The sequence below is a fragment of the Panthera onca genome, chromosome B2 (assembly GCF_046562875.1).
Source record: "Panthera onca isolate mPanOnc1 chromosome B2, mPanOnc1 haplotype 2, whole genome shotgun sequence".
NCBI classification, from domain to species: Eukaryota; Metazoa; Chordata; class Mammalia; order Carnivora; family Felidae; genus Panthera; species Panthera onca.
The window spans coordinates 139,061,537-139,205,715 of record NC_138343.1 but is presented as its reverse complement, the minus strand read 5'-3'; the positions used below and the strand labels follow the sequence as shown (position 1 = coordinate 139,205,715).

The 144,179-nt window shown below is 41.5% G+C and overlaps 1 protein-coding gene and 1 long non-coding RNA gene across 2 annotated transcripts; both read left to right on the top strand.

The window, feature by feature from the left end:
- Window positions 1-41,542: 41,542 nt before the first annotated feature.
- Window positions 41,543-102,820, top strand: NOX3 (NADPH oxidase 3). Its single transcript, XM_078446451.2, has 13 exons — window positions 41,543-41,587; window positions 42,219-42,314; window positions 42,419-42,529; window positions 43,573-43,657; window positions 52,557-52,702; window positions 55,953-56,134; window positions 59,359-59,488; window positions 64,727-64,819; window positions 67,260-67,513; window positions 74,809-74,968; window positions 87,469-87,615; window positions 91,763-91,887; window positions 102,616-102,820. Exons 1-13 carry the CDS (start codon window positions 41,543-41,545, stop codon window positions 102,740-102,742), a joined length of 1,701 nt encoding a protein of 566 aa, XP_078302577.2. The 3' UTR covers window positions 102,743-102,820.
- A 24,174-nt stretch (window positions 102,821-126,994) lies between these two features.
- On the top strand, window positions 126,995-129,812 carry LOC132666509 (uncharacterized). The gene is made up of 2 exons (XR_009604698.3): window positions 126,995-127,486; window positions 129,095-129,812. It is a non-coding gene; the product is annotated as an uncharacterized LOC132666509 (long non-coding RNA).
- Window positions 129,813-144,179: the final 14,367 nt, after the last annotated feature.

Below are 144,179 nucleotides of genomic sequence, written 5' to 3'. Positions count from 1 at the left end.
TACACACACACACACACTGTGACCATACAATGTCAATACCTTTCTAATCCTTTCTCCCATTTTTAAATTGCAAGCATGCAGTATATATTCTGATCATGCCAGGACATATAGATAGATATAGATATAGATGTAGATATAGATATAGATGTAGATATAGATATATCTAAAGTAGTTCTACATGTAAACCATAACCTCTTTTTTATTTTGGTTGTCCTGGCATGATCAGAATATATATTGCATGCTTGCAATTCAAGAATGGAAGAAAGGATTAGAAAGGTACCTTTGTAGGGACAAACTGTAAAGCACAATATTCCAGAAAAATAAATGCTGTGGAATTGGAAAAATAAGTTGCACTGTCTACACTCATGATTAGCACCTAACAGGGTGTCCCTATATCGTGTGTTCATTTTGTTCTTTTAGGACAAAAAAAAAAAAAAAATACCAAGATTTTGGATTATGAAACTCCTTGTCTTGTACTCAATACTATAATAGGCAGAATAATAACCCCTTATACATGCCATGCCTTAATCCCCAGAACCTATATAAAAGCCGTAATTCATGGCAAAAGAGACTTGCTAATATACTCAAGGTTTCAAACTTAAAAAAAAAATTGTAATGTTTATTTTTGAGAGAGAAAGAACATGAGCAGGGGAGGGGCGGCGGGGGGGGGGGGGTGCGGTAGGCACAGAGGATCCAAAGCAGGCTTTGTGCTGACAGCAGCTATCCTGATGTGGGGCTTGAACTCACTCACGAACCGTGAGTTCATGCCCTGAGCCAAAGTCGGATGCTTAACCAGCTGAGCCACCCAGGCACCCCAAGGTTTAAAACTGTTAAATGGGGAGATTATTCTGGATTATTTGGGGGGACCTATCTAATTGCACCAGCCCCTAAAAGCAGAGAACTTTTTTAGCTAGAGGCAGGAAAGATGCCATAGAGGAGAAGTGAAGGAGATTTGAAGAACGGAAGGGATTCCATTCATTGTTGCTGGAAAGGCACCGCATGGAACACTCAAGAAACAATGCGGGCAGCCTCTAGGAGCAAAGGCTGGCTAGGAGTAAAGACTTTGCTGAAAGTCAGCAAGAAAATAGAGACCTCAGTCCCACAACCACATGGAGCTGAATTTAGCCATGAGTGAAACAAGTTCAGAAGTGGACTCATCCCCGTAGTCTCCAGAAAAGAGTATAACCCTGCCATCATGTTGATTTCTGCTTTATAGTACTCGAAGCAGAGGACCCAGCTACACTAAGCTGCACTGGGACTTCTGACCCACAGAACTGTTCGCTAATAAATGTGTGTTGTTTTAAGTGCTAGATTTGCCGGAACTTGTTATGGCAGCAGTAGAAACGAATACAAATACCAAATACAAGAACTCCCTCTACAACCGCTGGTACACAATTTGTATGAGGCTTTCATATTTGAGGGTTTAAGCAGTGATGACCCGATAAGCAAACCTATAGAGATGTTGCCAGTTTTTAATTCCGGTGTCATTTATTTGCCTACAGACATTTGTATAGTAAATGAAATAACTTGATGAATAATTGAAACTTTGCTATTTGATACCTTTTCAATTATTCAATAACAAAGGAGAATAAGAGTATCACTGCCAGAGAGTTTAAATAAATATTTCTCTCCTGAATTTATTTAACTCTTACACTGTGACCATACAATGTCAAGGCTACTGCACTGGTAGTGAAGATTGGAAACTTCATTTGAATTACTCTTGTCGGCATTGAACATGAGGTCATTGTAAGTTAGGGGAGCACATAAGTTAGTATTTGCATCTTGTCCAGCAAATGACCTCATCCTTCTAAAAGGATCCCGTGGGGGTGCCTGGGTGGCTTAGTCGTTTGAGCGCCCGACTTCGGCTCAGGTCATGATCTCGCATTTGTGGGTTTGAGCCCCGCATCAAGCTCTGTGTGACAGCTCAGAACCTGGACCCTGCTTCGGATTCTGTGTCTCCCTCTCTCTCTGCCCCTCCCCTGCTAGCACTCAATCTCTCTCTGTCTCTCAAAAAATAAAATAAAACATTAAAAATTTTTAATAATAAAATAAGATAAAAGGATCCTGTTACTTTGAGCTAAGGAAGCTAACTTTACCTTGAGAATAAAATTCTTTGACAATCTAAACAGCCACAAGATTGGAGTATTGTCATCTGCACTGTGGAGAGATGATAATATAACTGATCATTAGTTAACTCACAGCAAGATTATCTTTATTAACATACTACAAGAATAATACTAAAGAACTGCAAAGAGAGGAGGGGTGTCTCTGGGGTGCAGTGGATGATTTGGAAAGATCACATTTATTTATTTGGTAACTGAGTGAATACTCCAGAGGAGGGAATGAATTTCTGGATCATTAACAAGGTCTTAGCTTTTCACATGGCTTATCCCCAGGCTTTGATTCAATATTAAGGTAGAGTGGCTAATAGCAACAAATACCAATTCCCTCCTTCTTAAGGTAAATATTTCAAAGGCAAGGAGATTCAGCCCACTTGCAGTCGTTTGATATCAACAACCACCAAGCTAGAATAGGGAAAGTGCTGGTACCTCCCTAGAGAACATCCTGCGATAGCAGAACTCGCTAGCGAGAATTGCACCCCTGCAATGAAATCCAGTAAAGGGATATCAGAGAAATTTAGAGGGAAATTTTCATATCGAGTCAATTATTTCTAAAATTTCACGTGGACATCAGTAAAGGGCAAACTCAAAGGGAAGCTTACGGACCGAAGGCATGTAATCCTTCCTCTTCTCAACAACACCGACACCATCTCAGGCAGATAGAAACTTTTCCTGTTTGAAACAGCCCTCCAGGAAGAGGAATTTCACAGTGTCCTATGACAACCCAAATATCAATATGGCATTTTCAGAATTTTTATTTGCATATATAACTCCTCGGTTGAAGTCTGCTGCTTCTTGAAAAGTCATGCAATAAATATTTATTAAGTAACTACCATGGTCTCATTCTCTCTTTCCTTTATTTTCACAACTTTATTGAACTGTAATTCATATACCAAAAATTCACCCATTTGAAGTGTTTTTAAAGTGGTTTTAGTATATTCGGGGTTGTATAACCATCACCCATAATCATCGCTCCAGAAAGAAACACATTAACTGTCATTCCATCATTCTTCCCTCCCCCTAGCCCCGGGCAACAATCCATCTGCTTTCTGTATCTATACACTTGTTTATTTTGGATACTTGATAAACATATGAAATCCCACAAGACGTGGCCTTTTATCATTTTTTTTCACTTAGCCTAATGCATCAAGGTGCATCTGTGTTGTGGTACGTATCGGTACCACATTTCATTTTTACAGCTGCATCACATTCTATTCTATAAATATGCTACCTTTTATTTACCGTTTATCGAATCGATGGGCATTTGGGGTAATTTCCTTTTTTGATCATTATGAATAATACAGCTGCAATCGTTCATGTACAAGTTTTGTTAGACATATGTTTTCATTCCTCTTAGGTATATACTAGGAGCGAAATAATAGATCATACGGTATGGCTAACATGTTGAGGACTACCACACTGTTTTCTAAAGTGGTTGCATGATGTGACATTCCCACCAGCAATGTCCTACACATTTTTATCACACCTGCTCTTATCTTTTTTTTTTATTATAGCTATGTTGGCCAAAAGGAAATGGTATCTCATTGTGGGTTTAATTGGCATTTTTGAAGTTAATAATTACGTTGATCATCTCTTCATGTGCTAATTAGCCATGATATATCTTCTTTGGAGAACTGTCTATACCTTCTGCTATTCTGAGTTCCTTGAGATTCCATATGGGTTTTGGGATCACCTTGTCAACTTCTAGAAAATAAAAAGTGGTTTTTGATAGATTTTTGATAGAGATTACATTGAATCGACAGATCAGTTTGGAGAGTATTGACATTTTAACAATATTAAGTCTTCCAATCCATGAATATGGGATATCTTTCTTCATTCATTTAGATCTTCTTCAATTTCTTTCAGCAGTGTTTTGTGGTCTTCAGTGCACAACTTTTGCACTTTTTCTGTTAATTTGCCTTACTTTAATTCCCCTAATCATTTTTAAGTTATTTATTATTTCGTGTAATAGCCTTTTAAATCATCAGTCCTGTAAATTAACTGCCACTATGCCAACTAGCCAGGTAGTTTGAAGTGTTATATATAAAAGCTCTTTAGGGACAAGAATTTTCTTTTCTATTGACTTTGAGTCTCTCTCTCTCACAGTATGCAAAGTAAAAGGTACTCTACAGGAAGCTAATTTGTAAGTGCTGAATGAATAATTTTTACTGAAGGTTAATTTATTATAAATTGCAGGAACTGAATGACTGTGAACATGGAAATTAAGATAATATGCCAAGAGATATGGGGGAAAGTCACCCCACGAATGGCTGTGGAAGATGTAAAATCTGCAGTCCCTGACTTACAAATGACCTTTGGCTGTATAGCAAGTTCTTTAGTGTATAAATCTCTTTTTCCCTTCCAGCAACATGCATATCCATGACAGTCAGGGGCTTAGTCACAACAAGGCCCTTCAGTCAACAACAGTGACCAGCATTTTCGTTTTTCAGATAGCAAATATTTTAGAGACACTGTGGCTATCAGTTCTCTGTTACAATTACTCAACTCTGCCATTATATATGGCACAAAAGCAGCCATAGACAATATATAAGTAAATGAGTGTGCCTGTATTCCAATAAAACTTTATCTATGAAAACAGGCAACGGAGCCGATTTGGGCCACAGAACGTAGTTAGTCAACCTGGTCTCTTCAGGATGTGCCTATAACACCCTACGGTGCTTATTGACCTGTAGAACTAAATGCCACGTGCAGGGGTGGTGTTTCAGGAAAGAAAAAAAAACTGTTTCATTCTTACAACACAGAGTATTAGAAGCACCTGTCCACCAGGCATCCAGCAGACCAAGAGGAAGACACACTGCCAACCCTATACGTTTGGTGATGACCAGCTCCTGAGAGGGGAGCAGGTTCAGGCGACCAGAGAAACAGGAGTCACGTCTTTTCAAGCCCAGATTAGTCTGCGAGGGCGGTCATCACAAAGTGCCACAGACTGCGGGCTGAAACAACAGAAATTTGTTTTCTCACAATTTTGGAGGTTCAAGATCAAGGTGACCAAGATCAGGGTGATCAAGGCGATCAAAGTGGTGTCTGTTTCTTCTGAGGCATCTCTCCTTGGCTCATAGATGACCGTTTTCTCCCCGGGACTTTACATGGTTTTCCCTCTGGGCGTGTCTGTCTCACAATTTCCTCTTCTTAGAATGACACTAGTCGTATTGGGTTAGGGCCCATGCTAATGACTTCGTGCTGATTTAATCAGCACATTTTCAAAGACGCTATCCCCAAATACAGTCACATTCTGAGATACTTGGGGTTAGCACTTCAATATGTGAATTTGGAGCTGGCACAATTCAGCCTATAATAGCCTTCTCTTAGAGACCACTCAGAAATGCTGAAATCTAAAGCCCGTCCTAAGTTCCCTTTTTATTTTTGTTTCACCTGTCCCTGGACCTATACATCCCATGTCCCTTTCCATGGCCACCACCAGCTGTGTAGAATCGTGATTTCCTCCTACTCTACTCTGCCAAAGTACAGATACACCCTGCCAGCTTCCCTCTGATTTCTCTAGCCCATAAAGCACACTTAAGGCCATCTGAAGATTTTTAAAGGTTTAAAGTAGCAGGTAATAAATGCCCTTTCCCTCTTCCACAACTTAAATCTTGTTAGGATAGATACAGTCATACCAAGAGAGGTCATTCTATATATAATGGACCAAAGAAAGAGTTGCCTATTTTACTGCTAATGACAGTAATTCACATTAACGTAGAACTTTACCACCAAAGTGTATATGTACCATCACTATTGATCCTGTCAACCTAAAAATTGAAAGCAACAGTGAGAGATAAATAAGCATTTCTTGGGGATTAAAGAATTGTAATTCTTGGGGTGCCTGGGTGGCTCAGTCGGTTAAGCATCAGACTCTAGGTTTCAGCTCAGGTCGTGACCTCATGGTTTTGTGAGTTCCACCCATTTCGGGCTCTGCTCTGACGGTACAGAGCCCACTTGGGATTCTCTGTCTCTTTCTGCCCCTCCCCTACTCATGCTGTCTCTGTCTCCCTCAAAATAAATAAATAAACTTTAAAAAAAAAGAATTGTAATTCAGGGAACACAGACTCAGGTCGAAACCCAGGTAGTGTCTTACTTGTAGGTAAAAGCAAGGAGTTTTATGAGGAAAGGGTGGGGACAATCACCTGAGTTGAAGAAAAGGAAAAAAGTTCTCTATGGGTGTTAACAAGTTAAGCTACTCAGTGATACATTGATTGGCTGCTGATTTTATCTTCAGAAAGTCCACAGCTATCAGACTATGATCAGAATGTCTGTTCTCCTGCTGACTTCTCAAGCAGTGGCTTAAAAAGTTGCCACTTGGCCCAGTCCGAAGACTCTGGCCCAGTTCAAAGGAGCGCAGGGCAGGGCAGGGCAGGTTTTCTGCAGTGGCCCCTCCGCCATTTTAAAATGGCTCCATTCATGTCAGTTTTTCATAATCCCCATGGTAGCCATGAGGAACTAGTAAATCGGACCTCCCCAATATACCAATGTGAAAGCTGAGCTTTAGAGAACTGCAGTGATTTTGCCCTAGGATATGCAGCTAGGTTACACAACCGGAAAGATGCAGGGCTCTGACTCCGATTTGGGGTTATTGGGTCCTGATGTTGCCCACAGAGTGTAAACTGGGGCTCCTTATTTTAAATGACAGTGAGGGTGTGGCATTGCTAATCGGGATAAAGGAAGTGAGGGTGGAGGATAGACTCACTGAAGATTCAGTCCTTGGAGAAAGGAGAGAAGGTAAGTAAGGTAAGTAGGCTGAAATGTTCAGGAAGCACCAAACCTCAATCATGAGAGACCCAAGTGCTGTTCTCCTCCCTCCACATCTGCTAGGTTGATGGCCACCAGACAAAAGTCTGACATACTAGCTTAGAACAAAAGGTGGGGGAGAAGATATATAGAGCTGCCTGGGCTCCCCAGAACCATTCCCTGAGAGGAAAGATGACAGAAGACTAGCCCAAGAGGTAGCTGTCTGCATGACTACAGGAGAGCAGGCTAGGAGAGCTATTTCAGACATGCCCAGCTAATGTTTCTTTTTTTAAAAAATTTTTAAGTTTATTTATTAATTTAGAGAGAGAGAGAGAGCACAAGCAGGGGAGGGGCAGAGAAAGGAGGAGAGAGAATCCCAAGCCGGCTCTGCACCGTCAGCTCCAGGCTTGACCTGGTGCTCGAACCCCTGAACCATGAGATCATGAACCTGAGTCGAAGCCAAGAGGCCGTCGCTTAACCGACTGAGCCACCCAGGTGGTCCCCAGCTGATGTTTCTTAATGTGCAGCCTTCACAGGCCCATGTTAGGCACAAGTCAGCCTGGGTCTGCCTGTAGCCTGTTTACAGAAGAAGTGGTCTGCGGGGGGACAAGACCTAAGGAGAAATCCTCACATCTGAATACCTTATGTCAAAAAGAAATTGTACAATCCTTCCCTCCCTATCTTTCAGAAAAGGCTTTTTTTTTTTTTTTTTTTCTAAAGGGCACGATGCTTAAATCGTTCCAACCAAGACTGTGCAGAGCTCTTCAAAGGGGCTTCTACGGCTGCCCTTGGGAGATAGTGCCAAAACACATTAGATTGTGAAGCTCTAATTTGAAAAAATGTTTCTAATTCAGATCCTACAGTTTCCTTTAGTAAATTTCATGGTATTATTTCTCGTTATACTTCCTCTTGGCACTATATATAATCCTACCCTTCTTTTTACCCTTCAGATGGCAGTCAAGAGTTATTGTGTCTCTCCAATTCATCACTTAGCTAAGACATATAAAGCATATTGAGTTATTTTAGCCACCTTCTTCAGGCTTAAGCCCTTAATATGATCTCTTTATCGTCCCCAGCACTCTGCTGGCAAAAGATCTCAAAAATGTGGAGGAATTTTAAAGATCACCTCAGTCCAGCCACGTAATTAATATCTAAACCCTGTTCCAGCAGACCAATAAAAAGAACCCCGAATAGCTATTCAGCCTGCAGGTAACTCAGAATCTTATGAGTCAATCTTTTCTTTATTTGCACAACGGAAGGAAATCTATTTTCTTGGGGTTTGTCATTGCTGTTACTTTTGTTCTAGTGGCAAAAAAAAAAAAAAAAAAAATCTGTGGCTTCCAACTGTTGTTCTGGGTTCTCAGAGCAAAACAGATATTTAGTTTTCACATATGAAGCTGACCAAATAGTGAAAATCACTTTCAAGTCCAGTGAAATCTCCAAGCCTCTAGCTACAGTCAGGGAGTTAGGGTATACATTATGTTGAATTACGAATCAAGTAATTTGTTTCCCTACCTGCTCATCAGCTTGACCAGAGAACACAAAGAAAGCATCGAAGTGCTATTTCCTGAATTTCCATCCCACCCATGCCTTTTTCTGTCTCTGCCTTGCTTCTTCCTCCAGAAGAGCCCTTACTTTACACATTTCCCCAATATTCACCTATATTTCCCCTAAGATCCCACTAGGGGATTGGTGAAAACTCTAACATGTGAATTCAGACCAAAAATGAACTGGGCAGAGGACTTAGCCTTTTCTGGCCACATCATTACATGTTCCAGAGACCACCGAGATATAACGTGACTAAGTACATGATGTTGCAAACATCAGATGACCTAGCAGTCTGAAAGGAGTAAGACCTTAAGATCTGGAAAGTGCTTTTGATCCTTTTAAAGTAAACTTTCTTTGTCTAGCCTAGGGCCCGGTGCTGGAGATTAATAGTAATATGTCTCGGATTCTAGAGCAAACCTACATTTCAACGTTGAAAGAATCGCTTATGCAATTTGTTTTGGGAGATGACTCAACACTTCTGGCATAAGCTGCAAATCAGCTCAGCTGAACTGCATTTGCATCTGGGAAGTAAGAAGCTTACCATAAGCGTTCTCCTGTGATTACTCATATATTCAAGGGAAGAAAATTCTTTACCCTCATTTCTAGAAATCCCTTCATTCTATGGATGGAGAGGCCCGTTAGCTCAGCTGTCTATCAGGGCAGAACTCCTAAACCCTTCCTGACTGATGAGAAGTTAGAGGTCTCTCAGCAAGGAAATGCCACTGTATCCTGTGGTTATTTTCGCCAATGCGGCCGAAGACATTATTTAACATATCATTATTAAATAAATATTATTGAAAAATAAGGCACATCCCCCCGCCCTTCTCACCCTGATGCCAAACCCCCTGAGTCTCCCCGCCTTTTTCTGTTCTTCCAGGAATGACACTTTCACTCTACAGGAACTGTCAAGCCAGCACCCATCTGCTTAAAGAACTCCAGTGGCCACATGTGCTTCCAGAATGAAAGCCCAACTCTAAACTGGGAATCCAGGTTCTTCATGAGCCACCTGACTCCTCCTTTTCTGGGCTGACCGCCCACATTTCTTCCATAACCCCTCTGAGCAAGGCAAAGCTACGCATTGTACCCGCCTCTGCAAACACACAGAAACCTTTTCATACCAGCGTTGACGTCCGCTGGGTCCGCTACCGTTTCCAAATGAATAGGTCCTACCTTCCTTCAGAGCCTAACACCGGCGCCGCCGTGGGGATTTCTTTGAAACTGCTCATCACCCCTGCTTCTAAACTCTCTGGGAACTGGTGTGGTTGCTCTCTTGTGGCAGTTGTAGTCTAACACGTACTGTGTTCTCATCTTCCTCCCCGCCCCTCGGAATGTCCTATGCCAGAGCCTCGTACCGTGTTCGACTCCCGCGCCCCTCAGTGTTTATCAGATGGCATCACACCTAGGCCAGGAACAAGTTTACTCGTCAACTCACATGCCACTGAAGAGGAAACCAAGAGAGAAGGGATATATACATCGCATCCATACACGTTCATTTTAGGCCCAAGGCCAGCGTTTTATGTATTTTTTTTTTAATTTTTTTTTTTTTTAACGTTTATTTATTTTTGAGACAGAGAGAGACAGAGCATGAACAGGGGAGGGTCAGAGAGAGGGAGACACAGAATCTGAAACAGGCTGCAGGCTCTGAGCTGTCAGCACAGAGCCCGACTCGGGGCTCGAACTCACGGACCGCGAGATCATGACCTGAGCTGAAGTCGGCCGCCCAACCGACTGAGCCACCCAGGCGCCCCAAGGCCAGTGTTTTAGAATACTGACCTTGGGCACTTGATCCAAGGCATGTGGGTGATTATCACCCAGTCTTTTGTTATGTACGTCTGTTGCTGTTAGAAGAAAATGAAAAAAAAAAAAAAAAAAAAAAGCTCCTAAGTTGCTCTCATCAAGCTCAGGTCCTGATGAACCATCCTGGAGGCTGCTTTGCATTTCATTCACCGCTGGCTCCTTGACAGCTTTTATTCCACTGCAATGCCTCTTGCCTGCATTCCTCCTAACATATCTGGGTCTTTCCCTTAAAGCCTTTGGAGTTGTTGCAGAATTTCATTTTGTCTTGTCATCTTGAGAAAAATGGGAAGATTCAATTTCCTACCAACGTACCTGGGTAATCCCCCTTTGCCGCTAATTCTGAAAAGGACCGGAAAGCGCCAAGAAAACATCCAAGTGCTATTTCCTGAAATAATTTTGTTCTCCCCAGTGCCTTCTCAAAAGTGACAGCAGAAGCAGAAGAAACAAGGTGCGGCTTCCAGAAGCTAATGACAGTGCCGCCATCCAGGAGGCAATAATTGAGTTTTAATGTCCTGAGCCGTTGCTGGTCATAAATCCTCTATATGTAAAACTCAAGCCTCTGCTAGGCAAGATTGATGGTTAGCAGTGTATATAATATTTATTAAACCTCTTTTTATGTTGCTTGGCAATCTGTGCACCATCAAACAAGTCGAAATAATTGACATTTAGCACATCAACCTGCTTTTGACTGAGAAGCATGACATTCATGTAGATAGTAAACATTTGGCAATTGCTGTAAATGTCTCCAAATTTAACGTCATGACCTTTTCTCAGGTAAATGTTTTTGGATAAAATGTAAATAATGATTCACTGTATGTCAAATACCACAGTATGTCAAATACTGTGCAATGTCAAGTTTACTGTCTTGCTACCCTCCAGAGGTTCATAGATTGGTTGACCTGTTGCATCTTTCAGTGAGTTTTATATTAAGACTCGCTATTATTTATTATAATCCCTCGGCTTTCCAAACTTTCCCCCACACACACATGCACGATATTTCTGACTAAGAAGAAGTGTGGTTTGGGTTTCATTGTTCAATTAAATGAAACTTGGCATTTTAAAAAAATCCATACTCCAGCATGGAAACGTGAATTCTATTTACAGGAAGGACGCATAGATGCCTCAGCATCCCTAGAAGAGGTGGCTTCGAACCATCCAGTGGAGGGTGAGACTAAAGAATTCAAGGGGCCCACCCTTTCGCCTTCCAACATCTCTGGGTTCTGCCACCACATAACAAATGCCAATGTTATCAAAGCGCAATATAACTGTGTCTCGTTGAGCTGGTCTGTAAAAATTCCTCCTCATTGATCAATGTGAAAAAGGATCACTCTGATTAATAATCCAGAAGGTCCTTCCAACTGCACCACTGCACTTAAATGGTTTCCCCAAGAGGAGCCAGACATCTCCAACGATGTTCAGTCTCCACATGCCAAGTGTAGACGGAATTCTTCACGCACCCACCAGCTCCTTGACGTTGACCAGGTACTCTAGGCAGAGAATTTTGCAACTGTCGAAGTGGTTCCATTAGAGTATTTTAATATGACAGTAGAAAAAGATATGCATTGATGTGCTAAGAATAAAACTATGTCGATGTACATTTTTTCTGATGTTGACCGATTAGACATAAAGCTTATCTGCTGGGGGAAGCTTTATATTATATGTGTACCTTCTCTTTTTTTCCATCATATGCCAAGTCACAGTCAGAGCTATCGGGAACTTAAAGACCATTTCTTCCAACACCATCATTTGGTGCATAGAGAACACAAATGTTCCCAGGCTTTGTCTGTAGTCCCAGGATTTCTCTATGACTTGTCCAAAGCTGTATTCTTCAGTGACAGAGTGAAATTGAGCCCCAAGTTCTCCTGCCTCCTAGGGGGTTTGTGATCCTCCCTCACGCCACTGAATTCATTCTCCAGTTCATTTAAAATTAAATTACCAGTGTCGTTGCATACAAAAGTTTGAAAACAATCATCTGACTCTCATGAAGTTGCCACTACAGGCAAATCCAAACACTGTGTACATATGTGAATATCTCTTGGAAGAGTGGTGGATTGTGGTTAAAGATAATGACGACGATGATGACGATATCCAACCTGTTTATGACACGTACTACCTTCCGGACACATTTCTAAGCCCTTTACCTATACGAACACCTTTAATCCTCATGGCAATATGATTATACAGGCGCTGTTATTATCCCCACTTAACAAATGAAAAAAAAAAAATGAAGCACGGAGAAATAAAGAAACTTGCTGTTAAATAAAATGTTCATCAAGTTAATGAGTCATTGCAGCTATTAAAAAGAATGAGCTTTCCATGTATATTCATGCTATAAGGCTTCCAGAGAATATTTTTAAGTGAAAAATATTCATTTATCTGTGTTCGTGTATGCACGTATGCATTGCTGTTGTTTGTTTTGTTTTAATCATTTGTCAAAATATACTTTCCACGGTCCTGATCCTAAACTACCAAATCAGGATATCTCTACATAGGGTCTACACTATGGATTACAAAGAGATGATTGATATGAGCACTCTTGGTTAAGATTGCCTGCTTCCTGCTATTGAACTCAGCAGAGAGGCAGAGTTCTAATTAGCGGGTTAGAACAAGTTACGTTAAGCTGTGAAATCCAAAAACCTTAAGTCCTCAAGACATTTACATTTTTATAAAGGAACAAATATACCCCACCTCCTGAGCTGGCAAAATACACACGAACAGGAGAAGAGCCTGGAGCCTTTGCTAACAGTAAGCATCCATGAAATCTCTCCTATCACCAATATGCCCGAAAAACAGCATTCAGAATTTTAATTGTTAATCCTTGATTTAGACCATTGAACTGCAATGCCCTTTAAGGCTAAACCAAATTTTAAATTGAATTCACTTGAAGGAGTTCATTGGTGACCTTTGAGAAATCAATTGGATAGTATCCCAGGAAAATAGATGATCTAACTTCCCTATGAACTGATGACCTTAAGAGACATGAGCTGTCCCTACCAAATATGGGAGAGCACTTTTCACAGTTAGATTTTGATGACAGCCTGTTACGTCCTGATGGGAAACTTTGAGTCCCCACAAAAAGAAAGAGCAAAGGGATGGACAGCTCTGAATTTGGTAGTTGGCAGAAATACTGAGCAATTTTCTTAAGTACTTATTTTCACCTTACCCACTCATTGTTTTGACTACTTGAATAAAAATTAAAGTCACTTTTGGGGCACTTGGGTGGCTCAGTCGTTAAGTGTCCGATTTCAGCTCAGGTCATGATCTTGTGGTCCGTGAGTTCGGGCCCCACATGGGGCTCTCTGCTGACAGCTCAGAGCCTGGAGCCTGCTTCGGATGCTGTGTCTGCCTCTCTCCCTGCCCTTCCCCTGCTTGCATTCTCTCTCTGTTTCTCAAAAATAAGCATTAAAAAAATGTAAAAAAGTTAAAGTCACTTTTATATGTTTTTATTTTAATTCCAGTGAGTTAACATACACTGTAATATTAGTTTCAGATGTACAATATAGTGATTCAACACTCCCTATACATCACCCGGTGCTCATCTCATCACAAGTGCACTCCTTAATATCCATCATTCACCCATGCTCCCTCTCCCGTCCCCTCTGGGAACCATCAGTTTGCTTCCTATAAAGTACTTTCTGTATTGAAACCTTTATTGTATTTTTTAAAAATATTTATGTATTTATTACTTATTTATTTTGAGAGAGAGGAAGAGTGCCCATATGTGTTAGCAGGAGAGGGGCAGAGAGAGAGGGAGAGAGAGAATCTCAAGCAGGCTCCGTGCTGCCAGTGCAGAGCCCGACGCGGGGCTCCATCTCGATGTCACAGATTGTGAGAGCATGACCTGAGCCAAAATCAAGAGTCAGATGCTGAACCGACTGAGCCACCCAGACACCCAAAATCTTTATTTTAAAAGCAATACATTTTCTTTTCTAAAAAAGAGGAAAGTCGTTTGTACATAGGCAAACACGAGAGGTAGTCATGGAAATGAAATTTTCAGAGTGTAGATAACAAAACATAGTAGCTATCACCATGAATTGTCATACCTATCCAGTGAATACACCTCCCATGAGTGGCCCTAGCCTGACCCTGTGTTCTTTCTGTCAGGGGCCCAGGATCCCTGATTATCCAGATTCAAGAGTCGCTTTCTAGTGACTGAACCTTATTTCCATTCTATTTCTCACCAATGGCGATGGACCTCTCTAAATGCTATACAACTTATTGCTGAAAATTCCCATCTTTAGAGACCCCTGACCTCCCAAGCAGCCCTAGACCCCTGGAAGCCCAAATCAGGCTCCAGTGTTTTAGCCCGAGACAGAGGCGGGACTTCCAAATACCTCTGTGACTGACTGCAACCGTTAGTTCCTAATTTTTGTGACATTTATTCATTTAATATATTTACCGGTAAGTTTAGACAGAACAATGAGTTGACTCTTGCTGATCTGTGAGATCAGCAGAATCTTGGAGGTAAACTGAGAACTTGTCCGGAAGATAATGACAGAGGTGTTAAGATGCCCCCCACTCCCTTGGCTTTCAAAAAAGTGTTTGTCAGTCACCCTCTGACTCTCAGTAAGCAACGACCCGGGTCCCAACTCTTATCTGCCTAGGCGGCAGAGTTAAACACTGCTTCTCAGGACAGCCTTATATAAATAAGTTATGGACAATATATTGCCAGCTTCCACCACCTAATAACATCATGTATTTTTTATGTATTGTTGGGATTGGTGAGATGGAGGCATATCCATTGAGATGGATAATGGTTGTGCTCTTTTATTTTATGTACTTAAGCCTTCTTATTGAGAACTGCATTAATCTTGTGTTTTATAATGGTGGATGCCAAAGAGGTGTCTCTCCCTCTCTGTTAAAAAAATTTTTTGCTTTTGTTTCTAAAGTGCTTGCTACTTCTGTTTATCCCCTGCTTAGACATTTTTATTAGTATAATTGTTTTTGGAAGCATAAAGCAAAAGCTGGAACCTACAGAGACCAAACTCCTGTGGAGCAGATTTATGATCCAATACGAAAAACTCCTGTACTTTGAAATGCAGTCCCCAAAGTCAAGAAGGATTTGATGTCAGAGCGTTTTTAAATCATTTCCTAGAGGAGATCTAATGCAAGCGCCTGGAGATTGCAAGGTTCCAACAAATGGAGTTAAATTTCAGATTAATTTGCATTGATATCAAGGAGTATTAGGTGATTTCACCATCATTAGTTTCAAATTGTTATACAGATTAAATAGCTATTTTACTCTAAATGCAAACACAGTGGCAAAACACAGAGCTCTGATTTAATTGGTTTAAATAGATTGTAATTTTGAGTATTTCTAGTATGACAGATTTTCCCAACCTGTCTCAGATAGGCGATGCTGCAAATGTGAGAGAGCAAGCACCAGTCAGTATAAACACACCGTTACACTGTAGGAGAGAGAGCCGGAGCAGACATGGGGAACTTGGCAACTGCAAATCTGCACTGACTTTCTAACCAATGTCCCAGTTTACAGGACATCGGCAGTACAAGGGACCCTTAAAAGATGCTGGAGACTGGCGCCTTTATTTCATAGCAGACAAACCTGAGTAGCTAACTGCATTACCACACAGCGGTTTAGAGGAAGAGGTTGGGTAAGAATACAGGGCTCTGTCTCCTACAATGTTCTTTCCACCAGACCGTACTAGATCTACATGACCTTAGAAAACCAAGGCAGTTGTGTGTGCATGACTTGCTCTGCCATCCCTGAATGACGATCTGAAGGATCCCATGGTCACCACCAGGGAATCTCATGTTAATATTGTTTCAAAATGAAACTAAGTGATAAGCGAATTGTTTTTGTCCGTCACCATACAAAACCATACGAAACACTTTTTTCTATTTTTGTTCTTTTCATTTTTATTGATGGTGCATGGAACTTATTTTTACTGTTTCTCTAACCTTGAAACCCTCCTTTTTTTTTTTTGAAGTTTTTGTTTTAATTCCAGTTAGCTAACATACAGTGTTATGTTAGTGTCACAATATACAGTGTTATGTTAGCGTACAATATAGTGATTCAACAATTCGACACGTCAATCGGCATTCATCATCTATTTAAGCCATTCCCCCCACCCCGGTAACCATCAGTTTGTTCTCTGTAATTAAAAGTCTGTTTCTTGGTCGCTCTCTCTCTCTCTCTCTCCCTTTGCTCGTTTGTTTTGTTTCTTAAATGCCACATGTGAGTGAGATCATATGGTATTTCTTTCTTGAAACCGTCTTTAAGAAGTTGATGCTTTCTGATCTTTGTCTATCACTTTGGCCTAGGGTGTAGTAATTGTGAATACTATTTTAAGATTTGAAAAGGAATATCGGTATCATTCTGATAAGGCTATGAAGAGCTGTCACATCTCTACCACCAATTATGTAGCCAAAAACATGGCTATGTTTTCATGCTAAGCCTAAGAATGTAATTAAGATCATCAGAATAAGGGTCTGAGGGGACAAATGTAATGTTTATAAGCTGCCATGCTCATATCAACATTAAAAATGGGAATGTTGCACTGTTAGTGGGGATGTGAACTGGTGCAGCCACTATGGAAAATAGTATGGCAATTCCTCAAAAATTAAAAATAGAGCTACCATAGGATCCATCAATTCTACTTCTGAGTATTTATCTAAAGGAAACAGAATCACTATTTCAAATAGATATCTGCACCTTCATGTCCCCTGTAGCATTACTTACAATAGCCAAGACACAGAAATAAACTAAGTGTCCACCAATGGATACATGGATAAATAAAATATGATACATATATAATTACATACTTTATATTATAGATTTGTGTAAATGTATTAATAAAGAAAATATACATGTAATCATATATCGTATATGTAATATATCATAAAATAAATAAATAAATACATGAAATATTATTCAGCTGTAAGAAAAAGAAAATCCTGCCATTTGTGGCAACATGGATGCACTCTGAGGGCGTTATACTAAGGGAAATAAGTCAGACAGAGAAAGACCAATCACGGTATGATCTCACTTACACATAGAATCTTATAAAAACTCAACTCAGAGACACAGAGACCAGATTGGTGGTTGCCAGAGACAGGGGTTGGGAGTGGCCAAAATGAGAGAAGGTGGTCAAAAGGTACAAACTTCCAGTCGTAGCATAATTAAGTCCTGGGGCCATAACGTACAGCATGATCGCTACAGTTAATTATACTGTATTGTATATTTGGAAGTTGCTAAAAGAGTAGAAGTAAAAGTTCTTATCACAAGAAAAATTCGTAACTGTGACATCACGGATGTTAATTTAACTTATTGCAGTGATCATTTCACAATATGTACATCTATCACGTCATCAGGTTATACGCTTAAAACTAATACAATGTTGCATGTCAATTATCTCAGTTTTTAAACATTGAAATGTGTATGTTTTGCAATAGCCAAAATGTACTGAGCACTTACTGTGTGCCATCCCCTTGCCAGTGTCTTCTATATCTTTTTCCATTTGATGTCTAGAATAAAAACTGTAAGGTGAATAACATTAATGTTCCTGTGCTCCGTTGAAGAAAAAGAAGTTTGGAGAGAACTTGGTCAAGATCATACTGCTGGCCAAAGACAGAATGAGATTCTGATCTTTGCAATCTGATTCCAGAAGCTTTGCTATTGACCACTGTGATCTAACTGCTATGGCATCCTTCCTGTCCTAGATTCTGTTGCGGGTAATTGACAACCCAAACTTGGTCAAAATAGCGTCCTGGGCAAATCTGACTCCAAAAATAGCATAATCAGAAAACAACAACATGGTTTCACTGAAGGGGTCCAAAGGCAATTCACTAGAGCAGATTTAGGACCTTTCCATCCTCAACTGTGCAGATAACAACTTCACAAGATTTGAAAGCTCTTTTTTCCAGTAGCCTCAATCAATTGCTTTTGATTCCTTATGCAAATGAACTTACAGATATGTAAATGCCAACTCACAGCAGAAACACAAACCTGATAAATCTGTAATGAATGCAACCCTTATTAACAGTCTATGGTTCCAATGAGAAATCTTGTAATTTACAGCAGTGACATAGTATTCTGTTTCCTGTAAACAGCTACTGTAGTGATCCCAAGTTTGTAGCCTGTCACATGGGTGACAGCACAAGTACATATATAGCTGTTTGTTTTAATAAGTCAGATACATTGATGAGTATACTCTAGCAATAACATTACGAAATATATTTATGAACGTGCAGGAGCATTTACTTAATGGAACCAATTAAAACATTAAATAAGAAGTAAATATGATAGAGAATGAAATGCAGCATACAAATAAAATGTTTTTGTGTGTTTTATTATATTTGCCTGGTTACCTCTACATTTATCCATTTGTGCATGTTTTTGGTTAATCTCAGGGTGACAGATGGCACCACAATCACATCCCATGTGAAGAAAACCAATCGTATCAATGTAGTTATAAATGGAATGGTAAGCCTACAATCAGTCAGCATACATAAGCACGTGTAGAAATACCTTGGAGTCCTATTTCTGAAATATCGCTACCAAACACCAAAGAATGACTGAATTATCTGATGTCACTGCTTTGAGTAAGCTTTCCATTATTTTACTTCCAAGTCTAAAATATTGATAATGAGATGATTCATAGAGAGTGATGACAGTAATCTTTTACCTTTGTTATATCGTGAAAGGTCACTTGGTTTTATGGACTTTTATAGTCACTTCTTTCAAGTAATTGTGTACTATATATCAGTGAAATCAGATGTATAATGTCAGAAGAGAAAAAGATGCCCCAGCCTAATTTTACTCTCCATTTTCCAGGTTGAAGGTCACAGTGATGTGTTTACACAGTAACTTAGTCTGTTCAAAGAAATACATCTTGGATGACTCCAGGACAACAGAAAACGATGTCATGAATCTTAAGTTAGTGATCCTCAAGCTTTCCCCATGACACCATGTGTTTTGTTCTGTCTTCTTGCTCTGTAGTTGTCTGTTTACTGGTCTCTCCCCTACCCTAACTTATAAGCTCCTTGAGATGGTCGATTATAACTTATTCTTCACTGAATCTTCACGTTCCTCTTTGGATCCCCAGCGCTGGGACACAATAGACATGTGATATGCATTTGTTGAATTGATAAAGGAGGGATAAAAGGAGAGAAAAAAGGAAGGAAGGAAGGAAGGAAGGAAGGAAGGAAGGAAGAAAGAAAAAGCAGAGAGAAGGAGGGAAAGGAGACAGGATGTAAAGGAATGGGAAGGGCAAAGGAAGGAAAGAAAGGAGGGAGGAAGGGAAGAGAGAGGAAGAAATTCTGTTCCATCCCCTTCATAAACTGAGAGACCCCACCCTTGAAGTCCTAGCAATGGCATAAATGTGAAGGAAATAGGAATTTCCAGATGAAGATATTCATGCAGATACTAATGATGCCAAGAAAAAGCATCAACCCAGTGTTCTGCTGCTTGTAATTTAGAGAAAATTCCTCTGGTTACAATGTACTTGGAGTTCCATTCAATTAGGTTAATCAAGCATGAGATCATACTGATCATTGTTTTTTAATAATAATTTTAAAACACTCCAGTAGTGTGTATTAAGTGTCTGGTAAGGGTCCGATATTATGCTAGCCACTGAAGGAAAAGCAAAAGAAATTGTGCAATCATCTATTCATTCAGCATTTATTGAGTATTTAGTAATTTGCCAGATGTGCTAACACTTTCTCTGCCCTTGAGATAATTACAATGTTCCTGGGAAGCCAGAGCATGTAAAATAGAACACTATGAGATCACTGAGATAAATATAAGCATCTAATAGCAAAGGTAGCATTAGCCAACATTTAGGAAGTACTTGCTATGTGTCAGCATGCTAAGCTCTGTACACGCACTATTTTATTTATTTCTCACTGTGTTATATACCCATTGTCATTGAAATCCACATTTTGCGGCTGAGAAAGCTCAGCTCCAAGCAGTTAAATAATTTGCCAAAGTCGTCAGCTACTCAATTGTCTTTCTGGCTCCAAAGTTCATGTACTTAAACATCATACACTACAACCTCTGATCAGCTGCCTAAAGTTTGGGTTGTAGATAATATATCCTAGTGAATAGGTACTCTGTTTGGGCTAAAGTTATTGTTCTTAAAAAAGTTTCATGGAAGACGGGCTCCTGGGTGGCTCAGTCAGTGAAGCGTCTGACTTTAGCTCAGGTCCTGATCTCACGGTTTGTGCGTTCAAGCTCCATATCGGTTGGGCTCTGTGCTGACAGCTCAGAGCCTGGAGCCTGCTTTGGATTCTGGGTCTCCCTCTCTCTCTATCCCTCCCGACTAGTGTGCTCTGTCTCTCTCTGTCTCTCAAATATAAATAAATGCTGGGGGTGGGGGTTGGGTGATGGGTATTGAGAAGGGCACCTGTTGGGATGAGCACTGGGTGTTGTATGGAAACCAAGTTGACAATAAATTTCATTAAATAAATAAACAAATAAATGTAAAAAAAATTTTTTTAATAAAAAAAAAGTTTCATGGAAGAGATAAAACTTAAGATACAAGTCTTGAAGTGTCGACAGGATGTATATTATTTGAATAAATAGAAGGAAAATGTGATGATATAAAGGGGAAGGCAGAGGATGGTAAGTTCAAACACGTGAGTGCAAGTTTATGCAGAATGATGAGATCTGTCAAGAAGCAGATAATAATTTTTTTTAATGTTTACTTCTTTTTGAGACAGAGACAGAGCGTGAACAGGGGAGGGGCAGGGAGAGAGGGAGACACAGAATCTGAAACAGGATCCAGGCTCTGAGCTGTCAGCAGAGAGCCCGACGCGGGGCTCGAACCCACGAACTGTGAGATCATGACCTGAGCCAAAGTCAGATGTTAAACCGACTGAACCACCCAGGCTCCCTCACCACTCACTTAATGATACCAAATTCTGCTCCCTTTTGAATCCGTTTTCTGATTCGATTCATTGGTAGATTAATTTTAAAAATAAAGAAGCCCCTCCTATGTGCCAGGAAGTATTCTAGATATGTAACAACAACAGAACAAAACAAAACAAAACGACAATGGGCTATATTTTTAGGTCCTTTTTGGTGACGTGAAAGAGAGAGATCTCTCCACTCCCACCCCTGTATCCCCACTCAGCCAAAGGCTGAATTTTCTCCGGCCAGCAGTTTTCAACCCAGGCTGCTTAGTAGAACCGCTTCAGGAAACTTTAAGAGATAATGACGCCCAGGCCAAATGCGAAAATTTGTACCCAACTGATTTTGAAATACCGCTGACATCTATGTGGTTTTAAAGCTTCAAAAGTGAGGGGCACCTGGGTGGTTCAGTCAGCTAAGTGTCTGACTCTTGATCGCAGGGTCTTAAGTTTAAGCCCTGCACTGGGCTCCACACTGGGCTTGGAGCCTACTTGAAAAAAATATATTAAAGCTTCAAAAGTAGTTTGAATTTGCAGCCCAGATTGAGGAGTATTGTCATAGGTGACAGGGAAGGGAGCAAGTACAAAGCCTCCCTGCTGGCTCGTGGAAGAAATTCGTAGATTCCTGTTGCACGGCAGGGACTATCAGTAAAAATAACTAACATGTTGTGTGCGTGGATGGTCCACTGTACCCAGGAACTGATGGACACATCCTGATGTACCTTTACTGTCACCCTGTAAGTATTCATCATCCCGCTTACATGGCTGTGGAAACTGAGGGTCAGGAAGGTTGGTAGTTCAGCCAAAGTCAGCCAGCTGGTAGGAGCAGAGCCAGGAGTCACAGGAGCCCGAGCTGTGTGCCTCAATCCGCTGCCGGTCGTGTTCAAATTACCAATCGCCCCACCAAAGTGCCAAGGCTGGCAATGCAGAACAACCAAATCATTAATGCCCGCAGGTACACAGACCAAGGGAAAAAGCCAGAAGTGGACATTTAGGACTAACGCAAAATGAACTCTATTATAGGTGCTACTAGAATATTCAGGAATGTCATGTTGTCAGTTTCCAAAGTTATCCTAACATCAGTTACTTGGCTGACTATGTACGGAGCAAATTTAATTAGCAGATCCAGCACAATCCAGATAAACCGCTAGACAGATAATTAATTTTGCTTAAACCTAACACTGAACCTGAATGGCATTTCTATTCTACCGTCCTAAGTGACCCAAAACCGAATGGATACAATGACATAAACTTAAATAATGATTTAGTAGAGCAATTACCAAACATTTAAATGTTTTCCCCAAATTATCTGCGTGATAAAGAGTACTAACTTTGCACAAAAGTGAAAGTTTGTAAATTACTCAAGACAGGTGAGCAGAAGAGTATCACCAGCTGCCTTAAATTGTAACTCATTGGAACTAAAATTCACTTCAGTGCACACACAAATAAATCATGCCTGTCCTCAAGGAGCAGACATAAATATGTTCGTGTGTGTGTGGATGAAGCATGTTCCTTAACATGGAAGAGCTTAGATCAATCACAGCGTCTGCAGTTGCACCGGCAGCCACAGCCTTACCGGATCTAAATAAACAATGGATACTTTTTTAATTTGCAAGTGACAGAATGAAGAATATTGTAGAGTTTCCCCAGCAGACTGTAACAATATTAAGGTAAATCAAATTTTGCACCTCATTTATTTAACAACGTTGTTTTTCACTTGCTATAGGGTTTTTTAGCCTCTCAGAATACAAGGCTGCACAAATTTCCCAGAACTTATTTTTGAAAAGAAAAAAAAAAAAAAAAAACACCGTTAGCTCTCGAACACTTAATTATAATTGGCTACGCTTCTTTTCTTTTATTAAGTGATAATTTATGAAAGACTACTTCAAGATCGTCTAAAATGCCTGCCTTTGGAAAGACTGAAGCAAGGGAATATGTAATCACTATGTAATGTAATCAGAATATTTAATTAACATGTAATCATAAAAGAAGAAAATAGTCTCATAGCATTTGTGCCCCAAAGTCAACAACAGGACTGTATTTAAAAGGCTATATATGCTTTTAGAAATATTTTTAATGGAGATACCATGGTTTTTTAATAAAATGTTTGCTCAATAATTCTTTTATTTCAAACAGAAAATAAAGCGCTTGACCTGGAACAGTATGAAAGGTGACTGCCTCTGGTTCTTAAATCAGTTCACACACCCTTCCACAGTCCCCAGCAGCCACAGAGTTCTGATCACTGTTCATTTCAAACGCTCGCTCCACCCCATAAATTTCTTCTTTCTCTTGAGTCCTGGGTTACTCTTCGGGACTATCCTCCAGAACAAGTCTTTGTTATTTGTAGTTTCTGGTCATTTGTTTTCCTACTTAAAGATCTATCAGAACATAAAGAAATGTAATCACAGAAAATCACTGAGGAAAGAGGAGGCCACATAATTTTATATACCAAATCAGTGGCAAAATGCAGGTCAAGAGATGAATTTGATTAAGAATCATAAAGGCAGGGGTGTCCGGGTGGCTCAGTCGGTTCAACATCTGACTCTTGATTTCGGCTCGAGTCATAATCTCACGGTTCGTTGAGATCGAGTCCTCCAGTGGGCTCTGTGCTAATGGTGAGGAGCCTGCTTGGGATTCTCTCCCTCTCCCTCTCTCTCTACCCCTCCCCTGCTTGTGTGCTCTCTCTCTCTCTCTCTCTCTCTCTAAATAAATAAATAAATAAATAAACTTTTAAAAAAAGAATCATGAGGGTAATACTCAGAATCATAACAACAAAGGTAGCTCAAAATTAAGTGTGTTTTGTACATTCTCCTATCCCTGGACACCAAGGGGGCTTAAAGCATATTACTTTTTTTGAAAAGCTGCAACAAACGTCTTGCATATATCTCCTCGGATACATGTGTGCAAGTTTCTCTAAAGCGGGTACCTAGCAGACTTGCTGGGTGGCAGGGTGTGCAGATATTGGGGACAGCCATAACCAAATGGCTTTCCAAGGTTGTTGTAACAATGAACACACCCACCCACAGTTTGGGACAGTTCCTTTCCCCTTATCCTTGCCAACTCCGTAGAGTCTGGCATTTTAATACTTGCCAATCAAGCAAGTATAAAAGGATACTTTGTTTCTTCAGTTTGTGTATCTCTAATTATTAATACAGTTCAATTTCCTTTTACATGTGTATTGGCCAATTTGATTTCCTTTTCACATCCTCACTGAAACTCATTGTCCAGTTTCATTTGCTTAGTTTTCTGGTGGGTTTTTTTTAATAAGAATTTTCTTATATCTTCCTTATATTAAAGATACTAATTCTATATCAGTTATATATGTTAAAATTTTTTTCTTAATGTTTACATTTCTTTGAGTACATATTTCATGCATTATCATATCAATTAGAACTTTAATTTCGATGTAGTCACACGTATAAATCTTCTTTAGAGTTGTATTTTTTGTACCTTGCTGAAGATGTCCTTTTCTTTCCCAGATGATAAATTTATCTCCTGTATTTTCTTCTAATGGTTTAAAAATTTTGTTTTTCACCTTTAAGCACTTAATCCACACAGAAGTGATGTGTGTGTGATGTGAGATAAGGGAACCGATTATATTTTTCCTGTCTTGAAAGCCATATTATCTTCTTATCATGTATTAAATAGCCCATCTCCTGCCCATTCGCAGAAGGTACCTCTCATATAAGTTTTCATACAAGACGAATATGCTTCTAGACATTATATTCTGTACCATTCAACAATTGTTCTTATTCTTAACCCCTTCTTTATATATTGCTTTATATTATATCATAGGTTTTAAATTGAGCTTTATATTGTCTTGTTACCTGATACAGTAATTGTCTTATCTTTGTTTGCACCTGTTTCTTCTGTTTATTTTGTTTTTAGGATTGTCTTAAATATTTGGGGAGAACTATTTTCCATTTTAATTTTTGAACATCACTCAAATTCTAAAAACTTAGTGACAGGATTTTAATTGCAAGTGCATTGCACTTAAAAACTGATTTGGAAGGACAATGGCATCTTCATTATTGTGAATCTTCCCATTCACGAAAATGTATATATTTTTTTGTTATGCCAAGACTCCTTCAATGTTCTTCAACAAAGTTTTGTAATCTTCTCCATACCTTTTGTTAAATTTGCTCCTGGCTACCTTACAAATGATTTTGCCATTGTGGATGGGATTTTCTAATTGATTATATCTTAGAAATCGGAAATATATTAATTTGCATTTGTTAATCTTATATATATAAACTTTCCTGAAATCTTTTAGTAGCTATACTGTTTTGTCAGTTGATTCTCCCAGAGTATGTTTGTACATGATCATTTGTTGTCTGCCTTTTTCTTTGCAATTTCTCTATAAATTGTAATTCTATTTCTTATCTTGGTAGCTGGGTTCATGAGAACAAGGTTGCATGATTATAATGAACACCTGTGTCTTATAAAGTATATTAATGGAAATGCTTTAAAATTGTAACTTTAAGTATGAGATTAATATACTTTCTGTTAGATGCCCTGCTTTAGCTTGAAAACCCCTTCTACTCCTAGTTTACTAAGAGTTTTATCATAAGTGAATATTTAATTTTATAGAATGATTTTTCTCCAATCACTGAAATGATTATATGGATTTTGATCTGAATTTGTTAATGTAGTGAGTAATATTTAGAGATTTCCAGATCTTTAAAAAAAATACTTGAATTTCTTAAATAAACACTAGTCGGTCCTAACAAAATATTCTGTACAATCTTATATTCAATTTGCTAGTATTTTGCTTATGAATTTTACATCATGTTTCAAAACAAACGCCAATAATTTTCTTTTCTTTTACTTCCCTTATCTAATTTGATTGCCAGTCTTATACTAGAATGGGGTTGTTTTTATAAGATAGAGATCTCTTTTAAAGTTTCCATAAAACTTTCTTCTAGGGGCATCTGGGTGACTCAGTCGGTTAAGCATCCGACGTTGGCTCAGGTCATGATCTCACGGCTCACGAGTTTGAGCCCCGCGTCGGGCTCTGTGCTGACAGCTCGGAGCCTGGAGCCTGCTTCAGATTCTGTGTCTCCCTCTCTCTCTTTGCCCTTCCCCTGCTCACACTCTGACTCTCTCTCTCTCAAAAATAAAAATAAATACACATTTAAAAAAAATTTTTTTTAACTGTCTTCTAAAACTTCTTGGGCCTATTGTCTCATCGTTGTTTGGGGAAAGGAGAGGGTAGGATTTTGACTATTCATTTTATGAATCATTATTGTTCTACTCGGGTCTTTTATTCTCCTTGTGTATATTGCACTAATTTACATTTTCTTGGAAATCATATATTTTATCTATTTTTTCAAAATTCTACATTTGTTCATAATAACTCTGATGCTTTAAAAAAATCTCCATTTTGTTTGGTTAGTGGCTTCAGTTTTATCTTTGTCATTTTGCTATACTTACCTTTTATCATTTCATCCTATTAGTGCTCATCATCCCTTTATTACTTCTTTGTCTAGAACTCTTTACTGTGTTACAGATCAGAGAGGATAATATTATGAACCCCCCATGTCCCTGTCTCAGACTCAAAGATAATACAACTCTTGGCCAATCTTTATTCATTTGTTGCCCCATTCCATCTTTCTTACCCCTTGGTTAGTTTGAAACAAACCTCAGATATTCTATCATTGCATCCATATATATTTCAGTATGTATCTCTAACAGTAAGGACTCTTTAAAAATATAACCACAGTAGCATGGTCATACCTAAAGATTAAAACGTGTGTAATTAATGCCACCAGATCCACTCAGTGTTCAATTTTCCTTACTGGCTCATAAGTTTTATAATTTTATTTTTCTGTCAGATTTTTATTAAGGTCCATATACTGCAAATGGTTAGTGTCTCTTAACTCTCTTTTGATGCATGGATTTCCTCCAACTTTTGCATTGGTGTGTGAAGAAACCAAGTAGGTTATCCTATAGAGCATCTCTTAGTCTGGAATTTGCTAAATACAATCAGATATGAGTTTAAATAGTCCTCCTTTTATAGCCCATATTTCCTGAAAATTGGTGGTTATGTACAGAAATCTAACCAAATACAAGCTTAATATTTGGTTTGGTAAGTACTTCATAATGTTATGTACCATAAAGAGATTTGTAATGTCTTGTTGAATTTCTTTTTTCTTTCTCTCTCTCTCTCTCTCACTTTTTTTTTTTTAATGTTACCAGCTAATGGCAAAATTTGCCTAAATCCATTCTTAGTTGGAATTAGTGTTAGAGTTACAGTCAGGGTGCAAAATGATAATTTAAAAATGTTATTATTTCCTTTGGAACCATAAACTTTCAGAAAACTTTTCTGAAAAAGAGGAATTTTTCTTCATCAATTGTTTGGTTCCCCTCGGTACAATTTAAACAGAAATATAAACTTAAAATGTAAAACTGTTTGGGCTCCTGAGTGGCTCAGTCGGTTAAGCATCTAACTCTTGGTTTTGGCTCAGGTCATGATCTCAGTTTGTGGGATCGAGCCCCACGTCAGGCTCTGTACTGGCAGTGTGGGGCCTGCTTGGGATTCTCTGTCTGCCTCTCTCTCTCTGCCCTCCCACCCTCACTCATGCTATCTCTGTCTCTCTCAAAATAAATAAACTTAAAAAAAATTTTTTTTAATGTAAAAATGTTTGATTTTTTCCCTCTATCACTTTTCAAATGAATGAACTGGTGTTCCAACAGCTTCCAGAGGTGACCAAAAGGTGCTTCTTTTTTAATATCTTTTATGAAGTCATGCATTTAAACATATATTTGCTATTTTTATTGATTCTCAAATTTGCTATTTTTATTGATTCTCATCTCCAGCCAGTGGGAACTTTTCAATTTGGCTCTTGCGTCTTCCTGACACGTCACTGGGAGTCTTTGAATAGATAGCTCCTTTGATTTCTGATATGACAAGATATTCTAGGCTCTCATAAATTTCCTGCTCCAGGACCTGGATTGAGCACTTCTCCATGGATTTGTGGTTTCTCTTCTTGGTAAATGGTATTTAGAAACCACAACCTGAGCCAACAGAAGCTCACTGTCCATTGTCATGTCATTGTTCTTTTTTCCTCCTCTTAAGCCTTTTTAATTAACAAATGAGAAGATAACCTTTTAGATAAATACATAGCTTGACTTTATACGAATGCCTCTGGTTCAACTCTATAATTATAGAGTTTCTTCTTAGCCCCATTGGTCTCACTCCAGTGTCAGTTTTTCCTCACCATTGAAAGCCTTGGTTTTCAATGACGTCAATATAAATATCCATTTTCTTTATCCTTCATTACACACAACAGTCTCAGAATATTACCACTAAATGTGTATTTTAGTTATTTTTGTCTTTATGGCGTACATCTCCAAATGTAGTCCAGTTATCTTCTAAAAATAACTTGGAACAATCCCTCTTTGCATAGCTATTGTTCTTTCATCTTAATAATTCAGACTGAGCCCCCAGGTGCACCAGGAGTGTTTAGAAATAGTGTCCTGGGGGACCTGGGTGGCTCAGTCGGTGAAGCATTCAGCTCTTGATTCCTGCTCAGGTCATGACTTCACAGTTCGTGAGTTGGAACTCCGAGTTGGGCTCCACAGTCAGCATGGGACCTGCTTGGGAGTTTCTCTCTCTCCCTCTCTCTCTGTTCCTCCCCCACTTGTGCTCTCTCTCTCAAGACAAATAAATAAACTTAAAAAACAAAAGAAGAAGAAGTGATGGAATCCCTTGCATCTAGCAAGGTCACCGCCTTGACCAGAAGTCCCAGAAATTAAAGTCATACAGATACATATTCACACAATCCATAAAATCCAGATGAAATTTGGAAGCTTTCTTCATCCAGAAGTTTTGATATTTGCAAACAGCTGAATCACTGACTGAATTTTTTTACCTGGACACTCGAGTTCATGCAGATAAACATTCAGTTTAATTTCTGGTGTTTATTTCAAAAGGTTTTTAAACGTTTACTCTATGTCCTGTAATATTTTGACCTTGAGCGTGATACTTAAGCACTGAGGCACTCAATGAGGATGCTCTATTGCATTCTGGATCATGTGACTTGAACCGAGGTGTAAATGCACTGAAGAAAACCTAATAGATCCTACAGGTTTCAAAGCTTTTTCTCTGGGTGTACATTAAGTGGTTTTTAGGGGCGCTATCTTTTCCAGTTCATTATTTAGTCAGTTGTCTGATGGAGACTTCACAGCTCCTCAGATGCATCATTTTCCTTTATGTTATCAGGTTCCTCAAACTTAATGCCCATCTCATCCTAAAAGTTCTATTTCTTAAAGGAGAAAGAGTCATATGTTTCAGCACTTCCTTTTTCTATGTCTTAAACACATCTTAACACAATTTTAAAAAGATATTTAAAAATTAAATTTATCAGGGTGCCTGGGTGGCTCAGTAGGTTAACATCCAACTTTTGGTTTTGGCTCAGGTCATGATCTCACGGTTCATGGGTTTGAACCCCACATCAGGTTTGGTGCGGACAGCATGAAGCCTGCTTGGAATTCTCTCTCTTCCTCTCTCCCCATCCCTCCCCTGTCCATTCTCTCTCTCTCTCTCTCTCTCTCTCTCTCTCTCAAAATAAATAAATAAACTTAAAAAAATAATGATAGGAAAAAAAAAACTTCTTTAAAAAAATTAAATTTATCCCTTGGCAATTTGATTTGTAGGCTAAGGAGAGCAAAGTTTTACAAATGGAATACTTTCAAATAAATCATAATTAATTAACTATGCAAATATATCAAATAAATTTGGATACATAGTTAGATGGCTAATTACAGTTCAGGAAGGTTAGAAATTGTAATACTATTTTTTAGATTGGTTAATATAATATTATAATTGGGGTTACTTTGATCATGGGGAATGTTGGAGACAATAATTTTCCAAGCTTGGCTGATTTTGAAATCATATGGTTATGAGTATTAGCAGCTTAATATAAAATGTGGTGCTGTCCACAGAGTTAAAAGAAATTATTTTTGTCATAATAAGCTATATTAATTTAATTAGTTGTATGTACAGTTATATTTTTCATTTGAAAATGAAAGCAGAACGTTAGTTGATAGATCTGGTTTCTAAAAGCAACAGAAATCTTAGATATTTTAAGTCCATAGGAAAACATTTCTGCTTCCTTAGGTTTTATTATTTCATATGTCCTAGAATTTGTAGATAACCACTAATTCCCGTATTCCTTCAGTAAATGTTCATATGGGTCTTGGCAATGTGTTAAGGGCTTCCCTCCTTGGTTTCACTTTCAAGCACACTCTCCTGGGCCATTGCAACAGCCTGCTACTTTACCTTCTGGTCTCCAGGCTCATCCACCCTCCACCCAGACACCAGGGTCATCTTCCGCTATAGCAATCTGGGGCCCGTACCCCTCTGGTTCATGCTTTGACATGGTTTGTCATCGCCTACAGTGGCAGTTCTAGGCTAACAGTCTGAGTCACTTCCAGCCAATGGATGTGTTTCTTGGCCTCATACTGTGATGTAAGTCCTGTTTTTTGTTTTTTGTTTTTAATTTTTTTTTTATGTTTATTTATTTTTGAGAGAGAGGGAGAGACAGAGCATGAGCAGGGGAGGGGCAGAGAGAGAGGGAGACACAGAATCCTAAGCAGGCTTCAGGCTCTGAGCTGTCAGCACAGAGCCCGACGTGGGACTCGAACTCACCAACCGCCAGATCATGACCTGAGCCGAAGTCGGACCCTCAGCCGACTGAGCCACCCAGGCTCCCCCTGTTTTTTGTTTTCATTTAAACTTGTTTCCAAATTTTAAAATAAGGAGATTTCAGGGGCACCTGGGTGGCTCAGTTGGTTGAGCGTCCGACTTCGGCTCGGGTCTTGATCTCGTGGATCATGAGTTCCAGCCCCGCGTCGGGCTCTGTGCTGACAGCTCGGAGTCTGGAGCCTGCTTCGGATTCTGTGTCTCCCTCTCTCTGCTCTTCTCTGCTCGTGCTCTGTCTCTGTCTCTCAAAAATAAATAAACATTAAATTTTTTTAATTTATAAAATAATGAGATTTCATATAAAATTCTAAAAACCTAACTATTCTTCAAAAATTAAAAAAAAAAAAATCTGATAATGTTGGCCCACACTGCTTCTGGAGCTAAGCAGAGGCACCTGGGGCCCCGGACTCACTGACATCAGCTCCCTGCGATCTGAGTCAGTGATCTCTGAATGCGCACTTAGATCCAAATCTATTATTCTTCCTACAAGGCAGGAGTAGGTTGTATTGTGGCCCCCAAAGGATATGTCCACCTGGAATGTCGAAATGAGACTTTTATTTGGAATAAGTGTCTTTGCAGGTGTAATATGGTAAGTAATACAATAAAGGTAAATGTCTCAGGATGAGGTCATTCTGGATGAGGACGGGCCTTGAATATGATGACCAGTGTTCTTATAAGAGACAGAAAAGGAGAAGACACAGAGACACCCAGGGGAAAGAAGGTCACACGAAGGCGGAGACAGAGGTTGGGATTATGCAGCCCCCCGCTGAGGACCATGAAGGGTCCCCACAACCACCAGCAGCCACGGGAGAGGCACAGAAGGGATCCCCCCTCAGAGCTTCCAGAGGAAATCTATCCTGCACAGGTTTGGACTTCGAACTTCTGATCTCCAGAGCTGTGAGACAACACATTTCTGTGATTTGAAGCTGCCAACGTTGTAGTACTTTGTGAAGGCCGTCCTAAGAAACTGATAAGGGCCTTCAGGGATCTGGCCCCGGCCTACACCCCCCACTCCCCTCTCCGGCCCATTCTGTCTTCTTTACCTCTGTGCGCATGCACACTGCCCTCACATCCATGTGGCTTTGAGACTGTGTTTGACACCTGCCTCCCTCCATGCCTGCCCTGGAAGACTCTTACATCTCTTTCTGCCTGGTTGAATTCCAATTTGTTGTTCGAGGCTCAATAACACAGGACAGACTCCTTATAGAACTCCTCCCCCGCATCCCCCTAACAGAGCAGATCGCTGCCTCCTGCTGGCGATAGGGCACCTTGCCGCACAGCTCCTCCTTCTGCCGCTTACCACACTAGCTGAAATTATTCCCGGGTAAAAACCTTCCAGAGGAGCTCATATTTGAACTCACCATTGACGGGGGTTAAGGTCATGAGGGATGTGCTGGTTAATCTCATGGGCCAACTTGACTAAGCTGTGGTGCCCAGTTGTGTGGTCACAAACCAGTTGGATGTTACTGTGAAGGCATTTTTTTTAATGTATTTAATATATTGTTTTTAACTTCCAGAGAGAGAACGTGAGAGTAGAGGAGAGGGGCAGAGGGAGAGGGAGAGAGAGAGAGAGGGAGAGAGAATCTCAAGCGGGCTTCCTGCTCAGCGTGGAGCCTGATGCGGGGTTCGATCCCACGACCCTGGGATCATGACTGAGCCAAAATCAAAAGTCAGATGCTCAACTGACTGGGCCACCCAGGTGCCCCAAAATGTATTTAATATTTAAACTAGTGGGGCACCTGGGTGTCTCGGTTGGTTAAGCATGTGACTTTGGCTCAGGTTATGAGCTCACGGTTCTCGAGTTCAAGCCCCACTTTGGGGTCTCTGCTGTCAGCACAGAGCCTGCTTCAGAGTCTCTGTTCCCCTTTTTCTCTCTGCCTCTCCCCCACTTGCGCTTTCTCTCTCTCTCTCTCTCTCTCTCTCCCCCCCCCCGTCTCAAAAATAAATAAACATCAAAAAAATAATTTAATATTTAAACCAGTAAACTTTGAGTAGAGCATATCACTCTCCATCATGTGGGTAGAGCTCATTCAGTCAGCGGAAGGCACTAAGAGCAAAGCCGGAGGGTCCTCACCGCAGAAGGAATTCTCCCCAAGACATCAGTGTAGAAACCCTACTTGAGTTTCGAGCCTGCTGCCCCGTGTAACTTGGACCCAAGACTAACATCAGCTCTCGCCTGATTTTCCAGCCCGCCCGCCTACTCAACACATTTCAAACTTGCCGGCCCCCACAGTCACATGAGAGAGCTGCTTAAAATAAATAAACGTGTGCGACTATGTGTCCCTGACTCATGGGTGTGCCCCTGACTGATTCAAGCACAAACGAGAGGGAAGAGCATTCCAGAAAACCGGGACAAAATACAGATGTGCTTCTGAGTTTGCACGTGCCCGAAACATGCAAGGAGACAAAGCCGACGTGGGGGCTCCAGGGCCACCGGAGTCATTTCAGACACAGACACAGTCAGAACACGAGACCTACCTACACAAGGGGGAGAGGCGGAAAATGAAGAAGATGCCAAGGCACCACAGGGCGTTTTGCAGTCATCCGACAAAACCATCCGAACCCGGTAGGAGTTTGGCCACGCGGTTTTGAGAAAGGCCAAATTGCACGCTGTACCACCTTCATCACCTTGACAACACACCATCTTTCTTATGCCAATAATAGCATATCAAGAAACACCTAATACTAATTATAAGCCGAACAGTATATGGCTAAGACAGCTCCGCCTAAGGAAATGGGGGGTGGGGGGTGGGGTGTGGTATCTGAAAGGGGTTTGTGCCACTAACCCAGAGTGAGACAAGGAGGGAAAATTGAAGTTATGGACACAAGGGGTAAAGTCCGAAGGACAGATGGGTTTTATTCACAACCGGTATCAATCAGTCAAATAATGTGCACCCGTGATTTGCGATCCATTGGATCCATTGGATCCAGTCACCTCGTGGAAGGGACTTTGAACTGAAAACTAGAAGAGTGGCAGAGACTGTAGCTGTTGTAGCTCTCACTTGCAGCCTCAAAAAACACCTCCACTGGCTGGGAGGGTGGGTGGAGAGGCATGTGGGACTCAAACCAGCCTCAAAAGCAACAAGAGACTGATGTACTGATCCTCAGCTGGCTTACAGGAGGTCACCGTGCTTGACGAGCACTCTCAGGTAGATTCTGCCGTTATTTTGCTTTCTCTCCATGGCCAAAAGAACTCCTAAAATATTGCAATGGGAAAACTACATCTTAGTTTTAAATGATCCACAAGGCATCTTCGAGACAATTATCCTATCAAATGGCATTCTTCCACTGGGAAAACTACTTTGTAAGTATCGACTTTTAAACTTCGACATCAAAGGTACGCTCTCCCAAACGTTATGCTGTCAGTGGGGTAGGGCAGACTAGCACTAGACGACTGATCCTGCCTTTACATGTGCCAGAAACAGCTTAATGGCGCCCATCTTCCTGAATAACATTTTTTTCTTTATTGGTTCAAGTTAATCAGCCAGGCAATCATGAAATGCCCCCAGCTCTGAAGACCAATCAAAACAGAAGCATTCACACACATAGGGGAAGTTGTCATCGGTGGTGTGGGAAATTCCTCTGTGCATCTGTCTTAAAAGCAACATGGTCTTGGGCGCTTGGGTGGCTCAGGCGGTTAAGCATCCGACTCTTGGTTTCGGCTCAGGTCATGATCTCATGGTTCGTGGGTTTGAGCCCCGCATCGGGCTCCATGCTGATGGTGCAGAGCCTGCTTGGGATCTTCTCTTTCCCTCTTTCTGCCCCTCCCCTGCTCTGCTCGTACTCACTTGCTCGCCCTCTTTCTCTCTCTCTCTCTCTCTACCTCTCTTTCAAAATAAATAAACTTAAAAGAAAAAAAGGCAACATGGGACAGATATAACGGGCTTGCAGCTCAGCTGTGAGATGTACTAAGTAGGAGATCTTAGCATAGTTGCTAAGTCTCTGCCTCACCACACCCTCCTCCCTGTGAAATGCATCTTATCAGACCTTCCACAGAGGTCTCTGTGTGGATTATGTATCACAAAGTATGAAATGTCTGGCACCCGGGAGGCCCTCTGGAAATATCCATTCCCTAGGCTTCTAGAGAGTGATTAAACCCTCCTTGATAGCACTTCCAGGCCCCAGCCTCTAGCATTGAACATCCTAAGGAGAGAGCTTAGGAGATGGGTTTTGGTAATTCCTTTACCCCATAAACTACAAAGATGGAAACAGAGGCATAGTAGAGATGTAACAAAACAGCCAGTGGCCTGGGATATCCCAGGCTCTAGACCTGTTTCTCCGTTAACCAGCGATATGCCTTTAGACTAGTCCTTAACCTCCCCATCTCTGTTTTCTCCTTTGTAAAATGAGAATATCACTCGAAATTATCCCTAAGATTTCCCTCGGTCCCTAAGTATTATGATTCTAAGAAACTTTGATTCACCGTATGGGGCTCTGCAAACCATCTCTGAAAAAGATCACTCCGTCTCTCTGTGTGTGCGTGTCCGGTGTGTTGGACGATGGTTGCCATCATGACGGTGGATGCGTTTGTCCCAGTTTGTCAGTTTCTTGTTTGGTGCTTATTGAATACTCAAGAGAAACCTCGTTATGGTACGAAGCAAACCTACCTCCTCCCTTTCATTTCCTATTTTTTTTTAATTTTGTGTTTAGTTGAGCTTCCTAATGGTCCTTTATCAACACGATGAGTCTTCAAAGTTGCAATAATGCAACTATTGACAGTTAGGCAGAATGATAACAAATTGCCAATGAGAAATGAACAGCAAACCATTTCATCCCAGCAGAGAGACACCACCGAAACTGTTGAATGACATTGGCAAAAGTGCAAGGCCTTCCCCAGCCTCCACTTCATATCTGATGGTTTTATTTTTTTAAAAATACCAAACCTTTATTTGATCTTCTTGTTCTTTTCTGAACTCTGATCAAATAGTCCCGCAGTTTGGCACACTACCTTCTAAGGTACTAGGAGCTGAAAAGTAAACTTTCCAGCTTGTCTAAATGGATCGTGGAAACAGAATATTTCAGTAGGTGTTCATTCGCTTCCTTATCTGCTCCCAGAAAATTCATGGCTGTTACAAGAAATATTTATTTATAGGAAGCTTGTTTTATGTTACTTTGCCCCCCCCCATCTATTAAATCAAATGGATGTAATTCATCGCGTGACTCCCCAGAACCCACCCCTACAGCACACCAGGGATCAGTGAGCACGCAGCTTGAGAGAGCAGCAGGGAGATGGTTTAGAACTGCTCTCCTCATCACAAATATGTGGCTTCAATATTTAGTTGTTGTGGCAGAAAAACGGCAACAAATACATGAACTGTAAACCATCTGCCTTGAAATATGTTCAAATATGAATGTTCATCTTGAAAAATGAAATCTATGGAATTCTGGCATCCACTTTGACTTTTGAGAGAGGAACAGCTTGAATATGCAAAGAACGGATTTCTAGACTAGCCTTCTTAAACTTTAAATTTTCGTGAACTCCGAAGTTAAATGATTCACTGCCTAGACAGGAAAACTGCCTTCTTGCTTTTCAACTTTAAGGGAAAATCCTGACTGCTTGAAAATCCGGGGACTGTATCTGCAGAGGGATTTGTACAGAATTCTCTTATGTGTTAAAAAAAACGGAGGAATGAATGTGCTTCCGTGTTTATTTAACATCTACTAAGTTCCAATATATGGTAGACACAATATAAAACGTGTAAATCGCATGATAACTCTGGCTTTCACCAGATTCCTAAAACACAAAGTTTAAACCGGCAAAACTGGACATTTTGTTGCCACTTAGCCTGGGGTAAGAAACGAAATATTCATTCTGCTGTCTTTTGAACCATTATCCAAAGGTGACGCGGGAGACTTATTAAACTCATCTTTTAGGAGACACAGAAACTTAAACTTGTTTGCCTCCCTCTCGTCTTCACACCATGTAAGTTTGGACTTGATCCACCTTTAGAGAGAATTCTGTCTAGACTAAATCCTCATCTAGGTCTTTGTGCTTCAGTGGGTCCCAGGTGTGCAGTCCCAACCACTCGAGGATGCACTCACATTTCATGGTCCTTGGCTTATTGCACGTGCACCTGCAGCCTCCCTACTACATTGGAAGCTTCTCAATAATGGAATCCAGACCTCTTCTGCCCACTGCGTCCAGCACCAAGTGATACCTGCGCTGGTTTCAGTAACTATTCACTTGAAATTATGAAAGTTGTGTATAAATTAGGGCTCAGTCGGTTGAGCTTCCGACTTCAGCTCAGGTCATGATCTCACGGTCTGTGAGTTCGAGCCCCAGGTCGGTCTCTGTGCTGACAGCTCAGAGCCTGGAGCCTGCTTCAGATTCTGTGTCTCCCTCTCTCTCTGACCCTCCCCCGTTCATGCTCTGTCTCTGTCTCAAAAATAAATTTAAAAAAATTTTTTTTAATTTTTTTAAAAATGAAAGAATTATGCCATCAGTAGGGGAAAAAAAGCTCGAACTGGATAAGGTTAACTACATTTGTGACCCGGCATCATTTTAAATGGATGTTAAGAGCGCACAATGTTTCCAGAAATAAAAATATGATATATTTAATGCAGCAAAAGGTAGGGTATTGATGATATATTTAATTAAAATTCATTTTATGATCAGATATATTTATTGTTTATTTTTTAATGTTAATTTTCTTTTGTGGGGGAGGGGCAGAGAGAGAGGGAGACAGAGGTTCAAAGTGAGCTCTCCACTTTCAGCGGGGCTCAAACCCACAAACTGAGATCATGACTTGAGCCGAAGTCAGACACTTAACCAACTGAGCCACCCAGGCTCCCCAATATCAGATATATTTTAATGTATGGGCTTGGTTTTTCTTTTATTCTGCTTTCCCTTTAAAAAATGGAATTTATATAACATGTAATTTGTCTAATATAATTACATAATTATCACAACAAATGCTCCTCAAAATAACCATGTAAGGATTTGAGATGATATGTGTTTATGTCTTATTTTTTTATTTTTTTCATCTTTTTAAATTAATACTTACATGTTTACATTGCTTTGGGGAAAAGGCAAAAATATGTTTAGCACTTAGAAGAGGAAAATTTGGCAATGCTATTTTTATACTGTTAAGTACTCTGCTATATCTACAGGGAGCTTAGATTTTAGTATGCAAAAAAGTAGCAAAAGTTACGATCATCAGTCTTGCCCTGGAAGATCAAAGTGTTTCTTTGTTGGGTCAACTGTTCAACTAAGAAACCAATAAGGACCAAAATATAGTAGAGCAAATCCTGTCCTGGAATGTCATCTAGACAGAGTGGAATTTGTGTTCAGACACACAAGCAATTAACCTACCTTTATAAATCTATTTGTTCTGTTTCCCTCCTACTTTCACCATTAAAAATAGTTTGTTATCAGTGATCTTCACAAAGGAAAAAACCCACATCATCTTTTGTGATGAACTGGAAAAGTCAGTGAGTGCGTTCATTTAATTAGAAAGACTGTAATCTGCTTTGGAAACAAACAATGCAAATTTCATTTTGTTTGTTTTGAGGAAATTCTCAGATGAAATGGGCACTTCTGATCAGCAATGAAAACAACTAGGTGAAACTAATTCTGAGCATTTATATCATTTTAGTAGATTTTTTACAATTTTCTGTCTCTTTATATGCAATCCCATTAACCTGGCCCTGATTCTAGGGAGATGATTCAGATAGCCTCGATTTAAATTGTAATCTGTACTTCACTGAAGTAAAAACAGATGCAGTTTGGGGATCATAGGCATCCCCAAACTTTCCCCAGGTAAATTTAAACTAATGAGAGGAACCACATCTTATGTATCCAAACAGAAAGCTTCCAAGAAGGAGCCCAGAGGCTGAATGGAATTGGATGTAGGCGTGTGGTATAAGATAGCTTGAGTCTTATGAGATCTGATTCCAATATTGTAAACCAACCAGTGGTATCATCCGATTAGTCTTAAATGTGAAAATAGAAAGGTTGAAATGAAAAGATACGTACATCCATTGCACAAAAGTGTTGAGCTCTGAATGAATTTGAATATAATTTGAAGTTCACATATTTTTCATAGGAGTAAACTAAATATCAGTGCAAGTTCTACAAAAATAAAATGTCTGAGGAAAAACGCTGAAGTAAAGTCATGAGTTATACTCTTATAATGCAACCATGAACCATTTTTGTGGGCTCTAAATGAATAATAGCTATACACTTGAACACAACGTGCCTTTACATATTCAAATGAGGAATAAAACACATGGCATTTTAGAAATAAGGAAGGAGCATGACAAGATGTGTTTTTAAACCTAAGCCTTTACATTTTATTTTTACTGTAGCATTAGCAATAGTCTAAGCAATTAACAAAAAAAAAATGAGACTACGCATTATTATTCAACAATACATGCCTCTCATTTGTAATGCTGTGTGAAGAGTACAGAAGGCTGGAAAGTTCCAGCCTTCGTCACACTTAGTGAATCTAAAATAGACGAAATAGTATAAAATTCTAGATGTATTCTCTCTGAATTAATTTTTATAACCCAACTGAATAAGGCCTCTAAGATATGTAAATCCTAAACACTTCAGAAATAACAAATCATTTCATCATGGATGATTATTGGCTTAAAGAAATGAACATGAAGACTTTACATCTTTATACTGCTCACTATTAAACAGGCTCCTGAAAATTTTTTCACTCAGTGCACTCTAACCTCAGGTTAATGCTGCCAAAATGCCTGTATTTTTATCCATTTCTAGAGGGGGAAATTTCTCAAGAATGAGGTCTTTTTCTAAAGAGCAGCAACGTTGCTAGATTTTTACTGGTAAATCTAACACTTCTCCTAAACAAGGCAACATCTCCCATGAGTGTGAGTGTGTGTGTTTGTGAGCGTGGGTGTCTAAGTGTTGGTTAGGGGAAGTGGGGGTGACGATCAGCTCTATGAGGTAGATATGATAATGAGCCTGAGCAAACAAACAGAGAAACAGGCTCAAAAGACGTAACGTAGTCAGGGCTGGATGACAAATAGAAAATGCAACCATTCGTCAAAACGCTTAACCTGCAATACCAAGTTCAAGATGTCTAGAAATACAGGTGTTTGAAAATGTACATGGGATTTGTTCCAATCTAGTATGGTAAGCTAGCATACATGGAGACACCTGCCTTGAAATAAGACTTTCATCTCATACATTGCTTCTATATCTTGGCTATTGTAAATAATGTTGCAGTAATCATAGGGGTGCATATATCCTTTTGAATTAGTGTTCTCATTTCCTTAGGGCAAATACCCAGCAGTAGAATTACTGGATCGTATGGGTCATTTTGATTTTCTAGAACTCATTATCATTATGTTGAAATAGACAACATACATAATCACATATAATAACTTGTTATTTGTAATTAATAAATTAAACTAATTCCTAGAACTTAAATGTGCCCAATTCATAGGGATGAAATTAATATCTGTATTTAAGTATGCTTGATGAACATATATTAGTATTTAATATATATTAGTATTTAATTTTTAAAAAGCACCGTATAAGGGAATGGCTAATAATAAAATTGCTCAAGTCAGAGAGAACCAAATTCAAGTCCCAATGGTTCCTACTGCAAGAAACTTCACTGGGCCAGTTTCCACATTTGTATAATGGAGCTTTTAATAAGTACCCCATAGAGTTCATGTATGATTTAATTGGGCAATACTGGGATAGTTCTTAACTTAGTGCCTGGATTATTTATTTAGGATTTAGGGGGAGGAGGAGGAAGAGGGGGAGGAGGAGAAGAAGGAGGAGGAGGAGGGGGAGGAAGAGGACTTAGGTCAATGAATACCAAACTATTGTTTCTACCAGGCCTAATTTTTTTTTCAATTCTTGTGGCACCCCTAAACAGATTCACCACAGAAAGACACAGAAGCTTAGGCAATTGTCTCCTCTTATTTCATCTTAATTGTCTGAAATTTTTTAATGAAATACTTGGGCCAGGACTAACCAGAAAATTGCTCCCATTGGAACAACTTTGTCTACCAAAGTAGTCATAGTTAATGTATTTAACTATGTATTTACCACAAAACCGCGGAATGGCCAGGTTCATGCACAGCCCCGCCTGGAATCACTAAGTATAAAAGGACGTTCTCATCTATCTCATGGGTGGGCCCAGGGGGATTGGGGGAAACATAGGATTTATTCCATCAACCCCACAAATGTCATCTAGTTCACTCTTCACAATCACACCCAAAGATCTTTTCTCTTTTCTTCTCCATCTTCTGAAAGACTCTTTAATTTGTATTTGTTTCCCACCATTCTCTATCTTCTATAAAGGAATTTTTTTTCAGGGGGCGGGAGGAAGAAGCAAAGTAGGGAAAACAAAATAGAGAAAGTTCAAGTGAAGTGTTTTGCTGTATCCAACCCTTGGCAATGAGGTTATTTCTCAAATTTACATAAAGACTCATTATCGTATTGGCTGCAATCATGTAGAAAATGAATGGGGTATAAAGTACATGAGGATAATTTCATAAAACGAGCTTTCTTTTCTTATGAAATCTTTGAGGAAGAGAATCATTAGACAGAGACTTGCCTTGTATTCACCCAGGTCAGGAGGCATGTCAGCCTGATGATGTGCCTTTGGCAAGAAGTCCTTAATTAGAAATTCCTCGAGAGCAGCTCCCACTAGGTGCTTCCTAAGACAAAAAGACAAAATAGTCTACCAGGGAAGCCCTTACTCGGGATACAACATCCAGGCTCAGGTGAATGAAAGAAATAATTTGCTGACAGCAAAAGAGCAAAGCTGTCGTGATGGCGTTCTGGATTTTGAATGAAAGTCTCTCCATCCTATTAGGAGTAAGTATCATTTTTGTTATTCAAGTTAAAATATATATATTAACTAGTCTTTGATTTTTAAGATAATTATATAGGAATGCTAGATAGCTTGAAGTGTTACTTTGGTAAAAGACTAAACCTTGTTAGAAAACATTCAGTAGATATATTTAATTTACCCTTACAGAATCATGTAAAGTTGTTTTTCGATTGAGTTCATTTTTAATTATTTTTGAAGTCAAGTAGTTAGTTTTTGCATAATGTATGAACTGTTTCTTAAATCAAATGAAGTCTTTGAATTAGACTATGAAATTGGAATTTTTCTGGAGTACTTTCTGAGTTGTTTTTAAAGATTTCCTCCTTTCGTCATCATTGACTTAAAACATTAGAGCAATGTTGATTAGGAAGCCTTTGTAATTTTCATTAAATGCCTTAAATATACCCATATGTGTTTAGAATTTTTTTTATAAAGTTAACAATTTATTACTATTGTAATCAACTGTTAAAACGAATATATGGGAAATAAGTATAGAGTAAGCCTGATTAATATTGAGAAGCTCTTCATTTCACCCTTTAAAAGAAGAACCCCAAATGATTTTGAACGGAAGAAAAGATTGAAGATAGTATTGATTGGTCTCTTTTCATTCAACACTAGCTCTCGTGGCTGGGAGTGAATTTATATCTGTTTATCGACACATTCTCTTGGTATGAAGAGGAAGAGTCTTTCCTTTACACACGAGTTATTCTGGGCGTAAGTAGAGCTGGGGACTACACATTATCATTTCGGAAAACATTCCATCTTCCCCGGCGTCCTTAATCTCACTGCATCTCTCTTGTGTCTTTCTATGTGGACAGTCAACACTGGCCTGGGCGCGAGCGTCTGCAGTGTGCCTCAATTTTAACTGCATGCTAATTCTCTTACCGATCAGTCGAAACCTTATTTCATTCATGAGAGGGACAAGTACTGTAAGTACTAAACTACTTAAAATAATTTCAGTTGTTGTGATTTACCGGTGTAAGTGCCATGAAAGACAAAGATGGACTTTACTGTGAAAGTCCTGATCATTCACGTGGGGACTGAAGTTTGTTTCTTCGTAAGAGAGGACCCAATGGCAAAAACCAAAACTCAGAAATCTGTACATTTGATGTGACTTTCGTTCTTGCCATTCACTCCCTGCTTGACATTGGAGTCTTTGCTCAGCCTTTCTCCGATACATTTGCTGCGTCAGAAAAAGATGGCTGATAAAATTGACCTGACTCACTAAGATGGATGTATTATAACAGTTTGAACTACCACCATGTCTAATTGAAAGCAACCAAATGAGCAGTGGAGTCAAATGCCACTAAGGACACATCTCTCTGAGCTCTCGGCCCAGGAATACACAATCATAGTACGCAGAATTTCGTAGGTAGATTTAATGGGACTTAAATCTAGTACTTAAATCATAGTACACAGAATTTCGTATGTAGATTTAATAATTTCCTAATTATATTAGCTTCACTGTTTTGGATACTGTGTTTCCTGCTAAACAGCGTAATGCGCTGTACAGAAAAATGAGAATTTCAATAACTCCGACTAGATGAAATGATTATACAATCATCATCATAATTTTATGAATATTTAGATATAGATGAACATAATGCTTTTCTTTGTGTAATAAGGAATACTTTATAGACTACTTAAACCACATCTATGAGGAGGTTGGTTTCCATCTTCATTTTGTAAACTAGTGGCCACATGCATATTAGCAGGTTTATTCTAGAATTTTGACTTATAGCCAGGGAACTATACTTACTTACTCACTTTACTGGGTTGAAATTTCAGCAAAGCCAGTAATAACCATCTGGTTTGTCCTTTGGGCTCATTAATGGCCGCTCCCTTCTGTACCCCATAGCCCCACCTTCAGGAATTTAGAGACAGAGCCTGAGTCCTGCTCTCTTACCACTCAGGATTCTGTCATCGCTATGATTTTTCCTTAAAATGAGACTTTTACTTTATGTCACTCTAGTGCTGCAGAGGACCGTGGAGGAGGCAATTAGACAAAAACCTCAAATTCCACAAACTGGTCGCCTATGGGATAGCCATTAATGCAAGTAAGTGTTTCTTATTCTTCTTTGCCCAGTCGATGTTACCAAACCTAATGCTTAACTCGATAGCTTTGTTTTAATTTCCCCCTCGGCCAAAGGCTCCCCCTTAAATAAATCTTTGCATTCCATTTGACCAATAAAACTTACATAAGAGGATTTTTTTGATTTCTAATTTATACTCACGCAGTTTTCCCTACCAAGCCTTCAGTTTGGCAAGGAAAAGTTTATGAAACTTCATTTTCATTTGTAAATAATTAAGCTTGTTGATAATACAACAAGAACCTGCTTGCAAAATGAATACTGTGCTATTCAATATAATCCACACTGGAAAGAAAACTGACCTGTACTCAAAAACTCATTCACAGTCATAGCAAAATGACTATCAAGTGGTATCATAGGCAGTAAAAGCAAAGAGAAAAGCAAGATCAAGTGAATAAGGTTCTGAACAGCATTGAGCTAGTGGATATAAAAGGACCTTGAAAAGATATGAAGCTTTACAGCATATAAAGTGTTATTGTTATTTCTTGAATAAGAAAACAAGAGATTTCAAGAGAAAGGCAATAAACATTAGCATCCAAGGCCAGGGTTAAACCCTGGTGAGGAAGAAAAGAAGCCGAGCGATAACCGACTCGTTTGTGGTTTTGTTGGACGACAAACACACTGAAATAAAAGGCTATCTGCACAATTAAGAGTTATGGTTCAGGACTGTTTCTCTCAAACTAATTTAACTATAAAATGTTTTCCTCATTTGTTTTCATCCTCTCATGCATAAAAAATAGCAGAGTAAAAAGAACACTCAACACAAACGTGGATTTAATTAAGCAGCAAGACATGACAGACAGTGCCCGAGTGCCAATTAACACAACTTCGGGTGTGCGGGGAAGTTGTGGGGAGATTTCCCCATCGATTGTCTTTGGTGCCAGATTAAACCAACCTGGGAAACATCTGCGAAAGGTCTTTGTGGTTTGTTAAGAAGTAAGGGTAAAAAGACATTGTGTCCTAGAGAGAAACCAGGCAAGGAAAGGAGAGCAAAAAAACAAGTTAATGCGTCTTTTATGTCCCAAGGCTACCATAGGGCTGAGTCCAGAGAGGGGTCAAAAACGCCCGACAAATGAGTTGACGCGTGAAGCAATGAAGACTCAGGGAAGCAGATTTCAGCTCAGATATGGAAGTCTTTTCCGGACCTTCCAAATTATCTAAAATTAGAATGAGCATCCGTGAGAATACAGAGTTCCCTGTCATGGGTGGTGTCAGAGTGGAGTCCAGATTGCTCCTTGCAAGGCTCTTCAGAGAAAGAATTCAAGGATTCTCAAGGCTTCCTTTAAAATTGGGAAGGCTTCCTTTAAAATATTCCTAAGAATATTGGGGTGCCTGGGTGGCTCAGTCAGTTAAGCACTTGAGACTTGATTTCAGCTCAGGTCATGATCTTACGGTTTGTGAGTTCAAGCCCCGCATCAGGCTCTGTTGCTGACAGCGTAGAGCCTGCTTGGGATTCTCTCTCTCCCTCTCCCTTTGCTCCTCCCTGCTTGCTCTCTCTCTTTCTCAAAATAAATGAATAAACTTAAATATATACAGATAATCTTAAGAATATTTAATCCCTGCATTAAAAGAGGAGATAAAACACAGTAAAATGGCGGGAAGAATATTATCACTACGCAATAGGTTTAAGGCAGAACTGGACTCTAAGAGAAAGAGAGAAGGAACCAAAAAACCTACAGCATCAAAACGCATCAGAAAAGGAAGCAAAAAATAAAAGAAAATATGTTATGCAATAGTTCTCGCCTTAAACCCTTGGGCATGTATATTTCTTTCCATGTAATCAGGTATCAGTAGAATAGATGCATCAGTGATGTATGTCGAACATCTCCCGTGTTCAAGATGCACTAAGAGAAGCTGTCACCTGAAACGAGGGTGGTCAGTACTGTTTTCAGAATGGAGTATAATTTATTTTTTTAAATTTGTTAATGTTTATTTATTTGTGGGAGAGACAGACAGAGTGTGAGCAGAGGAGGGGCAGAGAGAGAGGGAGACACAGAATGGGAAGCAGGCTCCAGGCTCCGAGCTGGCAACCCAGAGCCCGACGCGGGGCTCGAACTCACAAACCGTGAGATCGTGACCTGAGCCGCGGTCAGACGCTTAACCGACGGAGCCACCCAGGGGCCCCAAGAATGGAGTGCAATTTAGCAAGGGGAGCAGTTGACTGGAATCAGATGACCACATTATTTCATACCCCTGCTGCTGACTGGTCCTGTGATCTAAGTTTTTGTGTGCCTTTTCCTCGCTGGAATTAAAAGAACAGTAACACAATCAATCCATCAAGAGATGTGCAGACTGGTTGCCAGGTGGCCCTCTTGGAAACCTACCCACTACAAGGTCATTCACTGGCCACTCTTGCACAGAGAGTCAAACCCAAGGGTAGGATGGCCGGCATGCTGCATTCAGTGAGCGCTGCCTCCTCCTCCTCTCTCCTTTCTCTCCACACCCCCTGGCTTCTTCCCATTGGCAATACACAGCCACCGGGTCCCTGAGTGGTGGGTGCCTTTGTCCCTGTTAAATGCTCTTCCTTTCCTCCCTCAATGGCGAAGACGTTGCCATATCTGGGACTCCTCGCCCGGCCCGCCTCCCTCTGGGCCACCTTTCCTGCAGACCTCAGTGATGCCTCCCTGCCACCTAGGAAAATTTCTCAGACTCCAACGGCCTGGGGGGCTGAGATGTGTCTCCTGCGTCTCGGCTTTCCCGGCCCCTGGCACGTAATAGGTCCCCACCAAGTTGGGTCAGACCCGAGGATGAGCTGGAGTCGGCCAGCAGGCAAAAGGGATGAGAGGGATTTGTGAGAAAGGTACAAGCCGCGACAGTGCAGGGGCTCAAGGACCCAGCAGCAGCTGGGGTGGAGGAAGCACAGCGTGTGGGCAGGGAAGAGATTCAAAATGATGCCGGTGGGCTCATCCCAGATAAATTCACATTCTGCCGCAACCAGAAGAATCGGGACTCTCTTTCTCCCTCCTTCCCTCACAAATCCCTGGAGAGAAGGAAGTATCCCCTCGGGCCCTCTTCTGCTTGAACCCCCACTGCCTTGCGGGGCTCCCCAGCCTCCCGGGACTCCCCGGCAGGGTCAGACTGCTTCTGAGAGCCAAGGGCTCGTCCCCCACCGCCATGGCAACCAGCAGCGCGGGGCTGTCTCCATCCCCGGCAAAGGCAGGAGGGTGGGGAGAAAGCTCTCTGCTTCTCCCAAGCCCTGACATAGCAATTATTACATTTCACACTAACTAAGAAATGCGGCTGGCAACTGCGCTTTTAGAAGGAAAAAAAAAAAAAAAAAAAAACCATGCTAAGCCCTGGTTTCGTAGATATCCCTGTGCTTTTCACATTTTGTCCTTCTGCTGTATTCACTTGGGAACAGCTGAAAATGTCCCCGTGCTTATTTTATTAGCATCGCCCATTATGCTGCTTTTCAAATAGCCGACTGGCTTAATAGAGGTGTGTAACCTTGGTAGAAGTGCATCCACATCGAAGTTTGCATGCCAGCCCCTAATTTCTCACCCGTTCTTCTGTAAGCTGAACTGCAGGCTTTAACTGGTCAAATCATTAAAGGATGTAATTAGAGGCTGGTGGAAGGAGGCTGGGGAGGAGGAGGGGAGAGGCAAACTATCTCTAATCAAGGGCATCACGGAAAACGCGGTGACAGGAACCCTTCTTTTGGCTTCCTGCCTTCCCGCTCGCCTGCCTATGATAAGAGCTGTTGGAGCAATTCTCCAACCGCTAATAAATCATTTTCAGGGACCTGTAACCCCAGTGGTATAAAAATCCCAGTATCACAGCCTCTTCGTTCTTATTAACGTGGATCTTTTTGGACTCCGTGGTCCACAGCAGACCTTGGAGATCCTTCCAGCTGAACAGCAGTACTGTGAGCCTGAGCTTCCTTCAAAGGGGGGGTGTAAATACTGACCCAGGCGGCATACATCCAGTAGGCGCCAGGGGTGTGCAATTACCCACGGGCGGCTCCTGATGAGCTGCTAAAATTAGTTTACAAACCTCAATAAACATAAGAGGTGCCAGAGGGAGAGGGGGACAGAGGATCCGTAGTGGGCTCCACCCTGACAGCAGAAAGCCCGATGCGGGGCTCAAACTCACGAACTGTGAGATCGTGACCTGCGCTGAAGTCGGAAGCTTAACTGACTGAGCCACCCAGGTGCCCCCTGTCTAACATGATTTAAATGAGTAGCATGCACGGGGTGCCGGAACCTATGTAGTCCTGCAGAAATCAGTCCACACGCTTGAAAGTTTGGGGGGCCAAGGCTCTGGCTGGTAAAGCACAGCCAGGATTTGTCCCTGGGTCCTTATTTCCGAAGGCTGCTTAATTAGGAGGTGACTAACTCCAAAATGACTGTTATCACTGACAGGCAGGCAGAAAGATAGCAAGAACTGACCGCCCTTCCAAGATTCTCCCTCAATTATGCTTCCTTTGATCTCCTAAAAAATGAAAAGAAGGAAAGAAAGAAGGAAAAGAAACTTTCTCAGGGCAACTGGCTCTAATTGTAGCCTTTATGATTTTTTTTTTTTGTTCATTCTTCAATGAAAGCTCCTTATTTGAACTCAGAAGTCCACACACCAATTAAATGTGCATTTTGTGGCTTGTCCAAGACCACTGCTCTCTTTTAACTGTAGAAGTACTTTGGTGAGAAAATAGGATTGTGGAAAGACCCGGTGACAGCATCTGTTAGCCTGGCATTTGGGCGGATTCTGGAAATGGGTGTCTTAGGCTCTCCCATGAGCTCAGCAGAAAGTCCTCAGAGGGGCCAGGGCGAGCACACAGGCATAACTGATGGTATCGAATGTGCCACAAAACTTAAAAAGTCCCTTTAAGCCAGTGTTGATTTTGAAAAATTATTAAAACATGCGTTTTGTGTTTGCATTGCTTTCATGTTGGACTACAGATCCCTTAGGGGTGATAAATGGTCCCAGTCAACTTCGAAGGAGACGTGGGAGCCAGAGAGCTGGCGGGAAGCCGAGATATTGCCTGGTTTCAATCAATGCACCCATTTTACAGATAAGACAGCAGGCTGAAATAAATGAAGGAACTGAGAGGCAGCCTTCTCGTGTCCTTCTGGCTGTAGCAAATCTAGTTTGAGTAGCCAATCTAGTAACATGACAGGATTCTGATGAGTAAGAGAGGGGAAAATCGAACCATATCACTATTTGATCACATACTGGAAGCGTCCAGCAGATGACTACCCACATTAAAATAACTGAGGTGTGTAAAGGGAAGACTAGAAAACAGAACATACAATGTCTGGAAAAAAACACAGCAAAATCAGTATCTCCTGGGTTACCTACCAAGCCCCAGCAGCCATGGAGTTGGTAAGTGGGATACCTTAAGTTCCCAGCCAAGATCACAATAAAATTAGGGTCAGACCTAAGAGGAAATAAAACGTTCGGACAAATCAAGTGGCACAGGTAGTTTTCCCTCTGAGAATTCCTGGGATAAATAAAATAAGATATCCTACTTTTTATCTTCTACGTGTAAAAAGAAAACGAGATGGAGGTAGTTAGAGCAAAGGAGCATTTAAGACATGAATTTTAAAGTACATGAAAACAAAACAAACAAAAAAAAGCTAGAAAGAGTAGTTTTCAACATATTCCCTCAGGAGCTACCTCTTAAAAAGCATCTTGAGTTTTCTCATACTATTTCATTAGTTTCTTCAGCTCTGTTATGGGAGACCTGGCAATAAGAGTAAATAACTAGTTCAATATCTTTGCTTATTCAATAAGTGTACTTAAATTTAGTTTAACAGTGTCAAATTCTCATGTGGAAATCAATCTAATAGAAAATAGATTGTGATCAACAACTTCTTACCCAGGAGAAGGACGTTATAGAATGCAGAATATAAAAGACACAGAAGCTATCCTGTGTTTCCCTTCTGACTGTCACATGTGGATTATGGAATTGTAAGTGTTGTCACTTAATTTGGCTTGAAGCTCAGTATCTACTTCTGTAAAGTGGGGACACCTCCTCTCTGTCTGGTGTGCTTTAGTCCATGGAGGAGAACTGAGGACAGCCAGGGGCAGAGGATAAAGGGGAGAGAGGTAAAGATTTTCCACCCACCTGCAAGGAGAACTCCAAAGGTTGTGATTATTCTTATGAGCTAGTTGACTCTAGATTAAAGACACCAAGTGAACCATTCAAAGAGCTTTAGCTAAGCCCATAGGAGAAATTAGTTTTCAGTGAACAATAAAGTATAAAAATTATGAATCAGTGAAAAGAAATAATATAACTTAAAGGTCAAAGATTGAGCTCTGGGGCACCTGGGTGGCTCAGTTAGTTGAGCATCTGACTTTTGATTTTGGCTCAGGTCATGATCCCAGGGTTGTGGGATTGAGCCCTGAGTCGGGCTCTACACTGAGTGTGCAGCCTCCTTACGATACTCCCTCTCTCCCTGTGCCCCTCTCCCTGCTCGTGGGCTCTGTTAAAAAAAAAAAAAAAAAAAAAAAGAGGGGCCCTTGGGTGGCTCAGTCGGTTAAGCATCCGACTTTGGCTCAGGTCATGATCTCGAGGTCCGTGAGTTCGAGCCCCACGTGGGGCTCTGTGCTGACAGCTCAGAGCCTGGAGCCTGTTTCAGAATCTGTGTCTCCCTCTCTCTCTCTGACCCTCCCCCGTTCATGCTGTCTCTCCCTGTCTCAAAAATAAATCAACGTTAAAAATATATATATATAAAAAAGAAAAAAATTTTAATGGGCCTCCGATTCAGGCAAACAGGGTTTTATCCCACCTTTGCCGTTAATGGTCTACAACTGCCTGAACTTCTTGAATACTGGTCTGTAAAATGGCAATAAAACTGATACCTGGGGATTAAATGAGGTAATATGCATAAGCATTTATAATGGTGTTTGAAGTATACTAAGTATTCAATATCTGCTAGCCATGAGAAGTATTACCTATTGCTTTCTTTAAACTTTAAGATAATTACCAGAAAACGGCAATTAGGAATACTGCTGAACATGTTTGTGTTCAATTTAGCAACTAGTTTCCATTTCATCTTGAGCATATTGGAAGAGATGGTTACTAGACAAACTTTCTAGCTTCGTGGATGCTGAGACTAAACAAGGCAGCTCCTTCGCAGACACACCACATATAGTGACAAATGGAACACAAGGAAGAAACACAATGCCTTTTGGGTGCCACTCTCACAAAACCCATAAGGAGAGAGTCAACATCATTGACTCAGAAATACGATCATGTGCTTTGCCTTCTTAGATGAACTTCAGCCAAAAGCATATTCAAATTGAGTTCTGACGTGAAGGCTGCAGGAAAATGTTCACAAAACAGGTATTAGCACTACCCCATCCGCATCGGCAGACAACCTCCTGACCCTTTCTCTCTTTCTAGCTCATTGTCACTCAGCAAATCCTTATTAAGTACATACTGGTAGTAAGCAACGTGCCCAGTGTTGATGTTTCGAGATGAATAAGCCCTGAGGCGTCAGGTCCGTTGGGCAACATAGATGTAAATAAATATTCATAACAATAATTCCTGGGAAATGTTATAGTCAAGGTATCATTGGTGCCTGTGGACCTGACGAACAATTTCATAGAAAACAACTTTTGGGTTGGGTCTTAAAGCATGAATACAACTTTGCAGCCCAGAAAAGGGAATGGCTCTGATCGAAGGAATTCAGGGGGCAGGGAGAAGAGCTAAACAGCAGTTGGTATTTCTAAATAAATCTGCTGCTAGAACCACAGAGACCAACATGCTACCAATATTCTCCAAAGTTTCTGCTGTTCCTTTCTCCTTCACTCCCCCACACCTCAACCCGCCATGGGTAGTCATGAAGGATTCCAGAATTTGCATACAATGTGTGGAGACTATATATTAGCCAATTCTACTTTGCATGGTGGACGGGGGTTCGGGGGGGGCAATGTAGCAACTGGGAAGCTATCTACACCCTGGGTAATGAATTCTCATTTCACACTTGAATCTGATCCCAGTGGCTGGTGTCAGCAGGTCACCCAGTAGGGCTTCCATTTGTAGGGAAAGCATCAGGAGATCCTCGTCTGGATGTTGTGACTGCTAGCTTCCCCCCAGATTTCACAAGACAGGGACGAGTGGCATTGAGCACAGTCTCCTCGGGCTAAATGATGCTGTGTTCCCAAGCTTGTTCTCTTCATTTAAAATTTAAACATCACAAATTCTCAGAATTAGAAAACCGAGTTTTCTTCTGAAGAGTACACAGAGAGGATTAGTTCTATAAATACCAGTTTATTTTGATCCTCTAGGAATAACACATGCAAATATATTGTGTATATGCGTATGTGTAGGAGTACATATACATATATGCTAAAATGTATAAAGGAAGAATAGAAAATATAATGTCTGAAAGCGAACAAAAACTCTTCCCTGGAATCTATCATAGATGTCATATGCACACATGTCCATGTATATGATATACAGTATTCTAGGATAATGCTCTGTGATTTCTTGGAAACTATATTACATAAGATATAAAATATGGAATACATATGTGTGTGTATATATATATATCTCACAGGATATGTTCTATACAAAATATGGAATTATATATACAATGGAACATATATGTAATTATGTTGTGATATCCTAATACCTATTCCACTTGCAGAATGAGCACATGTTTATAATTAAATTATGGTGACTTAAGATTGACTTCATTTCTTCCTATCATTAAAATGGATGTGGTGAATCATACCATAGCTTTAGAAGTAGCCAATCCACTCCATTCAAGACACGGTGAAAGATGCACCAATAAATCACTCTTTGGAGATCACAAACACCAGAACAGAGAAACGTGACCATAGAGACATCGTGTCGTTGGGTAACCACAAAGGAAGAAATCCAGATGGCGCATGTCTGACGTCCTCTCCTCAACTGTAGCCATCCACATCGTGGCACATTTGTGCAACCTGGAGCACTATCGCTGGAGCCAGTCCACGGAAGCCGAGGGACTTCTGGCTGCACTTGCCAAGCTTGGCAAAACCCCAAATGAGAGCTACCTCAACCCCATCCGGACCTTCCACACAGTGAGTCCTTGCAGGCTCCCGGGTTTCTCATCTGAAACACCCTTCCTTTTCTGATCCCTTGATCGGAAGCACTGGGTTTCAAAAGCTTTAATCAAAGAGCTGGAGAGAAGTTTCTGCCAAAGCTATTTTGAGGGGCACGTCGGTGGCTCAGTTGTTTGAGCGACTGACTCTTGATTTCAGTTCAGGTCATGATCCCAAGGCTGTGGGGTCGAGCCCTGCATGGGGCTCCATGCTGAACGTGGAGCCTGCTTAAGATTGTCTCTCTCTGTCCCTCTGCCCCTTCCCCCACTTGCATGTGCTTTCTCTCTCTCTCTCTCTCTCTTTCTCTCTCAAATTAAAAAAAAAAAAAAAAGATATTCTTGAGGCGCCGGGGTGGCTCAGTCGGTTAAGCGTCCGACTGTAGCTCAGGTCATAATATCCCAGTTCGTGAGTTCCAGCCCCACGTCAGGCTCTGTGCTGACAGCTCAGAGCCTGGAGTCTGCTTGGGATTCTGTGTCTCCCTCTCTCTCTGCACCTCCCCTGCTCACGCTCCGTCTCTGTCTCTTGAAAATAAATAATTTTTTAAAGGTATTTTTTTTCATAAATGTTGCTAAGAGTTTATAAGCAGGAAGAAAAACTGATGCCCCTTAATTAATGTATATCAAAACATAAATAAACCCAAATAGGAAATGCAGCAACTTATTAGAACCCTGACATTTTACATTTTAAAGCAGCTCACGATTAGGTATTTTGCTGTTGTTGATGGTAGCATCATAAAGAATGTGAAGTGCCATCTAAATCCAGGGATTATAAATTGGATGTCTTCATTTTCAACTTGCAAATTGCTTTTGGATCTCTTCTCCTGTGTCGTATTTTGGCACACATGTGCCTGGCTGGTCTGCCAAATCAGATACTGGGCAAAGCAGCTAATTTCATAATCAGACCTGCATGGCTAGTAACATCATTAATGCTAATTACCTGTGTGCCCAGAGTGGCAGCACATGTGAGAAACAAAAAGAAAGTGAAAACCCACCTATCGAGATTAAGAGAATCCCCTCCCTTCCATCCACCACCTACCCCTTTCTTCCCGGTTGACCAAAATATTTGAGCACATACTGCCCTGTTGGAATATGTATCCAACGTGGTGACCAGGCTAACGAATCAGTATTGCCCAAGAAGACCCCTAATACAATGTACTCCCGCAACAGAAAACCCTCTGTTACCATCTGAGGCATCTCTTTCACGACCGTTTTGCCCAGGGAACCTTATTTGAAGAAGCGAAATTCAAATTTTGGGGGGAATTCTTCCATGGCACGTCCCTAATTATCCTGAGATGATTTCCCATATCAGGCCATTGATTAAGTAGAGCTACATTTTCCTGGCTGACAACAATTAGAAGCACAAGCTTCAAAGTTATAAGTTAAAACCAACGATGGCCATAAGCCCGTGGGAAGGCCTTCGGGGTCACTCATTTGAGCCCCAGTATTTATCTTGGCGCTTACCGGGGTTAACTCTTTTCCCCCGCCAAGGCTCTGAAAAGCTCATTGTTACAGACAACCAAGAATAAGCCTTAATATTTTGAAAAGGCCATACAGTGAATAGTACTTATTATGAATGCTTTTAAAGCAATTTAACAAGATAATCAAGTTACTCCAATATAGTCATCTCAAAATTTTAGAAGCAGTATACTATGTCAGTGCTCCTTAAGTTCAAGTAATACCTTAAGGTGAATAATACCTACCTTGGGGTATTTGGAGAAAGATCAATAATACAAATTGGTACGTTTGGAGAAAGTATCAATAACACAAAGTGTACGTTATAGAGTATTTCCGAACAGATGCAACGGGGCTATTTGAAAAGATACACAGCAAACCAAACCAGTCTATAAAAATATGTTGCAAGAAAAGGGAAGTGGGGATTTGCTTTAAAAAGCAAAGAAGAGTGATTTGAAATTAGCACGGCCTATGATATAAACGGATTTCTAAAATGCCTGAGTACTGGGTGGCTCAGTCGGTTAGGCGTCTGACTTCGGCTCAGGTCAGGATCTCACGGTTTGTGGGTTCGAGCCCCCCGTCAGGCTCTGTGCTGACAGCTCTGAGCCTGGAGCCTGCTTCGGATTCTGTGTGTGTGTGTGTGTGTGTGTGTGTGTGTGTGTGTCTCTGCCCCCTCCCCCACTCACACGCTATCTCTCCTTCAAAAATAATAAACATTATTTTTTATATATAATTATATATAAATATATAAATAATAAATACATAAATATAAATAAACATTAAAAATTTTTAAAAATTAAATGCCTGAGTACACTTGAAAAAATAACATATCTTTTCAATGTTTTAGACATACCCTTTCAATTTTATTTCAACTATTTGCTCCATGAAGTAAAAAGAAACAAGAAGTCCCTATCCAAATTACCTTGAGATCTCACAGCAGCCCAAATTAATGAGATTTTACTGACAAAAGATACAGTGTGAGTTTATTGAGCTCATGGTCAGCTCAACGATGGTAACCCAACATCTGAATCCCAATGACTTGGCAAGAATATGGAAAAGTCACAGCAAATACAAAGTGCTCTGTGATTCATATTCTAAAAGGCTAGGTAACCATCCTCTGCACTCACAGGTCAGAACTCTGGCCTTTTGACCGTGTCTCCCAGAGTAGAATAGCTGTATATTTATTGATCACCTAGGATTTACAAAGCCTTATTCCAAGCCTCCCTGAGGTGGCATGAAAGAAATGCAAGTCATGGCCCTTCCAATTAAAAAGCAAGAGCAAGGAATAACTACCAGGGGAACAGAATGTGCAGCTGCTTTATTAGGAGCGCCCCTGAGGGATCTCTCAAAAAAAAAAAGTGTTTATTAATGTTAACATGCAATTAAGCATGGCAATCCACACTTTTATTTTAAAAATCAAAAACTTGACACTTGGATTTATTTGCCAATATTTTATCTTAAAATGCAGTGTTACATATTGTCTTAATTTCAATTCACCATAATAACTTTGACCTGAAAGTTGATTTATACAGATGGAAAAAATGTAAATGATTAAATGGCATTTGATGAAATTTGAGCAAAGGGAACGTGTGCCATCAAATGGAACAAAAGAAAAGAACGGGGAAGCTCCCTTCTTGAGTCATAGGGGGACCCTTTTTGAGGCTAATATGCCCCTGATTCGAATGTTTTGATTTACTCCCTGCTTAGACTCTCGAGTATTGACCCTAACATGGAAAATAGAACCAAGATATCAATGTCCTGGTGCTTGTCTCTCTTAGAACACCATCACCGTGTTGCTGACGACAATTGCTGGTGTCACTGGGCTGATCATCTCTCTGGCTTTCATCTTGATCATGACCTCTTCCACCGAGTTCATCAGACAGGTCTCCTATGAGTTGTTCTGGTACACACACCATGTGTTCATCATCTTCTTTATCAGTCTGGCTATCCATGGGGCAGGGTAAGTCCATACTGTGCTCAGAGTGTAAGATTTTATCTCTGTGAACCTCAAAAACCGTCTTAGAAAGCCCTTTGGATAGGGAATCATAAATGGCAGCGACTAAAGGAACATTCACCAAGGCAAGTGCCTTCTTTTGGTAACTGGAAAGAAGCAACATAGATGGTGAAGTATGTTTATTTTTCTTGCTAACTCTGTTGCGGAGACTTGACATGTTTATAAGATGCAGAAATTTTAATGAATGCTGGAAAACAGTAGACCTGTTTCGCTCAGAACAAATTTCTGTGATCCAAATTGCATGCGATTAGTCAAGATATCTATTTTGGACACCCAGATTCCACTTCTGCTTAACTGGAACCACCCACTAGGAAGCCCTGTGTTGGGGAGGGAACGGTGTGTGAGATGACGGTCAGACCCAGGCTCTGCCCCTAGTCATCAGGGTGGCCACGTGCAAGTCCCTTGTGTTCTCTGGACCGCAGGGTACCTGAGTGGCTCAGTCGGTTAAGTGTCCAACTCTCGATCTCCACTCAAGTCATGATCTCATGGTTCGTGGGATGGAGCCCCACATCAGGCTGTCCACTGTCAGTACAGAGCCTGCTTGGGACTCTCTGTTCCCCTCTCTTTCTGCCCCTTCCCCGCTAGTTCTCTCTCTTTCTCTCTCTCAAAAGTAAATAAACGTTTTTTAAAACTTCATTGGACCTCAGTTTTGCCATCTGACTTCTAGGATTCCTTCTCGCCCAAACATCCCATACAATGGGATTCGACACCTGTCTGAAACTATTACTTTCCTCCTCAGGAAGCTAGAGCAGACTGTGAATCATGACACCCTCAAATACAATGTTTTCAGTTCCTTGAATAGTCTTAAAATGGCTCTGGACAAACCCACCAATGAATGTCTATTAGCTAGTTTCTTCCAACATTAATTATTCCATACACTGAGGCCTTTTTTTTTCCCATTTCACAATTTTCAAAACACATCCATGTGCACGACCCATTTGACCCCAACAACAGTCCTGTCCAATAAAGACGGTGATGTTATCCCCCACTTCATAAGGACGAAGCAGGTTCAGAGGGTTAAGTGATTCCCTCCAGGTCCCAGGACAAACAAATGCCAGGGTCAGACGTAGGGCACCAGGCTTCAGACAACCAAACCTTTTCTGGTCGCAAGCCCCGCAGAAGAGCCCTTCACTTCCTCACGTTAAACAGCCCTCCACACCTGCAGGAGTGTGGCCGAGGAGGTCGCAAACGTCCTGCGTGGCTTTCCATGAGCTCTTCCTCTGCTTCCCACACCAGCAGACGCCCTCCCCTATACAACTTTTCCTCCCATCACTGCAGCTGCTGAAGCCCGCCCCCCAGGGATGTCTTTTACCTGGAAAACCCGTCCATCTCTCTGCTCATCCTTAGAATCTTAGTCGTCAATGTTCACATTTACGTGCTGTCTGGCTAATGGTTTTCTAGTCTTTAAAATTTCGGCAGTTGCCTCTTCTGCACATGTGATCCCTCACCCTGACTTTCTGTATTTTGGGGAGCAGGATGGATGGTCCCAAAGGGCTCCCCCCTCAACGACTGTCGGTCCCTCTCTCTCTCTATGGATTCTCCTCCTGAGGCTGGGGCAGTTACCCCGAAGCACATTTGAGGGGCTCTTCATAATCCACATGTGTCTAGAATTCCTCGTCCCCCAAATTACACACACAGCCCCCTGATCCTGCCTCCCTGCCTTCACACAAGAGGATTTCAATGGGTGGTGTTGCGTTGGAGATATTTTTTAATATCCAAATAACATTTCATAAGATGAAATATTTTAGTCGTTTTAACTTAGTTGAAAGGCTTATTTTGGGATAAGGGTCTCATTTAATCCTCTCAGCTTGAAGTATTCTACAGCTACTGTTTACAGCGAAAAGTAATTTGCAAATTCTATACAAAATGCCAAGTAAAGGAGGATTATTGGAATGTGTTAAAGCCCACTAATCTTTCTATTATGGGATAGCATAGATGAAGACATAAAAAAATTTTTAATTTTTAAAAAGATACTGCATCTGTGAAATGTTCTGAGGTTTCTTTAGGTAATCTAGGCAATGTTACCTAGAGCTTGAGAAGGATGGTGTTAAAATTTACAGAATCTTTTCCTCGGGCCCCATTTATTATTCACCCTTCCTGTGTCTGGGCGTCATGTGATCACGGGAGATTCACAGATGTTGTGCTCTCCTAGCTCAAAGGGAGGTTATCAAGTTTGGATGACTTTCATGAAACAACCCGGGCCAAAGGCCAAAACATCAGTTCCCTAGGCTGACGTGTAAGGTCCCTAAGGCCGTTGCCTCTCTCTCCTCCTGTACCCAACAGTGCAAAAGGGGACATGTTACTTCACATGTTACTGCCCATGACGTGAGCCTGTATGATGCTAGAGTTTCTCAGCACCCTGTTCCTCAAAAATAAGTCAACGTATTTTCTTCATAAACACCTAGGAATTGAGGAATTGAACAACCTCCAGATTACATAGCCTCAATTCTTAGACTTTGTGGCCTGGTGCACCAATGGGGGTACCGAAGAGGCTTGTCAAAGGTCAGTCAGTACTACGTTTGGGGCGAACATAGCATAGTAGGATTACAGGACTCTTGATCCAGTGCTCCATTCACGAAGGCAGGCTTCCTTTTCTCCCTCAAATTCATCAAGGTAGTTCTGAAGACATACTTCACACTGACCTATTTTGACCCTGTCAAACACTACGCCTGCTCGTGGTCACTGGGGAAAAGAGCCATCATCATTCAGGACACTTCTTGCGACTTCACTTGAAAACTTCTAGGTGCGCAGACACAAACCAAAAAGGGTAGAAAGTTAAATAAATCTGCAAAAGACCCAAATAGTACAAAGTTAGCCAATTAGGCCGAATCAGCAATCAGGACGCGATGTAACCTAATTAAATTCAACAGTCTACAAAAGGGTGTGTTCAAACAATTTCCCTTCATTATGAATTCTCTAATATAGACACTTTCAATTTAACACAGGATACCGCAGAGGGGCACTTCTTTTCTGGGATCTTCAAAGTTACTTGAAGCTTCTTAAATTCCTATTTTTAAAGATGCTGAGAGAAATGAATGACAGCCCAAGTTTCAAGACAGTTGAAGTGTTATTTCAGAGCCCGCTGCAGAGCATATATCTGTTGTATCACAAGACTGCACAAAATCAATTTGAAATATTTAGGTTTGGTTTTGTTTTGTTTTAATGGCAAGTCGGATTGTTCGAGGCCAAACTCCCGAGAGTCAACTGCTCCACAATATCACCTTCTGCAAAGACCACTACGCTCAGTGGCAGGCTGCTGCCCAGTGCCCCACGCCTCAATTTTCTGGCAAGGAGCCTTCGGTAAGAATGAACCCAAGAGCTTTTAAAAATAGCTGTCGCCACAGTTAAAATAACTAGAGCTTTGTGTGCTTGAGAAAAGAACAGCCCATGTCACCACTAGACAAAGCCAGCTCTTTATTAAGTGTGCTAATGGAGAAACCTAGTTATGGATCATTTTAAAAAGAGGTTTACTGCCAAAAGGGGTCTGTCCGTTTCGAAACGTGCTCTTGCGCTCCCACGTCCATGGGGGTGTCTGATATGGCAGAATGAGCAGCACTGCAGACAGGAACGACCCTGTCTCCGGCTTGCCATCCTCTCTGCTCCGCAAACTCAGTCCCCTGCCCCCCTGCGGAACTGCCCTCTCCATTCTGGGAATTACTGGCCGCACTCCTCCAATGAACATCAAGCAACAACCGCGTGAGAAGGATGCCCTCCTTATTAAAGCTTACCTTCTTGCTTCCTACAGCTTTGGGGATCAGAAAAAAATTGGGGTACTAAATGCATTTACTTCCTATTCTAATTAAGCTCCCATAACTGAAATAATGATGTTAGACAAAAAAGAGAAGGATGCCCTCTTTATCAAGCTTACCTTCTTGCTTCCTACAGCTTTGGGGATCAAAAAAAAACTTGGGGTACTAAATGCATTGACTGCCTATTCTAATTAAGCTACATAACTGAAATAATGATGTTAGGCAAAAAGAGACCTAATTCATTAGAGTCGATCATCATGTCCACAAGATCTCAAAAGGAAGATTTCCTGGGCATGCTGTAATGCCTTTGTGACATAGGTACGTAGAAATAATGATTCTATTTGGTCTCCTCGGGTTTCTTAGAACAATGCAAACCTTGGGGCACCTGGGTGATGCATGAGAGCAAATAAACGAGGCCAGCAGATTAAAACAAGAAGGAAACAGGGTCCCCCAGTAGGGATAATAGTATATAAATGGTGGAGATTCAGGAAATTAAGTCATCAACTTATGACGACTCTAATGATTGACTTTTTCTAAACTCTTCAAATACATTAAATGAAGCCCTGGATTTTAAAAGTCAAAACTGCTGGGAGGAATGTTTAAAACCAAGAGAAACGACATAGATGTGCCCGTTAGACTGTGGTTCTTTTAATGGTCAGTATAGATTGTCTCTGTCTTAAACTCAACTATCGGTAGCCACTGCCCAGCCTGCATAGTAATGAGGAACAGGAATGCCTCTCTAAAATCTTCCAGCTACAGCGTCTCCATAAAAAAAAAAAAAAAAAAAAAAAAAAATCAATACTCTCCCACACCTCATGAATACAGACCAGAGCCTGCTCCAGCAGTGTTTAATTACTATTAAAAGGGGGGAATCTTACCCATCTGTCTAACTCTCCCCTGCTACACCGCCTTGCACACCCAAACTCATATTGTCACTCTTTCTCATTATTTTTAATGGATCCTGGTTCAAAGCATGTGTGGGCTGTGCAATTACTGCTTGGCTGAAGGTGCAGTATTCCCTCTGATGTCTCATAGACACTGAGTCCGGGAGGCATCCCAAGGACGAGGAAGGGTTCCGGTGTTTCACTGCACCGCATCTACCCATCGCTTCCTCTTGGCCTCTCCTAACTGCATTTTCACGGTACTTTTATCAATGGAACATTTATCAATTCACCTTTGGCGGTGCGCCGCTGTCCGGGTTAGGACGCAGAATGCTTTGCACACCGCCCCGTGGGCACCGAACTGATCAAGGGAACCAATTACCCCTGTGGTCCCCTTCTGTCTCGGACTCACAGACGCATACAAGGCTCCAGACTCTAGAACTGCTCGTGCAATCTATTCTCCAAAGAAGCCTGGTCGTTCTCAGTCGGAGAAGCACCTTATTTTATTTACCTACGACGTCGACAAGTGACAGCGACAACAGCAATAATAATAAGGCTAACGCTGGTTTAAATTATTAGGGAATGATGTCAACCGTACAGGAGGAAGCTTTACCTGAGGTAGAGTCAATTCAGCAAAACGTTTTCTAAAAGGCTGTTACATTCGTGCCGCTGCACGGTATGGAAGCTTCCGAGACGTGGTTCCTGCCCCTGGAAATCTTATTGTCTAGACAAAGAGGCCATTTTTAAACACACACATAAAATAAAATCAGAGCAGCATGTTCTTATTTTCTTGGAGGAATGAAAAACCAGGAGGGAAAGTGGAAGAAACAAGTTTCATTACTGCAGCTTTTAAATCAATGTAGCTTTATTTCTATCATAAAATATTCACTGTAGCATGACTTCCTGAGTATTTTTGGAAAAGAAAAAGTAAAGCAAAGAAGCCACGGAGTATGTTAGCATTAAAGAAACTTAGATACCTAATAGCCCCGCCCCTTAATTTAGCAGACGGAGGGCTAGCGGCCCAAGATTTAGCTTCTGACCTATGGTCACAAAGGCCATCCCCAGGAAAGCCACATCAAGAAGCCAGAGCTTCAACTCTGTGGCCGTGAACTTGCATCTCTACACACTTCAACATTTATTCTGAAACTCCAGCCTTCTCCCACCGCTCATTTTGTCTGCTGTCTGCTGCTATCTATGTGCACATACCCCTGACGCTGTATTTATCTCTGTGAATAAAGCTAAAACATTTAAGAGCCTGGAGAAAACCCAGCCAATAATTTTCTCCACCTGTCTCATTTTACAAAACAAAAGATTTGAACACAAAAGGCCCAAGGCTCGGGGCGCCTGGGTGGCTCAGTGGGTTAAGCGTCCATCTTCGGCTCAGGTCACGATCTCACGGTTCGTGAGTTCGAGCCCCACGTCAGTCTCTGCACTGACAGCTCAGAGCCTGGAGTCTGCCTCAGATTCTGCGTCTCCCTCTCTCTCTGCTCCTTCCCTGCTCACGCTCTGTCTCTCTCTCTCTCTCTCAAAAAATAAATCAACATTTTTGTAAAAGGCCCGGGATTTTCCGCAAGGCATAGGGGAAGAACGGTCACCCAAGTTCTACCTCACACGCGCCCCTCCTGCTCTGGGGCATGGCCTCCTTCTGTCTTTACTAATTCTTGTCTATCCAGGTTACTGCTGTAGGTAACCACCTGTTCACCTCTGGCCACCCCCATCCCTCACTCCTTAACTCCTAGGGGCTCCAGGAGTACCATCACCGTGTAACCAAACTGGGCTTTTTCCTCCCGGAGCATTTTATATACTAGAGTAGAGATAGAGCCAAGGATTAATGGCTTACATTCTCCTTCCTGACTAACTGTACGAGGAAAAACAATCCACTCCATTTTATCAACATGGAAAAATCAGAGCCCGAGACTGATGTGACAGCACCAAAACGAAGTGTGTGATGCTTAAAACGTCCCAAAGTGGGCATGCAAGATTATTTGTAAAAATACACAGAGACTATGTGAGTGGTTTTGCAAATCCCTCTCTAAGCTTATACAGAAAGAATTGCATTCTTGCTATTATTTCTGTAACTATCCACACCAATTCTCAAAACGCTTTCTGGTTCTTTCAAGCAGGAGAGACCTAAGGACTCACTCCTTTGGTCCAACCCCATCCTTCTTGTCTACCCCCTTGCTATCTTCTCCCTTACTCTGTGCATCCTATTGCCTCACCCACAGCATAGGTGGACAAAAGGTGTTGTTCCCTCTGCTATTCCGAACACGTTGCTGAACCCCACTGAGGCAGAAAAGGATAAGTGGGTCAAATTGCTTTGTGTTGCCTGCATAAATTGAGCCTTTATCAGGCAAACAAGAGGCTCCCGGGGGAAAAAGCAAGGAGGGCCGATGTAGGTGAGAAGAGCTGCCATGCAAACAGACCCAGCAGTAAACAAAAGAGAAATAGAAACACAAGAAAGATAACAGAAGCAAAAATAACACTGAAGGGCTTGTGACCCGTCAACGCAACAGACAGAGCAGGATAACGGGTAAGAGAGTAATGATCAAGAAAGACGGTGAGTCAGCCAGAGAGGGTCTAGCAAACCTGAGTTCAAAAGAGTGAGGCATCCTTCCCACTCCCAAGGCCGTGTGCTAGGAGGAAGGTGGTGGTGCCTTTAGAATCCCAAGCAGGGAATTTAGGGGAATTAGGAAAGACTTGAGTTCCAGTCCTGGCTCCCCAGGATCCGGTTCTCTCTCCTCAGGCAATTGTACCCATTCCCACAACCTCGGGGTTTCTTCTTCTTTAGATGAAGAATTGGACTAGACTTCAAAGAACTCTAGACACCCTCAGATTTAATGAAGACTGAGCCTCTAATGTTTGGTAAAACAAGGGTCAGTACCAACGCCAGCATTAGACAGAAAGAAGCATGATTACACGGCAAGTACACAGGCCAGGCGGTCAGACCCCTCTGGGGTCAGGTTTTTCTGGTGCACCTGATTGCCTTTGCGACCCCGGAAAATCTGTTTCATCTTGCCGGACCTCAGTTTGCTCTTGTGTCAAACACAGAGAATAACCATATGCCTCGTGGGGTTGTTTGGTACCCGACCTAGCATAAGTCTTCCACCGTTTTAAGTCACGTCCCTTCCAAGGGAGGAGGACGCCGTATGTTATACACACCCACGGGTACAAGACTAGCCTGCTGGCAAACCGATCGTTAATAATGCAGATGATTCTCATAAGAGGTTGACATAGGACGGGATCTATTGAGAATTAAAATGTTCACTGTCACAACTGTCAAGAAGATAGTGGCGGATTGTGTTCCGATTCTGTAAATCTAGATTTAAAGTTCTGAGACACTCCTTTTACGTTTTATTCCTGATAACCCTGGATATGCATGCCTGTGTGGGTGTGTGTGGATACGGTTGTGGATTTGGGGGCTCCTTCAGGCAGACCCCCCCGTTGTGACGCACTGCTGGCCCCCATAAATTACTGTTCAAAATGCTTTTATTTCATTTCCCATGTCCTTCGTTGGCTCAGGAATATCGCTTTGTAAGCCTTTGACTTTGGCTGAGTTGGGAGCATTTATGACCCTATCATATGTAACGTAAACATCAATCTGCTTTCCTATTTCTTTGCAAATTCAATTATTTCTAATTACATAAAGGCATCATTGATCAAGTAAGCCTAAAAACCAATACAGAAGAGTTTAATCTCTTAAATAAGCTTGTACACTTCAAGGAATAATTGAATGTTATAGTATTTAATACAAGGAGATATCTTTATTGTTGATAACTGGCCCAAAGTTAAAGGAAAATGTCTGAATCCCATCATGTTATGTATTGATTTCGTTCAAATTGAAAATATTTGGATTCTATTTTCATTTCCTTTTCTTCTCTCTCTCTCTCTCTCTCTGCTACTCTCTTCAGGCTTGGAAATGGGTTTTAGGCCCTGTGGTCTTATATACGTGTGAAAGAATAATTAGGTTCTGGCGGTTTCGACAAGAAGTTGTCATTACCAAGGTATGCATGTAGCTTTATGTCTGAATAAAAGCCTGAGTGTAGATGAAAATTTTTTATTAGCCCAAGTTTTTAATTTGCCATTTTTATTGCAGAACTGCCTGTAATTTAGAGGCCCATCTTCTGTTCTAATAATTGCTTGTATCCTGTGCATCTTTTAGTGTGACTAATTTTACTGGGGACAGGGATCAGGGCTCCAGACTGGTACACAGAATTCTGATAAAGGTTTACGGTGCAGCATAGAAATCATCTCTTTTTCTCTTTCTTTCAGTTTCTCACTAGGGGACTTGGGTCGGCGGGGGGGGGGGGGGGGGGGGGTGGGAACCGGCAGGGGGACTAAGCTTTACGTTGGTCATGGTAACTTACAGTACAATCACTCCCTTCAGCACACGAAGTCGGGAATTTTGCAAGCACACAAATAATAGACCTACATTTTCAAGGGCACACACTCCCACTTGGGGCTACTGGCAGAAGATCGGGGAACAATCACCCTCAGGTTCAAAGTGGAAGTATAACACGGAGCCCCACCTAGTGAGTGAGGGCTCTGGGATTTTTTGCAAATTTGCACCCTTCTGCACAGCTCTCCAGTTTTGCCAGGTGCTGGAGGAAGATGTGAGTACCTAGACTAGGTACCTGTGTAGGAGACTGAAAAGTACCAAGTACCCTGCCCCCGGTGTTTTCAACCTCCAAGAAGAAATGCTGTGCTAACCAAACCTATATTGCTAATACAATATTAACAGAGTCCTCTATCTCCTTAACTGTCTTCATGAAAACAGATGCATAGAAATTGCTTCATATTTCTGTTTTAAGCTCTTTCTGTGTTGCTGCTTTTAAGTTAAGCACCAAAGGATATCAGGCTACGTCAAAAGCCAGACAGTAAAACTTCTGGAAATCCACTAGAGCCGTTACTAGGGAGACAATTTAACAGCAGAATCAGAACAAATATCAGTAGGGAGATGGGAAACAGAACTAATGATTAAAATGCTGTGAGATTCTCTTCCGAATGGAAAAATACTGTCACAGGATCTAGACGTTTGATTTTGTTCCCTCCATCTCCTGCCACAAAAGAGGCCATGGGGGCCTAGAGAGATTTTTTTTTTTTTTCAGAAAACGATGGAAATCGAGGAAGGGAAATTAGTTCTTTCCTTCCGGTAAGCACCAAGTTGCAAAGCTCTTTTTTTGTTGTTGTTTAAGGTTATTTATTTATTCTGAGAGAGAAAGAGAGAGAGAGAGGTGGAGAGAGAGAGAATCCCAAACAGGCTCCAATCTGTCAGCACAGAACCCAATGTGGGGCTCAATGTCACAAACCATGAGATCATGACCTGAGCCAAAACCAAGAGTCAGACGCTTCACCAACTGAGCCACCCAGGTGCCCTGCAAGGCTCTTAAAAAAGTGATTGAGAGGGGCGCCTGGGTGGCTCAGTAGGTTAAGCATTGGACTCTTGGTTTCGGATGGGGTCATGATTTCGTGGTTTGTGAGTTCAAGCCCCACGTCGGGATTGTCACTGACAGTGAGGAGCCTGCTTGGGATTCTCTCTCTGCCTCTCTCTCACAGAATAAATAAATAAACTTTAAAAAAAAAAAAAAAAAGCAGTAAGAGGAGTCCACCTAAAACTCAGAGCCTAAGCAGGACATTGGAAAAGACCCAACTAAAACAAAACAAAACAAAACATTTCACAGTGAATTTGAAGATTGGTTTCCACCTAGAATGAAAAAACTCACAGGGTTGGGGCACCTGGGTGGCTCAGTCAATTAAGAGTCCGGCTTCGGCTCAGGTCATGATCTCGTGGTTGACAAGTTTGAGCCCTGTGTCAGGTTCTATGCGGACAGCTCAGAGCCTGGAGCCTGCATCGGATTCTGCGTCTCCTGCTCTCTCTGCCCCTCCCCCACTCCTGCCCTGTCTTCCTACATCTCAAAAATAAACATTAAGAAATTTTTTTTGCAAAGAAAGAAAAAAATCACAGGGTTAATCAACCAGAGATTGAGAAAATGTACAAATTGATGAAAACAGTAACAAACTCAGACCTACATTTTAAAAACATGGAGATAATTCTGTAAGTATTTTAAGAACTCAAGGCATAATTAACTGCAATGACTGATAGGCTAGCTTCTATTCTCTTGGTCTGCTCAACTGTGCTACCCAGAGCTTGGCCATTTGAGACTTAAAGTCACAGGCCAGACACCACATGGCACCGGGGTGCAGCTACCCACATCTCCGACAGCACCCCGAAGGAGACGAACGTCACGCTTGTTAGAGTTGCCCAGCCAGATATGAAAGGGATGGCCAAGATCCTTGGAAGTTGACGGCAAATGGTATATGTACATTATACCTCAAAACAGCTGATTTCAAAATTTAAAAACGTCTGATGGAGCAAAAGCCAGTCTCTTCTTCTTTAACCTGAGGGGGGAAGAAAAAACAAATGATTCTCTTGCTCTGATTTAGGTGGTGAGCCACCCATCTGGAGTTCTAGAACTTCACATGAAAAAGCGAAACTTTAAAATGGCGCCGGGGCAATACGTCTTGATACAGTGCCCGTCCATATCGTGGCTGGAATGGCACCCCTTCACCCTCACGTCGGCCCCTCAGGAGAACTTCTTCAGTGTGCACATCCGGGTAGCAGGAGACTGGACGGAAGCTCTGTGTAAGGCCTTTGGGGCCGGGGGACAGGCCCGGAAGGAGTCCTGGCGCTTGCCAAGGTCAGAGCCCGTTTCTTTTTTACACACAAATTAGAATTGTAGAACAAATAAGGCATTTTAGTGCATCGACGTGCTTACCAAACCCAGCAATATCTTTATTCTAGAAGGGCAAGTTTTAACCCGTTTTTTAACTTTGGGAACCTATAGAAAAAGTATAATTTAGTAGATTTCCAGTAGAGGCAAGTACATTTCTTTAAAAAAAACAAAAAAAACAAAAAAAACGTTCAACAAAGGCAGGCAGCGATCCAGGAAGAAGGAGCATTTTGCTTCCTCAGCTCCAAAACCACCCTTGGCTAATTATATGCAGCCTGTGATGAGTAAGAAAGCCCTGTGAACTTTTCTGCTCTTACAGTCGGAGGTCTTTAAATTATATTTGCCATTTTGGTCTTCATAAGGAGGACACTTCACGGTCAGAATGAATCCGGTGGGCCCCATCCACTGGAGAAGGTGCTAAACAATTACAGATGGAAGTTCACAGAAGGACAAAGTGATCTGAGAGTCAAGAAAGGTAGTTGTGCCCCTTCATTCAGTCAGTCCTGCGTGTGTGTATACAACAAGTGTCAATTAACCTCCACCGTGTGTCAGAAATATGGAGATGCCCAGGCGCTACCTCCATTTTCTAGGACCCCGGGGGGGGGGGGGGGGCGATGGAATCAGCATCAACCTGCACGCAGAGGAGTTCGTTGTCCTGCAAAGGAGATGCACGGGGGGCGGGGTCCGAGAAGGGTAAAGAACACCAGTAGCACGTGGACTCATTTCCTAGGGTTGTGGTAACAAAGGAACACAAACTGGGTGGCCTAAAACAACAGAAACGTATTCTCTCCCAGTTCTCGGGGCTCCGGGGCTGAATCTAAGTGACAGCAGGGCCAAGCTCCGTCTGAAACCCTTCGGGAAGAATCTTCCCTTGCCTCCTCCCGGCCTCTGGGGGTTTGCCAGCAATGCACGGTGTTCCTTGGCTTGCAGCCTCCAACAGTTCAGCCTCTGCCTTTGCCATCGTACGGTGTTCTTCCCTCCGTGACTGTGTCTCCGTGGCCTCTTCTTATAAATCTTGGTCATATCGGATGAAGGGCCCACCCTCCTCCTGTATGACCTCATCTTAACTTGATTAATTACATCTGCAACAACCCTGTTTCCAAATAAGGTCACGTTCTAAGGCACCGAGGTTAGAACTTCAACATATCAGCTGGGAGACACAATTCAACCCACAATGACAGCCTATTCAGACAGGCCTGGGCACCAGACCGAAGTCCCACCGTAAATTACCAGGCCTTGGCCTCCGTTAGCAAACAATGGCTTAAAGTCGATTCCCACTCTTACGGCAGGATTACCCAATAAGTAGGCAAAACCCACGTTTAAGGCCCCCGAAAAACAGGGACACACACAAAAAATGTTGAGAAAAACGGTTGGAAGAATTTGACATTTCAAAAGACGCATCAAAAGATTCCCTCTTCTCAGGGCGCCTGGGTAGTTCAGTAGGTCAAGTGTCTGACTTCAGCTCAGGCCGTCATCTCATGGCTTGTGAGTTCGAGCCCGGCATCGGGCTCTATGCTGACCGGTCGCTCAGAGCCTGGAGCGTGCTTCGGATTCTGTGTCTTCCCCTCTCTCTGCCCCTCCCCTGCTCTCTCTCTCTCTCTCAAAAATAAATAAACATTAAAGACATTTTTAAAACTAAAAAAAAGAAAAAAAAGAGAGAGAGATTCCTGCCTCTGCCATCCTTGGATGGTGTCAGGAACCACCAAGCAGTAGCCACTAGCATAAGAAACTAGGTGGCGAATGCTGTCAGGACGCACTTAGGATGGGACTTTCGGAGGGCAGGGCATTGTCTGTCCCTGCCTATATGTCCGATGCCTGGCACAGTGTCTGATATGTGTTGGGTACATAGTAAATACGTAATGAAGAAATTAACGAATACCTGGACCCAATAGGGATGCTTCAGCTCATTTATTTTAACAAATATTTACAGGTGGCAAACTAGGCACTAGAATAAACGTAAGGCTCAGAACCTATTTAGCCAATTGTCCCTCTTCCCCCCTCCCCGTGAGTCACTGAACTGTAACCGTGTAGCACTGGGCTTGGTCACGTTCACTAGGTAGGAAGAGTCACATGCCTTCATTTCAAAGCCTGGAACCGAAGAATGGTGTGATAACAAACCAAGTACGGTAAAACCTCGGTCTGCGAGCACAATTCGTTCCGGAACATGCTTATAATCCAAAGCACGGGTATATCAAAGCGAATTTCCCCATAAGAAATGATGGAAACCCAACCCAATTATTCGGGTTCCACAACCCAAAAATATTCATGTAAAAATGATTCCGATACTGTAACATAATACGAAATAACAAAGAAAACACGCAATATTAAAAAAAATAATAAACAGATTAACCTGTACGTACCTTTGAAAACCTCCGTGGCTGGTGTGAGGGAGACAAGAGAGAGGAGGGTCGTTGTGTAGGACGACTTTCATTATCACTAAGGGAATCACTGCTATCTGTTGGCTCAATGGGATCCTTTTCTTTTCACGCAACTTTAACAAAGAACCTACCCAATGACCTACAATGAAGCAAAGCGTTCCTAAGCTTACCCTGGCATGGAAAAGCAAAGGACTGTCCATAGGGACTCTGAAGTGACAAAAAATACCCCAGTGCCAGTTGTGGGCACTGTCCAATGTTCTGAAACATCAAGGATTTCTGCCAAACACCACAGCCTGAGACCGAGCCCCTGAGCATGGGAGACGATCACCCAAAATCGTTGTGAAGAGAGAGAGAGAGACACAAGACCTATTAGCTCAGTTGTGATCATGTGACATGCAGTGTCACATACTGTTCATACTGCAAGACATCACTAGCTTATCAAACTAGAAATGTTTGTGTATCTTGTGAAACACTCACCCAACGAGTTACTCGCCATCCAAGGCTTGACTGTATAAGCATCATCTCTGGAGACAAATCAGCTGACAGTACCTAACTACTACTCCATTTAAGACCTTCTCTTTTTTAATCATGGAAAGGAAGCAATGTAGCAGAATTGTAAGATTCAGAATGCAGTGCAAAGGCCTAAAATTGGGAGTAAAACTAGACACACAGAACGTCCCTGCCCTCCTTTTGGTGTTGCCCAGATCAGTGCTTTCATCCTGTCTCTAGCCTGGCCTCTGCTGTTAGTGTATACAGTTGCCTGGTCTATCAACCAACCTTCCCTTTCGCCCACCAGCTGGCATTTCAGCCAATACCCCAACAAGAACTCAGTCATGTTTCTCGGTAGTCAATATGCCTTCTATCTGTGGAGTGCATCGTCAGCTCAAGGCCCAACATGATATGTCCTCTCCCCCACCCCCCCCCCAGGTCTCCCTGGGCTTCTCGGCCCCACCTCCTGCCTCCCCCCACAGCCCCCACCACCACCACCTTGCACTCAGCCGTTTTTCCAGGCTTCCTTCTTGTTTTTCTCTTCTAATCACCTTTACCACTTCTATCCCCTCCATCTGGAGCACTCTTCCCCAGATCTCTGCTTGGCTGCTCCCTTACTTCCCCCAGGCATTTGTTCAAATGTCTCCTAGTGAGGTGTTTCCTTCCTGCCCCGTCTGAGACAATGACCCCCAACTGAAGCTCAATAACCACTTTGTCCCGTGCCCTGCTTCATTCTTCTACATGGTACTTATCAACCACCTGACACACGAAATATCTGCTCGTTTATCTGTTTACCAGGTATCTTCCCACGCTAGAATGGAAATTCCATAAGAAAAGGGACATTATCCATTTGGCTCACTTTGTTGCGTGCAGTGCCTAGAATAGGCCCTAACTCTTAGTTGGTACTCAATGAATATTTATTGAAGGAATAAAAACGAGTTGTTGGAAACAGTGCAATTAACCTTCATTTGTTAAACTCACTGATCTCTGCCTCTATACACGCGTAGGCATATTTGTCTAACTCTTCGATATATGAAGAATCAGAATTTTACTGGACTTCCTTGTTCGATTTTATCTATTAACGTTATTTCGTCTTTGAATTGAATCAAACACATGGGAGGGAGAAGTATAATTTTTCACTGCTTTGGACCCAGGAAGGATTTTTTAAAGTTTGTTTATTTATTTTGAGAGAGAGAGTGGGGAAGTGATAGAGAGAGAGGGGTAAAGACAGAGGATCCCAAGCAGGCTCTGCACTGTCAGCATGGAGCCCACTTGGGGCCGGAACCCATGAACTGTGAGATCATGACCTGATCATTACATTTTTTAAATTTTCTCTTAATGTTTATTTATTTTTGAGAGAGAGAGAGGCAGAGCATGAGCAGGGGAGAAGCAGAGAGAGAGGGAGACACAGAATCCGAAGCAGGCTCCAGGCTCCGAGCTGTCGGCACAGAGCCCGACGTGGGGCTCGAACCCACGGACCGTGAGATCATGACCTGAGCCGAAGTCGGACGCTTAATGGACTGAGCAACCCAGGCATCCCCAGAAAGGATTTAAACCAGCCCGAGGAATCTGTGAGGCCCAGGCAAGAAGCAAACCTAGACAGAGAGCTGGGAAACTTCTTTATTCTGTGCCCAGGAAAAGGGAAGAGAATAGGAGCTATTTTAAAGCACTTTGCCTTCTGAGGTAAAACGAAGGAATTCCTCAGAGTTGATTGTAGAGATTTCAGTGACTAACCTGCTTCCTAGAGCTAAGGATTTCAGTTCTGACAGCCTGGGTTCAAAGCCCAGTTTTGCATATGCTCTTAGAGAGTACATGTCACTGTGTGCCTCGGTTTCCCCATCTGTAAAATAAAGATGATAATCGTAGTACCTAAGAGTTTGTTTAGGTTTAAAGGTGATAGTCCTTTAAAAGCCCTTAACATGACACATAGTAAAAAAAAAAAAAAAAAAAAAAAAAAAGGCTGGCTATTTTTATTAGCAAACTATGAAAGGTCACTGACCGCAGAGATGTCCATGACAGCAATGACCACAGGGAGAACGTGTCTATGAGCAAAGGCCATGGGTTCAGAGAGTCGAGGGTGGAGGTCGATGAGGCGGGTGGGTGTGCCTCGGACCAGAGCAACAAGGCACCGCACGGTGTGGATGCCAGAAAGGCTCATCGTTTTCCAAGCGGCATCCTTAAACTCTGGATCCAGATCGAAGAGGAAGTAGCTGGGTGAACTCGATGACCAAGAATTTGGGCAAAGAGAGTCGATTCAGGATTGCGAGAGGTCTCCAGAAATGGAGACGTTTTTGTCCAGAAAAGAACAATCAGGGCGTCACGATAGCTACCATCAACCATTGAAAGGCCTGAGACAAGAAAGGGAAGAGAGCTGGTGCGCGTTTCTCGGGAGTGTGGTCAGAAGACAGAGGTTGGTGAGACGTGCGAAAAACTGTCTGTTGCTTTGAACTGCCCCCCTCCGCCCCCCGCAAGTTAACAGCAGAATGCGATCAGCTGTCGGGGTGGTGGAAGGAAGGATGACTATATTATCAGGGCAGTTGGACTAAATATTTTCTCCTGCCTCTTCCAGCTTAGATGCACAATTCTGATTATGAGGAAATTTATCTATTGTGTATTTCTGTGGATTATGTGACACAATTCTTCTTTGGGTTTAATTGTTATCTTTTCAAATCAGTGTCAGAGAAGTCCCAAATACAACTAATTATAAAAACAATTAACGGTAAGACATTTTAATCCTTGGACAGTTTCATTTTTTCTCTCTCAATTCCCCTTATCTAATTATTTATAAAATAATCTACAGTGGGCTGAGATACTAACCCTTTCTGGTTAATGACCTTTTATTTTTATTCTTCCATTTCCATAAATCAATATGTAATAAAGCCTTATTAATTAAGATTAACTTGAAGAGAGTTAATTTGAATTATTAGGAGGTCTGGCATATGGAATATTTAAAAATAAAACCCAATTGAACTTTCATGAACACAAAGTAAGCCCAAATGGGCCAACCTCGGGTGCCTTCTACAGACACCCCTTAGGGAATGGTTATGAATAACTTAGAAGCCTTTTAATTAGCATATCTCTGTTCATATGTAAATGTGTGCTTTTGGAATAGTTGAGGTTATTTAATACATTCTGCTGACTGAAATATTTTAAACATTCCCTTTACAATTTATTCAACAAATTGTTACTGAACGGCTCCATGCCACAGAGCATGCCAGGCTTTGGGACGCAGTGGTGAGCAAAGACAGACCCGGCCCCTCCCTCTGGAGAACTTGTTGTCTCGTGATCAAGAGAGACACAAATCAAATCACGCGCACACACCCAAAAAACTGTAAAACTACAACAGTGATGCAGACTACAGAGGAGGGGTACATGGGGCTATAAAGTATATAAGAGGGGATTTAGCCTTAGTGCAAAGGATCCACGAAGCTCCCCCAGGGAAATGATGATTGAGAGAAGACCTAATGAAAGGGTAGCTATGAACCAAGACAGGGAGAGGGGAGGAATTGGGACCCAGTATTCCTAGTGATTACTTGGATTATCACATGCAAAGGCCCTGTGGCAGAAGGGGGGTACTGTGTATTTTGGGGAAGGAAAGAAAAGCCAGTGTGGAGAACTGGTGTTGAGAAATGGAGTCGAATCCGGGGACCAGTCTCTTCTGGACCATGTTAAAGACAATCGTATTTATTCAATAAATATGCTTCATCCTTACCAAGAAAAACTTGCTAAGCAAAGACAAAACGGCAGTGCCGTTCCCGGCCTGATCATCACAGATTTTGAGCTCACGTAATCTGAAACAACAAGTTTTAGAAGTTCCACATACCTGACAAATGATCTCAAAGTTATACTTATTCCAAATGAATGGCTTCTATTAGATGAAAATGATATGAACGCACTAAGATGTGGGACTGAATAAGTAAAAATAGAGAAGAAGCATGTTAGCAAAAGGACACATAAGCCTTCTAAACCACCTTCTGCTTTATTCCTTTGATGGTGGAAGAAAGGAGAGGAGGGAAGGGGAGGGAAGGGGAGGGGAGAGGAGAGGCGAGGCGAGGCGAGGAGAAGAGAGGGCCTCTTCTACCAGGGCCAAAACAAGCTTCTAGAAATTGTAAGAAGAGCAGCCCACGTGGAAGAGGAGTGGGCTCAAGCCAGAAAAGTCAGGCTTTGCCCTACCATGAATGCACCTGGGCTGGCCTGTCTGGTCGTCCCCCCGTGAGTCCAGGCCCCCAGTTCCTCATGTTAAGTCTAGGCTCTCCAGACAGGACATTCTCAAGCTCAGAGCCAACCCCCCTGCACCCATTTACAAACATCCTGCAAAGAGCCGTGCTTGAGGGTGGCTTTGTTTTCGAGAGCGTCGCGGCTGAACGTCACCGAGGCCACATTCTGTGATTGCAGGCTGGCGGTGGACGGGCCGTTTGGAACCGCACTGACGGACGTGTTTCACTACCCAGTGAGCGTGTGCGTTGCTGCAGGAATAGGGGTCACTCCCTTCGCCTCTCTCCTGAAATCCATATGGTACAAATGTGAGTCGCACACCCAGCTGAAGCTGAGCAAGGTATGGAAAAAATCATGAGTTCACACTTAACGTGGATTAAGAGGTTCCACATCCTTCTATCTATCATCTGCCAATTCCTGGGGAGGATTTTAATTAACTATGAGGGATAAATTCAAGGATCCTTAACTATACTTATGTTCTTAAAAATCTCCATTCGGTATTACATTTATGAGAAGGGTTATGTCTAATCTTGTTAAAGATGACAAGACATAAATTTTATTGCTTCGTTGCCATTACAGGACATGTAATTGCTCATGTCAGTAAAATATGGACAGGCTGCAAATGGCTTTGTGACTGGGCGACAGTTAGTGATATTAACAGGAGGCCTTTCCCTTAGTCTCTTTGGCCTGATACTATGGTTGCAGGATGCAATTCAACATCTTCCTTTCGTGCACTCGTAGCCTTAACAAGAATGCCACGGTTGGAACTCACTGGCCTGCTTACTTGATATCGCCAAGCTCAGAATCTCTTTTGTCATGTCTGATGTGTTCTCTGACTAGACACCTCCATGGTTACCTTCCTTCCTTTGTCCTGCCCAGAGACTGTCCGTACTTTAACCCTCCGAGGCCCAGCCGTAGACACCAGAACAGCAGGAGAAAGGGAGCCATGTTGACGCCGGGGGGTGTCAATTCAGGAGGACTCGGGATATTAAGCGAGCCCGGTTCCGGTCCTGATTCTGTCAGTTGTCTGGTTCACACTTTGGCTACACTTTCCCACCTGTCAAAGGAACTCACTTAATTTGATTAGCATGTCTGTCTAACATAGTTGGATATGAACATTAGTCTTATGATATGGCCCACAAAAGAGAACTCTGTGGTCATAAGAACTTAAAGTGCTACAAATCTCATTCTAGGAGATTCACATCATTTCTTGCCCTATTAAATAAGTTCTATAGAAGAGAACCTCATTCGGTTTTGTTTCACCCACTTTTGTCAGGCTTAGTTAGCCATGGAAACCTTCTCCACCTAGCATTTATTGAGCAAGAGCATTCTTCAAAGCACTGGGGCAGTATGAGACTAGAAGAGCTCTAAAGTTGGGGCTTTCCCAACTAAGAAATAAGAATAGAATTCGCTATCATTTCGTGAGTTTCCAATGACAGGTGCTTGACCTACACTTTCTCATTGGATGGTTATAACCTTCCCAACAACTTTATAAAGTAGATAATACCAAGCTTGTTTTCCAGATAAGGAAGCTGAAGGTTAGAGAAACCAACGTGTGTTCCCTAAAAATAAATGGGTAGTAAAAGGCAGAATCAGGATTCCGATTAGATCCATCTGGCTCTTTCCATGACATGACCAACATATGGTAGATATGACTGCCACCATTGTGTTATAGGCAGACTGTGGGACTCCTGGCCAGAGAATCCGCCCCAGCCTCACTGCACCCTCACTAAATGCATCACCTTGAGTGACTCAAGTCACCTCTCTGACTGGGTTTCCTGATCTGCGAAATGGAGAAATAAGGGCCCATCTCCAACGGGGAGTTTTAATACCAAAGAAGACAAGGAAATAATGTAATGTGTGAAGAATGTAACGTATATGTGTACAGAATGATATAAAAGTTCATTATCACTGCCAAAGATGTGGCTTCTACTACTAATAGCTTAGACCCATCAAGCCTTGACTACCTGGCAGGTGGGAAGTTAGGCGTTTTACACATACTATCTCACATCATCTTTTTAAGGAACTTATCATTTTTATTCCCATTTACAGATGAGAAAATCGAAGCTGATCACAAAGCTAATAGGAACGATAGCTTGTATTATCAAATTGACATCATTGCTCTTTCAGATAAGTGACATCCTCAGTTTAGTCCTGAGGAACCCAAAGCACAGAGAGCTGGGAAATAGTAGAAGGAGAGTCCAAATCCAGACTCTTCTTTTGCTAAAGCCCATCGCCTCTCCTCTCTGCCACAGTAAGTTCCAACAGAGTGTCTTAGTCTGTTGGGGCTCCTATCCCACGATACCAACAGAAACGTATTTCGCACATTTCCAGCTGCTGGGAAGTTCAAGGTCAACGGACTGGCTGATGCGGTGTCTGATGAGAGCCTGCTTTCTGGTTTACAGATGGCGGTCTTCTAGCCTATAGCTTCCCTGGCACCCTGGCAGAAGGGGGTGAGGGAGCTTTTTGTAGTCCTTTCTTCTTTTTTCATCAGCGAGAGTCCGATTTGTTGTCTCGCAGTTCTCGACTCAGTGAGGAAAAAAATAGACACAGAAGTCTAGAAGTCTGGAGTCCTTTTCATAAGGGCACTGGTCTCACTCCTGAGGGTTCCTCCTGGATAAACACATCACCTCCAAAATACCCAACTTCCCAATATTATCGCTTTCGGGGATTAGGTTTCAAAATATGAATTTTGGGGGGACGCAGACATTCAGTCTATGGTACAAAACAAGTGAAACAGCTACTTTTCTATTTATCTGGGCCTCACAACAATGCTTTGTTATGGTTTATGAGGATTTCTCAATCCCCTAAGCTTTCTCTTTCCTCTTGCTGTCTCCCAGGTAAAACTCACCCATACAGGCAGCTTCTTCCTTCATGGTTTTCCCAACACTAAAGGTCATGTTATATTTCACATGAAGATGGTGATGGTGGGCCTGACTTCCGTTGACTTATTCGCTCAGTGAATAACTATTCAGCACCTACTACGTGCCCGGCCCTTGGATACAGACGTGACATGCCTCTCACTTTCCTCACACCAGACTTAGAGCACCCCACCCTTCTCTCAATATTCATTAGCCTTATGCTTTTATGTCATGTTCACAAAGGATCTCATTTCCCCTGATTCTGAGCTCCTTGAGTGCGACTTCTTTGGATATGCATAATGAGATACACAAACACACACACACACACACACGCTATAATTTTTTAATAAATCACCTAGTGAATAAATGTCTCCATGCCAAAACGAATGAACAAATGGCTTCTATGCCATTTTTGATAAAATCCTAGTTTACGAAGATTAAGTCATGTTTATTTAACCAAAAAAGCTATCTGTTCAGTAATGTTATAATTCAAATAATATGTTTCAATTATTTTACTACAAATAGGAAAAATTTTTATAAGAACCCACAAAATCCTGACACCACCTCCTCCTTCACTATTTCATTGTTATTTCTGGGCTCTGTGTTTGGGGTTTCTCAAGGCTGTTTCAGCGGGAGGGTTAAGCAGTTACCACAAAGCTATAAAACAGGGTCATTGGTCTCCATCCAAAAAAAAACCCCAAAAAAAACCAAAACAACAAAAAAAAAAAAACAGAAGCCAAAGGATTGGAAATAAAAAAAGATGTTTTTATAACTTACAGAAACTGGGGGCAATATTGGGGCAAGAGTCCACCAAAAATAAAGGTCAGAATAATGGTATATGGCAGAAGAAAGCTAAAAGCATAGAATCACAAAATAACTTGAGAGGTCTTAACTTCCCAGCTTTGCATATGACCATGAAAGGTCAGAGTCTGTACTTAGACTGGGAAATGAGGAAATGATTTGTCTGAAGTCCCCCAGCTGGTTAACCGCTGAATCAGGATCGGACCGTGTGTTTCCAATTTCCACATCAAGGCTCTTTTATGCAAGAGGTGAGATTTCATGCTATTGAAAGTTTAGGCTGCAAATTATGCTTAAGATCCTTATGCTTAAGTTAGAGTCTACATGTAGCAGAAGTTTAAAGAAGTTTTTCTGTTTTAAAGCCACTCTGTGCTTGTTTGAGTACAACTATCATTAGGCTTATGTAACTAATATTTGTCAGGGCCGCCTACATGTTTTTGAAGTATAAATACCCTTTCCATGAAACTGTCAGCATCTATATAATTTTTAAGTGCAGGGGAGCACAGCGGTACATATTTATCTAACAGCGTCCTCACAATTATAGATCTGGACTAGAGTTTTCAGATTGTTCTCTTCTGTAGTAAGGAAAGGGGAAAATGCAGCATAGGGGTTCTGAGCTGGAATGTTAAGCCTAGATGGTTAACTGCAATGAGATGGGATTTCCTCCTCCCTGTATAAAAGACCGGTTGGCATAAAGGCATACATTTTTACATGCAAGCCTGACGTTGCAAATCTACAGTAATAACAAAACCGAAAGTTTTGTTGGTTGTTAACCATTGCGAACTGTGATCTCTTCACCCTTCTCCTCTGCCACGTTATTCTAGAAAACTTCTAAGTTAAATGCAGGAGAATAGCCAATAGGACGCCTGCTGCTTCTTTAGGATCGTGTGTAGCGTTTTCTATTTGAAGCCGGGATTTTAAATTTTCTTTCTAACTATCTTTTATTTTTAAAGATGGTGGGGAGGAGGGGGAGAAGGAGTTGGGAGGAAATTTCCCAAGAAGGCAAAGTAACAGTAAGTAGAATGATGGCTTGCCAGGGGGGAAAGAAATGGGGAAAGGCTGTAATATGTGAAAAGAGGTGTTTTCAACACAGGAGTAGGAGTCAAACTTCACTTGGTGGAAGGCACAGGACACATCTTCGGGATGAGGGGAGGAGGTGTGGGTGGTTGAGGAGTCCCTGATACAACTTGAGGGAAGCTGAGTGCTGGGCGTGTAAATACCCCCTGGCAACGAATGTCCTCCAACGCCTGCCTAACGGGATGATTAATTCCACATCGCACTCGATTTGTGAAGAGAGCTTTTGAAAAAAATTAGGACAGTTTGCTTGTGCAAACTGTCAAAATGATGAATGAAATAGGTGTGTACAAATGGGGAAGGGGGGATTGCGGGCATCAATATATTGGCTTATACATTTTAGTTTCCCTAATGTCATGGCCGTGTAGACAGGGCTGAGAGCACGGCCAACTGGAAGATTTGGTTCATTTTCTTAACTGCATATGTAATCTTCAGACTATAATAAGATAGATTACCAAAAAACTGAGATAATCTCATTTCTTCATAAATTGTCTTCCTTCATCGCCTCAATAATACATAACCATGATAATGGGTATTTATAGTGTGTCCCATGCAAGATGGCCTTGGGTTCTTAACCTAATATAATAAACAGATAATTCAAATAAAAAGACAGCATGGGCCAGTGGGAACAGGCAAGGCGGCCAAGAAAGACAAAAATCCATACTCTACTTAAATATATTAATAAAACAAAGGAGGGCCTGCTCTCTTTTCTAATGAATGAAAAATGCACTTAATTTAATCTGTTTAGTTTGAGAAATTATTTGCTTTCCCTTTTCCTCACACTGGAGCTCTGGCCACTCCTGGAATTGATCACCTCTGCTAACCACTCACAGTGCTGTAATAAATTGAACTGGGACACACGAGGCCACGTTTACCTCTCCAGAAAACACCCGTGCCCCCCCCCCATTGTTCCCTAGACAGCCATAAAAGACTTCAGTCCCCTATCAGGACTCACCCTTGCCCTGTGGGATAGTGACTAGTATTAATAGTTTTGATATTGTGGTTTATTAACCACACAAGCCATACGAGAGTATAATGTCCTTGTAAAATATTCAAATAAAATAGTCAAAAATCTCCCTCCATTGGCCTTCCTCCCCAAAGTAACCACCACCACCACTTTGTTCTCTAAGGGGTTCACCATTAAACATGGGGGTGTGTCTCATTCCCTTGCTTCTCCATGCATCTGCACACGCACACCCACCCATGTGCATATCACGGTGTTGTTTTATTCATACGTAAACAGAGATGTGGGTAGGGAGAGACAGAGAGATGTGCACTTTGTTTTGTTGTTTTTTCCCTTTATATAACATGGCTCAGCGTGCCTTCAGCGTCAATACCTAGTGATTGACTATCATTTTTTTTCAATATCTGAAGTTTATTGTCAAATTGGTTTCCATACAACACCCAGTGCTCATCCCAAAAGGTGCCCTCCTCAATAACCATCACCCACCCTCCCCGCCCTCTGACCCCCCATCAACCCTCAGTTTGATCTCAGTTTTTAAGAATCTCTTACACTTTGGCTCTCTTCCACTCTAACCTCTTTTTTTTTTTTCCTTCCCCTCCCCCATGGGTTTCTGTTAAGTTTCTCAGGATCCACATAAGAGTGAAACCACATGATATCTGTCTTTCTCTGTATGGCTTATTTCACTTAGCATCACACTCTCCAGTTCCATCCACGTTGCTACAAAAGGCCATATTTCATTCTTTCTCATTGCCACGTAGTACTCCATTGTGTATATAAACCACAATTTCTTTATCCATTCATCAGTTGATGGACATTTAGGCCCTTTCCATAATTTGGCTATTGTTGAGAGTGCTGCTATAAACATTGGGGTACAAGTGCCCCTATGCATCAGTACTCCCGTATCCCTTGGGTAAATTCCTAGCAGTGCTATTGCTGGGTCATAGGGTAGGTCTATTTTTATTTTTTTGAGGAACCTCCACACTGTTTTCCAGAGTGGCTGCGCCAATTTGCATTCCCACCAACAGTGCAAGAGGGTTCCCGTTTCTCCACATCCTCGCCAGCATCTATAGTCTCCTGATTTGTTTATTTTGGCCACTCTGACTGGCATGAGGTGATATCTGAGTGTGGTTTTGATTTGTATTTCCCTGATAAGGAGCGATGTTGAGCATCTTTTCATGTGCCTGTTGGCCATCCGGATGTCTTCTTTAGAGAAGTGTCTATTCATGTTTTCTGCCCATTTCTTCACTGGGTTATTTGTTTTTCTGGTGTGGAGTTTGGTGAGCTCTTTATAGATTTTGGATACTAGCCCTTTGTATGATATTTGACTATCATTTTATTTAGTGCCTTCGGAGCATCCCAAAGTATGGATAGCTCATAATTTATATAATGATCTTATTATTAATGAACATTTTGGCTGTCCAACAAGTCATATGAACTATAACGAGAACAAATGGAGGCACAAACAAGGAGAGTCCTCACTCACAGGGCAAAGCAGTAGCATAGCCATGAGATAATTAACGTTAAAGACCTTTTAAAGAAAAAGTCTTGGAGACTAAAAATGGTTGACAAAGACTGGCCTCCGCCTTATAATGGTTAATCAGAAAAATTATTCTGTAATTATATTTCCTTAAAACAGAACATGGAAGCCACATTAAGGAAGTTTCTCAATAAGAACAAATATTGCTTCAAAATTTGTTTGCGATTATATTCATCCAGAGGACCTTTACGACAACAACAACAACAACGACAACAAAATAAAAGCCGGGACAATAATAGCTACCACTTTTTGGATAACTAACATTTATTTATGTTTTCTAATCAGCCACAGTCTTTATCTTTTTGGAGAGAAAAACTCTCTTTTTGGAAAATGGTACTGATTCCCTCAGTAGCAAGTCTCTGTCACCCTAGTTGTTTAGAGTTTCTGATGGTCCTGTATTTTGTTTTTGTTTTTTTAAATTTTTTTTAATGTTTATTTATTTTTGATTCAGAGAGAGACAGAGCATGAATGGGGAAGGAGCAGAGAGAGAGGGAGACACAGAATGTGCAGCAGGCTCCAGGCTCTGAGCTGTCAGCACAGAGCCCGACGCGGGGCTCGAACTCACGGACCGTGAGATCATGACCTGAGCTGAAGTCGGACGCTCAACCGACAGAGCTACCCAGGCGCCCCGACGGTCCTGTATTTTGTACCGCATGGGTATCTGAGCATATAGCATATAGTTCAGGCTGCTATAACAGAAATACCATAGAGTGGGTGGCTTAAACAGCAGATGTTTATTTTTTTCACAGTTCTTGAGGCTGGAAGTCCGAGATCAGGAAGCCCACATGACTGGGTTCTGAGGAGGCCTCTTTGGCTTACAGATGGCCACCTTCTGGCTGTGTCCTCACATGACAGAGACAGAGAGAGCTCTGGTCTCTTCCTCTTCTCAGAAGGACACCAATCCCATCATTGGAGGTCCCATTCTCATGACCTCACCGAAATCTGACCTCCTCTCAAAGGCCCCATCTCCAAATACCATCACATTGGGTTTCAACCTATATTTTTGGAGACAACACAAACATCCAGTTCCTAACAGTGGGGAATAGAGGGTGCTGTCCGGAAGGAGGCGAGGTCACAGTGTAACCCACTGGCCTTCTCCTGGGTGGAGGCCTTGGTCAAGGTCAAGGTCAACGCTGGCACTCCATAAAATGCCTCCTGTGGGCTTTGCACACGCAGAGCCTGGAATGCACTTGGCCAGTGAAGGGGTTCCTCTTTTTGGACCACATCCTACAATCAATGCTGATATTCACAAACTGGCGCTGGAGATAAAGCGTGGTTTCACTTCTTCTCAGTGATCACTGCCTCTATAATTCACAAGTGACCCATGGGAACACAGACCCCCCAAGTAAAGCCGATGATTCCCTTTGCTCTCTCTAATATACACATGTGGTATGCATTCTGGAAGCTCCTCCAAACAACAGGGAAGAGAACAGGGGTCACAACTGACAGGTCTGAGCACTTAATGCACGTGTTAGACACTGTGCTTCCATGACCACAGGCACTCTCACCCTCACCATAATCCCGTAGGTTGTTGTTCTAGAGGGTGGTGGGCTTTCTGCCATTTTATGTACTCGGTCATCCAGGCTCACAGTAAATAACCTGCCCCCAGTTACCCACCATGGGGATGGTGAAGCCAGGAGTCTAGAACAGGTTAGAGGACTCACGGGCTCACAGTGTCCAACTACTCTGCCTCACCACATCATCAAACTCTGTCCTCAGGTACAATCTCCTTCTTTGAAGAGGAAATAAATAAAAAATTGTTGGCCCCGTTCCATCCTCGGGGAATCGATGTGGGGTCTGAAGAAATAGAGGTTGTACCTGTGGAGGTATCCTCTGCCTGTGTTCAGAGATGACTCTCCAGGCTGTGAGATAGGAGCCTCTCACGGGGGGCACCAGTGGACCCCCCTGGGAAAGTCGATGGGTAGCTTTTCTTATTTCTTTTTCTGAGATTGCTTCTCCAAAAGCGGCACAGATCCATTTCCTTCTGACCCCCGAGTACCTTGACCTGGTCCAATGCAATTCTGCAGAATTCGAAGAGGAGCCCAGTTTCAGAGAGCGTGGGTGGCGCCCGAAAGCGAATACAGCTCTGTGTGTCGCTCAGACCCAGGCCCTCCGAGGTGGGGGTGGCTGAGTCCGGTACGGTGGTTCGTGCCAGGAATGATGTGACATGAAGGCTTGTGACAGGCCACGTGCACACAGAGCGCTCTAAACCCATTGTGGGCTGCCGGAGTGGCCTCGCGAAACGTCTGCGGGTCCATTATATCTCTAGAAATGTGTGCGACGAGTCCTGTAAAAGCAATAACTTTGTTACTGTGAAAGTCCTGAACTTTCATCTCTCTCCTGAGGATGACTTTCTACTTAACAAAACTTTTTAAAGTCGCCTTAAGTATTTGGGGCCCCGATACCAGCTACAGAATTCTGGAAGCCGCGCTTTAGACAGGTAACTGATTTGGGGTGGTTTTTTTTTTTTGGAGACTGAGGAGGGGTGAGTGTGGGAAAGATCACAGAGGTGTAGCCTGTAGTTTGGGATATTTGTTCTACCAGCGACCGGGTCCTTCCTACTGGACGAAATGCAGAAGTCGAACTATCCTGTCCCTTCACAGTGAGTGTCCCTCACCGTTAGAAGGATGAAAGAGAGTCAAAGTAAATAGCCTCTTTCTCCGTTCAAAGTCTCTTTTCTTCTTTTTCTGCCTGAAGCACTTCTGAGCCTATTCAGCTTTCCTTCATTGCCTCTTGCACCAAAGCTGCCCTGTGTCACCTGTAAGTCAATTACAGAGGGAAAAACACACAAAGCCATTAGAAGGAAGTAAAAAGTATAAAAGGCCCGGCAAGCCCTAAGAACGCTGACACACTGCTAAGCCACAAGAAAGCAAGAACAGGCATGATTTCTATTTGAAAGGATGAGGGTCAGAGTGTGCAGGAAGCTAAGATGTGGGCATTTTTCAAGTAAGGATGATTGAGACTGGATTTGAAATTGACAGGTTTTCAAAAAAGTAAACAGGGTATTTTTCCTACATGAATGCATGCTAAGCACGTTCCTTAAGGAGTGGAAATAATAGAAAATAAATCAATGATGTTTGTTTTAACCTGAATGCCACCATGAATGGTCCTGGGCAAAACAACCTACTGAGAGCAGGAAGCAAGGGGAGGTGCGTAAGCAAGAACGGTATTAAATTCAATCAATAGGTTTTCTGTTCTGCCACGACCAAAGCAAGGAAAGAGGAAGGCTAAGGTTTTCAAAGAATAATTTACTTTTTCTAGGTTTATTTATTTATTTTGAGAGTGAGCGCTCCTAAGTGTGGGAGGGGCGGGGACAGAGGGAGAGAGATAGAGAGAGAGAGAGAGAGAGAGAGAGAATCCCAAGGAGACTTCACACTGTCAGCCCAGAGCCCAACGCAGGGCTCAATCTCAGATTCGTGAGACTATGACCTGAGCCAAAATCAAAAGGCGGACCCTTAACCGACTGAGCCACCCGACTGCCCCTCAAAGAATAATTCAGATTAGGCACTACACAAAGTGAAAAGAAAGAGGATAGCAGTATTCATCACCAACCCAGGATGTCAAATCAGCCTCTCTTGCTTCATGATCCGTCCTCAGACCTGCTAGACACACCCCCGTGCTTTCCCCTCTCACGCAAAGTCAAGGTGGCCCCAAGCCCCGTATCTGTGCTTCCCGGCCTCCCCCTCAGACCTCATCTCTTGCTGCCTCCCCTCCTTCACAACTCCAGCCACACCAGCCCCCTGGCTCTTCCCCAGAGGTCCCACTCCTTGCTCCCTCCATCAGTACCGTGATTCCCCTGCCTCCTTTATGTGTTTGCTCAAATGTCCCCTTCTCTTGACCATCTGACGCCGTATCGCAGCCCTTTCCAGCCCACCTTGTGTTTCTCCATAGTACTTATCACCCTCTGATGTATTCCGTGTCGTGCTTTATCGTCTTCTTCTCCATCTAAACGCAAACTCTAGGAGAATGGCAAATTTTTGCTCTTTTGTTTGCTCTTAAAGTGCCAGAGCCGAGAAGAGTCTCGACATAGAGATGTAGGACACATTTGTTGAGTCAACAAGTGAGTGAATGAACACAATCACTGTACTTGTGTGTTGGGGGCAGAGGGGGGGGGGTTGGTTCATGGGGCACTCACCGGAAGGAACCATGGCTCAGATTTACGACTGCAAAGAAACAGGCACTCCGTCGGGGGGTTACCGCACTTAGAGATTATTATCGGAGCTGTAGTGGTACCGTCTGACAAATATTGGGCTCTAATTCTTTTTTTTTTTTTTTTAACGTTTATTTATTTTTGAGACAGAGAGAGACAGAGCATGAATGGGGGAGGGTCAGAGAGAGGGAGACACAGAATCTGAAACAGGCTCCAGGCTCTGAGCTGTCAGCACAGAGCCCGACGCGGGGCTCAAACTCATGGACCACGAGATCATGACCTGAGCTGAAGTCGGCCGCTTAACCAACTGAGCCACCCAGGCGCCCCTGGGCTCTAATTCTTAAGAGAAAAGGTCTTATCCTCTAGCTTTTTTGCTCTTACTGACTTCATATTAGAAATTCCTGAACAAACCTGGGGAACATGGGCAAGATGTTTAGCCTTGAAATACATTCTGTGATCTTTTTTGTTTCCTCATGAACTTGATCTGTTCATTAAATCTCATCTATAAGTTTCATCATGTTTGTGAGCTTGCAGGCTGGCTGGTGGAGAGAGGAGGCAGGGAACACCACCTATCAGAGGAGATGTTTGCTGATGGAGGTCAAGGCCAGCCCCCTTGGTAGATCTTGTTAAGTAACAGAGATGTCTCTTCGGTGGGGGGTGCAGGAAAACAGTAATGAGTAGCAAGGAACAGGGCTGTGAGAAAAATCAGGAGAATTACCAGATCTTTCTCCTGTGGTTTCTTCCAGGCACAATTATCTAAAACTCAAAGCACAAAAACTAAGCCTTTATTTCAGCAAACCCATAATACTCCTTGCCACATGCCGTTTGCTAAACACAGAGAGTTTAAAAAAAAAATGTTCCTAGACATAATTTCATTATAGTAGTTGACACACAAACTATTACCAACACCCACTAGCTTTCTTGGACACTGATATGTCTGGCGGAGGGGAAACTTCTGGCCCGTGTGGCTTCCTTCTGCAATTACCATAATCTCCACCCTCCGGAGGTCACGATGCGGAAGTGGATTAGCGCACAAGCCTTTGGGGTCTCTGGAGAAGAGAGTTCAAATCCTGAGCTTAGGTCATGAGTAAAGATGAAGGGGGTTGGTCTAACGGTTTATTCCCCTTGGGGCGCCGTGAAAGGCACAGCTAGTTATGATTATTAACCTCGCTGAAAAGAAGCACAGCCAGGAATGTGGTGAATTGGTCCTCATCCAGTGAAACTGGCAACAGCCCACAGACTCCTGACTCTGAATTCACTCTGGACTTTTTCAAACACAATGTGAATTTTTTCAAAAGAAATCACAGTGTGACTGTTCCCTGGCAGAGAGAAGCATGTCATTTTGCAGAAGTGCCCATTTGAGCTCAAATAATTTAATGGAGATAAAGCAGTCTGTGATTATCAGCACATTATGAAAAGCGGGACAGATCCACTCTCTTGTCTTCTCTCTTGACAGGTGTATTTCTACTGGATTTGCCGGGATCCAAGGGCTTTTGAATGGTTTGCTGATCTCTTACTCTCGCTGGAAACACTCATGAGTGAGCGAGGGAAAGCTCACTTTCTGAGTTATCATATATTTCTTACCAACTGGGACGAAAATCAGGTATTGATAAGACTCTTAAAATGATCAATATTACATACGTCATTTAAAAATAGAGCAAAGAGAAGAGAAACCATGTCAATAATGGCTATATGGTTATCTGGTGGCATGAAAGACTTATTTGTCTTTTCTTAAGAAGGAAAGAAGGATAAAATAAAACCAGATTAGAAGAGTTATTCAAATCATAGCAATAGAAAAATCTACAGTTAACTTGCTGAAGAATAGACAAGCAGATTAGAAAAGAGGTTAGTTAATGGAAGATAATCCCAAGCGTGGAAATCCAAGAAAAATTATGTCACCAAAAGTTGCATTTGCCATTTCAGGGACATCAAGCGCATATTATTGATTAACTGTATTGTCTTGTTCAGCTCCTGATTGGGTCTAATTCTATGCTTTCAGCTATTCAGAGTTAAATAGAAAAAACTCACAAGTGTTTACATTCAACCTTTTGTATTGTAAAGTATGTGAATGTCTACAGAAAATCATCATTATGAATACATGATTTATCTAGAGACTTCTTTTTCTTAAGGCATTCTTAGAAATCGTGTGCACATACGTTTATTCACCTAAGATCAAGATGGTCTTCTGTTGTGGCAGGTGTTTGGAAGCATATTGTATTAATGAAATATTAAGGTGGAGCTTCCCAAAAATAATGTATATCAAAATATCACACTAGGGTAGTATTTCAGTGTTGGTAATATTGAATGATAACTACTAAGTTCTAAATTTTTTTTAACTCCTCAAATATGGAAGCTAACAATGAAGTGATCCCTAGGTTTATGAAACTTTATGTTCTAATCAGCACTTCCATAGCTGCTTGGATTGATATTTACTTTAAGGAAAGTATGTTTGAGCCAAGATTTGCATTAATCACTAAATTTACAAATGAATGTGCTCCTGAGGGTGGGTGTTGGACGCTCCTGCCCTCTGCCTCCCAGTCTGTCTCCCTCCCTCTCCCTCCTTCTCTCTCTCTCTCTCTCTCTCTCTCTCTCTCTGTCACACACACACACACACACACACACACACACACACACTCACACACACACATGCAGACCCCACAAGAGATCAGTGAAATTTGACTCTGAAATTCCAGTAAGACCGAGCTTGAAATTCAGTAGCTAAATGAGTTTTTAGGGTCTTATTTGCAGGAGGCCTTAAATATTTATTCCTCTGGGATAGTTTGAAAGACAGGTTTCTTGGGAACTAGGCCTAAAACATCTTAATGAATTAAATAGTGTTAATTATGTTTTCCAAACAAACATTTTCCTTATTCAAATGGGATTTTTGACTAATGATCCATTTGATGAAGTACAGACACAGCCTTTGTTTTTTACTTTCAAGTACTGTGCTTGCTTTCAGCTTCTAAAGTGAATTGATTTCAAGTGTCCATCCAGGAATTTCCAGTCATTTGGGAGTCTTGAGACTGAGGTTCTGTTTGATTTTTGTGACAATACAACTCTGCCCCGTCCTATCTCTGCCTCCTCTAAAAGTGTCCTGTAAGATCCACTTTTTTTCTGAATACAAGTAAATTAAAATAGACGTGTTCCTAAATTTTTGTCGTGACATGTTGAAACTCTTTAGATGCTCAAATTCCAGGAAAAAATAATTGGTGCATTCTGTCAGCGAGGAATCAAAAGGCTGTTTTAGAAGTAGCCAATTGTTAAGCTGAATTCAACAACCTCAAAGTGGCAGAATGACAAGAACAGAAGGGACAGATGGAAAAGGTATTATGAAGGGCAAATCAACAGGGTTTGGGAGATTAATTGAACGTCGGGCTGAGAAATATGGAACAAATATAATTCCAAATGTTTGAACATCACTGATTGGTAGTTGCACAGTACCACTAACCTAAGTAGAAAAGGGCCCTTTTTTCTATTAAATAATGCCCAAGCTTCTTAGCAGCCGCTTGAAGGCCCTTCCTGACCTGATGGCAAAGGACATGTTCCATTCCATTCCCATCATGCCCCTCTGGGCTCCTCTGGCATGGGAGCCACTGAACAATGGCTCGTATTTGCATGCCTACAGGTTTTCCCTCTCTGTTCCCTCTCCCTGGCAATCACTTCATGTCTTCTGTCCTCCCCACTGCCTACTGAGTGGCATCGTTCTTTAAAGCCCCATTCCCTGTATGGCCATCCCCAGTCGTCTTGGTCAAAGTGACTCGGGGCTTCAGCAGGGTAATTTGTTTACTTCTCCAGAGCACTTTGTTTCTGTCTCTAGTTAAACAGGATTGTGGTCTGACTTATGTCGTTGTAGTTGTGCACTTGGGCTTGCCCTTCCTTTGATGACTAGTTCCTCACAGAGCATAGACCTTCTCTATTTCTTTTTGTACCGCCCACTCATTCCTGCTTATAGCAATCGCGCAACAATTGTATGTGGAAGTAAATTGAAGTCACAAAATATCTGAAGATTCATTTTTGGCTACGATGATCAGTTTGAAGGGACACAAAAAATTCTACATAAAAATATGCTTGGGGAGTTCAAGTCCCAGGACTCTACCCAGGCAGGAAGATGAGGGCATGGGGGAGAAAGTTTGGAGTGATCTTTATAGACTATGCTAATTGGGACCATGAAAATGAAAGTTCTTTGGAGAGAGGTGCCCCAGAAGTGACTACGGACTGGGAAGGCAGCTGTATTGGGAGGCAGGAGAATGTCATAGGAAAACAAATACAACATTTCATCTTTGAATAAAAAGAAGAGTCGGAGAGAAGTAGAAGAAACAGGATTATACAATGCATATAAAATCAAGGAGATGTTCAGCCATGTGGTTGGTGGAGAAGCCAAGGAGCGCAGCCCTGGGTTGGTGTTTAGATGTGGCACCTGGTCAAAGGTAAACTGGTTGCCTCTGCCTTCTTATTTGCTCACAGCTGAAACCAACTCACTATCTGGCTCCAGTCAATCCTACTGTTAAGCAAGAGGGCTGTGGGGGGTGCAATACTCTCACTCTAATCCGGAGGCTGACACCGCTCCCTCTGACCTGGAGTTCCAGTTCTGATAACAGGGCTTCTGCGAGTTTTTGAGGCTCAATCCCCAACTACCACCTCAGTTCTCACTCCTGAGCTCTTCCCTAATACTTCATGCTTCACTCCTCCTCTTAATAAACCTGCCCCAGAAGAGGATCCCACCATCCTCTCATTATTGCTCCCTCTCCTGGAGTGGCTATTCCCAAACTCGATTCCAATGGGATCCCGGCCATCTGGAGTCAGACTTGCCTGATGGCAACCTCCTGCAGCCCGGGTTTCTGCGACTCTACCATTGTGGGCCATCCACCTACTGGCCCATTGGGGTGCCTCCATTGTTTTCTGCTCACCCACCCTATGTCGGGCTGCTTTCCTAGCCTGATGAGGCCAGCCTGGGAGGCCAGGTGTGCAGCAGGAACCTGGGGTAAGAGTTGAGCCTAGCACTTGTTAGCCAAACTGTTGGGGAGAAATCCTCAGTAGACGGTCCTGTGCCCCAGCCTCTTATTTATCGACCACTACTTACCCGATGCCTGGGTGCATCTAATTTGAAGATAAACGGTTGGGCACAGAGCTTCAACCAATGCACTTGCTGTGCTTGGCCATCGTGGTCCGTCTGCCAGACTCAGCATCCTCCCAGCATTGAGCCTGGATGGTACACTTCAAATGTCTCAACCCGGTAGGCGAATCTGATTGTCAGACCCAGCTTCTTCCTGGATATTTCCCATCATTTTAATCTGGAAGGGCCATTCTCAAATCGTGAGGTTTAATAAGTAAGTGAATGGGGACAGGGGTAGAGATTAATTTTTGAGAAGTTTGGCAGAAAAAAGGAAGTAGCTTAACGCTTGCTTTCCTTTACCCATATTTACTGTATCGCTCTCAGCCTTGCAAAGAAAAAGCTTTCCAGGCTCACGTTATTGCACATTGACCATGGCGAAGGCCCTGTGTTTCAGTAGCGCCCCAGGCAGAATACAAAGATAAATGAGATGTGATGCCTATCCCAAAATGCAAAAGCAGTGATTTCTGATAATAATGATAAGCATTTCCAGCCCCATGAAGAAATTTTTCGAGTATTACATCTGCAAAGGAACATAATTACCTCATCTTAGTAGCACGTTTCCATGGGTTTTTTTGTTTTTTTGGTTTTGTTTGTTTGTTTCAGTAAGTGTCACCTGATAGCATAATTTTTCTTTTAGGCTGTTCACATAGCTTTACATTGGGATGCAAATACTGATGTGATCACGGGGTTAAAGCAGAAAACGTTCTATGGAAGACCTGACTGGAACCACGAGTTCCGGCAGATGGCCTACACCCATCCCAGGTAAGGCGCTCTCTTTCCTCTGCCTGTGGGAGCCTCGCAGGAGGTTGCTGCTCAAGTGGAAAAGTCTAGGGCACAGGCTGCTTCAGGCGCAGTAGTGGGCACCTTGGGCACCTTGTTTACAGATAAACATCAACCTGAGAAATGGTGGTCATAGGGTTTTCCAGGAACCACGGACCTCTGCTTGACTGGCTTACGACATTTAAATATTAGCAATTGCGCTGAAATTTTTCCCACGTAAACTCAATTAAAGATGGTATTTCTTAAACTACCTACATCTCGAAGAAACGTCCAGTGAACACGGTTGATCTCAATTTGCCCAACTGGAGAATTCACATATGTCCAACTGTAAAATGTATCTCATATGTTTAGCAAAGCAGACGAAAAATGTTATGAGACCAAGCAGAGATTTAGTATGGCGGTGAAAGACTCGGGATCCGGAGCCTGAGATCTTGGGTGTAAATCCTGGCTCTGCCATTATCACCTACTCAGTTGGACGGGTTATTTATCCTACCACGGACTTAGTCTCCTACGTAAACTGCAACTACTAACAGTGCTTACCTCCCAGGCTGCCGTGAAGGTTAAGTGTGTGAAGATATATAAAGCATCTAAAGGAGTGAATTCAGCAGTGTTAGCGGCTATCATCATCATCATCATCATCATTGTTATATTATATACATATATATATTATTATATATATTATAATATATAGAATATTATATATAGATTATATATACTGAAATATATTAGTATATATAATAATTATTATATAATTATAATTACATTAGTATAAATTATATTATAAATTATAATATATTAATCAATATATATTAATTAATTAATATATTAATATATGAATATATATTATATATTAATATATTATTAATATATTGTATTAATTATATTATATATTATAATATATTAATATATAATATAATACCTTATAATATATTAATATATATTGATATATCATATATAATATATTAATATATTAATTAATATTAATTAATGTATATTAATTAATATTATAATATTAATAATTATAATTATTATAATAATATAAATATAATTATAAATATGATAATTATAATATAATTAATATTAATTATTAACATATTATGTTAATATATTAACTGTGATATAATATAATATATAAATTATAATAAATAATATATATTATATTATATTATATTATATTATTATCATTACGTAATAAACTTCAGCGTAGACAAGGACGAGCATTTGCTCTGGGGCCACAAGATGGTAGTGAAGTCTCTGTTTTCTGATTCTAGAAGTTACTGGCTCTATGACCTTAGTAAACCATGGACAATACCATGCAGTCACAGTGTTTTTTTCAGAATTTAAAAAATATATAGCTTGGTAAAATGCAAAGCACTAATGCAAATAGTTATCATTGTTATTCTATGTCCCGTAAGTTGGTTTTTGTTTTGAATCCCCATCATCTATGGCTCTTGAAAGTCAGTACGTCTTCTAACTGTCTTTGTTTAAAGAGTAGTTTCCACATTTGAGGAAAGACCAAGGAAGTGAGGGAGTATGCCATGTAGCTAACTGGGAAAGAGCAGGAGGACAGCATGTGCCAAGACGCTGAGGCAGCACTGTTCCTGGCATGATCCACGAGGCTAGTAAGGGTGGAATAGAGTGGGTAAGAAGAAGAGTAGCAGAAGGCATATAGGAGAGGTAACTGGGGGACTTTTATAGACCATTGTGAGGCTTTGGATTTTATTCTGAGAAGAGAAGTCACTTAAAGGTTTCAACAGAAGAGTGACATGATCTGTCTTATGTTTAATGAGATCACTTCTGGCTATTGTGAGAGATTATAAGTGCCCTCGGGCAGAAGAGGAGAGTCCCGGGAGGAGGTAAACAGAGGTAGTGGCTTGGATTAGGACAGAGCAGGTGCTGAGAGGCAGTTGGATGCTGGTATTTTGTGAAGGTAGAGCTGACATGGCTTGTTGATGGATCCGATGGGAGACTGGCATGACCCGAGCTAGAACGGAGTTACCCTTACTCATTCGGGGATGACTAAGAAAAGCAACTTTGAAAGCACAGGGTATCAAGAGTTCCTTTTCGTGACATGTTAATTTGAGATCCCTATTATACATCCAAGTGGAGATTTCAAGTTAGCAGGTGAATATGAGTCAGGAGTCAGAGGAATTCAGGCTGGAGATACACACGTGGGAGATGTCAGATGTGAACTGTGTTAGAGCCATGAAACTGGACGAGATGGACAAAGAAGCAAATTCAGAAGGACCAGAGTTCAAGGAACTGCCATATTTGGAGGAGAGGACAGTATTTTCTCTGTGTGCACGTCAGAGAGTTTAATATAAATTACTCATAGCTATCAGATTAATCATGTCATTTACATCTTCTACACCCTGACCTTTCTTCTGTCCACTTTATCAGTATTGAACCATGAAGAGTAAATTAAAATCTACTGGCGTCTCTCTAACTCCTTGTTTCCATCTCTCCTTGCAGTTGTGGTCTTCTGTCATCAGGGTCATTGCCTCATGAAACCTTCTCTAATTCCCTAGAAGGTTTTCTGCTCTTTGGAATACTCTTCTGGTGAATATTATTCATCTTTTGGTCAGTTTGGTTGCTCTTTCTTACATTTTTCTTATACTCTCTTTGTGCCAGAGCTGTTCCATTTTCTTTTTTTTATTTATTGTCAATGAATTCGTGAGACTTCCCCCAGACCAGCTGTTTGAAGAAGGTATGATAAGGAGGGGTGTGTGGAAGGGGTGACCATGTCCAAGGTTCATAACCCATCCAGTTCAAACTCTGAGACCCCCAGCCAACCCTCTATACCCTGTGCCATGGCAGCCTGCCCTATAACCCCAGGCCCAAACCAAGAGCAGCCACTGCAGAGGCTCTGGACTCCTGCCACACCACGCCTGCATCAGCCCAGGAAGGAGGCAGTGGGAACCTTCTCCTGACCTTGAATCGTGCTGAGAGTAAAAGATTTCCAACAAGAAAGGCAAGGAAAAGCTTGACCTTTAACTTCAGGGCTAAGGGAGAGAGGGAGGTGACCAACTGTGCAATCACTTCTACCCTCAGGCTTGGCCTCAGCTGACCGGTAAGAGCTGGACAAGGCCACAGCACAGCAAGTGGTCTTGGGAGTCTCCAGGCACCACTCCTGAAACCCACCAGCTCCATTTTATTACTTGCCTTGACTTTTGGTCTGACACTTGGCCTACAAGCCAGTTCCAGTGCCCCATCCTCGCTAAATGTGGTGCTTTGAACCCATCCCAGCTTCTGGAGCCTCAGAATCTGATTCCTTTGAGCTGCCTGCTCAATGCCCAGTCCCCCCTCCTCGACCCCCAGCCTCCTCTGAGACCTGAAAATCACCACTTTTCATCTCATACCCACTGGGTGCTTGTCCAGAGGCAAAGACTGGATCATTTTATCTGTGGGTTTTTAAAAAGATTATAAGTAGAAAACTAACAAAATGTTACAAGAGCATATGTTACAATCATGACCAGATTTTTTTGGTTGGTATTTTCTCCTTTTGGAGAAAAACATCTATTCATTTGATAAATGTTCTACACTTTGTTTTCAATTATAGGATGAATGTTCCTACTTGCAGGCTTTTGACACAGACACATATATCTTTGCTTTGAGTTCTTATAGATAAGACCACTCCTTGTTATGATTGCCCCTTATTGACTTGTTACGTTGTATTTCTTTATTTTTGTTATACCTGAAGTTTGTGGCCCAGTGGGGAAGGCCTTTCAAACCAAACCATTTAACTATCTCCCTTCCCTCGGAAAGGTGTGAGCCAGAAACAGCACCAGGAGACCAAGAGCAGAACTGAATTTGCACAAACTCTGCCCAAACAATTATGGCGGGCAGTGCTAGGAAGTGAGTCTGTCCAAGTGTCAGAGAGTGAAGAGTAGAAAACAATATGGAGGCAGGAGGACCACGTACTTGGCACTTCTCTCGTTGCCCTTGGGAGGAGAGTGCTCGTTCCTTTTCAGAAGCTGTAATGAAAGTTTAGTGTGTAAATGTACTTAAAACCCAGTTGAACTTTTCAGCTCATGAGCTATGTAAACTCTTCCTGATGGTTGACTTCATCTCCCCCAGAGTAAAAGAGGCCACCTAAGGCCTTGTCACTGAATCAAGCCTCTACAGCATACTTCCCAGCCCCAAATTTTAAAAATAGTGTATTTGTAACAGCCTTAGACACTAGAACACGACTTGTTATATCGCTTCAACTGTCAATGTGATTAATATCAGACACACGTAGGCAAAGATCAATGATCATTTTTTCCCTGGAATGCCAGCTCCTCGGTCCAAGTCACCGGTAAAGAGCTTAGCACCCTCCTTCCAAAAGGCTTTTAAAATGACCTCCTTAAAATAATTTTGCTTTCTGCTGTGTAAAAGAAGATTTATGTTTAATGAAGCTTTTAATGAAGAAATCTCAGAAAGAGAATGCCAATAAAATCTAATTTTTAAACAAGAAAATCTAATTTTGAGAAGTATTGCAATATCCTGGCCTTTGTCCAGATATAAATGAAACACACAATCCAATTATTGTTCTGCACAAAGGACAAAGTAACATTAATTTTCTTCAGGATGGTTATTAAAGAGATAAACAGTATGTTTTTCCTCGATTATGTCAAGGATATGTTTGTTCCCAAGCCTCGTTGGCTACTCTTACAAGGCAGGCTTTTCCTGTCATTAGCTCATATCTTTTGGCAAAGATGGGTCAGGAAGAATTGGTGGGTTTGTTAGTGGCCTCAGAGAAGGTTCTTTGTTCTTGAGGGCCTTTGAGGTAGGCTCTCAACCATTTCTATTCATCAGCACGAAGCCAAGGATTCTTAGGGCTTACTCTTTTAAAAACATTTACCTGTTCACTCAAAGCTGGAGTTCATTCTGGTTCTAAGAAGAAGGAGTTAAATCAAAAGAAGAAAGGGAAGAGGGGCAAAAATATTTTTTTACAGAACGTGAAAAACAGCACCAAGAATGAAGCTTGGAGGGAAGCAGATCAAAGAGAATAGTGCAAGCTCCAAAGGAACCAGAAAATTGCAAAAATAACAGTAATAGAGAAACAAATTGATGGGCACCAAAATGAATACAAATAAGGAAGAGGGAGGAAAAAATTAAAAAGACATCAAAGACCGAAAGTAGAAAATGCGAAAGGGCATTCTATTGTTTTTTACCTGCAATGAATTTTTGTAATTTTGCCAGCTGTATTACAGAACACAAGCATAGTTTCAGAAGAAGAGCAACAACTAATATGTGGAAGTATGGAAAGGAAACCTTTGATCGATGGGCCCAAACTCATAGGCATGTGACACTTGTGTCCACTGCTTAAGCTGGACAAGCATAGAAAAGCACTTCAACCACAAACCAATGAAAACCATTCTCCCAACTAAAATATGGTTTGTTAATTAAACATGTGCATTGAGGGGCGCCTGGGTGGCTCAGTCAGTTAGGCGACCGACTTCAGCTCAGGTCACGATCTCACGGTCCGTGAGTTCGAGCCCCGCGTCGGGCTCTGTGCTGACAGCTCAGAACCTGGAGCCTGCTTCGGATTCTGCATCTCCCTCTCTCTCTCTCTGCCTTTCCCCTGCTCATGCTCTGTCTCTCTCTGTCTCAAAAATAAGTAAAATGCATTAAAAGTTTTCTTTAAAAACACATGCATTGATAGTCATGTCTTAGTAATCTATAGAAATGTGTCTCTTTCACAAAAATGGAAGCTGTATGTCAATTTTTGCAAACATTCTCAATATGTTCCCAAGCTTTAACAAATATTCCAAAAATCAGGGAATCGTTTCCAAGAAGGTACAGAGAATGAAAATAAATATATCTTTGCCACATCTAGCTACCTTTTTGATAAACACACATTGTGCACATACTAAACCGTCTGGGTTTCTGGACCACTCGTTTTTTAATTAATTGGGCAAAATGATTTTCCATAAGACTTCACTCTTTGCTCTTCCATTTCACATCGTGTTTATCGTTTGCCACTTTTGGCTTATCTGCGGATAACTCCCCGTGCCATGGAGACGTAGGACTTTATGTAATTAATCATCATAAAAACTTTGGAGATTCGGCCATTTCTTCGTAACTTGAGTAGAAGTGTTTCTCTTATCTGGAAGGAATAAATACAGACTAAAAGAGCACTACCGTTTGTTAGAACTGTTCCATCCAACCCAACGATAAATAAAGAAAGGTGCCGACTTACCATATGATTGGGAGATTCTAATCCATATTGCACAAATGTATTTTAGACCACCCATTGTTTTCAGAACTGTAAAAATACCTTTAGACTAAATTGAGTAAATGTGTCCATCTGGAACCACATTTGCTTGTGTGCACACTCTCCAATTCTCATTTGTACATGCATATGTGCAAAATGTTTTTAAATGATATTTTTAAGAAATTAACATTCTGATTATAGCATACAGGGCCCTCTATCTAATAGGATATTCTAAACATTCATTGTACGACTAAAATGTTCAGAATACCCAAAGGAAGAGGCTTCAGTGGAAATCCCACTCATGATAAATTATAGCTTGATGAGAAGAGTAAAGCCACCATTAACTTATGACTGGGATGTTGTTAGCATATTTCAGTCGTACCTTCCCACCAGAGGACATCCAGCCTTATAGTCAAGTGAAGATTCAGTGGAAATCACTGGCTTAACTCTATTCGAGGTAGTAAAGATTAGGGAGGGGGGTGAGCGCACGTGGATCTGTCATTCTGCAAAGTGTCTTTGATGACGTTGCCTCGAAAATCATTAGATATGACGAATATATTAGGATATTTCTGGATGAAGGTATATATACTGTAGTGTTTTATCTGGAGGGGTTGGCAGAAAAATGGCTCCACCCTTCCCTGGAATCCAATGCTACGAGACGACTCCTTTTATCTTTTATTTCACTTTCTACTTGACCATGGCCATCCTCAGGGGCAGCAACTTGATCTGTGCTCTGCGGAGCTGAGCACAGGAGCCAGCATCAGCGAGAGAAGGGACAAGGAGAAGGTTGTGGAAGCTGGGACCGAATCCCTAGCTCTTTCCAAAGAAAACGGGGCTGGTGGGAACAGCAAGTCAGTTCTCATCAGTGAGCAAGCACCGTTAGGGACCTTCGTAGCTCCTCATGAACCACCGAGTAATTAGGATGTGGAGAAAAGTAACAGCAGGTTGCTACAAAACAACCGGGAGATGGGTTTTCAAAAAAGCTGGCCAACACAATTGTCATCTGTGGTTGTGAAAAGAAGGTGTTGTACAAAATATAATTATACAGTGAATCATTTGGAGGAATTTCTAGTGAAAAACACTCACGAGGGAAGATTAACCAGAAGTCGTGTCCATTGTCTGATACCAAGTTTGTACCCTTCCTTGTCTTCTTCCTAAGCCTCCATAAATCCACGGGAAGCTTCTGTTTATCGATTTTATTTGCAGAATGCACTCAGGGTATAAAGTAGTTTGATTTTTTTTTTAAATGGGGTTTAGGGTCTGCCCCTACAGGGTTATAACTTACCAAGCATAAAAGCCAACACATAAAAACAAACATACAATTTAAAGAGAGGAGGGCTCAAGGCAGCAGAACCTGAGAAGCCAGCAAGATGGTGGGATTACTCCCAGGCACACCCACTCTCCCATTTATCTGCTGAGCAGAAATCTCCTGGTGGGTGACATTTTGGATGCCTTTCATGCATGGCGTCGCTGAACTGTTTTTGAAAAATGCATCAACCCCACAGAAAAGAGCACAATAGTTATTTAGCAAATAAGAGGGGGACAGAAGGATTTTCTTTACTGTTTATCAGAGCTAAAAATAATACTGCTAATGTTAACCATCCTTGCAGCTCGTGTAAAATTTGTCCTTTTCGCATCAAAGTCAGCAGCCCAGACTGATCGATGCCGCTAATGTTGTCCTGGATCCAACCCCTCATTCATGTGCAAGTTCCACAGCTTGCAGGCTGTAAACCGGAGAATAATGCCTTGTGTTTTTATACTTCTTTTACGGAGAATCTCTCTCCCTTTTGTTTTTTAATTCTAAGCAATAGTGGGTAATTAAACTTTATAGAAGGATTTTTTTCTTTACCAACCCCATTAGGGTTCTGTTGCACTTGTCCATTGCCTCATAAAAGAAAAAACAAAAAAAAATACAGCCACATCTGTGCCTGAACCACTTTGTGCGGCTTCTCGGCTCTGATTCACACAGTGTGCATTCGTGACCAGAAATCCCCATACTTGAAACCACAAAATGCCGAGGAGGGTAAGCACGGCAAGCGCAAGACTGTCATGTGTGGGGACAGTGACGCACAGAGTGTTAGTGAAGGGCTGGCCGTTCTGCCTCAGCAGAAGGCAGATAATGAGTGGCCTTTGTGAGACTTTTTGGCGACTGCATAACCATGACGGCTCCATGAATGCAGAAGAGTGTGTACTTAGCTGCGCAGAGTAATAGCTATAACTTCAAAAGAGGCAGGATTGCTGTGAACTGCTGGGGACACCAGTGGTACACCTGGCCACTGGCAATCAGAATCCTTTGAAATGGAGTCTTAAAGGCAGAGCATCAAAGGGTATCCTCGGGACCTGCAAACAGTCACTGTGGCTGCAAACGAAAGGGCAATGTTAGCCTGTTGGGAATGGGCCAGTGGGCAATCTCTTTGGTGACGCCTCCATGGACAGAAAAATATCACCACCCATAACAGAGCCTTTGAACCTAGATGCAAGGATACCTCTGGGCATCAGACACAAAGCCAAGCTGTGACTCCTCGCCGGAAAGCGTTTTGCCTGACCCATCTATCGTTCAAAATGTGTCACTCCGGAATTCAAACAACCCAGGGCTGGAGTGCCGATCCAGGAAGGCTGTCATCGCCGTTGGGATAACAGTCCACATCGCCTCTTCTGTTCAGCTCTGCGGAGCCAACCCAGACACCCGTAATGACGACGGTCACGGCGTAAGCTGTTGCTGAAGTTCACCTTGTGCCAAGCACGGGGTGGAAGGCTGGATCTGCCATGTCTTGTCTGATCCCCTCCGAGGTTCTAGGAGCTACGTATCATAACGCACCCCATTTCATAGATCAGGAAATGGGCTTTGAGGGGATAGTTAATGTGCCCAAGTCCCCTCAGCAACAAAGTGGTGGAACCAAGAGCATTCTTAACCAGTGCCTTCAATTCCCACAAATACTGTAAAGTTGCTTCATTAAGTCATAAACTTGTATTTCTCAGTGGAAAATATTTTCTAAAAAGGCACTTTCTTAAATGTAGCCATGGGAATAATGCCTTCAAAAATACTACTTAGATATTTTAAACATATTGTCATTTACAAATGAGTCCACTTGATAAGTTCCTTTGAAGCTAGAGTTTGAAATGTAATTGAACCATCAATTTCTACCATGCTTATTACGGTCCTGGAATGCATAATTAAAATGTGGATTGGTCACATGGCAGAGAAGCATGTTAACATACAAGCTAAGGAGAACAAGGCTATAGGCGAGCTTCCCAACAAAAGGCAGCTATGAAGAAGGAGAGGTATTCACTGGGCTGAACCTAGAGCCCCAGGAATTTCTCCAAGCCAGTGTTTCTCAAAGTGTGGCTCATGGGAACATGTGCTTCGGTATTATCTGGGGGGCTTTGCTCAAAATGCATTCCTTGGATTCAAACCTGGGAATCTGTGTTTTAACAATCTGCCTAGGTGATTTTATGCAAAGTACGAGAACTTTTGCTTTAGACTAAAGTAACTAATTCAACTTGTGCCAGAGACTGGAAAAATGCTACAAGGTGTAGAACATTGGAAGACAAAGGAAAACGTGGCCCATAAGTCCCTAGAGAGGCTGTCTGCACCTGACTTTCAGAGACAACCTGAATCCTTGCACCGGTGGGTTGTTTGTCTACAAGCAAAGCTGGCAGTCATGGTTCCAAGGGATTTGAACAACCCCGGGACGGCCACTATATGCAAAATACTTCTTCAGCACAGTTTTCTGAAATGCCATGACTAGAGATGACGACTTTTGGGTGACCCCATTTTCAACAATGTCTCTTCTTCCTTTCCAATTCTTCTCTTTGGCCTTCTTTGAAAACCAAAGGCATCCTAACAGCAGAAATAAACTAAATTGCTATCACTTTAGCAAAAATCTTATTATGTATAAAAAGGCAGGGCTGAACAAGATATTCATAATAACTAACACTTCTAAAACCTTTTTGAATGCACTATCCCATTTTGTTCTTAAGAAAACATGTGATGTAGCCATTAGCCTCTTTGTTTTACGCATGCAGAGACTGGAATCCAGGGTCTTACCCAAGACCGTGCAGGTGATAATCAACAGAGCTCAATACTCAACAAATGTGTATTTCCTACTATACGCCAAGCAGTATTCCAGGCTCTGGGATGACAGTGATGAGTGAAGCAGAGCAGGCCCCTCACATTCCAGCCACCGATCCAGGAGGAGGTCAATCAGGGTCACCTGACCAGAAATCCAAGAGACAGCACCTCTGTTATTGCCACCTTCTCCCCAGTCAGCAGGGCCCTGCTCGTCAAAGCCTCTTGGTTCCAGCCTGTGTGACTTAGGGTCTAACAAGATTCTGGAAACTGTGGGGAAGCATGGTACCCAGAGTAGGAAAGAGATCTAAGGAAAAGGAAGTGAGCGGAGAAAAGGAAAGTCACAACCCCAACCACTTCCCTAATTGTGTCAGTCCATCGTAGTTTCTGGCCAGCCTTGCCTCCGCATAACACACTCTTTCCTTGTTTTACCCTACTGCAGCAGCAACATTGGCGTGTTCTTCTGTGGACCCAAGGCTCTCTCCAAGACGCTTCAAAGGATGTGCCGCTTGTATTCCTCAGCCGACCCCAGGGGGGTCCATTTTTATTACCACAAAGAAAGCTTCTAGACTTCAGAGAAAAAATTCCGTGTATTACATACGTGGCTACAATCACATAGGTCAGCGCTCAGGAAATGTTGCCTGTAAAGGGCTATATAGTAATTATTTTAGATTCTACAGACCATATGATCTCAGTAACAACTACTCTACTCTGCCATTCTAATGCGTCAAAATAGCCACAAACAGTACGTCAAGGTATGGGCATGGCTGTGTTCCAATAAAACTTTATTTATGGGCATTGAAGTCGAATTTTATGTAAGTCCCTTTTGTCATGGAACCTTCTTTTGATTTGTTTCTAATGATTTAAAAATGTAAAAGTCATTCTTAGCTCATGGGCTGTCCCCAGATCAGATGATGTTCCAGGTTTGGCCTGCAGGAGGTAAGTTTGCTGACCCCTGATAGACGTCATTGTTCTCAAACTTGTTTTCATGTTCAGCAGTGCATCCAATATGGAGACTGATATGGCTGCCTGGCTCAGAGTCTCCTTTAGAAGTTGTTTCATATTTCTGTCACCCTGATGGCAGAGACATCTGCCTTGTATCCAAACCTGATCTTTTCTGCTTAATCTTAAGCTTCTTTGTGCTTTCTTTTCATCCTCTATAGACCTGAGAAATCACCAATGGGGGTTACCTTTCACGAAAACCCTTTATATCTTGAAAGTGATAAAATCATCTCTTACCTATCCCTTTTCTACTCCAAACAATACTAACTTCTTAACCTTTCAGCCTAGGATATATATTCTAGTCCTTCAATCATTCTTGGTGCTCTTCTTCAAATCCGTTTCCATTCCTTCACATCCTTTTAAAATGTGTTGCCTAAAATGAGACATAATATTCTAATAGATACATGACTAGTATTGGGGGGGAAAGTGATTTTTTTAGATCTCGTGTGCCATGCTTTTCAATACAATTAAATTCTATATTTGCCTCTCTTTCCTTCCTTCCATATTTCTTTCTGATTCTCTTTTAATGCGGACTTTTTTTTTCTTTCTCTTTTTTCTTTCTTTTTTTTTTTTTTTTTTTTTTTTTTTTTTTTGTAAGTAAGCTCTACACCCAACCTGGGGCTTGAACTCACAACCCTGAGATCAAGAGTCACGTGCTCTACCAACTGAGCCAGTCAGGGGCCCCTACTGTCACATTTTGATCTATGATCATCTTGACACTTAAGCCCCAACTCAACTTCTGCCCCACAAATATACTGGGAATTTCTTCTTAATTTTATACTCCCATTGAGCCAATCTATTTTTACCATGCAGCTATTTTCCCCCCAAAATGTTCCCAAAGTATTCCCCACATCTTACAGTTTTCTCTAGTAGTATTGATTAATCTTTTAGAATTTTTCTAATATTTCAAGATTGTTTTGAAGTTCAGCCCCAGATAACAATACTAGTATTTAGCTTCATGATATCCACAAATTTAATTAGCAAAATCTCAAATCTTTTGTTTAGGTTTTCAACCAAATTATTGAATCCAAAGAACTCCACCATGAATTCTTGCAACTACCTGATAATATGAGTTCCCAGTTGGGAAGAGGTTAATGATAACTAGCCATTGAGAATTGTACACAACATCATACTCTGTTAGTTTATAATTAACATGTCATACACAACAGAACAAAAACATTTCTTGAAGTTAAAATTACATTTTACAAATGCTTCTTATCTTTGTAGACCATCATTCTGCCAAAAAAGAGGATTAAATTGGTCTGACATGATTTGTTTTTACAAAGTTAAGCAACCCGTTAAGCTCTTTCAGAGATTTCTAAATTATAAATTGATCATTTCTTTAACTTTATCCTCAGATACTGACTTTGATTCTATGATTTCTAGGGCCTATTTTAATATACACTCCAGGAAAAAAGGTGGATATATTTCCTGATGTCTCAAAAATTATTTCTGCTGCCTCTGAATTGGAATTTCTTCGTATCTTTAAGTATCAGTTGATAGATATCACTCAAACTCTACTAATTTTAATATGTGCAGTATTTCCGTGTGTTTATTTCTCCATTAAGTTTGATTCAGTCTTTACAACAAGAACTTTCTGCAATGTATATATCTAATCTTTAGCAGGAAAATTAAATGTATTAAAAGATTTTTCTTGGTTGTATTCAATTATTAGTTTTCTTTCCCTGTCTATTTGAAAATTAAATGCACTCTTTAGTCTTTGAATTTTGTCTAATAAATTAAAATGTACTTGTTCTTAAAAACAGACCTCTTAAAAAAAAACAGATTTCAATCTCTCTACATTTCTCTCAATTATGTTGTAAACCTAAAATTGTTCTTAAAAAAAATAAAGTCTTGGTTAAAAAAAAAACTGATTTTCCTGCATCTTTAAAAAAAAAATCTCTGTTCTTTGCATCCTCCTTTTAGTTTTGACCTTTATGCTATTTCCCTACATACTGTGTAGAATCTGACATATCCTCATAGAAAAAAAAAAATCTATAAAAAATCAGATTTCTTTAATGTAGCAATAACCAATAGAAATTTTAGGTTTTGTTTTAAAGAGAAAATAATCTATTCAAAATAGAAACAAAAATGTAGCAAACTTATAAATTTATTTAATATATATGGTGCAAGATGATTTGATAAATGACCAAACATTTATAGAGAGACATTTTCAAATGGATAGAAACAGCACATTTTTAAATGGGAATATCAATATTTTGATGCTAAAAATATCAATTGGTTCCAAATTAATAGGTTACACAAAAATGCAAATCAAAATTTAACTCCTCTTTACAATTTTTTGAAATGCTAGATATTCTAAGGTCCTTTTGGAAGAATATATGAGAAAGACAGAAGCAAAAATACGTGAAAAAGAGAAAGAAAGGAAGAGAAGGAGAGGAGAGAGAAAGGAAGGGAAGAGAAAGGAAAAGAAAAGGGGTATCATCGTGAAAGAGAAGACCTTAATATAACCAAAGGGAAAATGCTAAATTATCTACAAATGAACAATTAATCTGACATCTGCCTTCTCCAAAGCATCAATAGAGACCAAGATAGCAAAGTAATACCTTCCAAGTGCTGAAGGAACTTGACCATCATTTGAGAATTTTGTACTGAGTGAAATGATTACTCAAAAGTGAAGGCAAAATACAGATATTTTCAAACAAAAGAAAACTGAAAATTGATCTCCCTCACTGAAATGACCACAGAAAGATATATTTAAGGAAGGAGAAAATTCAATTAATGGGATACAAGAAGCAGTGATGAGCAAAGAAATTGAAAAACATGTTATCAAAAGCTCTGAGCATCGACTGTAAAAGAAAATTATTATTTCAGGAGGAATGTCTTTAAAAGTAAAATGGAAATGCTAGACAACAATAGTATGGACGATGGGACCATAACACTGGAATCAAGGTATTCCAAGGTCCGAATACGTTCAGGAGGATAAAAGAAATATTGATTCAATGTAGCCTTTGTAATTTTCTATAAATAACTTAAAAGGGATAACTTGAAACGGATTCCCTACTCACCACCATTCCTTTTAACCTAACTTTCTCCATTCTTGAGTTTTTGTTGAGCCTCAAGTACTAATTTTTTGGATCGTCAAGCGATTTGTTTTAAGACGGACTCACGAGTGTTATATTCCCTGATTTAATTCATATTTGAGAATGCAGTCTGTTGCTTTTTCACTCAACTGATAGTTGGCTAGATGTAGTGTTCTTGGACCATATTGCCTCCCCCCCAGAATTTTCTAGATATTACTCTAATATTTGCTGTCATTGAATATTGTGGTAGTGATGTACGAGGTCAAATTTATTCTTTCCCCTTTATAAATAAGTCACCTTCTTAATGTTTTTTTTTCAATGAAAAGGATAAATATGAATATTCAAATGAAGTGGGATAAGCAATGATTATAAATAACCTCACACCTGTTCAGGGCAGATTAGGCTACCACATTGGTTACCAAAAAAATAACCCTGTAAATTTTCTTAGTTTTTTGGATTTTGGCATTTCAGCTTAGGGAGAGATTATGGACTTGGGATTCAGCTTCCCGTAATGTCTCTTTTATTCCTCACTGGTTACACTTTTTTAATTAGTTCTATAAGGATGTTGCTTGTAACCCCAACTTATTACCTTAGATCTGCAATCTCCCTTTTGATCTCATTCTGTTGTTTCATAATTTTTTCTTTCTTCTGTGCCTTATTAACTTAATATTCTCATTAACTTCAGCACTACGTGAAGCATTATTGAGGAATTACCTGAGTTATAATTTCTACCGGATTGGGTTTGTTTTTGCGAATTCTACATGGTTATTTCCCTTTATTTCCTATAGTATTTCTGCACAATTTCTATGCATCCAATGTATATATTTTATTACCTTGCTCATGTTAGTTAACTCTGCCCAGACATTGTAATGATTCTTCCATATCGTGAATACTTTTAGAGGGTTTTTCTCAGTGCCTTCTCTAAAACCATGTTCTCTCTCTCTCTCTCTCTTTCTCTCTCTGTCTCTTTCTTTTTTACTCTAAAAGCTTTATTGAGATATAATTCACATACCATAAAATTAATCCATTTAAAGTACACTATTCAAAGTTTTTTGTATATTTACAACTTGTGAAATACTACCACAATTAATTTTAGGGCATTTTTACATTTCAAAAAAGGGAACCCATATCAACCAACAGTCATTCCCTATTTTCCTCCAACCTGCTCCCAGCCCTAGGCAACCATTAAGGTGCTTTCTGTGTCAACAGATTTGTCTATTCTGAACATCTAAATGGATTCCATTTCATATAAAAGGAACCGTGTGATATGCGGTCTTTTGTGGCTAGCTTCTTTCACTTAGCATGTTTTCAAGATTCAACCACATTGTAGCGTATATCAGGATTTTGTTTCTTTATTTTTGCCAAATAATATTCCATTATGTACAACACTGGGTTGTTTCCACATTGGGGGGGGGGGGGCATTGTAAATAATGCTGCTATGAACGTTCAATACAAGTTTTTGTGTGGATCATGTTTTCTCTTTTAAACTTTGGCTTTAGCCTGGATGTTTCATGTTTTATCCACTTTCTGTGGTCTGAAAAAGCAGCAGCTGGGAAGCAGCAGTATGCCAGAGAGGAGGGAGTCTCGGCTTGGGTGGTGATATACAGACTAAGTTGGATTTCCTGTGCTCCATTTTAGCTTGTGAGATTATTGACTGTCCTGTATCTTGCTTCGCTCTAGCTAACGGGGGCAAGGGAAGGAGGATAGAATACATTTCCATAAGGAGATACTCCCAGGCTTCAGATTCTATCTCCCAATTAAGTGTGAAGCTTGGTTCCTTCTCTTCCAACAAGAAATGTCAGCTCTGCTGATTTCTTTCCCGATTCATTCATAACTTCCCATCAGAAGAAGAAAAAAAGTGAACACTCTCTCTCTTCGCTTCTTTCCAAAACCGAGAGTATTTAGTGAAATGTTTCAGGAATTTTTTGACTCGTGATGGGACTCCAGATTAGTAGGCTGAGATAGAAGCCCAGTCATACTGCTGGTCTCCATTCTGCTCCAGAATCTTCCATTCTTTTCCTCTTGCAGACAAGTTTTGAAAATGCATTAGATTAGGTTTGTCCTTTATCTGGTCTGTTCACCTGTTTGTTGCATTATCAATCAACTCTCCACAGTCGAGTGTCCACAACTTTCTCTCTTTAACACAATCCGATAAGAACGTTATCTCCACAACCGTAACTATCTTCAAGGTCCACCATAACCTCCAGGATGTGAAATCCAACTGTTTTTTGTTTTGTTTTGTTTTCGGCTGCAACCGGAGAAGTTGACCACTTCTCCCTTCTTGCAACATTTTCTTCTTTTGACTTGGGTGACACAACAGTCTCTGTTTTCTCCCCAGCTTCTTCTGTCCAACTTTCAAATGTTGGAGTGTCCCAGGAGTTGGCCATAGTCCTTCTTCTCTTTTTCCGTCTACCTTATTCCCTTGAGTAATATCACACATTCCTATGGCTTCAAACACCATCTGCTTGCTGATGAGTCCCAAAGCTAAAACTCCATCGTAGACTTGTCTAAATTCCAGTCTGATATATCCAACTGCCTACACCACCACTGGAAGTATAACAGGCATTAAATTTTCCATATCCAGAACCAGGCACTTTATTTTTCTCCTCATAACCCTGCTCTTTCTGCATCTGACTTCAACTTAGGTCATGATCTCAGTTTGTGGGTTCAAGCCCCGCATCGGGCTCTGTGCTGACCCCCCAGAGCCTGGAGCCTCCTTCGGATTCTGTGTCTCCCTCTCTCTGCCCCTCCCCTGCTCGCTCTCTCTCTCTCTCAAAAATAAATAAACATTAACGGGGCGCCTGGGTGGCGCAGTCGGTTAAGCGTCCGACTTCAGCCAGGTCACGATCTCGCGGTCCGTGAGTTCGAGCCCCGCGTCAGGCTCTGGTCTGATGGCTCGGAGCCTGGAGCCTGTTTCTGATTCTGTGTCTCCCTCTCTCTCTGCCCCTCCCCCGTTCATGCTCTGTCTCTCTCTGTCCCAAAAATAAATAAAAAACGTTGAAAAAAAAATTTAAAAATAAAAAAAAATAAACATTAAAAAAAATTTAAAGAAATTACAAGTTAGTGCCACCACTTAGGTATGTTCCAACATAGGCAACCTGTCCACATTTATAGGCAAAGCTGGTCCATGCTACTAGCACAAATAAAGCCTTGCTTATCCACTTAGCTAGTGTTTCCCTTCTCTAAGAGGTGGCTGGCATCCTAGTTTTTATCTACGTAAGTTGACTTGTTACCAAATAATCTAAAGTGTGTTCTTAGACCTCGACCAGACTTATCATGCTAGACTTTGTTCTCTTCTTTTTTTTTTTTTTCAGTTCTTACATTGTTCTGCCCATCAATTTTCATAAGAATTTCTGCAGCCTTCTAAGTTACTTTCTCCCAGTTCTTCCTGTCAGACTGAACAGAAGAAAAGCTGCCTTAACAATTCTTTGCCAATTCCAAGTGCCTTCAAATTATTATAAAAATTTCTGATTGATCTTAAAGGAAACAGCTCAATAATGATCCAGTCTCAATATATTGACTCAGTTAAGTAATCCCCTAAGAAAAGACCATCACTATTACCTTATTTACATGATAATTTTGTGCCACACCATCCAAATTTCCAGCCAACTTACCTCAAAATCCAAATGTACTTTTTAAAAAAGTGTTTATTTATTTCTGAGAGAGATCAAAAGACCCAGTATGAGTGGGGGAGGGGCAGAGAGGACAGGGAGACACAGAATCCAAAGGAGGCTCCAGGCTCTGAGCCGTCAGCACAGAGCCCCACGTGGGGCTCAAACCCACCAGCTGTGAGATCATGAACTTAGCCGAAGTCGGACGCTTAACCCACTGAGTCACCCAGGCGCCCGAAAATCCAAATGTACTTTTGAAAAGTGTTTAGAAGTGAAAGAATAGCACCAAACAATATAAGGTGCCAGAAAACAATTCTAACAAAATGCATGAAAACTTCACAAAGAAAATATAAAACTCTATCAACCATATCTACCCTGAGCTAACATGAACACTGGTTGTTGCTCCTTCACTCCCCGCTACCCCACCCACCCCCGGGGGGCTGTGGGATGGAGACCTGTCAACCATTTCTGCCCTGCACTAAACAAACATCCAGCAGAGGCTTGGGGGGAGGGGGGAAAGGGGGTGCGCGTTACAGAAAGTAAGGAAATCTAAATACGAAGTCCTGGGCCAATTCTCCAGAGGCCAATGTGTTAAACCAACCCAAATCAACACAGCAAAGGATCGGAGATTTGAACTCTGGTGAGGACTACCACCCAGGTTGCAGATTGGCCTCCGGGGAGCACACAAGTGGAGCATACCAGAATAGCAACGCAAGGCTTTGAAAACTAAATGGATACTGGAACCACAAGCCACAAAAGTGGGCCAGGATGCATGTTCTGAACCTAAACCTGCTAACTGCCAGCTAAAATTAAAGCTCTAAATAAGAACCAGAGTGTCATAACATTATATTTAAAATGTATAGGATACAATCCAAAAATTTTGTCATACAAAGAACTAGGAAAATCTCAACTCAAATGAGAAAAGAAAATCAACAGACGCCAACACCAAGATGACACGAATGTCGGAATTATCCAACAAGACTTTTAAAGCAGCTATCGTAAAAACGTTCCAACAGGCAACTGCAACCACTCGTGAAGCAAGTGGAAAAATAGATAGTCTCAAGCAAAGAAGATATACAAAGAACCAAATGCAAGTTTTGAACTTAGAAACATAATCACTGAAAGAAAAAACTCACCAGATGGGCCCGTGGTAGGTAGACTGATGCCCCAAAGATGTCTACATCCTAATCCCTGGTACCTGTGTATATGTGAAGTTGTCTGGCAATGGGGAATTAAGGTTCCAGAGGAAATTATGGTTGCTTTGAGATGGTTCCCCCAAGATGGGAAGATTATCCCAGATTATCTGGGTGGACCCAGCGTTATCTCAAGGGTCTTTAAAGGTGGAAGAGGGAGGCAGCGGAGTCAGTCAGAGTCAAAGAAGATGTGATGGCCAAAGTGGAAGCTGGAATGATGCGATTGACGGTTTTGAAGACGGAAAGGGCTACAAGCCAAGGAAAGCAAGCAGCTTCTGGGAGCTGGGGGAGGCAAGGAAACCACGTCCGCTGGAGCCTTCGGAAAACAACACAGCCCCCAAACACCTTGAGTTTAGCCCAGTGAGATGTATAGTGGAGTTTGACCCCCCCAAAAAATAATAATAATAAGATGATAAATTTGTGTTGTCTCAGACTTTGGGATAATTTACTATAGTAGCAATAGATCATACAGATGGAAAGGAACAATACCATCAATGCATCGGTGCCTTTCAAAACAATCTATAAATTCAAAGTAATTTCATTCAGAATCCTGAAAAGGTTTCTCGTGAGATTTGGCAGGCTAATTTTTTAAATGTGTTCTAGAAGAATATAGGGATAAGAATAACCCAGACACAACTAAAGAACAAAAATGGTCAAACTTTTTCTGTAAAGGTCCAGATAATACATATTTTGGGCTTTGTTGGCCACAGATGGCCTCTGTCATGTCTCCTGCTTTGATTTTGTTTATTATTCAGTCCTTTACCAATGTGAAAACCGTTCTTAGCTCAAGGAGTCTATAAAAATGGAGCACCAGCTGGGTTTGGCCCATGGGCCATAGTTTGCAGATCCCAGAATTAGAACAGCATGAATAAGCCTCATAATCATATTGAGAAAAAAAGTTGTAGAAAAATATACACAGAGTAGAACCACTCAAGATTGAAAATGCAAAATAATGCTATTCATACAAACACACACATAATCACATACATGGAAGTAAACACAAATGCACAAAAATTAAAGTACAAGTTCCAAATTCAGAACAATTGCTAGTTCTCTTTTTTAATGTTTGTTTACTTATCTTGAAAGAGAGATTGAGAGAGAGGTAGCACATGTGAGCGGGGGGAGGGACAGAGAAGGAGGGAGAGAGAGAATCCCAAGCAGGCTCTGCACCGTCAGCTCAGAGACTGACACAAGGCTCCAACTCACCAACCATGAGATCACGAACTGAGTTGAAATCAAGAGTCGGGCGCTTAACCCACTGAGCCACTCAGGCGCCCCACAATGGCTATTTCTGATGAGAAAAGAGAATGGGAACACGCACAGGGCTCTCATAGTCTCGGTAATATTTATTTCTTAAACTGCATTTTTAATTTGTATTACTTAAGGTGTAATTTTGTATGCACATGATACATTTCATAATATGCAAGCATTCTGGGTAGGTTTTTGCTCTGCTAGACTACGAATGATTCCTCAAGTCACTGTGGCTCAAATGGAGTTTCTTGCCGGGATGGAGTGTCCCAAGTTCGTCCTCACCGAGTGTATCTTATAAATTACAGGTGAGATTTTGGCCACTTGGCTTTCTGGGACTGAGGAAGATGTGTCTAGCTCTTCATTGTGTCTGTGGCAAGGAAACCTGACTTATCTGTCAGTGACAGAGGTCTAGAAATTTCCCAGAAGTCTGTAGTTAAAGAGCCCCAGGATCTCCACCACTGCCATCCCTCAACGCACACGTCCATTTGTCTCAACCACTGAGGGATTGGGGGTTTTAGGATTATATCAAGATACACCAGTCCACGAAGATGGTCTTTTCTAGTGCTCAGTATCTTCGGCCCCAGATGCACTATGTGAACTTCTAGGAACCTCTGCTCCACTTTTATTCATTTATTTTCTTTGAACTTCAGAGTGAGGGTCAAAGTGTGGTGGAAACACAGGATAGACAGAAAATACGAGAAGAGGTCTGGCTCGAACATTCCAAACTACGGCAGGGTGAGGGCTGGAAGGCAGACCCAGCCCAGGTGCAAAAGCAACTGGGCAGGGACGACACAGCGTGATGCCCGAAGAAGAGCTGTGGGTCAGGCAACGGTGGGCATTAAGATGTGCAAGGAGAGATAGGCACATCCCGCGAAGGAAGTCGACCAGGCTAGCAAAAACCCCAAGTGGGGGTGGCGAGCACCTGCGTGGCTCAGTCAGTTAAGCATCTGACTTAGGCTTGGGTTGTGATCTCACGGTTCATGAGTTCGAGCCCCCCGTTGGGCTCCACACTGACAGCACAGAGCCTGCTTTGGATTCTCTGTCTCCCTCTCTCTGTGTCCTTCCCCCACTCAAAATAAATAAACAAACATTTAAAAACAAAAACAGGGGCACCTGGGTGGCTCAATTGGTTAAGCGTCCGGCTTCCACTCAGGTCTTGATCTCACAGCTTGGGGTTTCGAGCCCCGTGTTGATCTCTGTGCGGACAGCTCAGAGCCTGGAGCTGCTTCAGATTCTGTCTCCCCCCTCTCTCTGACCCTCCCCTGCTGGCGCTCTGTCTCTCTCTCCCTCTCTTAAAAATAAATAAACGTTAACAAAAAATTAAAAACAAAACAGCAACAACAAAATCCCAACAACAACAAAATCCCAACAACAACAAAATCCCAAGTGGGTAGCATATTGGATTGAAGAGAGCAAGTCTCAGCACCAGGAAGCGAATCAGGGTGCTGGTTACACAGCTGGATGTCAGAAGCAGCCATCCATGGACTCACTTGAGGTCTGCAGGGTGGCGAGACCCAAACCGGGGCTCAGTTCTTAGAAGCAGAGCACGCAGGAGGCATCACAGGGCTCTGGGGTCTGGGAAGCTGGCATATTAAATTCCGTGGGATGAGACAATGGAGCTGTTTAAATCCTGCCCATCTGTTGTTTGAATCGGTCCAGGAACCAGGGCAGAGCTAAGCCTTGTGGTGAATGGGAAGACTGGCCCAGCTCCTGTAATCTGGGGAAGGTCATGGAAAGAGAAAGGAGAGGGCAATGGCTCTTCTGCTTCCGCTCGTCTATTTTGCTTCCTGCCCCTCTCCCTCCTGTCCCCACCCAGGCATTAATTAATTATTTGTACTAACATCTGCAGCACAGTTTTCAGATTCACTGCTGGTACAAAGAAAGCAACGCAAAATAAAGTTATGTTGCTGTATTTTTTAAATGGTGCATCTTTGTTTGAAAATTGCTTAAGTTTTGAAACGTCTCCCCATCCGGCATGATTAATGTGATACATAGAGCAAAGCAGCAGAGTGAGTGGAGAATTAGCCAGCGCGGGTTCACCCTAGAGGCATTTATCTTTGCTTTTTTTTTTTTTTTCCCCACCCCCCTCGTGCCTGCGCTGAGCCTGAGGGTAAGCTGACACTTTTTTTTTTTCTTTTTTAACAAATTAAGCTTCATTTTCTTTTTTGCGTGTGTGTTAAGAACCTTGAAGGGAATGAGCAATGTCTCCGGCCTCCAATACCAGCTGCCATGGCAGGAAAGAAAGAGGTGACAATTTCCTGCAGATTCAGAATGATTGTTTTAATGGGGCTGTGGCCGAGGTAACAGGCGCAAAGAGAGCGTGCAGCCAGGAACAAGCAGGCTCTCTCCTTCCGGAGCCTCGCGCTACATGATGTAACATTTAGCTTCTGGCTTAAGGTGCATCTCTCCTCTGCTTTGATTTATCCTCACTCTGGCAAATCACAGAGATATGTTACAGGAGATGCATTTAGAGCTGTTGTTATAGCTCATTGAGGAGCAAGGCTGTTATTCCCATCAGAGAAAAATCTCACGTGTAGCAGGGTGAGTGACCTAGAATAAAGGGAAAGAAAGAAAAAGAGAGAGAGAGAGAACAGCAATGTAGATGTTATGCTGGGATGAAATTGTATTCACCTTGATTGAAAACTCTTTTATTATGAACATAATTTAGATCAGAATGGTAAATAGAACTCGTGGGCACCTTGCCTGGCCGGTTGCTGCTGAGTAGTACGCAGCCGCTCCCATAATGTAAGTGCATATGTGATGACTGTGTTATTGTGTTTATATATGAAAGCATTATGCTCCATCAAAGGAAATGAAAAATATCTTCAAGGGTTTGCTCAGTCAGCTTCTTCAGCAGAAAATGCTTGGAGGTGTGGAATAGCAACAGTGGCCAAAATACAGAGTATCAAAGAACTGTGCAGGCTTATGTGGAAGTTATATATCTATCCAAGAGTGAAATGCTGACCGGACCCTGGCATCCTCAGAATAGCTCCTGGAGGGGCCCTGATTGTGATTCGCCTTGGGCACAAAGTATGCCCAGAGCCACTGGGTTGGGTGCGACGTTGCCTAAGACCCTGGTGTTGTTTGCAAGGAGCTCACAGTCCGCCTGAATAGGCAAAACAGATACACATAGAGACACCATTAGAAATGCAAGGGTGGGGGGCACCTGAGTGGCTCGGTCGGTTAAGCGGCCGACTTCAGCTCAGGTCGTGGTCTCGCCGTTTGTGAGTTCAAGCCCTGTGTCGGGCTCTGTACGGACAGCTCAGAGTCTGGAGCCTGCTTCGGATTCAGTGTGTCCCTCTCTCTCTGTTCCTCCCCCTCTCGCACTCTGTCTCTATCTCTCTCAAAAATAAACAAATATTTTTTAAAAATTAAAAAAAATGCAAGTGGGGGGATTTCAAAAGTGGTGCTAAAATGATCCAAATTCAGGGGCGCCTGGCTGGCTCAGTCAGTTCAGCATCTGATTCTTGATTTGTGGCTCAGGTCACGATCTCATGGCTTGTGGGTTCGAGCCCCTCATCAGGCTGTCTGCTGACCATGCAGAGTCTGCTTAGGATTCTCTCTCTCCCTCTCTCTCTCTGCCCCTCCTCTGCTCTCTCTCTCTCTCTCTCTCAAAATAAATAAATAAACTTTAAAAAATATGATCCAAATTCAAAGGCAAATATCCCAGGAATCCAACCTCTGTCTCATCACAATGTGTGTGATCATATACATATATTTATAGATATACATATTTATTTACATTTCTGGACCACAGATCTGAAAGACAGTGGAGGCATTTGTCTTCCCATCACACCCACAGCAGTGTAGATGAGCATCTGGACATTTTTACCATGTCGAGTTGTACTTGACTACCTACCACACAGGGCAGCCTGATGCCTGACTCCGAGGACGGTGCAGAGGAAATCAAAGGAGATAACCAGCTCTGAGCTCCACGCTGTGCTGGAACTATGGGAAATGTTTCGCCTGGTGTGCATCTGATTCGTTGCAGTTCAACAAGAGCAGGGACCTTTGTCTTATAATCAACATTGTATTCCTCTCACCTAGGGGTGAGCTGGGCAAATAGAGCATGCTCGGTAAATATTTGTTGAATGAACAAATGAATCAATGAAGCCATGTGGCAAATTGGTCATGTATCATTACCCCACCTTACTAATGAGGAAGCTCAGATTCAGAAATCAAACCATTTCTACCTGATCAAGTAAGAAATATACGTTGTAACTCATATTCAAGACTAATTAGGTCTGACTCCAAAAGACCAGCTTCTTTCCACATAAACATTGTTTCTAAAAGGCAAAATGCCCAAGCACGCCCTCAAGGGGCTTACCATCAAATAGAAAAACAACACTCAGCATGTAAATGATCACGACAAACAGCCTGAGGAAGGATATGATTCAGAGAAAAGAGAACCGGCATGGTCAGGGCTTGGGCATAGGATTTTCCTGAGCCCTCCTCACACACACTAAGCCCCAGCATCCTGGTCTCTGGCAGCAACTACCGACCCATGCACATCCACATCTACGTCGTGAAGGGGAGGGTACCGTATTTTCCGCACCAAAATAACTTAAGAGTCAGAATGGTAAACAAATACAAAATTTAAATTCATGACACCAGTTTACCAAAAAAAAATTGTTTTCTGAATTCTGCCCTTGTAAATTTCTATCAGATGAACTGGGAATACCCAGAATAGTTCTCTGTCATTTTCTGTGTTTCTCACACCAGCTCGCTCTGGGAATATGTATCACTTGTAAAAGGCCAGCCTGACATGGGTTAAAGGTACTGCTGACAGGTGGCAGGATGAGGGTGTGCTCAAGCACATAGAATCTGAGGTCAGATGCTACAGCCAGATGCCAGGAAAAATATGCAAATTAACCACGTTTGAGAGGCTTAGATGATATAATGCAACAAAGGGGAGATCAGGCTATTACGCTCCCTTAACCAGTCATCAATTTTAGTATCATTAAGTGAGATAACCTGAAATTAGTTGCTGCCAATGCAACGCAGGATGAAATAGGCAGCAAGGCAGGTGAAGGATTCTTGACACATGTCTAACCTCAATCCAATCAGGACTTTAGGGACTGGAGATAAAGGAATAGGCTAAATGACACCACAAGGAACAACTAGATAAATACAGAAGAAGGACATTATAAAGGACAACAGTCCTGGTCCCTTCAGCAAGCCAATGTCAAGGTTTAGGAAAAACAAAACACATAAAAAGCAATGCTGGACTATAAAAAAAAATGGAAGGGAAGACTTTCCTAGATCAACAGATGTTTAAGACACATAATGTGTGTGACAACTGATGGGCATTGAGGAGGGCACCTGCTGGGATGAGCACTGGGTGTTGTACGTAAGCGATGAACCATGGGAATCTACCCGAAAAAAAAACAAAAGCACTCTTTATACACTGTATGTTAGCCAACTGGACAATAAATTATATTAAATAAATAAATAAATAATAAACGTGACGATTGGATTCTGGTTTAAATAAATGAACTATAAAAGACAATTACAGGGAAAAACCAGGGAAATCTGAGTATAGAGTTTTAGGTGATTTGGGGGAATTATTGTTCATTTCATCAAGGATGATGTTCTTGTTATGTAAAAAATGTCCTTATTTTTCGAAGTGCATATTGAAACAGTTAGGAGTATAATGTCATGATATTTGTAACTTAGTTTAAGTACTTACAACCACCCCGATAAAGACACAGATACAGAAAAATATGAATAATTACTAAATGTGGAAGAGAGGGTTATGGATAGTTCTTATTCATGCTCTGGTTTTCAGTATGTAAATTTTCATCATAAGACAATTTTAAATGATGATATAATGCCTGTAAATTATTTAACCAAATTCCCGGCACACAACATGTGCCTATTAGCATTGGCTTATCTCATGATTATTGTTTTTATTATTTCTGGGCTATCACTGACGCTGCTGACGCCTATCAACCTCCCCGCAGAGGCCATCGCCGTCCAGGGGCCAGAGCATTGCCACACTGTGAGTGCTGTCTCCAGTCCCTGCCTAAGCTGCTAAAGCCAGTGTAACTGGGGCATTGAGGAGGGCACCTGTTGGGATGAGCCCTGCGTGTTGTATGGAAACCAATTTGACAAGAAATTTCATATTAAAAAACATAAAGCTGTTGGCCACTCATTTTTTTAATATTTATTTATTTTATTTGCTAATTGCATGTTGATTTTTGGTCAATTAACTATTTTCACTGAAATGTTTCCATCAATGACATTTTATGTATTTATTTTAATTATTACTTTAATTTCATTATTTAAATATTTATTTATTTAATTTTTTAGATGTTTATTATTTATTTTTGAGGCCCCCCCCTCAAAAATAAATAATAAACATCTAAAAAATTAAATAATTTGGTAGGGGCAGAGAGAGAGGGAGGCACAGAATCCCAAGCAGGCTCCAGGCTCCGAGCTGTCAGCACAGAGTCCGACGCGAGTCTGGAACTCACGAACCGCGAGACCATGACCTGAGCCGAAGTTGGACGCTTAACCGACTGAGCCACCCAGGCCCCCCTTTCGGTCACGCTTAATGCAGCCTCTTTCCTGGGAGCTAGACCAGAGGACAGCCTGTGTGGCCGGCATTGTGCCTGACTCAGAAACACAGCTCTGAATACGGTGATGACTGAGCTGTTCTACAGTGGGGAGAGGGACGCGGGAGGGAAGGCTCCTGACCTTGGCTTCATCTCCCCCATGAAGGGAAAACAGAGAGAGGACACTCTAATCCTCACTCAACTCTTCTCTGAGGTGGGGGATTGCTTTACCTTATTGGAAAATTTGGGAGCGAGCACTAGACATGGACGGAACGGCCCCTGCCTGTGCAGGGCATGTTATCCGTTGTGCCCTCCACTTGCCTAAGCCATGCTCTCCAGTATCATAAAAAATTGGCCTTTTTTCCTTAATCTCTTTATTCCATTATCTCATTTGGCTGAGAACTTAGATGGAAGAAAAAGATAGTTTGTGTCCGCCTCCTTGAACCCCAACGACCTGGACTAAACTTGTGAGCCTCTGATTTTTCTATTGAGATAAATTCTTTCCTGGGTCCTACATATAACTAGGTCTATGTTCAGCCCTGGGGTCATGCAGAAAGGCCCAGAAATTTCTGAATGTTAGGAAAACACAGCCGATTTGGGGTATCTGTTCTATGCTTTTAATTTAGCTCAATATACTAGATATTACTAGATAACAGACTTAATTTGGCAAAAGGTTTTCTATGAGTCTTATATTTCAGAAATGTTCAAGTTGGAAAATGTTCTGAATGAGGCTAAGTGAAATATGAACTCACCACCAGCTCTCCTAGATATTCTAATTTTTCAAATTAAAAAAAAAAGAAAGAGAACAAAGCTCCAGACGTTACGGGCGTGGAATTAGTAGGTCCTTTAGTAAGTAATTTTCTCTATGGTTTGGGGAAATGCTAAAGTCAGTCTTGGAGTTGAAATGTCCATGGCACGTTCAAGCCCTCCCAGTGACCATCTTGGTCTCCTCTTGCCCAGTAATTTCAACCATCGGGAGCTGAATTCCTAGGAGGATACGTCAGCAAATTCACAAGGCAAAACAACGGATACCATGGATTTTTATGGCAGCACAAGACAGCTGCACGTAAGGCAAATAAAAGCAATTATTTGTACATGTTTTTCAATTGGGGTAAAATGTGTATAACCACATTTACCTTCTCAACTGTGTTTAAGGGCACAGTTCAGGGGCGTTAAGCACAGTGACATTATTATGTGACCATCACCACATCCACGTCCAGAACTCTTTCCCTTGCAAACCTGAAACTCTGTACCCATTAAACAATAACCACCCCCCTTTCTCCTCACCCCGACCACCTGGTGGTACAGTATTTGTCTTTTTGTGATTAAAGACAATTATTTTTAAGTGATTTCTTTCATATCCTTTGCCGGTTGCCGAAAGTGTGCCCTGTGGCACCTGGGTGGTTCAGTGGGTTGAGCGTCCAACTTCGGCTCGGGTCATGATCTCGCGGTTCGTGAGTTCGAGCCCCGTGTTGGGCTCTGTGCTGACCGCTCAGAGCCTGGAGCCTGCTTCTGATTCTGTGTCTCCCTCTCTCTCTCTGCCCCTCCCCAGCTTGTACTCTGTCTCTCCCTCTGTCAAAAATGAATAAACATTAAAAAAATTTTTTAAAAAGAAAAAAGAAGTGTGCCTTACCGTGAGCCTTTTTGCCTGATTAACCTAGCAACTGCGTCAGCACATAAGCCAGGCTATTTATCATTCAGAAGACTACATCTTTCCACTGGACTTCTGAATCTAGCCGTCACCATGTCAAATAAACCCCCTGTGCCTAGCCTGTTTGCTTTGTCTGAAGTCCCATTCATAAGGTCAGAACACTCTCAGGTTGGTCTGGTGCAAAAAGTTCCCTCTGTACCAACCTCCGGAGGTCTCCCACACGCAGGGTCAGCCTGGGCCATGGGCCGCAGATGCCAAAAAGAGGGCCTGAAGCCAGACTCAGAGCCAAAACCAGCAGTCAGAAAACTAAAGGCAAGGCCGTCAAAAAAAGATAAATGTCATCACAGACGAAGAAGTAAAAACTAAAGCAAGTTCCACTGTGCATTTTCTTTAAAAAAAAAATTTTTTTTAATGTTTATTCATATTAGAGAGAGAGACAGAGCACAAGCAGGGGAGGGGCCGAGAGAGAGGGAGACACAGAATGGGAAGCAGGCTCCAGGCTCCGAGCCGTCAGCATAGAGCCCGACGCGGGGCTCGAACTCACAGACCGCAAGATCATGACCTGAGCCAAAGTCGGAAGTTAACCGACTGAGCCACCCGGGCGCCCCTCCACTGTGCGTTTTCAACAGTGCCACTGGAGGACAGCAACTCACTATATGGGGCAGATCCTGACCTCTACCAGCAAAATGTGTCCAGTGTATGAGGCATACAAGGAAAATACTTCATATTCTCCATTTTTATTGTTCAATATTAATAAACTATTTAAATCATATTTCTTAACTCAATCATCTCATTCCTACCTACAGAGATACCAAATCCAAAATCTGAATGGAGTCTTGCTTAAGTGTTATATTATTTCTTCTACATAAACACCTTACTTTATCATTAAAAAAAAAAAAAAACACTTTAGTCTGAAGACCCAGAAGAAAGAGATAACTTTTGTCTTGAATAGTCGTTAACTCTTTTGGAAAGAGACTTGGGGAAAAAGAAGTCAAAACTAGTTTTAACTTTAGTCCTAAAACAGTATCCGCTGAATATCGTGCAGCCATCATTAGAAACGATATGCAGGAGCAGTGATGTATTTCTCAAACTGAAACTTGTGTATGTAAAACTCTGCAATTAATTCCAGAACCTGGCACTTATTTTCTCATTTAGGAAGAGTTTGCCCTTCTAAGCCTCAGATCCTTCAGGTACATAGTCAAGCCAGTATTTTTCAAAGTTCTTTGAGGTCCTGACATGGTCATTTCTATCATCAATGAAAAAGAAAACAAAACTTACATTAAAGAGTTAAGCAATTAAAATGTAAGAGTTCATTTCACATGAAAGTGTCATAGCCCTGGAAATCACATCTCCCTGCACCAGTCATCAAGCCACTTGGGTACATCATTGTTCCTAATGTGCGGTCCGCTACAGAGCCTCAGAATGTTGAAGATAGAGTCTTAGAGACCAACTACGTCAAAGTCTTTGTGTTTTGGTTGAGGCAACTTAGGTCCAGACCGGTCCAACTCACTTAATTAAGGTTTGTATCACTGGAAGCAATATTCAAATCTCTTGAACTTATTTCTATGCTTTTTTTCATCACACCAAATAAAAATATCTAAATAGTGAGAAAAGAAATTGATCTTTATCTGGAAGCCAACCCTTACAAGATTTCCAGAGTCATCTTGCTGTGACTAAACTTCTCCAAGATGCGGGATGGTGCTGAACGGAGAGGGGCTAGGTTCATGACTAATAGATAGTGTTGGCCACGATCCATGTACTGAACTGCCTGTCATAACACCTTTGTAAAACACGCCTGCTAACGTGGGGGAGGAGAAATGTTTAACAATCACAGGGACTGAGTTGGAATCATGCCTGGGTTTAATTTAAGTCCTAAGGCAAGAAGCTTCAGTTCAAGTTCCTGAAGGAATGTCCACTCTTTGAAGAAATGCGAAGACGAGCAGATTTCCAGACTCTGAAAATATAGACAAGTGAATGGTATAGGAAGAGATGCATAAATTCACCAAGAACCAAGATATCTTCTAGGTAAATTGCGTCTATACAGAAAAAAGGAGTCAACTGTCTGAAGTAAACTAGTTGAGGATATTTTTCAAGTTTCAGAAAGTTTAAAATTAAGAAATCTTGAGGGAAATGGATGAAAGTGTAATATCTGAGTTATCCAAGATTCAAGTCGAGCAATCAGGGAGGAAGAGGAGAACGTCTCTGAGAAAAATGAAAAGAATAAAATACGGATGCCCTAACTAAGAACTAATGAATGCGAGAAGTGGCGAAAGACCAATCCAGTATGCAAAGCTGCTTCAAACAAACATTAAAGACTTACCAGACCAAATGGCCAGATGGGAGTACTTGGCAACAAATGAGGGCTATGATATAATTAGCACGTAAGGAGCCAGATAGCCTCTTGCTGCCAAACAAAAACTCTGTATGGGAAGGATATGGTGTAGGCACACAGGAGGGGACGTAGCTTCGTATTTTAGGACATCTTAAAGCAAGTTGCAGAACTTTATGGGAAGAGGAAATAAAATAGAATCACGGTGGGTAGGAATGCCATACTTAAGTATCTAGATCAGAGGTTTGGCAGATTACAGCCTACAGGCCAAATCAAGCCCACAGCCTGCAAGCCAAATGAGGTTTAAGAAGAGAAGATAATATTTCAAAAGACATCATATTAAAAATAAATGTGCCCAAGTAGAAAAATACAAGAAGTGTCATACATAGCAGAAGAGATGCAAATAAAAAAAAATTTTTTTAAGCGAAAAGAGAATTGGGGATATTTCTGACGAACCGACCCCAGTATTGAAATCTTTGTTGGAAACATGGGAGGCAGAAAGACAGCAAGAGAATCAATGAGACCAATTGATTGATGATCACAATATAAAAAGACCATGCCGGTCTGAAAAGGAGATAACAGAATGAATCAGTTTATAAAGGAAGGCATTAGTGACATTCCCGCTCCTAAATTAACTTTTGAAGCATATCGGTCACAGATACAAAATCAAATAGCAATAAATAAACTAGATGTTCTTGGCCGAATCAATAATGCATTTTGTCACAATTTTCTATCCCAAACTGGAGTAATCACTGGAAGTAAATGTGCTCTACCCAAGAGTTTAGAAGAAACTCAAGGGTGAAATTTTGGATCCATTGAAACTGTGTAGACAGATCAATTTAATAGAGGGCCGCCATAGTGTCAATGTGACAGGCATTCATGAATAAGGACCAAAGGATATGATTCCTTGTGCATTTAAGAACAAGATAATCTATAGTAAGAAAGGCAAGGTAGCTTCTGAAAGGGAGATTATACTCCTCCCATATTTTTAAGGAAGTATATGGGAAAGACAATCCAATGCATGTCCTCTATTTAAATACTTACTAAGACTGGGATAAGGTTCCATGAAAAGCTATGCATATTTAATAACATTTCTTATTACAAAAGCCATATATATTCTTTGTAGAAAGTGTGGAAAATACAGAGAACCAAAATGAATAAAATTAAAATCATCTATAACCCAGCTAAACAGAGATGTCCACGGTTAATATTTTGCCATATATTATTTGGGACCTAATGTGGAATTTAATTAACTATTTTATCTTCAGAGAGAACGGATACTGGCTCCAAAAAAAAAAAAAAGGAGAGAGGAGCAAGGATAAATATTTTTTAAATTGTTCCAACTCACAAATGGAGGCTAAGATGTAACAAGAGACTGTTTACAATAAAATCTTCAGGTTTGCCCATGACGCTAACTTCTTTTTAATAATGAAATATTATGCCATTTATGCAGAGGAAACTGTGAAAATTTCACAAGACTACATATGGGAGCAGAAAACTGGCAGATGAAATTCCTTATGGGCAAGTGTGAGAGACTTTGGGAGACTGTAAGACCAATTATCATGGAAAACAATGGATTCCAAAGTTTCAGTCACCGTCTAGAACATACAGTATGCTGTCATTGCACAGTCTACCTTAAAGACAATGTACTCATCTGACAAAAGGATTAAAATTGAGGCAGAAACCTATATTCTACTCTCTAAAATAATTGTACATCCACAGCTAGAATGTTCTGTGCGTGAACACGGGCCAAAATAATTCAAAGAAATGATCAAAGAGGTCAAAGAAGTGAAGACACTAGCCTATGCGAATCAATGTTAGTACTTGCCATTCTCAATTCTGCAAAATCTAACTCACAGCTGAAATCTAAATGAGATAAAGTCTATAAAATAGTGATAATTCTAGATTAGGTGATCGTCTTTCACCTAGGGTGTATGGACTTTAGATGATCTATAAACTCCTTAAAATGGCATGCACATTTGCATGTATATATGCATGTACATATGTATGTACCTATTTACATATATTTGTATATAAATATATATAAATTTTTATATATACATGTGTGTATATATATATATATGTGTGTGTGTGTGTATATGTAAAAATGTCCTCCGTTGAGTGGGTACATAGTTATCAACAGATTCTTACCAGGGTTCATAACCCAAAATCTCAAGAACTAGTGGTCTAGATGGTAAGCATATAGATCTGGTCACTAACTCCTAGGAGCAGATCTTGAGGCTTAAAAGAGAAAGGTTAAGAACAAATTAAGTTGTATTTACCCCACGAAAAACAAACATGTACAAGTCATTTCCCTGAGAAATGCTGTAGAATAAGAAGACGTTGGATTCATGAGAATGTCTGAGGGAGATGATTGAAATAGATCTCTAAGCTTCTGATATTGGGGCTCCATGAGGGCAACGACTGGGGTCTGTTTTGTTCACCGCTCCATCTCTAGAGTTTAGAACAGCACCTGGCGTATAGTAGGCCCTCGATGATACTTGTGGCTCACCCAAGAGCTAGACTGATCTTGGCGGTACTATCAGAGGCAATGGCTGTATGAATCTGTCCCCGGTGGCACTTCTGTTATTTCCAGGGTGAGGCTGTTCCCCTCATTCTCTTCCTCCCCCAGCCACATCTCATTTTCTGGCTTGAGGATCTACCACTAAGAGAGCCCCTGGATCATGGGGGAGAACATGGCACCATATCAGCAAAGAACTATACTAATTTGGCCTTGAAAGAAAACGGGGAAAAAAAACAAAAACTAGAAATGAGATATCAAAGCAATAAAAGTTTATAAGAGTTTATGAACATAAAACGTGTGTAAATGGAACACTGTCAAGCAGATTAATTAGTTAACATTTGGAAAGTGCATTGAAGATGAAAATTGCCAAATAAGGGTTTTGTACATTGAATCAATTTCTCACTGTTACAACCGGATGACATAAGAAACCAGTCTACTAACATCTGAGAAAAATATTCTGCCCAATTTAGGCTATGGAGGGTCTTTGGCCTCTGGGAGGCTGAGCCCAGCATAACCTTTCTCTCGGATTTTGAATAACACGCGTTTCCCAACTAGCGATGGGGTTAGAGCTCTGGAGCCCCAGTGCCCTGTAGCTCTCTGCTTTTGTCTGCCAATTCCTCTGTCTCTCTATGGGCCCCCTGCTGGAGGCCTCGTAAGGCCAACTGAAGACTTTGTAAACAGCCATGTCAGATGCTTTGCTTCCAACTTGAATTTAGATTTTGTGAAAATAGGAGTTTAGTCAATATTCCCTGGATGGATGGCATGCTGTTCTCGAACAATATGGAAAGAAACCCAGCATGACAAGAGCCGGAGCTCAGTACCAAGAGCTGCCTCTGGCTTGTGCAGTCAGAACAGATATCTCCCTGAAAGCGGGAGTCGATGAAGGGAGAATCTTGATTCAGAAATCATCTGGGCTAGGAAGCCAATGGCACGTGAAGCCAAAGTCTTTCAGTATGAGTTGTCTCTGGAAAAAGAAAAACAAAAACAATAACAAGAAACTACCTGTTTGATATAGTCTTACCTGTCCCTCTATATAACATTTTTATTGTGATCAACCTTTGTTTCGATTTATTTAAGTTTTAAGATCCCTCCTACGTCCAAAACAAATTGAGACAGCTTAGAGATTAAAACGAAGTGCAAAACACGAAAGCGTTTAGGGATAAAATAGGATAGATGATGTATTCCTATGCTGGAATTCATAAGACACAGCAAACCTTAGTAGAAAAATTATTGGAACTGATGTTAAAAAAGTCTGGGCTCCAGCCATAACTCAGTCTCTACTGAACCGTGTGGTCTTATGTAATCTTTATCCCACTGGCAAAACAAAGTCTCTGGAAATTTTTCAACATGATTTTTTTAAATGTTTAAAAAATAGAATCGTGGCATTAGTATGTCAGGCCAAATGGAGCAGGTGAGCTTGTAGAGAGAACCGTTAAGAGGCTAAAGCGTAACCCAGGCACAGGGGGTTAACAGTACAAATGGAAAGAAAAGGAAGAAAAGAACGCTTTTTAAGGAAAGCCTGACAGAACTTGGAAATTGACCAGATACCAGAATGAGCAACATGGAAGCATGACGTGGTTGGAAGCATGACGTCACCGTGAATAGAAACGGAAACGGGAAAAAATGTCTCTGGAAGAGGAAGCGAGGTCAGGACTGAGGAGGGCAGACTCGGCGTGTGGAGTCTACAATGACTGAAAGCCATCCGAGTGAAATGTCACATAGTCTTGTCTGGAGATCAAAGCTCTGAAGTCATTAGCGTTTCAGTGAAGGAGCAGCTAAGAACATGCGTGAAGCGGAAGGGGAAGGGGAGGCCTGAGGGCTGAGTTAGCCAGGCCCAGAGAGCCAAAAATAGGCCCTGAGACCAGGTGACTCAGGACCAAGCATTTGCCTCTGTCGTTAACGAGTTCTAATATTTGCTCTTCTCAGTTGTGCCTAATCCCATTCAAGAGTTCGCAAAAAGGAAGCTTGCGAGGGAGGGTGAGCAGAGAGAGAAGGAGCTAGAAGCGGAGTTGCTGGCAGGTGTACTGTTGGCTGTGATGCATTTTTTTCAGCATTCATTCTTTTTTTTTATTGAACGGACCCACTTAGTTGTTTGTCCTTTTCTGAATGCATATTGACTCCAGACATCCTGGGATTTCCGGAACTACTTAGGTAAGATCAGCGTGTCTTCAATCTGTGTTTTACTTAGATTTCCCCAAACCTGCCCCTGTCCATTCCAAGCTTCCGTGCTTCAAAGGATCCTTTTCTGTGCTGGGCTCACTGTCAACCTTCTCCAGAAAACTTGGGCAAGTTAGTCACGAGTTTGTTAAGATCTCTTTCCTACCATTAATCAAGGGCAATTGCATGGATCCCGTATCCAACTGCATGAGTCCCCCATGATTCCTTCTCATATATAATAATACTCAGCTTTGTTAATCCTCAGAGGCGGGCAAATAGTTCCAGAGTTTTCCTTTGTATGATATTTACTACTGGCCACATAATAAATTACAGACCAATGTATCAAATTACCAAAATACTCATCAAAAAATGTTTCTATTTATCATTCTATTTATCATCATCAAAGACACCGTAGTTAGTAAAATAGAGGGAAATATAATTCGTTAGAATAATTAGCTTCTATGAAATGTAAATTAGATAGCTCCTCAGTACAACACGCATATATAGTATAATATTTATTATTTACAGTTATATGATAATATATATTACATATAATTACTATTATACTTACATTATTATTAATATATTGTGATGGAGTATTTACCATCATAATATGTGTTGTAATAGATATACGTCTTAGTAATTGGAAAACTTGATGTCGCTCAGATTTTTTAAATAAGTTCTAGATGAGATTATCAATGTAGTTTATGCTAACATTTGCTAAGCCAGCTTTCCTAATGATACTCGTGTAAGACACAAGTACAACAATAATAAGGCCTGACAAAGGAAGAAATGGTGTGTATGATATAAAGGAAAGGGGCAATTTCTAAGGATAGAAATTGGACATGACTTTGGCTTTCTTGGAGAGCTGCCCCTATCCCTGGTGGTCTGTGAGTAAGATTCTTCCGGTTCCTCCCCTCCCTGGCTCTCAGCTGTTCCTGAACTAATGTCAGTCTCAAACGGGAGCAAGTTAAGCTCTTAGGGACAGCTGGGGTACAGAGCAGCCACAGCAAAATAGTTTTCATTGCACTGACTCAGCCCTTCTCTTACCTTTTCTATCGTTCCTGTCTCTTTCCCTTTAAATGGTCATGGTAGCAGGGGCACCTGGGTGGCTCGGTGGGTTAAGCTTCCGACTCTTGATCTCGGCTTATTTAGGTCATGATATCATGGTTCGTGAATTCGACAGCGCAGAGCCTGCTTGGAATTCTCTCTCTTCTCTCTGCCCTTACCCAGCTCGTTCTCTCTCTCTTTCTCTCTCTCTCTCTCTCAAAATAAATAAACTTAAAAATTTTTTAAATGGTCATGGCAGTAAGCCAAAACAATATAACTTTTGTGTTAAAGAAGTCGTTAGATTCTCTGCTCTTGAAGCACAGAAAATACAACAATTTACAAATTTTTCTCTGTCAACAAAACAAAAATGAAATTCTGTTGGTTTAGTTAATCTAGCGGTAACGTTTACTCTTGTTTTTTTCCCAGTAAGAACATTGATTCCATAAAAAGACAACTCTATCTTATCATGAATATGACTAAAACTAATATATTATCTGCAATAAAGATTAAACTTGAATTAACACTAACATTATTTGCTATCCCCGATTTTAGGAAAACTTTCTAGAGAGGATTTGGACGAGTTGAGCCTCCTTCAAAGCCAGCTGGTGCGCAGGGACCATGGCAGCAAACGAGGGTCAGCCCCCGGTGGAGTTCTATTGTACACTTTATTATCACTTAGATAAGTGAACTGAGAACATGCTAATTAAATTTGGAGGGAATGCTCCACAACTTTAAGATCTTGTCTAAAATTAATAAGGATCACAAGCTGGAGACGTGAAGACAGACACACACAGAATGAAACTGGACGGGGATTCGTGAGAGATGGTCATCATCTAAGAGGAAGAGGAACAAACTGCCTACCATTACTATCAAGGAAGCATTTCCTGACTATTCGCCAAGCCAGGGGAGACAGAACTACGGTGGAAGAGGTTTAAAAGTAGGAAAAGAGCTGACTGTCAGAGAGGAATTTAACACCCTACGTTAAAAGCAAAACAAGAGAGACACAAACAGTTATGAAATAGGCACATTTTGTAAGTATAACAGACCTGAAATAGTCAATAAAAGCAGAAATTGTGGGGGTTGGGGGTTCCTCGGCCCTTCTGTCTACTCGAGCATTGCACATAGCACCTGCGGTGTTGCCTGTTAGTCACTATCTACAGAGTGGCACGGCCATCTTCCTCCTTGGCCCTGTATCTGTTCTGTCTTTCCAAGTGTACCTATCTGACTCAACACAGGCACTCAGTAAACGTTTGTCGAATGGAAAAGCAAATCAGCGTTCTGTTTTGCCTTGAGAAGCACTTGGGTAGAAGTCAGGACTCCTGACTTCTAACCTTGCCTCAAGTGCTCTGGGCATTTGGATCTGGAGTAAGTTGTGATGAGGAGCCTCTTACCTTTTGAACACAAAAGAGTACATCTATTACTTCCCCCCCCACGTCGGGCTCATGCTGGGAAAATTTTGGACTGCCAAATCCCCTTCATTAGGTGACAGGTTTTTCTTTTTCCCTTGAGACAACCAGTGTTAACGCACTAAGTTGACATGATTATTGCCGAGAGCTGAAAATTACATTTTTATAGCCTGTACAACTTATGACTGGTAAATATTCCCCTTTTTAAAACTGAAAATAGATCATTGCTACCCTTGCATTACCACTGTCAGAGACCAAGCCCCCAAGTCGAAAGCAAGTCTTGATCCTATCTATGGGTCCTTCTTGCTCCAACAATCTGGAACTCTGTATAATTTTGGGTTACACCCCAGAGAAGAAAAGGCTGGTCCTTGATAGCAGTCTACATTCGAACATACATGATTATGGATAATTATTTGTGAAACGCAGGGAAAGTGAAAACAGGGAAAGAAAATATGAAAGGAATCATCGATTTAAATAGAAGCCAGAAGAATGTACATTGGCTTTAAAAAAACAAAACAAAAAATTCCTCACAACAGGCTTTTCCATGCACAACACAGAATTACCAGAGATGCTGGTGAATCCCATGGTCCTCCCTCACCAGCCAAAGAGAGTCAGGAATCCATTTCACAGTATGTGAGACCCAGTGCAACACCCCCCCCCCCCCCACAAATGTATGAAGTACAGATGGGAACTATGTTATTTATTAACCATGGTCTCAGAGAATGGGGGGGCGGGGTGGGGTAAGGGAGAGGAGAAAAACAGAGCAAGAAACACTGCCTTCCCAGGAGACAGAACGGAAGGAATAGAGAGATTCCCATCTAGAATCTAGGGTGGGAAGCCTGGACCCCCTCTATGCCCTCGGCAGGCCCCATATGGCCACTATGGGACTCAGGAGACACCCTCCTCCTGGCTCTCCTTCAGCTACCCCATGTCTCCGATGGAGATGGTCATCTCGCCTCATTCAGGTTACTGGCCGTAATATCAGGTTTAGGTACTTTGACAAGTTGAGAAAGTTATGAAACTGTAGAGTCATTTTGAACGTTTTTAAGAAACAGGTAAGCAGGGAGGTGGGGGGGATGGGGGAAACGGGGGATGGGGATTAAGGAGTGCACTTGTCATGATGGGCACCGGGTGACATACGGAATTGTGGAATCACTGTATCGTCCCCCTGGCACTAATATACTATGTTGCCTAACTGGAATTAAAATACAAGCTTAGAAGAAAAGAGATCAAAGCCTAAAGCCCAAGAACGGCAAAGAAAAGATGCCACATTAAACAAACAAGCAAACAAACTGAAAAAGGACATGTGTCCTCTCCTGGTAGACCACATAAAAATCGAGTCGTCAAATAAAGATAAAAACAGTATGGAAAAAACACAAGTCTTCTGCTTCACATAAAGCATGCATACCTTTTCTTGTACTTTGTACATTTCCAGTAGCGTCTTACAAACAATAGAGATGTCACTTCTTCTGTCACAAAGAAAAGGACAAGCAGCTGTGTGCACCTGGGCTGAGAGAGCACTATTGCCTAGAGGTTGAGGCGTGGGCTCCTGGCTACCTCTTCAGCCTCCGATGCTCTGATCACAGGGCTAGGGAGGGCAGGTTCTCAAACCCAGTGCCTCCTGGGTTGTGCTTAGGAGGTCGACCCAGAAGGTGTGCCCTTTGCTGACAATAGCTTAAAAAATTTTCCAAGTCTTTCTTCCTTTAAGTAAGAATAAAAGAACTAGAAAAAGGAAGAAGGAAATCACAAAAGGAAAAACAATAAGGGTATATTGGGGAATTTGAAAAATGAGGGAAGGAAATAAGAAGAGGAGAGAGGAAAAGATCAGAGAGAAAAGAAGGACTTATTGAGAAGAAGAATAAAGAGAGAAGCTGAGACCGGACACAGGCCAACATGAAAAGAAAAGGTAGAATGTGTAAAAACACTGCCTTCGCTGAGCACAGGAATAAAAGCAATGCCAAATAAAAGGCAAAAGGAAAAAAGCACTAAAATGAAAGAGCTATCAGAAAAAGAAAAATGTCATGTAGAGATAAAAGAGACCAAAAATTGGGGTAAAAAACTCCTCCGAGCATTTTTATTTAGTTATCTAAGGAAGAATATAAATTCGAGAGGATAGGAGAACTAAGCACGGCAAACAGTTGTGTAAGAACTTAAATGATACCAAAGAACAAGGAAGAAAGGAGACAATGATTTGGGCAAAGGAAAAACTCTTATATAAGAAATTTTCAGCTGCTAAATTAGGTTAAAAGCCTTGTTGTAAACATCGTCATCAATAAAAAGAGTTTATTGAACTCGCTTTGAACCTGGCAGACACAGGTAGTGAGAACAGAGAGCCCCCTTGGAGAGGAACCAGGACAAATCAGAAAACAAAGTAGTTACCCTGGAGTAAAAGCTCCAGGGCACACAAATCAGTCTTTTATCTGCCACCTGACACAGACAAAGCCTTCTAAAAATATTTGTGGAATGAATGAATGAATGGATGGATGGATGATGGATGGATGGATGAATGAATGAACGAACGAACCTATGAATAAATCTATGGGGCTTCAGAAGCCTCCTGTATACCTGTGGCTCCCCACCGCATGTGGATACTCCTTTACCTCCTCTTGTTCTGCTGGCAAAAAGGACAAAATCCCTCTGATCCAAGGTCACCCCAGCCCCATTTTCCACGAGCAGGCGAGAAGGAAAGGAAATGGTGAGAATTTTCAACTTTCCACAGCATTTATGAAATACCTCCTTTTATCCCTGGCAAGCTGAGCAAGCCAACATAATTATCTTTAATTCAAGGCAACACTGAGATGTCTAGTAGTCATTTTATCGACTCCAGAAAAGGAGAACAATACAGGTGGGAATGGCTAAGTAGAAAGGCCCCCTGACACCTGATTGAGGGAGATTTTGTAACTGCTATGGATGGAGTCAAGGTAGCTTCATTCAGAATATCTTTGAGAAAGTGATATGTTGGTTGGGTTTTAAAATTGGAAAATATAGGGCTTGAGGATCTTAAACTAGGGAATGGGATACACTCAAGCGCACACACACAGAAACACACACACACACAATGATACTACACTTCACGCAATCAAAATCAACATTCAGAATTCTAGTGTTATTTAAATGGCCCTGAACAAAGACTGGAACACTCTCTCCAGCTACTTTGATTGTTTTTATAATAGACTCTCCATCCTCCCTGCCTAAGCCTATTACTAAATTTAAGGCTTTTTTTTTTCCTTTAAGGAGTATCCCTTTCTAAGGCAAATCCTGTGATAAAACTAAGGAGACACTAGGCAATAATTTAAAATAATTAAATGTATGTCAGTCTCAGGCTTGAAAGTACACAACTACAAAGGATAGTTTCAGGATAGAGTTTATATTACAGAAAGTGATCTTAAGACCTGGGGAATTTCTCATCAGTTCCCTGAGAGCCAGAGAAGCAAGACTAAGAAATATAGCCAGGCTTCAGAAGAGCAAATCAGAGTTAGACAAATACGTGTTCAGGTTAGCCCAGAGATTTTCAAGTTGCATGTTAAGGATGGCACATTTAAATAAATGCATTTAAAATCATAGCATAGAGTAAGCCACGTTTCATTTCAAATTGTCAAGAAACCCACTAGAAACTGCATGGACTTGTCCTTTTAAAACATATAATATTTAACTGGGAGGCTTATTTTAAATAGTATTTTAAAGAGTCACACACATTAATGGAATTATCGAAGGTCGCTGGGTGCATTAAGTTTATTCTGTATTTGAGGTGAACTGGACTTTCTTTCGTGTCTGCTTTCTTCAGATCTGAAGTAACCCAGGTGTTCAGAGAGCTACTGGGATATTATTACTGCCTTCAACTCTAAAACATCAAAATATTAACATCCGTTTCTAAAGTGAATGCAATTATTTAATTTATATAATATGACTCATTATTTTCTTAGCTTGTGACACTAGAAATGGGTGTTATTTTTCTCTTCAATCGAGCAGAGTTTAAACTCAGACTCATGTATAAATCAGGGTCACAGAATCAGAAATTAAGATGGTTTACACAAGAAGAGAATAATAGAATTTTCTTGGAATTAGAAGGAAACTTGGCAATCATCGTCATCACTTAATAAATGCATGTCAACCTGAAAATTTTACCAATAATGAAGAAACTGAATCTCAAAAGAAAGTGCCAATTATATGTGAATCCATCCTAATCACTGATTATTTTTAGCAATTTCTATTAAAATGGTCGAACTTTTTTTTTTTTTTGTAGTACAAGACAAAGTGGAACTGAGCAATGACATAGCCATGTGTCAGAATAAATTTTTGCTGTTGAATCCATTGCCGGAAGTCACTTTTTAGTGGTCATGGGGAGCCTTTTAATGAGACCTAGGAGGGAAAAAAAGATCAGATGACCATAATAAATGATAGTGCAAATGGAATGCAGTTAGGCTGAAATGGACCAAAAACATTGATCCACTGACCTACCTGAAAGGTAAACGTCCCCTGGAACAAAGAGGATCTCTTCTTATCAACTTTCATTTATTTTTTAAATTTTTTAGATGTTTATTTATTTCTGAGAGAGAGAAACAGACAGAGCACAAGCTGGAGAGGGGGTGAGAGAGGGAGGCAGACACAGACTCCGAAGCAGGCTCCAGGCTCTGAGCTGTGAGTGCAGAGTCCGATGTGGGGCCGGAACCCACAAACTGTGAGATCATGACCTGAGCCAAAGTCGGGCGCTTAACCCACTGAGCCACCCAGGTGCCCCTCTCATCAACTTTTAAAAGCTCCTGATGGCACCATTTAAGGCCACATAAAAAGTGTTTGCCAAAGGAACCCTCGTGAACTAGAAGACCATAAGTGAAGAGCTAATTCTCAGAAGAGGTATTGGTCATATTGGATCACCGCGGGAGCAAGTGAAGAACGCAACACAATCTCAGAGCGCTTTCCTTGCTGAAATTTACGCATTCGTTCGTTCATTCAGCTGATGTTACGCATATTTACAGCGACTCCGGTGAATTTGTTAGGCAATACTCATGCCTCCATGAGCATTCTGCCTTTTTTGTTTTTATTGAAACAGAAATAAGTAAGGTGGAACATTCATCCCTCACTATTTTTATTTATTTGATTTTTTTTTTTTTTTTTTTTTTTTTTTTTTTTTTTGGCCTGGGTGGCCACGTCTGATTCCTGTTTGGGTAGTGATTAGAACAGAATGACAGATGTGGGAGCATGATTCAAAACTCAACCGGGGCAACTCTTCCAAAAAATAATTGAAGACTGTGTTCAAGCCTTGCATATACATAGACACCTGCTATATTTGCATAGCCCAAGCTTGCAGGAAGCTTTAATCAATCATTTTCTGTGTAGAATTGTCCAACCAGAAAACCATTACTTATTTCACCAGAAAAAAAAAAAAATGTGTTTTTCCTTGCTGCTAGATTAGTTAGCATCTCATCTCCCACTCACCTCCCTCCACCAGCTAACGAAGTTTATACCAAAATATATGGATCAATGTCCCAGTTTATAAACAGTCTTGGCTTTATGTTTAAATCCCCAAAAAGGCATATTCTGTCACTTCCTTTGCCAATATGATAAAACTTCTATCTTCCCTCACACACCTCCTCATTTGTATTTATTGAGTGTTCCTTAACATGCCAGGTGCTAGGAAACTAATAAACAAAAGAAGGAGACAAATATTGATTAAATAATCATAAAAAGTATGTAATTACAAATCACGATGACTGTAGAGTATGCTCCAAGAAAGGAAAAAACAGAGGAATCTGATAGAGTTGTAGGACCAGAGAGGTCGTGGGTTAAGAAAGAAGCAGGAGTTGAGCTGAGATTTGAGTAACTAGACATGAACCCAGCAGAAGTTGGGAGGGAGGGATCAAGCAGCAGGCGGCGGGGGGAGAAAGTTGCGGGCAAGGAAAAACATCATCTGCAAAGGCCCTGGGGCAGGAAGGAGGCTGCTCACTGAAGACCTGAAAGGCTTAATAGAATGCAACATAGAAAAAAGTTGTGGAAAAGTAGAAAAGTTGAATGAGATAAAGCTGGAGAGAACTGGGCCCAGAGCATGTGAAGCTCTGCAGACCTCACAAGGAGTTTGATCTTCTAGAGCAGTTAGAAGTCATCCAAAGGTTGTCAGAATCATATTTTTAAAAGCTTCTCCTGAGTGCAGGGTAGGAAACATACTTCGGTGAAGAGGCCTTCCAGTCGACCTGAGTTAGATGGCCGCGGTGCCTGCTGTAGAGATACATGTGAGTTAGAAAGGAGCATACGCATTCTAGGGACACACAGGACTTGGCTTGGTTAAATAAACATATGAATGTTAATAGTGAATCAGCCCTCAAAACAATTTGCACTCATTCTTCCCACTTACCATACCAGCTGAATTTTAGAAAAATTCTCTATACAGATGGTAACGTTAAAAAAGAGAAAGGATAAAGCTCCATCCAATAGTAGTGTTTTACAAAACAAGGCACGTGAACCCTTACATGGGACTTATTTCATGTGATAGGTGAGCAGTCTTTAACTCAGTTATTTCTTTCCCTTTCGAATATTTTTGCGAGGGACTCTTCCAGTTTTCTGATTTATTCTCTATATTTGTTAATATGTAAACGTTCATAGCTTTCCATTTGGAGCCAGATCACTATTTTTTAAAGTGTGCTCCCAAAAACTAGCTCTTATGGATTTGGTAGATGCTACTTACAACACCGCTTTTTAGTAAAGAAACAATGATAAGCAATATTTAACAAGCTTCCTCACTGAACGGCTTTTCAGAGCCCTTACTATGCTAATATGCATTATGAACTTCCAAGAGAGAAGTAGGAAGGACATCCCAACTCATGTGTCCAAGGAATGCTTTCCCCTAAATCATCTCAGGAGACTGACATCCTATAAGATCCTTTGGATCACAGAGCCATATACATATTGGCTTAGCTCCTTGAACAGGATTTTACATACAACAGGTCTTTATAGTTTGTTGAATGAATGAATGAACATACGGATTAAGAGTCGCAAATTCTAAGGCTAAGTCTCTTAGATGACAGAGGGCCATCGTCGGAAAGACAGCCACTCACTACTCAGCTCCAACCAGCTCACTGACACGAAATATTCCAATTTTTTTTGAGAAGCCAGAAATCTACATTTTTACATGAAATTTCATTACTTTTTAAATATTTTAAATAACTGCAGGTCAAACGGGACATCGAGGCTACCAGTGTTCAACTTCAGGGGTGTTCTGAAACAGATTATTCTCACCACGTAAAACAAAATTACAGCGAACAGCCGGAAGAGTTCCCTCCAGCGGAATAGCTAAGAACCCTCCTGTGCAATCCATAAAAGCTGTCCTCCCTTTTAAGGAACTCACACTGTCCATTTGAGGAAAATTAACTCCTTTGTGGCCTGGAGGCATCTTCAGAAGCCTGACAATAGGTATCTTCGCAAATAATACTGTCAGACTTTGAAAGAAATAATTATTTCATTAAGATAAGCACATGGTCTCCCTATTTAGAAAAGATCAGGTCATTCAGGAATAAAGAGCAATAGAAAAGCAACCCCACTTGGGAAAGCGCATTATTACACCAGAGGCAACACTTAGATACAGAACACAATCAGACCAGAGTTTCATTACAGATGGGATTCTTTGCTTGCTAAAGAGAAGAAACGCCATTGCTTAAAAGAAAGTCCACTCTCGGTTATTTACGTTGTGATTCATCATCATCTTACTGGTTACCCGGCTCCCCCGTTTTTCCTTTCTTGTTTGGAGTAATTGTCCTTTTCCACATAAAAAGGTATAGGAAAAAGTGCACCTCTAGGTTTATATTTCTTAAATTGAATGAAAACTGCTACACACACACACACACACACACACACACGCTCCATACACACAGGGTTAGGTATTCTCTGTTCTGGTTTTTGTCTCATTTGTGCTATTGCAATAATGACTGGTTTATTGCTTCTCCTTCGCTTAAAATTCTGCTTGTATACCTTTTTCTTTGTTTTATCATTTAGAAGTCTAGCACAAATAGTGGGAAAAAATGATAGTGGTAGCATGTTTCTACTTTGTAAAAATCAATTGTATTTTTAAATGAAGTGTTAACTTGAAAAAAAATGAGATTTTTTTTTTTTACTGCTAAGGGAACCGTATATAGATATAATAACACCTCTCTAATCTGGAGATAACTTCTTTCATGACCTCAACAATCTGAAACATATCTAAGAAAATGGAATTGAACTAATAGGTCTGTGAAAGCCAAAACAGATCATAACAACTTCATGTCGTCAAGGAAGTTCTTCTTTAAATCATTTTAAAACACTTCCAGAAGCATAATCTCATTTGGTCCTCTTAACAGCATTGTAAGAAAGAAAGGGTTGGCAATATTATCCCCATTTTCCAGATGAGAAATGTAGGGTTACCATATAAGATTTCATCCAAATCAGGACAATAGTTGGGGCCCTATTAACTATAACGCCAGGACAACAGATGTTAAATGGGTTGATCCCAAGCAAATGAGAATGTATAATCACTTCAGAAATATGATGGCTCAAAGCCATGCCCTTACATAAGGAAGCCCTTCAGGCCTTCTGTCAGAGCTTATCTGCTCCTTGTAATAAAGAGCTGATGTGTTCCAGTATGAGGCAAGATGGTACCGGTAGGTGACAGGAGAGGGGCACAGAGTCAGCCTAAAAGGACAGGGTTGAACCTGGGAGTCTCACACAGACGAATTAGGCCAATGGTCCAAATCACAATGATTAGGGCATTTAATGAATGTGTGGCTAATGTCTGATTCAAATATCAAATCAGTGCTAAGTACTCATGCAGTGCCTAGACTTTGGATTCAGGCAATGGAAGAGTCTTGGTCTCAGGGCTTTGTCCCCAGTATTTCCAGGGAGTAGCTGGGCTACTCGGGGAGGAGTTGGGATTGGTCGGGAGGGGAGCTACCCAGGGAGGAGTTGGGATTGGTCGGGAGGGGTAAGAAATGATGAAGGAGAAAAGGACAGCAAAAGCTAAGAAGGTAAGTCTGGGAGAAGAGAGCTGAATTTAAAGCAGTCCCCAGTTCCAACAGAGGACAGAGCTAAAAGGAGTAGCCGGAAAAAGTTGGGGATCTTAGACCAGGCACGCGTGTCAGGCTTCTGGGGCAATAGCGACTCCTGGGGAGTTCACATGGCGAGGGACGTGAAGACCACATATCAGATTTAAGGCAACAATACCAAACCCAGGAATGAGACTTCTAATTTCTGCTAGGCTAGTGGCTAGGGGAAGATCTTCATTAGATGCAGCCAGGCAGGAAGAAGGGAAGAACAGAGAGTCTCGAGCAAACCCCAATTCCGACAAGCTTCATCATCTCACCATCTTGGTCACCCACTATGGGTGGGGAAAGGGACGCTGCTGGGCGCAGGCAATGTCACCGTCAGAGAATTGCTGACCAACTGATGCCTGGAAAGACACAGATGCCCTTGAACTAGTGAACAGGGCCCTCCCTGCACGGGCTGAGCAGGATTCTGAGATCCAGGAGTTCCCGAGGGCCCTTGGTTAGATGGTATCTAATGGGCTTCTGAGCTCTAAATCGATTTTTTTTTTTTTAATGACAAACATGATTCTTCTTTTTCACAAAGGCCAAATTATATGCTGTTTAAAACGGTGTGGCCAAAAATCACAGACCTTAGAAAGATCATTTGTCCAATTAATCATGTTAACTAACATGGAAAGACCTGGGTGCTTTAAGAGGAAGCCCCCTGACCTTCTCAGAAGCCTCAATTATCCAGAAGGAAGCATTCAAAAAGTGTCTGAGAGTGCAAATTTCATTGCAACTAAGTTTTATTTTGCTTTAAAAGATTAAGAGCCTTCCAAATTTTTTTTTCTTAAAAAAAGGGCGGGGGGGGGGGGGCGCCTGGGTGGCTCAGTGAGTTAAGCATCCAACTTTGGTTCAGGTCATGATCTCACAGTTCGTGAGTTCGAGCCCTGCGTCGGGCTCTGTGCTGACAGCTCAGAGCCTGCAGCCTGCTTCGGATTCTGTGTCTCCCTCGCTCTCTGCCCCTCCCCCACTCCTGCTCTCCGGCTCTCTCTCTCTCAAAAACGAATAAACATTAAAAAAAAAAAAAAAAAAAAAGATCAAGAGCCCGCCAAAATTAGCACATATATCCCTAAACACTTCTTAGTCCCTACCTCCCACTCCTCACCAGTGAGTTGTGATGTTCAGGGAGCTTACTGGCATGCTCTAAATCTCCTATTTTCCTCTGGAAATGAGGGGATTCGATATCTAAGATCAGGGGTCAGTACACTAGAACCCACGAGACAAACCCGGCCTGACATCTGTTTTTGTAAATACACGTTTATTGGACCAGGCACCCTGCCCATGACTGCTCTCCATCTGCGATGGCAGGGGTAGGAGCCACAGCAGAGACTGTAGGGCCCCCAAAGACTGCAACATTTATCATGCGGCAGACTATTTACTACTCTGCAGAAAAAGTTTGCCCTTACGTGACTTCATTATTCTTTTTAAAAATATTTATTTATTTGAGAGAGAGAGAGAGAGAGAGGGTGCACAGGAGCGGGGGCAGGGCAGAGGGAGGGGGACAGAGGCTCCGAAGCCGGCCCTGTGCTAACACACCATGATTTAATTATTCTTGATTTTATAAGTGTAAACAGGTATACAAGTACTGAAGTCTGTATACACGCAGTAGAAAACCTGCTCCCATTATGAATGATTTCCCTTCCTCAGAGCTTAGACCTCAACCCTTTCTTCACTCTCTCTCTGCCTCTCTCTAGTAGTTTTCTCACTGATCACAGCACTCACCCTTTACCTCCCTTGACAGCCTTTTTCTGGTGCTTACTGTCTCCTTCTCTCTCTCTCTCTCTCTCTCTCTCTCTCCTTCGTGTCCATCTTCCAGAAACATTTGTCCATGATTAGCCCCATATAGCTAATGATGCTTTGAACTGATACAGTATTTTCCTTTAAAAAACAAAACAAAACAAAACAAAACAAAACAAAACAGAGGCCTCGGGTGCCAGTCAGTTAAGGGACCGACTTCAGCTCAGGTCATGATCTTGCGGTTGGTGGGTTCGAGTCCCGCGTTGGGCTCTGGGCTGACAGCTCAGAGCCTGGAGCCTGCTTCGGATTCTGTGTCCCCCTCTCTCTCTGCCCCTCCCCCCTTCATACTCTGTCTCTCTGTCTCTTTCAAAAATAAACAAGCATTTAAAACAAACAAACAAACAAAGGCTACATGGCACCTGGGTGGCTCAAGTCCATCCAGCCTGGGACTTGGGCTCAGATCATGACCAGGGTTCATGCGTTTGAGCCCCACACCCAGCCCTGCACTGGCAGCGGGGGAGCCTGCTTGGGATGCTTGGTCTCCCTCTCTCTCCCCTCCCCCCCTCCCCCTGCCACTCACTTTCTCTCTCAAAATACGTCAATAAACTTAAAAAAAACAAAGGCCTTCGAACGTGGTGTGACATGGCAGCCAAGACAAAGTAACTTTTTAAAAAATAAAACAAAGACAACATCGAGGTTGTCTCCCTTCCTGCAGAAATGACCACTGAGCCCCGGAAGCCGCACGGCCATGAACCCCGAGCTTGGCTTCAACTGGCCTGTGTCCCTGCTGTGCTCTGCTCCTCACGCTCTCAACCTTCCATTTCAAGGGGAGGTTTCGCCTTCATCTGCGCCCTGCTTTCCCAAACCGTGCCCCTGCCTTCCCCTCACTGCTTCCTCGTTTCTTGTGCACATCTTCATGGTCTTTGGGTCGTAACAGAAACATTTGGGCTCAATATCGTCTTCGCTCCACGAAAATCTCTCCCACGTTCTTCTCTGTTCTCCTACATCATCTTAAATCACATCGGAAGCTTCTCTCATTCACCTCTACCGTAAATATGCTTACCATTGAGCATTCGATGGCTACCATTTGTCTCCCTTGACTACCCCAATATGGAACACTTATCGGGCAGCCAGTCATTTGTATTTTAGAAATCGGCATGGGGCTTCCTTTCCCAGTGTGCTGCTATTAAGAGGGCTAAAGCAAACCACTAACACAAACCATGATGTGGCTTTTTCTCTGCAGTGAATCTGAGAACAAGCAATCCAGTTCAACTGATCACAAAGCACTGGACACCCCGTAATTATAGTTATACCTGCGGTGGTGTGGTCCTGGTGAAGAGGGGAATTCACTGAGAAAGCACGTGTATAATGTACTTTGAGCATCACTCTGTAAACTGCATTATCCACACTGACAATGAACATTCCGTACTAACTGAAAAGCAACTAGGACTGAGGCAAGAGCATTTTTATCCTACAGTGCCTCTAGTACGTGTAGGTTTAATAACTAAAAATAAAAAGCTAACATTTGTGACCACTCAATGGAGGACAGTCCCCCTGCATGTTAAGTCCTTTAGAAAATTATCTCTTGTAACCCTGCCCAGGACCACCGCCAACAGTGGTTTAGGTCGTACACTGCACAAAAGTAGCATATCTACGGAGAATGTCATATCACAGCCATGTTACGGTTTTGAGATTTTTCAGGAATTTTTATTGCAAGTTCAAATTTAGCTTCAAAGATGAGCAAGTTACATATTTATTAACACAGTTTTCTGGCAGGTGACTGTAAAATGTCTTTTTCAACAGGATTGATATATATCCTTTTCTACTTGGACTTACAAAGGAAGAATATGTTTGATCATTAAAATAATTTGATGATCTAACAACATTAGAATAACTACTGTTTCTAAATAAGAAGTTGCTTTCTTACTGAAATACTGTTTGGTTTCTTAAAATTAAAAAAAAAAATCTCTGTCAGTGCCAATATACTACAATTCATATACTCTGCCAATTTGTTTTCTGTACTGAGTGGGATCACAGAGTTCCCATTTTAAATATACAGGCACTTTCTTTATGAAACAAATAACTAGGTAATAACTAATATTAATTTAGCATTAATAATATACAAAGTGAGTATTAAATTGACAAATTAGAGGTTACTATGTAACAAGCTGCTAATTACATTAGAGCACTTGTTTATTTGTTGCTATGGAAATTTCATAATTAACTGCTATTAAAATTTTTGGCTTGTTATGTATCTATTATTTTTAAATTTGATTTTCTAATTATTGTGATTAAAAATTCAAATTGGCTATTATGTTTAATAATTTGATTTGAATTATTTATTCAAAACGATTTTGTTTGTATAATTGTAATCAATTAAAAATATATCATATGTTAACTTCAAAAAAAGATTTTCCACTTGAGAATGGGAGTGTTTCTCTAACTCATTCAGAGGTGTTTTAGGAGCTCGCAACAGCCCTGATTCTTCCACCAACACTGTGACGGAGGAGATACTATTATAAGTCTTCCTTCACAGGTGAGGGAAAAAACAGCTCTAAAATGTTAAATAATTTGCCTGACGCCACGGAGATGACAAGTCATGGGGATAAGAGTCAAGCCCTAACAGTTTGAGCCCGAGTCTTCCTGCCTCACTGCTGAACAGCACGGTGGGCGACTTTACAGGTCTCCCTCCCAAAAGGGACGTCCCTTGTGTTCCTGCCTGGCTGGACATTTCTGCTACTCCTGTCACTACAGAGCCGACCACAAAGGTGAAGTGCATTTCTTCCAGGAGATCACAGTAAGGACAGTGGAAGCTGCTCACAATTAGCAAGCTGGAAGGGCAGTTCAATACTAGATTTCCAAAAACGTGTGTGTGTTATGGCAATAGAGTATATTTTGATGAGAAACAGAGCCAGATTCAAATTCTGCGTCCACCTAAGAACTTGCCCCAAATGCTTGGTCCCCTCGCAAGTCTCCAGCCATTCATTTGTCCAAGCCAGAAACGTGGGAATCACCTGGACACCGGCCTTTTCCTCACCACCCCATCTGTTCACACTCATCACCAAAACCGGTGCCCTTGGCTTTCCAAATGCTCTCACAACCCGGTGTGTTTCCTGTCATCTCTGCCATGGCCGCCCTGGTCTGACTGCCATCTCCACCGAAACTATTGCTACACCCCCTGTGTCAGTGACCCTTTGCACACTGACTCCTCTCCAAGTTATTCTCCCTGCTGTATGCAGAGTGACTCTTCATCTGATGGAGGCATGCATTTACTTAAAATCCTGGAGTATCTATTGCTCCTAAACATCAACTTCTACCCTAGCCTCCAGGGTCCTAAGAGATCAGGCCCTACCTCCCTCTCCAGGTGTCTTCCCGCCTTGACTCATCTCTCCCCTCTTCTGCACGGCGAGAACTGCATTCAGATTCTCAGACCCTCTCACCCACCCT

Excerpts from the sequence above, each read along its gene's own strand:
- NOX3 (XM_078446451.2), top strand. The coding sequence starts at position 41,543 with ATGGCGTTCTGGATTTTGAATGAAAGTCTCTCCATCCTATTAGGA. Across the intron at positions 42,315-42,418 it reads ACACACGAGTTATTCTGGGC|TCAACACTGGCCTGGGCGCG; the intron begins GTAAGTAGAGCT and ends CTATGTGGACAG. Across the intron at positions 91,888-102,615 it reads ATGGCCTACACCCATCCCAG|CAGCAACATTGGCGTGTTCT; the intron begins GTAAGGCGCTCT and ends ACCCTACTGCAG.